The sequence below is a fragment of the Notolepis coatsorum genome (assembly GCF_963971535.1).
Source record: "Notolepis coatsorum genome assembly, chromosome: 10".
In the NCBI taxonomy this organism is placed as follows: Eukaryota; Metazoa; Chordata; class Actinopteri; order Aulopiformes; family Paralepididae; genus Notolepis; species Notolepis coatsorum.
This window is the reverse complement of record NC_140174.1, coordinates 40542590-40666406: the sequence shown is the minus strand read 5'-3', so window position 1 is coordinate 40666406 and position 123817 is coordinate 40542590. Positions and strand designations below refer to the sequence as shown.

Here is a 123817-nt window from a genome sequence, read left to right as displayed (position 1 = left end):
ACAGGTCTATAGTCGGGGCTGGCCCAAATACTACTTTTCAGGTTTGAACAAGTAGCTTACATAGATGGGCCTCTCTGTCATCAAAACACCTGTCCGAAATTCGAGGTTCGATTCCCGCTCCTCCCAGGCAGCGTGTCAAAGTGTCCTTGAGCAAGACACTTAACCCCTAATTGCTCCCGATGAGCAGGTTGGCACCTTGCATGTGTAACGGAGGTACCGCGTGTCTATCCACAGTCACGATGGACAGTGTAGTGAAGTGGCTGTGGACGTTAAGCAGTACTGCAAGTAAACTCACTCCCCAGAGGCATCCAGACCCATTAACTCTTTCAGTGCCACTCACAAGATTTCTCGTGTTTTTTTATAGGTGGTTGCTAGCCACTCACGAGATTTCTCGGATTTTTTATTTTTAATTTTTTTTTGCGATCTGAAAAATTATTGCATCACCCGAGCCTACCCGAGTATAGCCGAGGGGCGCCGACGATCACTGTGGAAAAAAGCGCCCCCTGTCGTCTCCCAGATGACATAAGTGATTTTGGAATGGACTCAATGAAAATGAATGGGGAAAAAAATCCGGTACTCCACATTTTCCAGTTCACTGATCCAGCCGGGGTTACCAGAGTTCATTCTGGAGCCTCAGATCCCCGCGGATCATAGAGATCTACTGTGTCGCGTTGGATCCATACACGTATCGATTTTTTCAAATGGTGATCAGGAATTGGAATATACCAGTTGGATACCATCTGATGTCAGGTAAGGACTCTATGTTATCAGTGGTAGGATAATCGGAGTAAGTTTGATGAAGTTATAAGCTGTTTTGTGAAATGTCTTCTTTCGGTTTCACTGTAAAACTCCGTGAGGTAATCAACGGAGCGATTATCAGTGCGCGGCCGTAATGTGCTTGCGTGCACGTATAATATTGATCATCTAGCGTTTATTTGAAAACGATTCATAAAAAGGCCGACGAATATCAACGTTGTGGAATATTCCACTAAAATACGATTTTCATAGAGTGCTCCAGAATGAGCTGTTTTTTATATCAAAACGGGGGCTTTTCTAACTGCTCTGAAATGGAAACGACGCGATAAAAAAACAATCTGTCTTCACAGCACTGACTGGAAAATAGTCTTTGCTAATGCGATGGGCAGATTAGACACATAGCCATAATTTAAAACATAGATTAGGCGATATTAACGTTAACATTGGCGCCGATGGTGGCATTCAAGCGGTAAAACGGAAAACCAGGCGTGGCACTGAAAGAGTTAAGGGCAATTCCAGCGTTATGGATGTTACATTCAGAGAACATTGGAAACTTAACTTAACATTGACAAGGCATCGATTTGAATTGGAAGTATAATTTACACATTTTAGTTACACTTATTGAGATAAAGATGAGCCTGCAGTAAGAAATGTTTTGACCTTTTGGATTTTGAGATAGGTGACAAAATACACAGCGTTATGGATGTTACGGAAATTGACAAGCTTTTCGGACTCACTGAACACATGATGAAAACTCTGTGAATATCTTTTTCAAAGAATAACATGTTTACTATCACTTTGTAGGGAAGGGTTTGACGTACCCAAAAAGCATATTCAGGAAAACCTGGCATTTCCCCTCAAGGAATGAATCACAAAAAAGTGCCGTTATGGATGTTACATTTTTGCGTTATGAATGTTACACGTCTGAAATAGACAAAAAACACTATCAAAAATAGGGCTTTACCCACATGTGTTTAACTTCGGTGGACCATTTTGAGGGTCAAACCATTCTGGATTCGTGTTGTAGTCTGAAAAAATGCCAGGAAATGCTTCTTCTTCTTCTTATTTGAATTTCCGGCAGTGTAGACGCATCGTGGCGTATTACTGCCCTCCACAATTCTTGCTTCGCCCACACTTGAGAAAGTTTACACTCCTCTTCTTCTTCTCATCTTCAAAACACATTTCTATCGTCTCTGTCTCCTTCTTCTCTGCTCCTCTTGTCATACAATCACAATACAAACATCATCTCCTCTCTTGGAGGGCCCCCCCAAGAGGGGGAACCCTCCATCTCATCCCCCCCCCTAGAGAATTGTTGAATATATATAGAACACAAATGTTCTAGAATGTTCGATTATGACATCATACTGTGACATCACAAATGTTCTAGAATGTTTGATTATGACATCATAATGTGACATCACAAATGTTCTAGAATGTTCTATTATGACATCATACTGTGACATCATAAATGTTCTAGAATAGGGGCGGTCAGGTGGCGTAGCGGAGATTGCGTTCGTCACCAACCCCGGAGACGCTAGGATTCAGCTCCGGGGTTGTCACCAGCTTGGTTGGCCGTTCACACTAATACAATTGGCAGTATTAGAGGGTGGGAGAAGCTGGCGGGGTGGGTCCGGGTCGTTGTAAACAGCGACTCCTACAGTTCGGTCGGGGCGCCTGCTAAGCGCGTGTTACGACCCTGGCTCAAAGGCACGCAACCTATGTGCAAAACCAACACCAAAACCCGTGTTTAACCCAAGAAGACTACTTTAACAAGGAAATACTAATACAAACTAAAGAACCAAGAATAGAAGAACGTGATAACTCTCTGTTAACCCACACTCCTCTAACCACAGACCCTGCATGTGTGACTCAAGGGCTGGTTTTAAACTGCCAGCAGGTAACCAATCAGCAGCAATTAGCTAATTAGCAGCCCTCACCTGCATGCCCAGTGACACAGGAGTGATCAGGCTCCTGGTACATAACACCTCCCCCACCAAACTGGTTGCCCAAGAGGCAACCACAACACATAAACCCATAAACAAAACTAAAAAAACGTGACCCATTAGTTGCCAGGGCCACTACCACAACAGCGATAATGGGCCGGCCCCGGTCGAACACGACCACCAACCGTGTTGTATGCTCTTCAGCGTGGAACATTTGCCAATGCTGTGTAAAACAAAAAACAACCCTGTCCCGACTCTCGGGCAAGCTAGACCTCACAAAAGGTTCCGCCACTGCGGTACATGGCTGCAGTGGGGCAGGCGCCTCCTCCGCTGAGGCGTAAGACTTAGGACCCCGTTGACCAACCAAGAAGACCGTATCATATATGAGCTCCCTTTCAACAGGCCCCTCCACCAATACCGACCTGTCAAAAATAGACTGCAAACCAAAATCTATTTGAGAACTAATCTCACTGCGCTCAGGACAGAACACAGAAAAACAAAAACCATAGATCTCTGATACCACCACCACGCCCATATCCATCCCACCTGGCACTGGCAGTTCAGGATACCGCAAACCGTGAACATCCAGAGTAGCATGTACCGCCTCAGGTACAGCCCCACCGTCCCTGGAACATGGCAATACGTCAGTCACAAAAGCGTCTGCAACACCATCCAAAATGGCGTCACACAAAATAACATTGTCCTGATCAAAATGGCTGCCACTCAACAGACCAGGTCGCGAAGGCGGCTCCTGCTCCACAGGACACAGGTAACTAGGTTGACCATCACACCTAGTGCATGGCAGAGAATCAGTGTGGACACGTGGATCAATGTCAGAATCATCAACTGACATACTGGGACCATCCCTGCCCACAAGTGAAACATTAGGGACAATAGAGCTACTGTGGGAAGGCTGGCAGCCTAAAGGCCCTCCCATAGTCGAGCAGACTGTACACAGAGCAGACTCCGCGGAGGTCCGCGCGGCTCTTTGAGCTTTGATCTCAGCGGACAGCAGACCCACAGGTGCGAAGCTACTATTTTCTGACGCGCGGACATCCGCGCCGCTGACTTGGTGTCACACAAAACGCTGCTCGGTGTTTTGGTTGACATCGAACTGCATTTAATGTGACGCCGATCTGCATTTTACTCTGACCACTCGCTCCGTGCCAAGAGAGATGTTTGAATGGCTTTTCTAAATGAAGTGTGTAAAATTGCCAGTTTTATTTCGAAATATTGGAAACGGAGATAACATAGAATGTTATCTCCGTTTCCAATATTTTGAAATAAAACTGGTGCTTTTATTTCATGCAAAGCGTGTTTGTCATTTCAGCACCAGCGCTGTCCACCTCAAGCCTATACGGTACATTGCATCTCGCTGCCTATATACCTGTTATTCAAGTGCGTAAAACTGCCCATTTTATTATCGAAATATTGGAAACGGAGATAACACTCTTTATTTTGACATCGGATGACGACGACATGACAGAAGTTGAACAGCGTGGGGACAATTGTGTAAACTGGCGCGTGACATGTAGGAAATTGGTCCGCGGAGGTCCGCTCGACTATGAAGGCTCAAAGAGTCCAGTGGACCTCCGCGGAGTCTGCTCTGTGTACAGTCTGCTCGACTATGGGAGGGCCTTAAGTCAGGCCTAGTAGCCCCTTCAACTAGAACGGTGTCACATGAACCAACAGCACCTCTCATAGCATCCTTCCCACACTCATCCTCCAATTCGTTCGTGGCCTCAGCCACCGTACAGGCTGGGAAGACCTTGAGACACTGCGCTGCCAGATCATCTCCTACCACATGCCTCTCCGGCACGCATGTCAACCCTGGTTTCACCACCGGGCCTAACACAAAGGCACAATCAAGAGAATAATTATGCAGAGGTACATCCACAGTGTGCTTTCCAAAATTCTCAACAGGTACACTTTTCAATTCAACAAAGAATGTGTCACCAAGTGTAATGTCCCAGGTCGAAGTATCAACAACATCATTTTTGTCCTTTGACATGGCCCGTGTCACAGCACACACAGGGAACACTCCTGGATGTTTCTGTGCCAGCTCAGTAGGGACCTCAGAAACCACAGGAATGGGAGTTACAACTGGAGTAGCCAACACTTTGTCACCAGCCAAATCATTCCCTAGAATGAAGGACATAATAATAATAATGCAGGACCTGCTCAGAGTCCCCCTCTTATGGGAATGTGAGAACATACCCCCACAACAACATTGCCTGATACTAAGGGAGAATTGAGCGTGACCTCATGCAAAGGTGCATCCACAAATCCACCCCCAAAGCCCCGAACAACGACACCGGAATGCAAAGAAGAGTTTTCTGAAAACGGCAAAACCCCCTCCAGAATGAGGGACTGAAAAGCACCGGTATCTCTCCAAATTGTTATAGCCTGTTTGGACTCTAGTGCATTAGTCAGGGAAACAAATCCATCCATCATAAATCTTGAGGAACACTCGAGCTCTTTGTCCACACGTTTGATACTTCCCCCATCACCATCTAACGTTGGTAAAGGTGTTCTGCATATGGTTTCTACCAGAGCCACCGTTCTGACATTTTTCTGCTCAAGCACCGGGCACCCAGCAACGATATGACCAGGTTCTTTACAGTAGAAACAGATAATCCCTTCTGGGAATGCACCAGCAGAACCACCCCGCCTAGGAGGTGAAGTTAACTGACCAGCAGACACAGGTTTTGGGAAACGGCCCCCCTGAACAGGACGCCTATCCCTGGACTCAACACGGTAGTCCTCCAAAAAAACGGACTTGTGTGTCAACACAAACTCATCAGCGAAGACAGCGGCGTCGCCTATCTTCGATACCCTACGCTCGTTTAGATGAGTGGAAACGGTATCAGGAACACATCTTTTAAATTCCTCTAGGAGAATCAACTGTCTAAGCTGCTCTCTTGACTCTGCTTTCTGAGAAGTGCACCACCTGTCAAACAGGTTCTCCTTCTCTCTTCCAAATTCAACATAAGACTGTCCTTCCGACCTGCGATAGGCTCTAAAACGCTGACGATAGGCCTCGGGACCAACTCATAAGCCCTCAATATGGAAGCTTTAACAAGCTCATAGTCAGCGCTTTGTTCAAGGAACAGAGCAGTATAGGCTTCTTGAGCCCTACCAACAAGAACACATTGCAGCAGCAGTGTCCAGGCTATATCAGGCCACTTCAATGTGGTTGCCACCCGTTCAAAAAGGGGAAATATCTTTCCACCTCTTTCTCAAAAAAAGGAGGCACCATCCTAATATTCCTGCCTACATCAAAACCGGAACGCGACTCTGACTGCAGAGCCCCCGCCTGTAAGGCAGCATGCTTAAATTCAAGCTCCTTCTGCGCACGCTCGTGCTCCAGCAACATGTGTTTCTCCTTAAGCTCACGCTCCTCTCTCCTCTCCTCACGCTCCTCTCTCCTCTCCTTAAGCTCACGCTCCTCTCTCCTCTCCTCATGCTCTTGTAGCAGCTGTCTTTCCTTAAACTCCAACTCCCTAAGCCTCCACTCACCCTCCGCACCAGATAGCAGCAGAGACGCGTCAGACAAAGTAGGCTCCTCCACCCTCGCCACAAGCACCTGCTCCCTAACGAGCAAAACCCTCAAAGCACCCAAGGTAGTTGGTTTCAAACGTTTCTCACTGGGAGTAAGCTCTACCTTGTAGTGCACAGCAAGCTCCAAAAGCTGTTCTTTGGAAAACCTCTCCAACATGTCATGTGAAGGGTGATCAACAAAATCCCTAATGGAAGCCATCTTTTCTGCACCAGCGCCACAACCCGTTCACTTTAGAGTCACCAAAAAGCTGCCAAAAGCACCCTAGTACACACACAATCTACCTAAAGAACCACCAAAGAGCCACTAAAGAACCACTGAAGACACACTACAGAACCACTGAAGAACCACTGAAGAACCATAAAGAATGCTAATGCCACTACTAATAATCATAAAGGGACGCGGTGGAAATGTGAGCTCTACTGAGCGCACCTTTCTAATTTGCAAAAATAAATAAAAAAAACAACCACCCTGAAATAAATAGATGTGCCATACGCGCAGGAGATCAGGTGCTAACAGGTAGGCTATCCAAACACTCAAAACAAACAAAATAAATACAACAAACAAATTCAAACAGGTGCCCCTTCTAACCTGATATGACTACTTACGCTTCTACATCTAAACTGCAGTCAAAATGGCCCACCACATGTCTACCCTAAAGAAAACACTAAATCAGAACCTGTGTTTTCTGGCCCCCTATCCTACCTACCCTTAAACTAATGCCCTGTAGACCTAACCCTCTTCAACCACACCTGCTACCAGCCAGAGATCATATTTGACCATCCACCCGTCAAGTACATGGTATGGTACAAGACAAGCAGATGGTACTAATCACTTCTCTGACTGCCCCAGGAGTATGTGGTGCACAGGAAGCTAACCAACAACCAGAAAATAATGTCCCTATCTACATGTGGTGTGCACTAAACTATATATTTTAACAGCAGTAGGTAGTCACATCAAGTTACAAACAAATACGGGCATACTCACCTGTTTGATGAACGGCTCCAGCCCCCACGTTACACAATATGTAACGAACACCACCCCACCATAGCACCATGACACACCATGCAAAACCCCCACAAAAAAAAACACCAAACAATTTCTAGGGGTAAATATCCCGGACGAGCGTCCAACTGTTACGACCCTGGCTCAAAGGCACGCAACCTATGTGCAAAACCGACACCAAAACCCGTGTTTAACCCAAGAAGACTACTTTAACAAGGAAATACTAATACAAACTAAAGAACCAAGAATAAAAGAACGTGATAACTCTCTGTTAACCCACACTCCTCTAACCACAGACCCTGCATGTGTGACTCAAGGGCTGGTTTTAAACTGCCAGCAGGTAACCAATCAGCAGCAATTAGCTAATTAGCAGCCCTCACCTGCATGCCCAGTGACACAGGAGTGATCAGGCTCCTGGTACATAACAGCGCGGATAGGATCTAAGTGGGATAGTGTGATCCTTCCACACGCTACGCCCTCTCAGTGAGATTCCGCGCTGCCAGGTGAAAAGAAGCGGTTGATTGGCTAGACGTGTGTCGGAGGAAGCACGTGATAGCCTCCACTCTCCCAGACCGACTGTGGGGGGTAAGTGCGCAGCGACCAGGAAGGGGATTGGGAATTGGCATAACGACTAACATTGGGATGGGAGAAAATCAGAGGAAAAAGGAGGGGGTAAACCTGGAGGAGGGGGAAACCTGGATGCCTGTAGAAAACAACAAGTGATATAATTTAAGGGTAACCATTCTCTATAAAAGGTTGTGTTGGCTAAAACGTGCAAAGCAAATTAAAACCTACCCAAAGACCGGTGTGGTGGTCTCCGGTAGCTATACTGAGTTGCCTTGTGTGCCGATTCCCTTCGTGGCTCAGAGGGTGGAAGATCGGGTTCAGATGATGGGCTAGCTTCCTCCTCTTCCATCATCATCGGCTCCTCTGTCACGTCAGGAGTCGCAGAGTGGGTTTGAAGATGTTGTAAAAAAAAGAAAAAAAAGGAGCATTCAGTGTTTACAGTGTTTGTGGTTCTCAACTATTATTAATTACACTCCAACACCTAGACCACAGGCAGGGCACAGACTGTGGACCTAGCTCAGTGGTTCTCAACCTTTTCAAATATTGGAAATAATTGTATATCTTCAACCCCTACACTAAAGTTACAGAACTAAGGAATGTTCATAATATGCAATCTACTTGATCTGATCATAACCTTGCTTTCAATTAATCAAACTCACTCTGGCCTGTGCTCTTACACAGTGGTAAAAAAAACATTTGTAGCCTGCTCCAAACGCCATGAGAAACACTTTGATCATTACAGACTTTCCATACAAGATAGTCTACAGTACAAAATATTTACGTCATAAACAACAGTTCTGCGAACTTGGAACATCTCTTCAACACTGCATTGTACACACACACACACACACACACACACACAGACACACACACAGACACACACACACACAACGACACACAGACACACACACAACCACACACAACCACACACACAGACAGACACACACACACACACAACCACACACACACATACACAACGACACAACCACACACCACACACACAACCACACACACAGACACACACACACACAACGACACACACAGACACAACCACACACAACGACACACACACACACAGACACAACCACACACACACACCACGACACACACACACAACGACACACACAGACACACACACAGACACAACCACACACACACACAACCACACACACACACACACGTTAGCATCAAAAAGCTAGTTCGGTTAGATCCACTTACCCGAGACAAACCAAGTTTGTGAACTGCAGCAGCGGAGCGTGCACTCACAGAGGGCTGGCCAGGTGACTATAGATGGCACAGCACTAGCCCCTTTCGTGACTTTCGGTTTGCAAGCCTGGGGCTTTTGTGACCGCAGTCACTTATTTACCTGCCGCGACCACCCACGAAAATAACAACCAAGCGTGATCGGGGGGCTCGGAGTGTGTCAAAAATATATCAGATATGAATTTCAAAGATACCCAGCATACAATATGGGTTTAACACAGCTTCACGATGGGGTCTGGAAGCTCGGAGTTGCTCATAAACATTTTAAATCATTTTTATAAAACGAGTGTACTCACAGAGCGAACCTTGGCAAAATGGCTGGTGCGTCCGGCAATCACTGCGCTCCCTATCGGTCCCTGTTGGTCATTACAACAATACACAGGAGACGCACTCAGCAGATTCTACCCTGTAATGGCCTATAGGTAATGACCAATAGGGATTGTTTTATAAAAATGATTTAAAATGTTTATGAGCAACTCCGAGCTTCCAGACCCCATCGTGAAGCTGTGTTAAACCCATATTGTACGCTGGGTATCTTTGAAATTCATATCTGATATATTTTTGACACACTCCGAGCCCCCCGATCACGCTTGGTTGTTATTTTCGTGGGTGGTCGCGGCAGGTAAATAAGTGACTGCGGTCACAAAAGCCCCAGGCTTGCAGACCGAAAGTCACGAAAGGGGCTAGCACAGCACCTTCTACCAGTCTCACCCGGTCCAGAGTTCGAAATCCCATTCTATGGGAGAGGATATCTGCTTGGATGTAATCCGCCTCTCTGAAATGAGCTCCACATATGACCGTGTGTCAATCACAGTCTTTCACCGACGACGCCGTAAAATCAGCCCTCTTTAATAATAATAATGCAGGACCTCTTTAGGGGGGGGTCTTTATTCGGCATGCAGCGAACTGGACATGCAATTGGAGCGGCACACACACCGGTGTTTACCTGTACGAATCTCACCCATGATCTAAAGGCTGGCGTGCCTTTCTTCGGAAAGGTGTGCATTTTATGGCCAGAAAGGTTGGAATTGGTACACCCACCACACACACAAACATTCACCATGTTTGTAGCAAGTCAGGCTAGAGAAGAGAACATCTACACAAGCTCACAACGTGTTAGTCAACAAGTGCAACCGGATGTAACAAGTAACAAGAAGGCTCCTTGATTCCTGCCACTACCTGCCTGTGACCAGTGGTGCGTTATTGAAATCATCTGGGGTTGCACGCATAGATATATATAGAACACTAGATAGCTTACCCGCGCTGCCGGCCAATGGAGAGCGACGTCACTGAACCGCCGCCATCTTGCCCAGGTCAGCCTTGAGTGAGAGTGAGTGAGCTGCACAGACAAAAATACTCATAACTCGCTGAAATATTGACGGATTTACAAACGGTTTGGTTTATTACAAGCATTATTAACGTGGCTATGATTCAAGCGGTTTGTAAAAAAAAGTATGCAGTATTATAACTACATCTTTGATGTTTATAGCAAACCAACCCGTTTGTAAATCTGTCAATATTTCAGCGAGTTATGAGTATTTTTGTCTGTGCAGCTCACTCACTCTCACTCAAGGCTGACCTGGGCAAGATGGCGGCGGTTCAGTGACGCTGGTGACTCCGCCTTAAGCTATCTAGTGTTCTATATATATCTATGGTTGCACGCACCTAATGGCGCCACGTGCACGCGCGCTTCCGCGAATGCGCATTTAATGTCCCCTCGCTTGAGCACAGACTAAAGACAGTGCCTAATTGCCTCTACGAATGGAATGTAACACATGTCATTCACAACAAGTTAGGTGACGAATGTATCTGAGAACGTATTTAACACACCTGACGACCGGCGCTATTGATATGCAAATAGCGATTACTTATCTGAAGAACACATGCCTGCCTGTGACCATAGATATCTATATGTGTTCTATATATCTATGCCTGTGACTCCCAGAGCTCAGAGCCCCCTGCTGCCCGCGTCTATACTTTCCGTAGCCGCATTTCTGCAGACCCGCGCCTTGCTCTGAATTGTAGGAAAATGTCAAACATAGTAAGCATGCATGAAAAACTGTCATGGTTAATGGTAGAACAAAGACTAAATGTAAATATCATAATGTTTTTTAGAAATATATATAAGAACAAAAAACCTGCTTGTCTATATGATGAGACACAATTCACAATCAACAGACACAGTTACTCCACCAGGCATGTGTCAATGGAAAGATGTACTGTAAAGATGCCAAGAACAAATGCAATGAAAAGGACTGTGATGTATAGAGCCATGAGTCTGACTGCATGGAATTCCTTACCACCTGCACTAACTAGGGTTGAAGACAAACAGACATTTAAAAAACACCTTAAAAATCATATAAGAAAGAGTGGTACTGTCAGTTAAGTAAACATAGTGGGTGATTGAGAAGATGGGTATGTGTGATTGTTGAACTTAGATTTTTAATATATTTGTATATTGTATTGAGATGTATTGTTATGCTTTAAGTGAACATATATGCCTTGAAACATGATTGAGTAGATGGGTATGTGTGATTGGTGAACTTAGATATTTTATTATATAATATTTGTAGGTGTTATTGAGGTGTATTGTATTGTTTTATTGTATTGTATTGTATTAATTGTATTGTATTGATTTTATTGTATTGTATTGATTTGTGTGGACCCCAGTAATAGTAGCCTATGCCTGTGGCAATGGCTAATGGGGATCCGAATAAACTAAACTAAACCCCTCTCTGATTGGTTGAGCCCATTTCTGCAGACCCCTCTCTGATTGGTTGAGCGAAGCCCCTCTCTGATTGGTAAAATGAAGCTCGGGGGTAGACGCCGGCTCGTGTGGAGACCATCGTTATAGTTTCCCAACAGGAGTACTGTAAAGTCCGTAGCAAGCAATCAGCAATCCGAAGTGACATTGACCACCAGACTCTTTCTCTTAAGGCATTAACTGGGTTAATTAATATAAATGTTATATTGTAACTGTCTAGTTACACATTGGTTCCGAAACATGTATGTTCCAGGCTGCAATTAAAACTTTGAATCTGAGAGTGCTGGCTTCCTGCTTTCTTCTAACTGTCTAGTTAGGCATTAACTGTGTTAATCTAAATGTTACATTGTAACTGTCTAGTGAAGGCATTAACTGGGTTAATCTAAATGTTAGGTATTGTCACACCAGGATCAGTTGGTATGATGACACACATGTTATTATATGTTTGATTGAAATGTTGTGTCTTACTAATAATAACTAATTCCTTGGTCAATAGAAGTCTCTGTGATACTTTCTGAATATGATGTTCCCAAAATGTTTGGGAACATCAAATGGGCAGGGTTATAATAGAAGAAAGACAGTGTAAACAATATAATTAACTCTGAATATAATAATGTGGAAAAAGAAACAGGATATACAACAAGGTGCATGAGATGAACGCGAAATAACATAACGTTATGTTATATAACTTTACAATGTGCATAAAGTTATGAATAAAACGCGAAATAACATATAACGTTATGTTATATAACATTACAATGTACCGTTTTTTTTTTTTTTGTCTTTTTCCCCCTCCATTTTCCTCCCATCCCAATGTTAGTTGTATGCCAATTCCCAATCCCTTCCTGGTCGCTGCGCACTTACCCCCCACAGTCAGATCATCTGGGAAAGTGGAGGCTATCACGTGCTTCCTCCGACACACGTCCAGCCAATCAACCGCTTCTTTTCACCTGGCAGCGCGGATCCTCCTTGAGAGGGCGTAGCGTGTGGAAGGATCACACTATCCCACTCAGGTCCTATCCGCGCTTAGCAGGCGCCCCGACCGAACTGTAGGAGTCGCTGTTTACAACGACCCGGACCCACCCCGCCAGCTTCTCTCACCCTCTAATACAGCCAATTGTATTAGTGTGAACGGCCAGCCAAGCTGGTGACAACCCCGGAGCTGTGAGCTGGATCCAGCTCACAGCTTCGGGGTTGGTGACGAACGCAATCTCCGCTACGCCACCTAACCGCCACAATGTACAGTTTCTGATAGCTGGCTGTGTTGTCGCGCGAAATAACGTTATACGCGAATCTGGTAGTAAATTTCTTTTTATCTTCTTGATATGATAACATTACGCTCGCCTTTTGCCGCGTGACGAGCTAAACCAATCAGAGAGGGGCTTCGCTCAACCAATCAGAGAGGGGTCTTGCAGAAATGGGCTCAACCAATCAGAGAGGGGTCTGCAGAAATGCGGCTACGGAAAGTATAGACGCCTGGTGCCCTGTGTGGTGTTATGTTAATGTGGTGCGCTATACGCAAGGTACAGGCCGCCTGTAGCTGTTCCGCAACCGTTGCTATTTCCGGGGTAGGCCTGATTGGCCCCGACAGGCACGTGACCCACCGCGGCCACGCCCCGCGGCAGCCTCGAGGCTGCTGTGGTTCACAGGCGCTTTCCGCCTTCAACGCCGCCCGCAGCATTAGGAAGGAGTTTGCGGCGCCTTTCACATCGCAGTCATCAGTCATAATAATCACGCCGCAGTCGGCAGTCATGCAATCATTTATCATTTAACATTTGAAAGGCATACATTGTTGTATGAAATAAAATAGTATAGAGACAATATGTACAGCGTCGCGCCGCAGTCGGCAGTCATGCAATCATTTATCATTTAACATTTGAAAGGCATACATTGTTGTATGAAATAAAATAGTATAGAGACATATGTACAGCGTCGCGCCGCAGTCGGCAGTCATGCAATCATTTATCATTTAACATTTGAAAGGCATACATTGTTGTATGAAATAAAATAGCGGGGAGAATATGCTCACGCGAGCGGCATCGCTGAGCTCTGGTGACGGTCTTATTGGGGCTTATGCCGAGAACAGCAGTAACACAACATTGCAACTGTTGTGTTACTGCTTTCTGACCGAATTAGTCATTAATTTGTAGCTATAAAGACATATTCATAATCCAACATATGTGTAAAGAAACAACATATTCCGATTGGAAGGACTCCCAGCTCTTCAGAATGTACCGGGAGAAATGTTTACTGTACCCCGCAGACATAATAAGCATATAAGCAGTGCTTACTAACGTTATTAGTTACGTTATTTCTGACCGAATTAGTCATTCATTTGTCTAGCACAGTCTCTAACAGTGTAACAGTAAGAAGCATTTTGGATAAAAGTATTCTGTACTTCTGTATGACAACAATGTATGCCTTTCAAATGTTAAATGATTAAATGATACACAGCGAAATCTACGCTCTCGCCTCTCATCCTGCTTTCGCCAACGGCAGCGATGTGAAAGGCGAAGCGAACTCCAGCAGTAGCTCGCTTGCTGCTGGGGCTGCCGCGGGGCGTGGCCGCGGCGGGTCACGTGCCTGTCGGGGCCAATCAGGCCTACCCCGGAAATAGCAACAGTTGCGGAACAGCTACAGGCGTACAGGCCACCGTACTGGGGGTCAGGGGGAGTTCGAGAGGAACCTAGATTGGACACCCGTGTAATGTAGCGAGGCTAAGCTAATAAAGATACTAACAACCAAAGCAGAGGACTCACGTATTTGTTACCGTGTAAAGTAACACGACATGGTGTCAGAAGTCCTGCTAGAGTTGTGTATGAGTTCGGTCGGACGTTAAAGTGCCATTTGAGACTCGTTGATGACGAAGAAAAGCAGAAGGAGAAAAAAAAAGATGCAGGCTGATAACGCTGTAGCCCCGGTAGCGGCAGCGGTTTCAAGTGCTACGTTTAGCATCCAGCCTCCCGAGTCCTTCGACTTCTCAAAGCCGCAAGAGTGGGCCAAGTGGATACGCAGGTTCGAAAGATTTCGTCTGGCAAGTAACCTAAATGCTAGCTCTGAAGATAATCAAGTCAACACGCTAATATATTGTATGGGCGATGAGGCGGACGATATTTTACGTGGATTGAATCTGGCTGTTGATCTACGACGTACGTACCAAGGAGTGCGGGATGGATTGCAAGGTTTCTTCGTGGTCAAGAAGAACGTGATATATGAACGAGCCAAATTTAACATGCGCAAACAGGGAGAATGTGAAACAGTCGACTCCTTTGTGACGGCATTGTATGCGCTGGCGGAGCATTGTACATACGGAGTGTTACATAATGAACTTATACGTGACAGGCTTGTCGTCGGTCTGATGGATAAGCGGCTGTCAGAACGCATGCAGCTGGACCCAGACTTGACCCTGGAGAGGGCATTGACCATGGCGAGGCAGAGTGAGGAGGTGAAACGACAGCAATCCTCTCTGCGAGGGGATGCCAGGACAGAGGCAAGTGACATTAAATCGGTGGACAGGGTGTTTAAGAGCAGTAGCAAGAATTGTGCTAAGAACAGCCCCCAACAGGCTAACAGCTACCCAGCCAAACCACTCAGTACCCAGTACTCGAGGGGGAGAAGTGTCCAGTGTCATAAATGTGGCAGTTCTCAGCTCCACCCACAGCGCGATTGCCCTGCTAACGAGGTGAAATGCCATTCATGTGGGAAGATGGGGCATTATAAACGTGTGTAAATCTTCCAAAAATGTACATGAGGTTGAAGAAGACTATTCCTGCTCCTGTGATGGGGAGGAGGAGCACATGTTCTTGGGCAGCATCACAACTGATGGGGAGCCATGGATGGTCGACATAGACATCAATGGCAGACGTGTGCCATTCAAAATAGACACTGGCGCTGATGTTACTGTGATGCCTCACACTGTATTCAGAGAGATATACAGACACAAGGATCCACCTACCCTACAGAAAGCAACAAAACCACTGATGGGACCTGGGAGGAGTCCACTAGATGTTGTGGGCGTCGCCAAGCTGTTGCTGAGGAGAGGAGAGAGAGAGGTGTTGGAGGACGTGTACGTCGCTCGACACCTACACTCAGCGTTGCTGGGGAGACCTGCTATCAGCAAGATGGAGCTTGTGGCACGTCTAGACAGTATCACGATGGAGACGCTCAAGACGACCTACCCGAAGATATGCAGTGGTCTCGGTGAGATGAAACAGCCGTATGCAATCAGGCTGAAACCGGGGGCTCAAACATTCTCACTGAAGACGCCCAGAAGGATTCCATTGCCACTGATGGACAAAGTCAAGCAAGAACTGTCCCGCATGGAAAGCCTCGGAGCCGGATCGAGGAGCCAACCGACTGGTGCGCTGGCATGGTAGTAGTCCCTAAGAAGAAGACAGAGGAGGTACGCATATGTGTCGATCTCACAAACCTCAATGAGTCAGTGTGCCGGGAGAAATACACCCTGCCAACAGTCGAGGAAACACTGGGAATGCTGGCCGGAGCCAGGATATTCAGCAAGTTAGACGCAAACATGGGATTTTGGCAAATACCCCTGACTGAGGAGTCGTCAAAGTATACAACCTTCATCACGCCGTTTGGTCGTCACTTTAATCGCCTACCTTTCGGCATCGCCTCCGCCCCAGAACACTTCCAAAACAGAATGGTGACTGAGGTCACAGAGGGGCTGGAGGGTGTCGTCTGCCACATGGATGATGTGCTGGTGTGGGGCCGATCACAAGAGGAGCATGACGCTCGTCTGCATGTTGTGCTGGGGAGGATCGAGAAAGCAGGAATCACCCTGAACACAGACAAGTGCGACCTGTCAAAAGAAGAGGTGACCTTTCTAGGCCATGTGATCTCCAGCAGTGGCATTAACCCTGACCCGAGTAAGACGGATGCCGTGAGGAGGATGGAGGAGCCGACAAATGTCAGTGAGCTGAGAAGCTTTCTCGGCATGGTAAACCAGCTGGGGAAGTTTATCCCGCGGCTGGCGGTGAGAGACAAGCCCCTGCGAGACCTTCTGTCAAAGAAGAACTGCTGGTTGTGGGGCATCGAGCAGGCCAGAGCCTTTCAAGATTTAAAAGATGCACTAATATCTCCACCAGTGTTGGCCATGTACGATAACCACAGGGAGTGCAAGGTCTCAGCGGATGCGTCGTCGTACGGCTTGGGGAGTGTGCTTCTCCAAGAATGGGATGGAGTGTGGAGACCAGTAGCCTATGTGTCGCGGTCTCTCACACAGACTGAGCAGAGATACGCACAGGTTGAGAAGGAGGCCCTGGGCTGGACCTGGGCTAGCGAGAGGTTTAGAAATGTTCTCATCGGCAGACACTTCCAGCTGGAGACGGACCACAAGCCTCTCCTGAGTCTCCTGGGGTCTCAGGCGTTGGATGATCTCCCTCCACGGATTCTGCGCTTCCGGATGCGCCTGATGCGCTATTCCTATTCCATTGCACATGTGCCAGGGAAGAGCCTGTGGACTGCTGATACGCTCTCACATGCTCCTGTGAAGAGGAGAGAGTCACCAGAGGAGAAGGAGTTATTTGAGAATACAAATATCTATGTGGACATGGTAATGGAGAACCTGCCAGCAAGCACTGCCTACCTGGACGAGCTGAGAGAGCAGTTGGAGGGGGACAGTGTGTGCGCACAGGTGAAGCAGCGGTGTGCAGAGGGATGGCCATCACACAACAGTGAACCGGCTCTCAGGCTGTACTGGGCAGAACAGGCGTCACTCACAGTAGAGGATGGACTGTTGCTGAGGGGAAGCAGGCTTGTAATCCCTTCAACAATGAGAAACGACGTGCTTGCCAGGCTGCATGAAAGCCACCAGGGGGTGGTAAAGTGCAGGGAGCGCGCACGGCAGTCTGTATGGTGGCCCGGGCTCAGCCAGCAGCTGAATGAGCTGGTCCTCAACTGCCGAACATGCAGCAAAGAGAGAGAGAACCAAAGGGAGCCCCTGATGCCATCTCAATACCCGGGGCGACCGTGGCAGAAGTTGGGAGCAGACCTGTTCATGCTGGAGAGCAAGACTTACCTGCTGGTCGTGGATTATGCATCAAGGTACGTGGAGATCGCTCTGCTGACTCCCACAAAATCAACAGACGTCATCCACCACCTGAAGTCAATTTTCGCACGCCACGGTATCCCGGAGGAACTGGTGACGGATAATGGGCCGCAATTCTCCGGAATGGCCTTTGCGACATCATATGGGTTTCGCCATGTCACAAGCAGCCCGAGATATCCCCAGAGTAATGGGGAGGCAGAACGTGCTGTCAAGACGATAAAAGGCCTCCTGAAAAAGGCAGCCGACCCATACCGTGCTCTGCTGGCATACAGAGCCACCCCGTTGCATAACGGATACAGTCCAGCCCAGCTTCTTATGGGGAGGAGACTCCGCACAACGGTGCCAACGCTTCCTGCTCTACTGGTCCCTACTCTTCCTGACAGTAAGTCGGTGGTTCTGAAGGAAGAGGAGAAGAGAATGAGAGATGCACAAAGCTACAACCGGCGTCATCGTACGCGAAGTCTCGACAGGCTCACTCCAGGAAAGGAGGTGTTGGTCACAGATCAAAGTGCAACTGGAGTTGTGGTCAGCAGTCACCCCAATCCACGTTCGTACATCATAGATGGACCCCATGGGCGATTTCAACAGCGCGCGTCTTAAAAAGGTGTTGCCGAATTTCTATCAGCATGTGACCTGTCCCACCAGAGACGAGAACATATTAGACCATGTATACTCGCAATTTAAGAATGGGTACAAGTCACAGGCTCTTAGCCCATTCGGTAAGTCCGATCACGCCGCCATCTTTCTTTTGCCAAAGTATAAACAAAGTCTCAAGCGAACGCCGGTGGTCTCGCGAGAGGTTAAGCGTTGGACCGTGACGTCAGAGGAGTCACTCCAAGCTGCACTTGAATGCACAGACTGGAGTGTATTCCGTGATAACACAGCCAATATTAACGAATACACTGAAACGGTGCTTGACTATGTCTGTACTCTGGTAGAAGAAACAATCCCCTCCACCACAATTAAAATCTACCCAAATCAAAAGCTCTGGGTAGACAAATCCGTCCGTGAGGCTCTGAAAGTGCGCACATCAGCATACAACACCGGGCTGGTGACAGGCAACATGGAAGAACACAAGATGGCAAGATACAACGTCAGGAGAGCAGTAATAGAGGCAAAACGGCGTTACAGGGATAAAGTTGAACTTCAGTTTGAACAGGCTGACTCTAGAGGCATGTGGCAGGGCCTCAGAACAATGACAGATTACAAAGGCACCTCCCTCAAACTGAACAGTGACATCTCCTTAGCAAATGATCTCAATTCCTTCTATGCGAGGTTTGAGGCTGTGAATAAAAACACCAGCCTACAAACCACGGCAATGGGGGGGGGGGGGGGGGGGGTCTGCTGATGGAGACTCAGTGTTCAGGGTAACAGAGCATGAGGTGAGACGGATCTTTAAAAAAGTGAATATCAGGAAGGCAGCAGGACCAGACGGCATCCCCGGCCGCGTCCTAAAAGTCTGTGCCGACCAACTGGCCCCGGTATTCACTGACATCTTCAACCTGTCCTTGGAACAGGCTGTCATCCCCACCTGTCTGAAGAAGTCCACCATCATCCCTGTACCCAAAAAATCTACTCCCGCTTGCCTCAACGACTACCGCCCTGTAGCCCTCACCTCCATAGCCATGAAGTGCTTTGAGAAGCTAGTGAAGGGCTACATCTGTTCCTCCCTCCCCATCAACCTGGACCCTCTGCAATTTGCATATCGCCCCAACAGGTCCACGGAGGACGCCATAGCCCATGTGCTGCACACAGCAGCATCACACCTGGACAAGAGGCAGGGGAACTATGTGAGAATGCTGTTCATCGACTACAGCTCAGCATTCAATACCATAGTCCCCTCCAAACTCATAGCCAAGCTCAGGGACCTGGGCTTGAACTATGACCTCTGCCAGTGGGTCTTGGACTTCCTGACGGGCAGACCCCAGGTGGTAAGAGCAGGCAACTGCACCTCCTCATCCATCACGCTCAACATAGGGGCCCCCCAGGGCTGTGTTCTGAGCCCCCTCCTCTACTCCCTGTACACACATGACTGTGTAGCACAGCGGAACAACAACACCATCATCAAATTTGCTGATGACACAGTAGTGGTGGGCCTGATCTCTGCCAACGACGAAAGGGCCTACCTGGAAGAGGTAGAGAATCTGTCACAGTGGTGTCAGGAGAACTGCCTCTCCCTGAACGTCAGCAAAACAAAAGAGATGATTGTGGACTTCAGGAGGTCGGGGGTCAAGGACTACAGCCCCCTCAGCATCGACGGGGCACCGGTTGAGAGAGTGAACAGTTTCAAGTACTTCGGAGCCCACATATCCGAGGATTTGACATGGACCACACACATTGACAGTGTTGTGAAGAAGGCACGACAACGCCTCTACTTCCTCAGGCGCCTAAGGAAGTTCCAAGTCAGTCAGAAGATCCTTAGGAACTTCTACTCATGTACAATAGAGAGCATCCTGACTGGCAACATCACCTCCTGGTTTGGGAATAGCACTGCACAAGACCGTAGCAGACTACAAAGAGTGACACGTTCAGCCGAACGCACAATTGGAGGGGGGCTTCCCACCCTCCAGAACATTTACAACAAGCAGTGCAGGGGGAAGGCTAAGAGAATTATTAAGGACTCGAGCCACCCGAACAACTGCCTCTTTGAACTGCTGCGGTCAGGCAAGCGATACCGGAGTCTTAAGGCGAGCACAGAAAGACTCAGAAGAAGCTTCTATCCCCAGGCCATCAGGCTGCTAAACGAACAATAAACACTATGCAACAACCATCAAATGCACACAGCACACACACCCACACGCACACACTCACTTAAACAAACAACACAATACAGCACCCACTCTCCACACTTTAGATCACACAAACACACTTTATATTTATTGATAAAGGATTTGCACTACAACTCGTACACCTACTGTAAATTGTACCTAAATTGCACCTCATCCCATTTCTGCCTTGCACTATATAGTATTGTATATTAGTACACTGCACAGTATTGTATATTATATGGTAACTCAGTTACGTCTATTCTGCATCGAACATTGTACATATGTCTATACTGAACACTGTGGCCTCATTTTTTTTACTTCTAATTTACATGCTATACTATGTTATTTTATTTCATACTTATCTTGTCTTGCACAGTCTCTGGAGCGTAACAGTAAGAAGCATTTTGTATAAAAGTATTCTGTACTTCTGTACAGGCCCGGACTGGCCATCGGGAGCACCGGGAGTTTTCCCGGTGGCCTGGCCTGCACAGAATTTTTTTTTTTTTTTTTGCCAGGTCATTGTTTCTAGTTGTGGCGGCGGCGCGATAGTTAGATAACCTAGGTGGGTGGGGAACAACCAGGATTTCACTGCCTGCGACAGAGTTGGAGAACTATCTGACTCTCTCTCTCCCTCACGCGGATCACACACACACAATGGAGCCGTGCTGCCGCTTGTGATTGGTGGAGGCGGGACCAGGCGATACAACTGATTGACAGCGGAGGCGGCGAATGGAATGGCAGACGGCACTCAGATGCAGAATAACAGCCAGGCAGTGAGCCAGGTAGTGAGAGACTCGGGAGAGATACAGTAGAGCGAAAGTCAATTAACGTTGATGTCAAGATGGACAGTGGAAGAAAGAGAAAGGGATAAAACAAAGAAAAAGAAAGGCCCTTACAGGAGAGAGTGGTTAACTGTATTATAATAGTAAATAGAAAAATATGTTGTGCTCTTGCTTTTTTCTTTTTGAAGGTGGAGAGAGTAGCATTGCTAGTGCCACAACAATTTTATTTGAGGTCCATAACAGTACATTGTACTAAGCAATTGTTGGCTCATTAGTTTGTGATTCACATGCACTAAAATTCACCAGAATGCAGGAAATTAAGTCTTTGTAACAAAAAATGTCCTGGTGGGGGACCCCCAGACCCCCCGCTTAAAAAGTGGCCTGATTGGGGCTATATTTCGCGCTATATCTCCCGGTATGAATTATTTCCCCAGTCCGGCCCTGCTTCTGTATGACAACTATTAAAGAAACTTGAAACTTGGAACATTAAGGCGAAACCGTCGCCATCTCGTCCCCATGGAGCCCTCACCGGAGCAGAGTGCAGGAGAACCTACGGAGCAGGAGGTCCTAGAACCACCAGCTACTCCCAGAACCAGGTCTGGGAGATGTGTGGTGAAACCAACTAGGTTGGACTTGTAAGAGACAGTAGCGAGAGAGTAAAGAAAAGTGACATTCCTGCGATAGAATGAAAGAGGTTTATGGTTAAGCTAAGACATGTGTTTTCATGTTTATATATATATTCGTTTAGATATAATGTTCGAAAGAAAGCAATTGCTATGTTTAATTAGCCTATGGTTTATATGGCGTTAAAGAAATTGTTTAGATCAGTTCAGATCGGAACAGACCTTTTAGATATAGAGGCAGAATAATCCTCTAAGGTCTGGGGAATCAATGGCAGTCTACCCATTGATTCTAGAAAGGGAGATGTGGTGTTATGTTAATGTGGTGCGCTATACGCGAGGTACAGGCCACCGTACTGGGGGTCAGGGGGAGTTCGAGAGGAACCTAGATTGGACACCCGTGTAATGTAGCGAGGCTAAGCTAATAAAGATACTAACAACCAAAGCAGAGGACTCACGTATTTGTTACCGTGTGTAAAGTAACACGACACCCTGCACCTGATGTGACGACATCATTTCGATTACACGTGCACGTTATCAAGTCAAGTCAAGTCAAGAGTTTTATTTGTCACGGCATACAAGTATACAATGAAATTAACCATTGATTAAAATATCCACATGCGTGGTGATTGTGTTGGGCAGACAACATGTTTGATAAAAACGCTAAAACTGGGTCAATTTCAATACTTTTTTTTCCCTTCTTCATGAAAGTCACCGTTGGCCTAGTCCACATTGTTTATTGAACAAAAATACAACCTGCAAGTTGGCCTTTAAAGGTGTTATTCACATGTATGTGTAAATATGCATGTACTGTCAGTTGAGTGACATATTATTACAAAAATGTATTTCAAATTGACATAGGCCTACTGTTGCATTTAGATTTTTTTTTACCTGGAACACAAATTAACCTTATACCAGAGCCATGTATTACCAAATGGTACTGCCTTGTATGTGCATAACTGATTGTGGTGTTCTAAACTCTAAAGAAGCACATCATATTGTTGTTACTCCATTACAGATTTCCATACTCATTACAGTCGATCCTGCAGCTTCAATTAGACTACAGCAGCCACTGTGTATGGGGATTACAGTTACTTCTCTACCCAGCTTCTTCTCTACATGTACAGTAAATTACCAAGTATGGTCTTGTCAATATTCCAATGTACAGTTTTGCTTGTACAGTTGTACAGTGTCCCCCACCCACCCCTCCTACCCAACCCCCCCCCCCCCCCACTCCTACCCAACCTCCCCCCCCACCCAACCACCTCCAATGTACAGTGTGTGTGTGTGTGTGTGTGTGTGTGTGTGTGTGTGTCCCCCACCTACCCAACCTCCTCCAATGTACATACGTCAAATGTATATACTCTTTTTTCTGGACTCTTTTCGTATCACAAACAGTACTGGATTTGCAAATCTGGTATGTCATAATAAATGTATAGATGTAGCAGTACTGTCTATCTGTATGTCATGTATGTCATATATGTTACGATGAATTGAAAATGGGGGACCCTGATGTAAACAAGACGAAAGTATTTCTCTGGTCTGCATCCCCTTAACAATTGTATGTATTGAACTGTACTGTACTGTACCCAATCTGCAATCTGTTAATAAAGTTTTCAATCAATCAATCAATCAATCAACCAATCAATCAATCAATCAATCAATGTACAATAGCTCAGATTGGTACAGTGGTGGTTAGTTTATTGTTGCTATAGGAACAAGAGGACATGTGCATTTTCACGTGAGCAACCTATACATCCTTGGCACAGTGAGGACACCTTCAGCGACGCACGCGCCATTGTACTTTTACAGTTACTCATCAAATAATCTACATTTACTTTCTTCTTCATTATACTTTCTAAAGATCAAGACTAGAGGATTATTCCTGTAAAGTAACAGCTGCGCTTAATCGCGAGCGCGACTATGCAAATCAACAACACACGTGTACGCGGGACCACGCCGGTCATCACCACTGCGCACTTGCGCTCGAACCGCGCGTAGCTGAACCTACAACCACGGGCCGGGACACAAACGTTTTTACTTCTAGGAAAAATATTTCCCAAAAAAACGAGCGCTCCAAGAAAAATATGCTTACAATCAGTGCCGAACTGCTGGTTGATTGCAGGTCATTCAGAGTTGCACGTTTCTATTGATGACTTGTTGCCAAAAGCCAGGATTTGCTTTCTCTTCGGAACTTTTCCAGTCATTGCCATGATGACAGACACATGTGTCACGTCGGAGGGAAATCATTCTACAGAACACGATATGTTCTCTGAAACTGCCGACTGTCCCGAGGAAGCGTTTGGCTTCGGTGATGATCTGGAGTTAAATCCGTTTGATGGATTGCCTTTTTCCTCTCGCTACTACAAATTGCTGAAAGAAAGAAAGGCTCTAGCAGTATGGAAGGCCAGGTGTGAGTTTATGGATACCCTGGTGAATAATCAACTTGTTATTGTGTCTGGCACAGCGAAGACTGGGAAAAGTACACAGGTGAGTAGTGTGGGTGTTCAGTAATTGGGTTGACAAAAATACATAGCCCTATACAAATAAAATAATCAGAAACCCCCCCTGTAGCTTTAGGGTGCAAAGAGATGCCATTAACTAGGGTGTTTATTTATTTAAAGAGAGAGCACATAGGGGGAGAGAGGGGCACATAGGGAGAGAGAGAGGCACATAGGGAGAGAGAGGGACACATAGGGGGAGAGAGGCACATAGGGAGAGAGAGAGGCACATAGGGAGAGAGAGGGACACATAGGGGGAGAGAGAGAGGCACATAGGGAGAGAGAGAGGCACATAGGGGGAGAGAGAGAGGCACATAGGGAGAGAGAGGCACATAGGGAGAGAGAGAGGCACATAGGGAGAGAGAGAGGCACATAGGGAGAGAGAGAGAGACACATAGGGAGAGAGAGAGAGGCACATAGGGAGAGAGAGGCACATAGGGAGAGAGAGAGAGGCACATAGGGAGAGAGAGGCACATAGGGAGAGAGAGAGGCACATAGGGGGAGAGAGAGAGAGAGGCACATAGGGAGAGAGAGGCACATAGGGGGAGAGAGAGAGGCACATAGGGAGAGAGAGGCACATAGGGAGAGAGAGGCACATAGGGGGAGAGAGAGAGGCACATAGGGAGAGAGAGGCACATAGGGAGAGAGAGAGAGAGGCACATAGGGAGAGAGAGAGGCACATAGGGGGAGAGAGAGAGGCACATAGGGAGAGAGAGAGGCACATAGGGAGAGAGAGAGAGAGGCACATAGGGAGAGAGAGAGGCACATAGGGGGAGAGAGAGAGGCACATAGGGAGAGAGAGAGGCACATAGGGAGAGAGAGAGGCACATAGGGGGAGAGAGAGAGGCACATAGGGGGAGAGAGAGAGGTAGGGAGAGAGAGAGGCACATAGGGAGAGAGAGAGGCACATCGGGGGAGAGAGGCACATAGGGAGAGAGAGAGGCACATAGGGAGAGAGAGAGGCACATAGGGAGAGAGAGAGGCACATAGGGGGAGAGAGAGACGCACATAGGGAGAGAGAGGCACATAGGGGGAGAGAGAGAGGCACATAGGGGGAGAGAGAGAGAGAGGCACATAGGGGGAGAGAGAGAGGCACATAGGGGAGAGAGAGGCACATAGGGGGAGAGAGAGAGGCACATAGGGAGAGAGAGAGGCACATAGGGAGAGAGAGAGAGAGGCACATAGGGGGAGAGAGAGACGCACATAGGGAGAGAGAGGCACATAGGGGGAGAGAGAGAGGCACATAGGGAGAGAGAGAGACGCACATAGGGAGAGAGAGGCACATAGGGGGAGAGAGAGAGGCACATAGGGGGAGAGAGAGACGCACATAGGGAGAGAGAGGCACATAGGGGGAGAGAGAGAGGCACATAGGGGGAGAGAGAGAGGCACATAGGGGGAGAGAGAGACGCACATAGGGAGAGAGAGGCACATAGGGGGAGAGAGAGAGGCACATAGGGAGAGAGAGAGGCACATAGGGAGAGAGAGAGAGGCACATAGGGGGAGAGAGAGAGGCACATAGGGGGAGAGAGAGAGGCACATAGGGGGAGAGAGAGAGGCACATAGGGAGAGAGAGAGAGAGACACATAGGGAGAGAGAGAGGCACATAGGGAGAGAGAGAGGCACATCGGGGGAGAGAGAGAGAGACACATAGGGAGAGAGAGAGGCACATAGGGGGAGAGAGAGAGGCACATAGGGAGAGAGAGAGGCACATAGGGAGAGAGAGAGGCACATCGGGGGAGAGAGAGAGAGACACATAGGGAGAGAGAGAGGCACATAGGGAGAGAGAGAGAGGCACATAGGGGGAGAGAGAGAGACACATAGGGAGAGAGAGAGGCACATAGGGAGAGAGAGAGGCACATAGGAAGAGAGAGAGAGACACATAGGGAGGGAGAGAGGCACATATGGAGAGAGAGAGAGAGAGAGGCACATAGGGAGATAGAGAGGCACATAGGGAGAGAGAGAGAGAGAGGCACATAGGGAGAGAGAGAGGCACATAGGGAGAGAGAGGGACACATAGGGGGAGAGAGAGAGGCACATAGGGAGAGAGAGAGACACATAGGGGGAGAGAGAGGCACATAGGGGGAGAGAGAGGCACATAGGGGGAGAGAGAGACGCACATAGGGAGAGAGAGAGAGACGCACATAGGAAGAGAGAGAGGCACATAGGGAGAGAGAGGCACATAGGGAGAGAGAGAGAGAGAGGCACATAGGGAGAGAGAGAGGCACATAGGGAGAGAGAGAGGCACATATAGGGAGAGAGAGGCACATAGGGGGAGAGAGAGGCACATATAGGGAGAGAGAGGCACATAGGGGGAGAGAGAGACGCACATAGGGAGAGAGAGAGAGAGACGCACATAGGAAGAGAGAGAGGCACATAGGGAGAGAGAGGCACATAGGGAGAGAGAGAGAGGCACATAGGGAGAGAGAGGCACATAGGGAGAGAGAGAGAGGCACATAGGGAGAGAGAGGCACATAGGGAGAGAGAGGCACATAGGGAGAGAGAGAGAGGCACATAGGGAGAGAGAGGCACATAGGGAGAGAGAGAGAGGCACATAGGGAGAGAGAGAGAGACACATAGGGAGAGAGAGAGGCACATAGGGAGAGAGAGAGGCACATAGGGGGAGAGAGAGAGAGAGAGAGAGAGGCACATAGGGAGAGAGAGAGGCACATAGGGGGAGAGAGAGAGGCACATAGGGAGAGAGAGGCACATAGGGGGAGAGAGAGAGGCACATAGGGAGAGAGAGGCACATAGGGAGAGAGAGAGAGAGAGAGAGAGAGGCACATAGGGGGAGAGAGAGACGCACATAGGGAGAGAGAGAGGCACATAGGGAGAGAGAGAGAGAGAGAGAGAGAGGCACATAGGGGGAGAGAGAGACGCACATAGGAAGAGAGATAGGCACATAGGGAGAGAGAGGCACATAGGGAGAGAGAGAGAGGCACATAGGGGGAGAGAGAGAGAGAGAGGCACATAGGGGGAGAGAGGCACATAGGGGGAGAGAGAGGCACATAGGGGGAGAGAGAGAGAGAGAGAGGCACATAGGGAGAGAGAGGCACATAGGGAGAGAGAGATACACATACATGTAGAGGGAGAGAGAGAGGCACTTAGAGAGGGAGGCACATAGGGGGAGAGAGAGAGGCACATAGGGGAGAGAGGCACATAGGGGGAGAGAGAGAGGCACATAGGGGAGAGAGAGAGGCACATAGGGGGAGAGAGAGAGGCACATAGGGGGAGAGAGAGACGCACATAGGGGAGAGAGAGGCACATAGGGGAGAGAGAGAGGCACATAGGGGGAGAGAGAGAGGCACATAGGGGGAGAGAGAGAGGCACATAGGGGGAGAGAGAGGCACATGGAGAGAGAGAGGCACATAGGGAGAGAGAGAGGCACATAGGGGGAGAGAGAGAGGCACATAGGGGGAGAGAGAGAGGCACATAGGGGGAGAGAGAGGCACATACATGTAGAGGGAGAGAGAGAGGCACATAGGGGGAGAGAGAGGCACATGGAGAGAGAGGCACATACATGTAGGGAGAGAGAGGCACTTAGAGAGGGAGGCACATAGGGGGAGAGAGAGAGGCACATAGGGAGAGAGAGAGATGCACATACATGTAGAGGGAGAGAGAGAGGCACATAGGGGGAGAGAGAGATAACCCTGATATTTCAGCAGTTTTTTCAGACCCTGGGACGCCAGCCTTTTGACTAGTGTGGCTCCCAGCAAAAATCAACCATTTCTGTTTTGTTGACATTTCAGAACTGGAGCCAGATACCAGAGATAACCACATTTGGATGATGTGCTGCAGTTTGTCCACATTCCCAGCCTAGCTATCTATTCATTCATCCCATAAATCTGAACCAAGACAGCCTTCCTTGACTTCACTTAAATGTGAAGCACATGCTTTATTAGACGTGTCTATCTTCTCTCCAGATTCTCTCTTGCTGGACAAAGTTATACCCCCTTTTCTTTTTTACATTGACTGAAACAGAAATTTGGTATCACTTTTCCATAAAGCACTATGGATCAATTAACTTAATTTCGACTTTTAATTATTATTATTATTATTATTATTATTATTATTATTATTATTATTATTATTATTATTATTTATTATTATTATTATTATTATTATTATTATTATTATTATTATTATTATTATTATTATTATTATTATTATTATTATTATTATTATTATTATTATTTGTATCTATGACCGAATACCTCATTGTGTATCATTTCAGTCTCGTATGCTTCATTTAGTAAATATCCCCCTGCCACGGCCCAGACCGAGTATGAACTGTGAGTCTGTGTGAACAAGCCGCCCAGCTCAGCAGATGCTGTTGTTGTGTCAGTGTGAGTATATCTCTGGTTCACCAGGCCTTCCTGCCTGCCTGACAGCCCGGGCCACACAAAGGCTCCAGAATGGGTGTTGGGAGAGGACCTCCTGCCGTTAAGCCCCGATCCGCTGCAGTGGCCTCATGCTGCCAAAGCAATTTAGTATTATAAGTGATAATGCCATAGGATATCCCCCTGCCACTCTTACGCTGCTTGTTTTACAGGCCCTAGAGGCAATCCATGAGTCCATCCTCACAGTATGGGTCCCCATGTCATCGCTGCTGTCAACGACGTTATTGTTTTTTTTTAACAATCCAATGCTATATTCATGACTTCATTAAATAGGATTAATATTCGTAATCTCATTTGAGTCTGGAGTCATTCTGGAGTCTGTCTCGGCCGTTGTGTTTCAGATCCCACAGTGGGCTGCCGAGTTCTGCCTGTCGGCACAGTACCAGCACGGCATGGTGGTGTGCACTCAGATCCACAGGCGGCAGGCCGTGGACCTGGCCCTCTGCGTGGCCGACGAGATGGATGTGAACATAGGCCACGAGGTGGGCTACACCATCCCGCTGGAGACGTGCTGCTCCGCGGATACTGTGCTGAGGTTTGTAGAGACTGTTTCAACAACACACCAGTTGGTCAAAGTGGGGTTCCCGCCTGGAGGCCCCTAGGGTCACATTATTTTCCCATCCCAATTTTAGTCGTTATGTCAATTCCCCCCTCCCCTTCCTGGTCGTTGCGCGCATTTTGCCCCCCACTTGCCGGTCTAGGGAGCGCTGAAGTCTATCACATGCTTCCTCCGATACATGTGGAGACAGCCAGCCGCCTCTTTTCACCTGCCAGCGAGGACTCTCACTGGGAGAGTGTAACGCGTGGGAGGATCACACTACCTCCCCCAGTTCCCTCCCTCGCTGTGCAGGCGCCCTGACCGACCTGTAGGAGTCGCTGTTTACAACGACCAGGATACATCCCACCGACTTACCACCCGCTGACACTGCCAATTGTGTCAGTATGGACGACCGACCAAGCCGGAGGTACCGCTGACAGCCGGATTCGATACCAGTGTCTCTGCGGTGGTAGACAGACGCTTAGTCCGCTGCGCTACCCGGCCGCTTAGACATACATTTCTGTACAAAAATGTACTGTATTAAGTATGACTGCCCAGTGCCCACATAAATAATATCACTCAGTCCTCCTAATCTACCCCACAATTAACAGTAACTAGTACTGAACTGAGTAGGTCTTAAAGTTTGGTGGCAAATGTTAGCCAGCCAAAGAGGATACTAGACACTTTGCATTGTGGGATACTTCAAACATTCCCGACAGTGGTTCGGGAGGTAGAGCAGTCGTCTGGTAATCCGGAGGTTCCCGGTTCAAATCCCGCTCCTCCCGGGCAGCGCGTCGAAGTGTCCTTGAGCAAGACACTTAACCCCTAATTGCCTCCGCCATCAGTGTGTGAATGTGTGAGTGAAAGGGTCAAATGTGAGGAACAAATTATAAAGTGCTTTGGATAAAAGCGCTACATAAATGCACCATTTACCATTTATTTACCATTTATATGTCTAACAATCTTCTCCAGGGTAACGGGATCCCCTCGGCAAGATCCTATCAAATCGGGGTTCATAGTCTAGCTACTGTATATATATTGGAGGGTCGTTGACATGAAGGTGTTTGGGAACCCCTATACTAGAACAGCAAGCCTTCTTCACACATGCCTGTAAAACCGCTGAGTGACTGAGATCAGAGTGAAACATCAACCACAACCACACACGGTACAAAACCCACTGTTATCAACTCATCTACACCCACCCACAGCCTCTGTCACTCTTATCTCTCCTTGCCTTTACTTACAATACACTCTCATATTGTACATTTGTTGATGCAACCCATCTACCGACTTTGGTGTGTGTGTGTGTGTGTGTGTGTGTGTGTGTGTGTGTGTGTGTGTGTGTGTGTGTGTGTGTGTGTGTGTGTGTGTGTGTGTGTGTGTGTGTGTGTGTGTGTGTGTGTGTGTGTGTGTGTGTGTGTGTGTGTGTGTGTGTGTGTGTGTGTGTGTGTGTGTGTGTGTGTGTGTGTGTGTGTGTGTGTGTGTGTGCGCCTATAAAATAGAATTGTGATAATGTTGTGGGTCATTGTTTCCAAATGCTTCTTTTGGGTCACTGTGGGGTAAACAAGGAAAGGTGTGTCAGAGACACGATGTCTGAGGGATCACAATAGAGGGAGATATTATCTTAACTTATCAAAGAAAGGGCAATAATAGCTGGAGCTTCAGATCGGATATCAACGCTGCAGTGTACCAGCTATGTATGTCAGGGTCCTCATAAGCTCTGTGCTTTTGGCAGCGCTCTGACAGGGTTCACCCTGTGATGCCAGAGCGAGTCCCAAGGCTTTCATTGTGATATAAACTTGCAAAGTCACATCTCACATTGTTGTCGGCTTCATTGCGGTTATCCCCGGTGGCCGTGGGTGGGGTTGGAGTAGGGATGGGTGCTGCTGGCCTGGTGCACCATGTTTACTACATTTTGTGAGTTCATGAAGCGAGCACAACTGAATGGAAGTAGATACGGATCAGCTAGCTTAGCTGTTGGCCGAAGACACCTCTCCCGGGGGGTTTTAAGCTAGGCTAGTTGATCCGTATCTGCTTCCATTCGTTTGTGCTAAGCTAGGCTAGCTTGCAGCCGGATAGCTTTCTACTGAATGCACAATCACAGAGTGATTGATTGAAAACTTTATTAACAGATTGCAGAATGGGTACAATACAGTACGGGTCAATACACAATTGTTAAGGGGATGCAGACCAGAGAAAGACTTTCGTCTTGTTTACATCAGGGTCCCCCATTTTCAATTCATAATGACATTTATGACATACGCAACATACAGATATATATCATGACATTTCTGACATGCATGACATACAGGTATACAGTACTGGTACATTTGTGACATACAAGATATGCAAATATACAGTAGCCTACTGTTAAACAGTGATCCTAACAGAAACTATATACATACGAGGGGGAGGAAACTGTACATTCGGAGGGGGGGTTTGGACAATTATGGGGGCTAGTTTAGAATTGCAGCCTCCCGTAGGTGCTCTTTGAGAGCGGTTTTGAAGGTGGGTAGTGATTCAATTCTTTTTACGGCTGTGGGTAGGGCGTTCCACATTGATGTGGCATGAATTGCGAAACGTGTTTAGAGTGACCCTTGTTTGTGCCGAATCTGGGTTGAACATGATTTGTGGAACTCCCTCTGGTGTTGTGGTCGTGATATTCACTGACCTTTTGGGAAGTATTTCGACATGTACATGGGTATCTTAGTGGTGTAGTGTATCTTGTAGACCAGGCCCATTGCAAGTTGCAAAATGGGCAGGGGTGAGGTGGGTTTTAGGAGTAAGGTCAAGCAGTAGTCTGACCTGTTTGTTTTGTGATGTTTGTAATCTTGTTTTTAGCGCCTTTGAGGTGCTTTGGTACCATGAGGTGCAAGCATAGTCGTAGTGCCCTTGAATGAGTGCTCCTGCTAGAGTCTTCAGGGTATTCTTGTTTACCAGAGAGGAGATCCGGTACAAGAATCTACAAGAGAAGACTATAAGTGCATTTCCCATGATGTTGGTGTGTTCCTTTTTAAAACAATTACCTGGGTTGAAAATGTACCTGAATGAGCTGCCTACTAGTGGTACATATTATACTGTATTTTAACCATTGTCTGTCTCTAGTAGGCTACCAGTACTACACAATGGAATGACTGCATACATTGTTCAGTATGGGTGGCCCCAGTGGGAATCAAACCCCTAACCTTAGGGGGCTTTCTCACTCAACATCGGGGTCGAAATCAGCTCCGTGCCGTCCTCATTCCGAGTTCCGTGCCGAACTCCCCCCCCCCCCCCCCCCCCCCCCTCTCCCCCCTCTAGTTTGTGTACACACTTCAGTCTGGGTGCGCTCTGGGTTTTGTTTACGGTTTGCGTTTTGAGCTTGTAAGCTTGCCGTAGTCGATGATGTCACGCTCGAAATGTAAACACAGAACACGGAGACTGGAGAATGGATTTTGATATAAAGAAACAAATAACTAATAAATATGAAGTTATATTTGAACCTCTGTTGTCAAGCCTTGTCAATATAACCCATCCCCCTTTTCTCACGAATGGAACTCTGTTGTAGAGTCCGCTTTTGATCGTTTTGCAGGGTTAACAATAACGCTAAGCTAACGGCTAACGCTAACGTTACTACATGCAACATACTAGTAACATTGCTCGCATCGATTATATTGAATGTCATTGATCTACTGGTCGACCGAAAATGTAATGTAAACGGGAATGTCTTAACACGACTGCGGACTCTGGATGTTGATATAAAATGAACAAATTGCCAATAAATATGAAGTTATATTTGAACCTCTGTTGTCAAGCCTTGTCAATAATAACCCACCCCATTTTATCACGAATGGATGGTGTTGTAGAGTCCGCTTTTGAGCGTTTTAACGATCTACTGGTCGACCACGGCCGACTGGTTGGGCACCACTGGTCTAATAGAAATAAATGCATTCGAACAAGAAAGTATAGTATACAGCAATGGCTAACGGCTAAACGCTAGTTAGCTAGCCTGTTCAGAAGCTAACATTATCCCATCGCTTGTGGCAATTATATTGCATGTCATTGATCTACTGGTCGACCACGGCCGACTGGTTGGGCACCACTGGTCTATAGAAATAAATGCATTGAACAATGTATAGACATAGCAATGGCAAACAAAACTGCCAGGCCTAACCGCCCCCACTCAGCGCGCACCTGAGACCACCTATTTCAGCGGTCCAGGTTCAGCGCCCCCGGGGACGAATCAGCGGGGGGCGGGGACGGGGGACAGCGTTCTCACTCAGACAGACACACCCTTTTCTGATGCGAGCCGGCTCTGATTCGACACAGAGCAGTGAGTGGGAAAGCCCCCTTAGTGTCATGCTCAGAGTGCCAAGCACTCTACATATTGAGCTACATGAGGACCATAATCAATATTCATTCCATCAATTAAATTCTTTATTTAATCTCGAAGGATCATTGAGAGCAAGCTCACATTTACAATGACGTTGAGAAATACGAAACATAATAAATACAAAAAATGTTTACAATATAGAAACAGAAAGTCAATCAATTAAAATGATTAAAAACAAAAACAACTGACTGTGGTGAAGTGGTTTGCTATTAACGATTTAAACAGACCAATAGATACAAATTAATTGGGTTTGAAAGTGCTTTGCAAAACATTCCATGTTTCTGGGGCACAGAAGCTAAAAACAGATTTTCCTAATTCAGTGCAAACTCCAGGAACCTTAAGTGTAAGCCATTCACCAGAGCGAGTATGATAAGGTCCAGAGCTCCAATCCAGCAATGAGGTGATGTAGGATCACCAATAACGGCCTTATACAGAAACCGATGCCAATGCAAGTCACGTGGCTCTGCCAGAGAGGACCACCTAACCTTGGCATATAGGATACAATGACGGGTACCAAACTGTCACCACTGATAAATCTATAAATCAATTAGTAATACATCTCTAATTGGCAAGTCACTTCACACACATTGCAGCCCACATTTTGTGGATGTCACTGGTTGCCGTTACGTTGTATTTCATGAATAAATGTATACTTTATAGCTTCTGTTGAAAAGTATTGGACCAGCTCTACCGTCATCCGTAACACAATGGACTCAATTCCAATCACCAGTTATCACCCATATGGCCTACACCCTGCTTAGGTAATGTTTAATGTAAAACCTGACTGGGGAGCAGCTGTTGGCATTGAGAACGCCTAATATGTCAGTGTTTTTAATCATAAAACACTTTAGAAAACATGCTTCTGTTTGCTGGAAGCTACAGTAACATGGTAAAACAAATGTAATCACTTATGTTAAGGGCCTCTAACGGTCTCTACTTACTTTGCTCCCATTCCCCATTTTAGTCATTATGCCAATTCCCTCCTGGTCGTTGCACTGCCCTACTATCAGTCTGGGTAGGGTGTAGACGGCCACATGTCTCCTCCAAGACATATGGAGTAGCCAGCCGCTTAATTTCCCCTCACAGCGAGGAGTTTCACTGGGAGAGTGTAACGTGCACGGACGCTCACGCTGTCTCCCCCAGCTCCCCTCCCTGCTGAACAGGCACCTGACTGACCAGTAGGAGGACTATTTCAACAGGCGACCAGGACTCGTACACAACCGGCTTCCCACCTGTGTACACTGCCAATTGTGTTTGTAGGGACCACTGCTGGGAATTGAACCTGGGTCTCTGTGGTGGTAGGCGGGTGCGTAGACGTCTACACTACCCAGATGCCCGGTCTGTACTGACCTAATTGGAGATTATTAGGGCTGTCCTTGACTAGGGCTGTCCTCGACTAAAGATCATTGGAATATTTTATTTAATCAACAAAACTCTAAAATGGTGTTTCCCCGTGGCTTTTAACTCTAGTGCCAGACATGTGTCAGTGCGGGGTTATCAACTAAACAAAGTCTTTGTCGACCAAACCGACCACTTTTAATGGACCAAGAGGGACCTAGGTTGTTTATTTACCCATCGGTCTCGTCGTTCAGGTACTGCACTGATGACATGCTGCTCAGGGAGATGATGTCGGACCCCCTCCTGGAGCACTACGGTGCCATCATCATCGACCAGGCCCACGAGAGGACGGTCAGCACGGACATCCTGCTCGGCCTCCTCAAGGACATCCTGCTGCAGAGGCCCGAGCTCAAGGCGGTCGTCCTCACCGTCCCTCCCATGGCGGACAAGCTGCTCGCCCACTACGGCAGCGGCGTCCCCGTCATCCGCCTGGAGGCCCGGTCTCCGGCGGAGGTGGTCTACAGCAACAGCAGCCACAAGGACTACTTCTACTCCGCCTTGAGGCTGGTGCTGGAGATCCATCGGACCAAAGAGGCGGGAGACGTCTCCGTGTTCCTGGCCTCGGCTCAGGTGAGATGTCGTGAGGTTTTGACGAGGGGATTCCACCGGCGTTGGCTTGGTCGTGATTTAGTTTATTTTTATGGATCCCCATTAGTCTACACACCCATGGGTGAAAGTCTATTCTTCCTGGGGTCCTAACTTACAACATTACAGTACATTACATTAAAGTAATAAAAAAAACAATAAAAACATAAACACTTTAGCCTAAGTACAGTCGCAATATCTTTAAAATCTCAAAGAAAACACACAAAGGCTCCAGCCACAAATACAATACTAACTAACTAACCTAACAATACTAACTAAATAAATCAGTAACTCAACTGTATTTCATTATTCATAACAGCATTTTTCAACTTTTTTTTAAAAGTACATTTGTTTCTGATCATCATTATCTTCACAGGTATACAATTCCAGTTTGCAGCAGCTCTATACATTACGGTTCTCTTAAGTGCATTTGTTCTTGGTAGAGTCAAATGAAGACCCACGGCGTGTCTGGTGACATAGCCATGTGGCCCATGTCTAGTATTGGTGGGTTGTAGTTCTGACCACAAAGACTTAGGTTTACCAAGGTTTTGACGAGGGGATTCCACCGGCGTTGGCTTGGTCGTGATTTTTGAATGCTTAGCCCATGGGACGATGTGTAAAAGCTCCTCCCTGTGCTCATTTGTCACAACAGAATGCTGCTGTTGCCGTCGCTGATGGTTTTTTTGGCCATTTTAGATTTCATCAGCCCGACTGAACACACGTTCTGTTGTGGTGAGTGCGTGTTTTGTTTGTAAAGGGCTGTTGTCTACCTTGCTTTGCATCACAATGAACCTGGACCCTGGAGGCTCGTCGGCGGGGCTGCTAATTCAGCGCTTTTATGACAAAAGCGCTAAGAATACTTGTGAATGCACTGAAGTGGAATAAACCACAGTATCGCTCGCTATGATCAAACATAAAAAAATAAATATTTTAAAAAGGTTGGCAAAAATGTGAAATTAATCCTGCAGATTTGGTTACACAAAAACAAAACCCGCCTCTGTGGCCTACATCTTGGTAATCTATGTGTGCAGGGTTGCCAGCTTCTGTGGATATGGCATGAAATTCATGCGTTCAGCCTGGTTCTCGACCAGAAAGAATATCTCTCCAAACTAAAATTATAGTCATCATCATTTAAACTGTCTGATAAATAAATTATTGACACACTTGGGTGGTTATGAACGTTGTGGAGTTTGTACATCTGTGAAGTCTTCTGTGAAGTTGCACAGTAAAGAGCTACTTAACAAATTAAATCAACACACAACCAGCATTTTAATATTTTTGCCAAAATGCAAATGCACAAAATTGAGAACACTGGCAGTGCATTCTTTTCAACAGACAGGACATTTGGTGGCCGTGTTTATGTGTGCTACAGGCCAAAAAGGCTGCTGACTTTTCAGGCACACCTGCTCAACCGTTAACCCAATAACTGGGGTAGAAAGTACTGTAAGTATTTGTACACGAGTACCGTGGAGGTACTTTTGCATTATTATTTCCATTTTTAGGGAACTTTTTACTTCCATTCGATTTAGAAGGAATGATCCTACTTTACTCCACTACATTCATGTGAACCCTGCAGTTATTGCAATACCTAGAAAAAGGTATTGTTGCTTAATGTTGTTTTCCCCCATGTTGAATTATTATCTCTGGTAAGTACTAAATTTAAAGAGATACTTCCGTATGATTGCATGTTGGAAATTGGCTAATGTGTGGTATGAATCAACTATTTGATTAGTCAGCTTATGACTATTAGGACAGCCCCACTCACTCCATGTCTACCCTCCCCCACAGGAGGTAGAGTGTGCATGCAGCATCCTCCAGAGAGAGGGAACCAGGCTAGGGGCTGAACTGGGCCAGCTGATTCCTGTGGTTCTGTGTCGAGGCCAGGGCGGGCTCCTGTCTAACCTGTGTGGGGAGGCGGGGTCCAGAAGATCCAGAAAGGTCTTCCTCTCCGCCCAGCACGGCGAGGACATGCTGTGGGCCGTAGACACTGTCAACTTTGTCATTGACACAGGTGTAGAGAAGAGATTTGTAAGTTCTAATTCCAGCAAGCAAAATGTACACATTCAATATTAGCTGTTGTTATCTTGAGAAACGTATTTTGATCCTGAACTGACATGTTACCCTGAAAGTTTCCAACTCTTGATTACTTTAAAATAGTTTCATATTAAGTTTGTTTGTTTGTTTATTCTAGGTGAACATTAAGTTGGATTTGATTTGTTTGTTCAAGGTGTACAATCCAAGGATAAGGGGTAACTCTGAGGTTCTCCGACCTATCAGTAGATGCCAGGCAGACATTCGCAAACAACTATCTGGACCAACAGGTAAGTGCAATCTACCAATAACTCATTTAACATGACATTACATCACTTGAATGTATTAGACGTTTTTTTAAGTCTTTGATAGACGGATATCCAGATATCTGGAAGGGGGGGGGGGGGGTTAGGGGGAGGAGGAGAGTTAGAATAGCTAGGATGAGGGAGCATACCGGATCATATCTGTCTGCGATGAAGAACAGGTTTGCATGTGATTACTGTGGAGCAGCAAATCTGTAGGGATTCAATTAGCAGCAGCAGAGGGGATTGAGTTCACTCTAATGGTGTCCTCCATCCCAAACTGCAGTTAATCATCAATTATCTCCGTGTGAAGTCACTCAGAGCACGTCCGTCTCTTTGCCTCACTGAACTTATTACCTTTCTTCATCTTCTTCTCCCCCCCCCCCCCCCCCCCCCTACAGGGAAATGCTTCTGTTTGTACCCAGAGGAGAAGCAGCTTCCAGCAGAGAGCTCCCCTCAGATCCTGGAGTCCAACATCGCATCCACCGTCCTCTTCCTCAAAAGGATGGAGATAGCCGGCCTGGGACACTGTGAATTCATCGACAGACCAGGTTAGTTAGTTGTATCTAACCTGTATTTCTCTTGGCAATAGTAGAGATTGAACCATAACCATACTCGGGGAACGTGAGCAGTCCCATCGAATTCCATGACATCATCATCACAGACATCTTGGTAGGCAAACAATACAATAGGTTTGATTGTAATCAAATTACAGGTGAGACAACCGTGTTTATGGCATTGCGCCATACTGGCAGTAAATGCATGACACGTCAGGAGAATACCATGAATAGTGGAGATTGGACTAAAAAATACTCTGGAAACATGCCATGAATGCAAATATTTGTATTAATGGAAAATCTGTTCCCACAACACCTCTCTTTCCCATGTCCCGCCCTCAAAACCCAGGCACTGTAAGTAAAGAGAAGTACAGTACGTACGTGTGCAGTGTTTTTTTGGCCCGGGGTAGTGCAGATGGAGCTGCATGTGTGAGCACGGCGCTTGGCTGTTTGGGCCCAGTCAGCCATGCTTTAGCCGAGCCGACAGGGCCCTGCCACTAGCCATTGTCTGAGCTCTGACCTGCCCTCGCATGGACAGGGCAGAGGGCGGGGTAGAAGAGGCCAGCTCATTAACGATTACACAATGTGTCTCATTAGGGCAAAGCTACCCTTTATTACAATGAAGAGGAAGCGTACCGGCCAAATCTACTGTAACATCCCTGGATTCTGATATAACCTGCGTTTATACTGTAGCATGTGTATTACCTCACTGTGTGTCACGCACATTACCTTTTATTTTGTATATCTCTTTAGGATCTGGCGCGCATGTTACCTAATTTCATGTCTTTATAGGGCGTTCGGGTAGCGTCTATGCCAAATACAACGCCGTTCGGTTTCCGCGTAGCCTCTCTGCCCTCTGCTGCCAGGCTGGTCCGCGACCCTCCGTGCTGCGATCGCCAGCGGGGAGAATATGCTCCCGTGAGCGGCATCGCTGAGCTCTGGTGTCCGCTGGAGCAAACCAGAGACGGTCTTATTATGGGGCTTATGCCGAGAAGCAGTAACACAACATTGCAACTGTTGTGTTACTGCTTTCTGACCGAATTAGTCATTCATTTGTAGCTATAAAGACATACCGTACTTTTCGGACTATAAGCCGCGGCTTTTTTCCCCATTTTTAGACCCTGCGGCTTATATAACGGTGCGGCTTATATGTGGACAAAACCCGAAAATCGAAATATTGCTTTTTTTACTGCATTGAAATGAACAGTTATTTATCTGTTCCCTTATTTGCTAAACTTAATACAACTTGTAAATGAGTTAATGTTATTTGTCCGACAGTATTGTGTCCCAATGGGAGTCATTCTCTGTAGAGGTGGGAACTTAAAGCTCAATATAAGAACGGCCATGCACCACCACTCACAGAATCGAGAAAGAGCAATCAATCTGTCAATCCTTTCCGTGTCCGGGCCGGGTGAGGTTTCCCGTGTTGAGTCAAATTAAGCCGCAGGCTCCACTCCTTACATATGGTAATTAAACATTAAAACGCATGCGGCTTATAGTCCAGTGCGGCTTATATATGTACACATCATTCAATTTAGCTGCTGCGGCTTATAGTCAGGTGCGGCTTATAGTGCGAAAAGTACGGTATTCATAATCCAACATATGTGTAAAGAAACAACATATTCCGATTGGAAGGACTCCCATCTCCTCCTTCCTGCTTGTGTCACACAGGGCTGAGCTGTGCCGAGGTGCCGCCCCCTCGCGCGGCTTTGCTCTCACTCGAGTGAGGAGGAGCGGAAGACCGCTGGTTCTCCAACATACAGCGGTGTGCTCTTCAGAATGTACCGGGAGAAACGTTTACTGTACCCCGCGGACATAATAAGCATATAAGCAGTGCTTACTAACGTTATTAGTTACGCTATTTCTGACCGAATTAGTCATTCATTTGTAAATATAAAGACATATTCATAATCCAACATATGTGTAAAGAAACAACATATTCCGATTGGAAGGACTCCCATCTCCTCCTTCCTGCTCGTGTCACACAGGGCTGAGCTGTGCCGAGGTGCCGCCCCCTCGCGCGGCTTTGCTCTCACTCTCGAGTGAGGAGGAGCGGAAGACCGCTGGTTCTCCAACATACAGCGGCAGCAGAGGCAGAGAGGCTTGTCGCGGCTCATGCGCATGCGCGCGCTCGGCCAATTGGAGCGCAAACCGGCTACGCGGAAACCGAACAGCGTTGTATTTGGCATAGGTTCAGGTATGCGGCTCCCTCCACCTGGAATCGGCTACAAAACCACCTGAACTTGCATGAGCTGGTCTCACTGGTTGCTTTTAAAACCCTTCTAAGCGATATGGAATCCAGCACATCTGGCTGCAGATGTTTTGACTGACTATAAATGGTTCTGTGAATTGTTTTTGTTTTAATTGCTATAAGTTTGTTTTTTAAATAGTTTTCGTCTGTAAATGTGAAATTGTAACTGCTGCTGCCTATCTTGGCCAGGACGCTCTTGTAAAAGAGATTTTTAATCTAAATGAGACTTTATCCTGGTTAAATAAAGGTTAAATAAAATAAGAAATAAATATAGAATCTGGCGTGCACGTTACCGTATTGGGTGTCTTTATTTGTTGTTCAGAATCTCTTTATTGGACACATACAATAAATACATTCAAAATCAGAATAAAAATACAGTCAAAGATATACATTCTAAAATATGTATATACATTCTAAAATTAATTTGTGTAAAAAGTGTACTGTATGTTGGCATTGATGGTGATTGGCTCTTCTTTGTGTAGATCCCGAGGGTCTCATGCAAGCCCTGGAGGAGCTGGATTACCTAGCGGCTTTAGATAACCACGGCAACCTGTCTGAGATCGGAATCATCATCTCGGAGTTCCCGCTGGATCCCCAGCTGGCCAAAGCTCTGCTCGCGTCCTGCGAGTTTGACTGTGTGAGCGAAATGTTGACCATCGCGGCTATGCTATCAGGTGTGTGTGCGTCTGCTTGCATAGTACAAGAATTATGTGTGAAATGTGACAAATCTGTAACGAATTCCATTTTGAATGACATTATAATGACCATCCTTGACCTTTCTTTTTTTTGTTTAATAATCTGCCAGACTGTTTTTGTGACCATTTCTTATAGTTTCACCACATGGTCTGAGAAATGAATTTGCATTAGACGCAGTTTAGGGGTGTAAAGTACTTGAGTAATTGTACTTCATTACACTATTAAGTACTGTTTTTGGGGAGTTGTACTTTACTCAAGTATTATTAGGTTTGTATACTTGGAATTTTACTCAATTACATTTCAGAGGGAAAAAACATACTTTTTACTCACATTTAAAATGCAGAACTACAAAGTACAAAGTACAAATCTTGCAGGTCCAACAATTTTTATTAGTATATTTGTTTCTCCGGCCGAACTAACGGTAACGTTATTAATCCTGCGGCCGCACTTTAATTAAAAACAGCCAATCAAATCTCCTTCAATGGAAAATTAACCCGCCCATACCCATGCTGATTGGTCTTTGTGCAAGACTAGAAAGCGGGGATCTTTGATTAAACACCTGCTATCAGAAGAATAGACGGTCAGAAAAAAAGTCTTAACTTTAAAAGTTGAAACTTTTTTACTTTTACTCAAGTGTGTTTTTAGCCAGATACTCTTGACTTTTACTTGAGTACGATTATGAGACGGTACCCATACTTTCACTTAACACTTTGGGTGCCAGGCTGAGCCAGCTATTACCCGCAACAGTCTGTAGCGAGGCCACCACTAGATAGATGGGGAACGGTCACCTTGTTTGTAGAGCTATAACTATATTCTATATTATAGCTATGGATACAATACCATGGTCATTTGACAGTAAGAACCTTCCGTTCAAGATGTGAAAAAGAAATATTTTTTCATCCATACATTCCCGTTTTATACCGTGGTGAATATAAGTATGGTTTTAGAGTGGACGACCTAGACTTCGCAGACGACCTTGCCCTACTATCCCACAGTCGACAACAGATGCAGGAGAAGACTAACATACTGGCAGACACCTCAACACAACTAGGCCTCAACATCCACCAAGGAAAGACCAAAATACTCAAGATCAACACAAACAACAAAGACCCAGTAAACCTGGAGGGAACAGCACTTGAGGAAGTAGAATCCTTCACCTACCTAGGTAGCATCATAGATAAGAAGGGTGGCACAGAGGCAGATGTCAGAGCAAGAATCAGCAAGGCAAGGGCCTCATACATCCAACTAAAGAACATCTGGAGCTCCAAGGTAATCAGTTAGCAGACAAAGATCAGACTATTCAAATCCAACATCAAGCCAGTACTCTTATACGGATCAGAGACGTGGAGGACAACCAAGATCACAATGACTAGAGTGCAGACATTCATCAACAGATGCCTGAGGCGGATCCTGAACATCCACTGGCCAGATACCATCAGTAACAATGATCTCTGGCAGAGAACGGGCGAACAACCAGTGGAAGAACAAATCAAGAGAAGAAAGTGGGGATGGATCGGCCACAAACCAAACACCAGCACCACCAGACAGGCCCTTAGATGGAACCCCCAAGGCAAAAGGAAGAGAGGCCGGCCCAAGAACACCTGGCGCAGGGACTTGGAGACAGACATCACACAGAGCGGACTGACATGGAAACAGCTGGAAAGCAAAGCACAGGACAGAGGACCCTGGCGAACTGTTGTCGACGGCCTATGCTCCCGCAAAAGGAGCGATAGGCGTAAGTAAGTAAGTAAGTTTAGAGTGGTCTAGGGTAATTCCTGGGAGGCTGGTAATAGCCCGCAACGTGTATTATACTAAATGCATTGGCATTTCGTCCCTACACACGCTACAATAAAAAAATCAATCATGTTGAAGTTTTTTTGATGCTTTGATCGTCACCAACGGAATACGTTGCGGACTAACGTTACACACATACGCTTGGATCGCAATGAGGACATTCTTGGATCAACGCAAGATTGATATCATATAGCCCTTACTTTGACTAGGATGTACCCCAAAAAGAATATTCCAATTATATGATCGCCATTCCAAGTATTGATGGCCATCGTGTCGCCAACATAATCCATCCCACAACACCGATCAGGAGTATTTGATTCTTCTCAATCCGAGCGGTATAACCGCTCATCTTGCCCAGAGAAAAATAGCCGAGCCGGACCCATATAATCGACGCACAGCCCAAGACACAAGGTTTCAAAGGGTGCTCGATACCGACGCCTGGTAGGATGCGGCCGGTACTGCACCTTCAGAGTCCCAGTATGCCTTTTACAGGCAACATACCCTGACATTGAATAGGGTATTAAAATCGAAAAAAAGGAAAATTCTCGTTTATGGCACTGAACGACTTAGGTCGCTTTCACACATGGGCTGTTTGGTCCGGATTATCGGACCAGAATTCGATAGTCCGGTTTTTCGGGTTTGTGTGAATGCGGTCGAACTCGGTCCGCCGGACCAAACAGGCGAACTCTGGTCCGCCTGAAAACGTAGGTCTCGGTTCGCTTCATCGGACCAAACACGAACCAAATATAGGAAGTGCTTATTTATTACCACTGCTCGCAGCATTCAATGCAAAACAAGCACACTGCATCTATCTATCTATATCTCTATCTCTATCTCTATCTCTATCTCTATCTCTATCTCTATCTCTATCTCTATCTCTATCTCTATCTCTATCTCTCTCTCTCTCTCTCTCTCTCTCTCTCTCTCTCTCTCTCTCTCTCTCTCTCTCTCTCTCTCTCTCTCTCTCTCTCTCTCTCTCTATCTAACTGTGCATCTTGGGAAGAAGGAAGAAAAAACGTGGCTTATTATATTGTTATTATTATATATATATATAACAACGTGGTGTACAAGTTGTTTAGCGAGAGGATGGTTCTAATCGGCTTCAATAGAACAACTCGCCTCCGCTGATCTGGAGTCAGACAGAGCTCGCAGTCCACACACAGACACACACACACGCGCGCGCACACACACGGGCTCGCAGCCACACACACATTTCCACTGTCCAATAGACGAGCGCCCTTTTCGACCGCGTGACATTGTTCAGATAGTTTGGTGCGCCTGACAGATTGCTATGTGAACGCAGGCGAACCAAATGAAGAATGCAACAATGTTGCAACTTCACCACCAGAACCGCACAGAGTCCACCAAAACTATATGTGAAAGCGACCTTAGGCCAGTGTTAAGTATAATTTCTGGGTACTTTTTACACCCCAGATGGCCATTAGCTTGTGTTAACAGCGTTGGTGACCCTTGTGCATTTTTAGCACCAAACTGCTTCCAGGAGCCACCTGCTGGCATGGCCCACGAGGCGGCCCAGTGTCGCAGGAAGTTCCAGCACCCTGAGGGCGACCACTTTACCCTCATAAACATCTACAGTGCCTTCAAACAAAGCCAAAGAGAGCCATGTAAGTTAGATCCACTGGAAACAAAATATACAGTACACATACATATTATACACTACAGTATCCATTATTCGATTGTCCCAGTTCATTTGCAAAAAACTGATTTAAAATGCCATTCTTAAAATGTATTATTTAAATGAAAGGAAACCATGATTTAGGATGATAAAAATAGAATATTTTTTTAAATAAATAAATAAATGAATATACAATAAAAGGATAATAAATTAAAATGCAGATAACCGTTTTTGCAAATGAACTCTTCTGTATAATATTTGAATGTGTTGTATGACGCGTTCAACCTCATGCATCCTTATAGCAGTCAGACTCAAAATTGTTATTGGTGTTGCACACTTTGGTTTGAAAAAAATAATTCTATAAAAAAGGTCATCTTGATTTATCTGCTTCAATAGAAGTAGCCTACTTTGTAGAAATCTGAAACCTATGAGGGTGACTATGGACATCTTCCAACTACGCTTGTCATGTACAGTATAGATGAGGAATTAAGAAGGCCAAGGAATTATTTCATATGGCAGTGTTCCCAGGACCAATCAGAGGTTGATCACTGCCCTATTGCATTGACCGGGAGAAAATTTTTGATTATAAGGTAATTTGGTTGATTTTATGAGGTTGATGTCATTTGTGTTTGGCCCTCTGTTTTTATAGTCTAAGACGGTCCAAATAATATATGTGATATTTTACAGTCCAATATATTAGTGAACAGGACCAACTGTGCTAAAAACCTGTGATGTCATCAGGTACTGTATAGTCTGACGCTGCTCCGTAAACAGTGAATTGGTAAAGATGGTATATAGATGACACTGACAACACCCGGGGTAATGTTTTCAGTATATTGACGACAGTGGCTCAGGAGGTAGAGCGCTCATCTGGTAATCGGGGGGGGGGGGGGGGTTCCAGAAATAAATAACGGATATAACATAGTGGAATTCTTAATTTGGGTCTGGTGTTCCGTTTTTATTTTTTTTAAGAACATGTCGACATTGTGGGATTTACGCTTACCGTTTTCTCCAGTTGGACAAGAAGATGGATATCAATATCAAATGGATATCAATTGATTGATGGATATCAATCAATCAAATATCAATTTCCTCTCTGTGCGTTCAGTGGAAAGTTATTCGGCCACAAGCTAGCCTAGGTTAGCACAGATGAATGGAAGCGGATACGGACCAGCTACAGTAGCCTAGCTGTTGGCCAAAAACACCTTTCCCAGAGTTTTAAGCTAGGTTAGTGGTCCGTATCCACTTCCATTCATAGTGCTAAGCTAGGCTACAGTAGCTTGCAGCTGGATAGATTTCTACTGAACGCACAGAGAGTAAATTGGTCTATCTTCTTGTCTGACTCTGGAGAAGATGGTAAGCGCATTTCCCATAATGTTGGTGGGTCCCTTAACGCACATGTAGATGGTAGTAAAAGTGCTCTTTCTAGGGATTTCTAAATCTCAAAGCATGCCTGAGCTTTCTCCCATAGGCAGCACATGTCTCACAGAACACCAAATGCTTGATTGTGTTATTTTCCCAGACTTTGGTGTTGAAAAGTGGTGCCATGACTATTTCCTGAACCACACTGCTCTAAAGACTGCCGACGCCATGCGGACAGAGTTGACCAACATCCTGAACAGGATCGAGCTTCCCATCTCGGAACCTTCCTTCGGAACCAGGACCAACACTCACAACATCAAGAGAGCTTTATTGGCTGGGTTCTTTATGCAGGTAGCCTATATTATGTGGATGCTGAAAAATAAAATAATTAATGAACATAATTAATGAAATTCTTTGAAAATATGAAAAAGATATAGGTTTCACTGGGATTCTGTCGCTAGGGAAAGGTTATGGCATTAGCAAACATTGCAACAGGAAATAAACGTGGGTCCTTTTTAGAATGTTGGTGTTATTTGAAACCTCACCAGCCTTACCAGGAGATGCCATATTTCTGGAAATTGTCAAAACGATGAATACAACGAAGCCCAGGAGCATCCATGGCAGTCGTTTGAGTATAGCTGTATGTGTATAGATTCACAGAATACATTTACAGATATTAAATTGGAGGAACAGAATGGTATTCACAATGTGGATATGCTCAAAAGGGGTGCAGCGCTCCGTTAAGAGATTCTCTTGTGACAACTAGAGATGGCAATCGAAAAAACACAACATTTTATGCTGAAGTTTTTATTATATTGTAGCAACGCTAGTATCGGGGTCATTGGTCAGCCGGGCTGTCACTCTGCTCTCTACCAACCCGGGGCTGGCAGGTGACACTGTTGTTCGCGCGCGCCTGCTGGTTGGTGGAGGGGAGGGGGCAAGGGCTGACCGACTGATGGTTTGAGTTCAGTCTTTTTTTTTTTTTTTTTTATCCACTTTTTCTCCCATTTTTCTGTATTTTTCTCCCATCCCAATTTCGTATCATCCAATTCAACCCTCCCCTGTCACGAACGCTGTTTCTTGCCTCCCACAAGCCGGCTGCAATGTGGACTAAGTCATACATAGCACAAGTCCCCTCCGGTACTTGAGGTAACAGCAGTCGCATCTTTTCACCTGCGCAGCTCGATCTCTGTGTCGAGGAGTAACGCGTGGGAGGCTCACGCTGCCCCCGACACTTCCTGATTCTACTGCGCAGGCGCACCAACCGACTTGTAGGAGTCGCTTGTTCACAACGTTCGATCCCCACCCTTCAGTTTTCCCTCCCCGTAATACGGCCAATGTGTATTACTGCGGACGACCAGCTAAACTGAAAACAATGTGGAGAGCTGGATTCGAACACGCGAATCCTAGCGTCTCCACACTGGTGGCGAGTGCCTTGCCCACTACACCACCTAGCCGCCCGGTTTGAGTTCAGTCTTATGAATGTACTGCAGAATATCTTAAAATGTCAGAAACAGCGTCATGTTGTATATTTAATTTGTTAACACATTCAGCGCCAGGCCTATATGACCAAATTAGGGCTAGCACGCCAGCGCTTTAATCAATGGGAGGACGGGGATATTTGCGAGTGCTTAAAATATATCTTAAATTATGGCTATGGGTCTAATACACCCGTCGCTTATCAATGACTTGCTTGCAGTCAACATGTACGAAACGGATTGTTTTTTCATCGGTACATTTCCGTTTTATACCGTTTTGAATATGAGTATAGTTTTGGTGATTTCTAGTAATTCCAGAGAAAGACGTGATAATAGCCCTTTAGTGGAATACACAAAACACGTTGTCATTTTTCGGCTGATTTATGAATCGTTTTCAAATAAACGCTAGATTATCGATAGTATATGTGTCCTTATGCATGATACAGAAGCGGGCTGAAAAATCGCTTATCCGTGCCTTGCTCAGCGCCAACGGCACGCACACACACACACACTCCGATGGCGGTGAAAGGAACATCTGATTAACCCAAGACTGGTAACATAGATTCCTTACCTCACATCTGATGTTCTGCAAAAAGATTAATCCAATTCCTGATCGCCATTCCAAATACCGATCGCGTCCATTGATCCAACGTTATAGTCCAAAACACATAATCCACGCTGCTCCCGGTCCCCCCAGTCAAAGTGGTGCATGCCCGAGAAGGAAAACCCGGACCGGAGTTTTTTTTTTTATGCACATCCCCAGCCAATCCAATCCAATGATGTGCAATACCATCTGGGAGACGATAGGCGGCGGTATTTGCCCTTTTGCGAGCTCAAACCTATTCCCAACGATAACATCAGGTTGGATGGATGAAAATGAATGGATATCGCTAATAAAAGAAATAACGATTAAAACCCGACTATACTCGTGATTGCCGCTCAAGCGATGGCGAGTTAACCCGACTATCATCGGGGTCGGCGCTGAATGTGTTAAGAGTCAGAAAGTGAGGAATATATAACATGTTTATGTTCATCGTTAGAACTGTAATAGTATTAAGTACTCATATCAGTACTTGGCAAGTACCCAAATATAAGTACTTGTACTTGGTCTGGAAAAAAGGTGGTATCATGGGGGCATCCCTGGTAAACTCCCTATCATATTCTCCTCTGTAGATTGCTCGGGATGTGGATGGATCGGGGAACTATTTCATGCTGACGCACAAGCACATGGCTCAGGTGCACCCCTTCTCCAGCTACGGGGCCAAGACACACAAGCTGGGACTGCCTGAGTGGGTTATCTTCCACGAGTACACCCTGTCGGAGAACAACTGCATCAGAACAGTCTCTGAAATTTCCCCTGAAGTGTAAGTCTGAATCCCCCTCCCCCTCTCTCTCTATTAGCCGCTTGGATTATTCTTGAGTTCACAGGCACTCAATGTCGTCTGGTATTCATTAAAATGTCAATGTTTCGCACTTGGTTTTGAGTTTTTTTTTAATCCTCTTAAAAAATGGCACAAAAGTAGATTAGGAAGCAGTGGGTTGTTTTTGTGACAACAAATAATTAAGCAGATTAGAAAACGGCACTCTACTGTATCTCGTTTAGTTGAAATGGAGACTGAAAACTACGCTTGTATGGTTTGTTTTTGTCGTTCCAGGTTCATTCAGATGGCACCGCAGTACTTCTTCTACAATCTGCCCTCTAGCGAGAGCAAAGACATACTGCAGCACATCTTGGACCGAGGTGGATCACGACGTTGTAAAGACAAGACGCAAAGAGCCCAGACGATCGCCAGTGACGCCAACAAGGACTGTGAAGTCGCTGTCCAGTCTTATGACAGATGTTCGATTCAGTGAAGCGCTCTCGTAGGCCATATTCACACGGCGGCCATATTGCTCTTAGGTCGTCCCAACCTGAGCATGACATAACAGCAAAATGGCCACTGTGTGAATGTGGTCAATTTGGGATCGTAAATTACGTTTCATGCTGCCAGGACAGCTGCCAAACAGATGTGATGTGCTTGTACAGTATTCATGATTAACCTATTTATTATCTAGTCCAAAACAGAGGAGCTTTTAGTGTAATTTCATTACATTGCTGTAATATTTTATGTACGTTTTTTTTTTTTTTATCCGCTTTTTCTCCCATTTTCTATATTTTCTCCCATCCCAATTTCGTATCATCCAATTCAACCCTCCCCTGTCACGAACGCTGTTTCTTGCCTCCCACAAGCCGGCTGCAATGTGGACTAAGTCATACATAGCACAAGTCCCCTCCGGTACTTGAGGTAACAGCAGTTGCATCTTTTCACCTGCGCAGCTCGATCTCTGTGGCGAGGAGTAACGCGTGGGAGGCTCACGCTGCCCCCGACACTTCCTGATTCTACTGCGCAGGCGCACCAACCGACCTGTAGGAGTCGCTGTCCACAACGCCCGATCCCCACCCATCAGTTTCCCACCCCCTAATACGGCCAATGTGTATTAGTATGAACGACCAGCTAAACTGAAAGCAATGTGGAGCGCTGGGCTCGAACAGGCGAGCCCAGCGTCTCCGCATTCGTGGCGAGCGCCTTACCCACTACGCCACGTAGCCGCCCATATCTTATGTAAGTTTATAGGTATTAACTTGTAGCATCGTGCAACATGAGATGTTTCACATCCACGCCGGTGCCGCATCATGTTACATTACACTTTGAAGGAAAAAGTAAATTTTGTACAGATGGAAATACTGTACATAGATTCAGAAATTATGTATATTTGCCATGAACCTTTTGTGTATGTGTCTAATTTCACTTTTGTATGTGTATCACTGCTCTTATTTGAGCCTCAGACTGGAAGGTTCTGAGTGGGCAGACTCCTCTGCAACACTGTTTTGTGGGAGATGATGGTATCATGCCGGCTCTTCAGTTTGTTCATCCTACGAGTGGTGGAGGCTAGAGTCAATGCTGGATTTTCTACATAATACAGTATATGCGGTAGTGCTTCTAGGGTGATCATCAGACTGAGGGATGTCATGTGTGATGGGTCTACATGATCCAATGTATATACTAAATAAACTGGTAAAATTATAAAAATATGTAGTGTATTTCATCACCAGTGGTGAAAGTACACAAAACGAGTGAAAGTACACTCATAAAGAGTAATATTTGTGGTATAAGTCCTCCATTGATAATTACACATATTCAATGGGAAACTTTTACTTGGGACACCCAAGTTCTCCAAGATATTGTGAATGTGGACTGTGTACAAAAGAATAGGTGGGTCCAACAGTACCAGGCAAGCCTCGTCTTGACTGCACTGACCTCTAAGTTGAGCCATGGGGTTAGTGGTCCAGTTTGAAATTGGATGTTTTATATTACCTCTAATTTTACAAGCTAAACCCTTTCAAACAAGTAACTAGTACATAGTGTTTTATAAATGTGGAGTATCATTTGTACCTAAAAACTGGACTTAAAATTGTGATTTACATGAGTAAAAATACTTAACCCCAGTAAATCACCAAGTCTGTACTGAAACCTCCACACAAGACCCCCTCTCCAACACCTCAGTAGAAACACTCATTCACGCCTTCATCACTTCCTGCCTCGACTACTGTCACGGAATCCTTCTTGGTGCTTCCAAGAAGGTTCTGGATCGCTTACAGTACGTCCAAAACTCTGCTGCGAGGGTCCTCCTCACGCGCACCCCACCCTGCAAAAACTCCACTGGCTTCCCATCAACTACCGAATCCCCTACAAGATCCTCACCTACAAATCCCTGCACGGGTTGGCCCCTTCCTACCTGACCAACCTACTCCACCCCTACACTCCAGCACGAGGCCTCCTCACCATCCCCCACTGGGAGACCGAGCTTTCGCTGTAGCTGCCCCCAGGCTGTGGAACTCCCTCTCCCCCTCCATCCGAGGCTCTGACACCATCAACCTCTTCAAAACCCACCTGTTCACACTTCACGCAACACGGCCCTGCTCCCAAGTAGCCCACCCCCTGACTTTTCTTTTAAGCCAGATCGTTTTTTGTTTTAACTTTCTTGTTACCGCTTCATCCAATTGGACAGCACCTTGCTTCCTTTTTTTTATCTTGTTTTTTCCTGTTGTTACTATACACATTCATAATTTTTTTCACCATTTCTTTTATATAGCTTCTCTCCCCTTGTACAGTGTCCTTGAGTCTGAGAAAGGCACTTCTCTCTTCAAATCAAATATATTATTATTAAGACTAAAGTTTGGATTGTGGAATAAATATCATTGGTTATATTGAAATGGAACCACTCGTGTTTTACCCCGTCTCTGTGGGTTCTTGTATTGGGTCCGTTCAGAGGCAGGGTTGGCTGCTGGTTAGCATTGATTTGGTTAAGTGTCCCTTTAAGTGAACAAACCGGATATATGTTGCACATAATCTCACTCGTCCAAAACTATGCTCTTCCCCATGTTGCATGTATGTATCCCCTCCCTACTTCCCATTTCCCCTACATTAGCCCAGTCCAGAGACTTTTATCAAGAGGTTCTGGCCCAGTTAAACGCAACTCACAAGACACAAAATTACTTTGAAAATTGTTGCCATTTTAATAATTTGTATTATATACAAAATCCTTTATGCAGAAAACATAACCAATGACATGGGGTGTTAATATTTTAGACGTGAATTAATGTTGAAATGAAACATTGGAACTGTGAAAAAAAAAAATTCAAGAGGGGATTTCCTTAAAAAGTTTGAGTCTGGCAATTTAAAACCTGTTGTCAGCCGATGCATCTTAAACCATTCGGCTTGGGGATCAATACCAAACAAGGCATGTACATAGGGATTTACCCGACTCATGTATATACAGTACTACTGTAAAATATAGTTTCAAAACAATTCCAAAAGTAATTTCCAATGTGTATTTTGAATAGTTTCCAAGAGTCCAGTGGTCATAAGATTTAATCCTTGAGATACAAGAACCATATACATCAGTTTTGAGTTATTTTTTTTGACAGCCCGTGTTGTGAGAGTACGTCAACAAGGAACAATTCAGCTGCTGAGTAAATAAAACAAGTTGTTTGTCATTCTCCTGTTGAGGGTTTGACAACATTTCACTTGGCCCTGTGGTGCTTCAACCGTTTATCTGGGATTTGCTAACAAATATCAAGACCCTTTTCTAGGCCAACATGGAGCTACGTAAAGCCAGGCTGTTTTTGCAGTTGTAGAGTCAACCCAAATCGCAAGGGGTGTGATTGTGACTGATCACCTAAAAAGCACTCTAGCTCTATAGCCAAAGCAACAAGTCATGATTGGAGGATCAAGAGAAGAGGGTGGGGCTTGCGATAGGTCAATTAGGTTTGAAAACACTGTTTATCTGGGTCGCACAGTGTACTTTTGAGAGTCAGGGGAGGTGAAGAAGATTCTACAGTGTATTTGCATAACTGAATAAACAAAACCTCCCGTGGTGAGAAAATTGGGTCCCTGGAACACTGGAGCTAAGAAAAGCTATACCTCAAAAGTTAAAAACAAGACTTATATGGTTCTTCTTCCAAAGGATTCAGTTTATTAGGATATTATATAGTGAGATATTCCTTGAGCTTGTCCATGATGATGGGCATCCTGTCCGCCGGCACCAGCATCACCGTACGGAACGGCTTCATCGGCACGTCGTCGAAGGACCACCTGCCACTCAAACACGAATCTGTCTCATCCTGGACAGAGTAGTTGAACTTCATGATGGCTTGCTGTAAACAAGAGAACAGATCCAAGCTTGAACACTCCAATGTAAAAATGCATGTAGGGCACTGGAAATAACATAAATGTCACAGGACTCGTGCCGCAACAGGCGAGGAGAAGAGGGTTGCCAGCTCCGTCACCAAAAGTACATTCTCGGGAGCCATTTGGAGGACCAACATTCACTTAGCAGTGTTGTAGTTAGGGATGCCCCGATCGATTATCGGCCGATAATCAGTATAAATATGCGATCGGGGAATTCCGATAATTAGTCATATTCGCCGATCGCGGAAACTGATCAAGTGGATATCTCACTCGCTTGTCTCAGACGCACAGGACCTGCAAACTGCTCCTCCTCCCTAGCCCCGCCCGTACCCGTGTAGAGTTTGTAAACACGGAGGCGGACCTCCTCTGCTGAGTCTAGATAGTGCATTCGACCTGAGCTAACGTTAGCTACCTAGCTATCGTTACTGTTTAAACAAAATTACCCAGTCAACTATTCACTTTTAGTAGGCATTGTCTAACGGTATTTAGCCGGCTAGCTACTGATAGCTCCGGATATCAACAAATGCCCCAGGAAGTCTAGTAGCCCATGTTGATATCTCCGTTAGCTTGCGTTAGCTGACGTTAGTTCACGGTTCAAAACGAAATGTCCGATTGAACTAAATAGTTGTCTTAACGTCATCTAGCCGGCTAGCAGTAGCTACAGATAGCTCCTGATATCAATGTCTTATAACATTGATTGAATGCGTATTCGAGCTGAGGGCATGTTGAATGTGAAATGACCAAAGCATAACGTTACCAAGGCAATAGGGTCCCGCTGCAGCGCCGGAGAATCCTTTTTGGAGCTAGGGCTACTAGAGTACACACAGACAGTGGAGCTGTTTGCAGATAGCGAGCATTTTGACTTGTTGCGTGGTGGCGATGTCTCGCAGATAATACAAGTACAAGTCTAATTATATAATATATATATTTTATTAAAAAAAAAAAAAATTATATAAAATAATTTTTAATTTCTTTTTAACACTTTGGTTGCCTTGGGTTAAATTAATGATATACCATAGATTGCCAGCGCTATTTGTCTATGGAGAAAGTCCCCTTCTTTGCAGGGCTATAACTTTTTTAATTCTATTGCTACATTGCCATTATTAGGGCCCATTCAAAGTCCTATATGTATTGTTCATTGTGTAGCAACGTTAAACTTTTTCATTCACATATTCATAGTAAAGTATGGTCTAATGTATAAGTATGTTTTCATCTCTTTCTGCAACTTTCTCCAGAACGTGATATATAGCCCCAAATGCATTATATTGATGATGAAATACAGTTTGATGGCAATCAGCGCGATATAAAAAATTCCAACTAGACGTACTTCTAGAAGTTACTACACGTCATCTGATGTTGACCGGATGGGCGAGGGGGCGTTTATAATTCCGTGGGCAGCGTTATACCAATCATCTAATGTGGGTCAAATGTTGATAAAAGCAGTTAGTATCGAAGATGGTAACGTTACACGCTGAAACTCACCCCAGTCTCCGCGCGCCGTTGGGCGATCATCGTCGAGTAGAAATTTTATCATTATGGGATATATTATTACCCGGTCCAGCTTGTATAATGGTATATACGTCCAAATCATGTTGTTTATCGAGTTATTGGCAATCGATCGCTATGTAGAGTGACGAGCTAGAATGCCGGAACCAATACCGAGTGCCCGGAAGTAATAGGGCCGACCAGCAAAACCTCTACTGCGCTTCCTGTTAAGCGGTTGCGCCGATCGGCCACCAGATGGCGCTCCTGAACCGCCAGAGAGCTCAGTGGGTCCTGCTGGTGGACCTCAGGCCAGCGGAGGGGGAATATGAATCCGATTCCAGATTTTTGAAATATTGATATAAGGACGCTGTACAGCGTCCCCCGGCAACTTTAGCATGGCCAGCAATGACGCTGTAAAGCGTTTTTAGGCAGTCAAAGTGTTAATCAAAAACAATCGGTATCGGATCGGTATCGGCCGATATGGCTCACGACGATCGGTGATCGGTATCGGTGGCAAAAAACGTGATCGGGGCATCCCTAGTTGTAGTACTCGAGTCAGAGTCCTGGACTGATTTTCAGGACTTGTGACTCGACTTGGACTTGAGCACTGATGCCTCTGACTCGAGCATTACAGTTATTTATTTATTTTGTAATAGGCCCTAATCATTTGGCATAAGATATTGATGGCTAGTGCATTTGTTTGGCTATTGTGTCACAAAGTAAATAAACTCCCTTTGAAATGGTGACTGCTGTGTCATTTATGTTTAATGTAGACCTTTTTTTATTCGTATGTGAGCTCTTTGACTGCCAGAGTGGAGTGGACTCAACCTTGATGACTTGGAGTTGGACTAGGGTAATGGGGACTCGACCTCTTCTTTGGTGACTCGGACTCTGAGGACTCGGGACTTGACCTAGAGATTTAGTGACTCGACTACAACACTGTCACTTAGTACCACCTCCCTGGAGGCGCTTTTCTGCTACGGTGTCGTTTATATCTCCACTCAAATTAGATTGGCATATGGTAGCCGGAGCCGCCAGTTGATTCTCTGCATTCCATATTCCGATCTACGTTGTATAGCGACCCTCTGGCAAGTCACTGCATCTCCTATTCCACAGGAACACTCTAATATTGCTTTGCCAGATCCCAAATGATAATCACAGATTTTGCTCGATTAAAAATGTTCCAATAAGAAGAACACAGGACCCCCGCCTCAACAACTGAGCTTCCAATAAATGACGAACATATGCTCCCAATATATCAAACACATCGCGAGTCGTTGCGGGTCCCTACGTTCCCGAGAAGGGATGTGCATATTAACTACTCTATTCTCTCTAGATTGTATTTCCCACCCGTGTACCTCATAGAAGAACTCCTCTTCAGCGTTGATGAATATCAGCTCCTCCTTGGGAACTCCTCCTCTGGCCGGGATGCTCTTCACCTCCTTGCATGTCTTGCCGATGATCAGACAGTAGTGACACCTACCACTGGGCTTGTTGGTCCTCTGAGCCTCTGCCATTTCCTCCCTGGAAAACAAGAGTCATGGCCATTATCACAGCGCATTACTTCTATAGGGTACATTGACATGGGGGCATTCTGGAAAAGGTGTACGTTAATAATCATCCAATTGTTGCAACATTTGAAATCGCAGTTGGTTTCGTCCCGTTATTTCACTTCCAAATACTGAGGATGTTTGATAAATCAACCGTACAAATTACGGCCGTCAGTAGGGATGCAAAGAGATTTCGGTAACTGAAAATATTCGGACGAAAATAGCAATTAATAACACTGTGCCTATTGATCAGTTCCATTTTGGTACTACTCATAATAGCAAATACAACACACAATGAACTTGTTAATTGTAATCTGCTTCAATGTGGTCATATGTAAATGTTATCATTAATATTTTAAATGTCATTCAAATGTGCCTCATGTCAGCCTATCCATATTCAAATGCTATTCTTGTGGACAATTGACAGCCCCAATAGAAATTACCATGATAACTAACATAGTTATAAATAAATAAAGTGTTGCAAGGACACAGATAGTAGTCTAGGAATAAAAACCAACATTAATGAACTGGTTATAGGTAGAATCACTATTGTGTTATATCAGTCCGCGATAGTGGCAAAATGGACCTTTATTTATATGAAAATATTTGAGATTACTAATTATTATTAATTAATAATAATTAATTAATAATAATCTTCAAAGAAGCTTAAAACTTTTTTAACTTTCCATTTCAGCACACACTTAAAATCAGCATAAGAGTGGAAACAAACCAGCTCAACTAAAGTGACACAAGCCACACTAATCAGCCTAATTAGAGGGGTTCATGCTCTGTGCCATTCCCAGAATGCATTGGTGCAGACAGTAAAACACAGTAGGGTAGGCCGGTGTGATTTTTTTTCCTAGCCGCAGTTTGCGGAGACGCTCTCTGATTGGCCACTGACGTTTCTGGTCATGTGACATGTGCGCCCAATCGCGTGACGCCTGTGTCTTTGCCCATTTCCGCCTTGAACAGCATGCAAACTACCTAACGCTTAGTCTATCACTGGTTAAGCTTAGGCGACTCTTTCGAAGTTGGTTAGAGTTTGGAATCAGGGCTGGTGTTCTATCGCCCTGCTCTAAGACAAACTCTAACCTTAACCAACTTCGAAAGAGTGCCTAAGCTTAACCGGTGAAAGAAACAGGCGTCACACGATTGGCTGCACATGTCACACGACCAGAAAAGTCAGTGGCCAATCAGAGAGCGTCTCCGCAAACTGCGGCTACGAAAAAAAATCACGCGGTAGGCCGTCCTAAAAAGATGGCCGTCCTTTGAGAGGTCGCCTTGGTGACAGTGTGGCCTGCTGGTGGCAGTGTTCCCCTGCATGCGTTCAGTAGCGGTGGCCTCATGGCCTGCCTAATGCTCAAGATGTGACCCCACAGCTAAAGACATTGTGTGAAATAATCCATCTCTCTCATTCACACTACACAGCATTTACAGACATACATAAACTTCATCGCTCATCTCCTAATATGGGTTTTCAGTAGGTGGCATCAGGTGGTTTTTTGGTCAATTAATCATTTAGATGAATAGACTAATCTATAAAATAATCAACAGATTAAATCAATAACAAAATAATCATTAGTTGCAGCCCTAATTGAAAGCATTTATTAATGATAAAAAGCCAATTGTCCCCCCAGAAACAAATACAGCTCCATAACTAAACTGCCACTGGAACCAGGCCTGCATGCAATAGAGATCTGACCAACAAAGCCAAAACAAAAAGTATTATGTGTGCGTGTACTGAGGGCGGCTACGTGGCGTAGTGGGCAAGGCGCTCGCCACGAAATGCTGGAGACGCTGGGCTCGTCAGTTCGAGCCCAGCGCTCCACATTTGCTTTCAGTTTAGCTGGTCGTCCGTACTAATACACATTGGCCGTATTAGGGGGTGGGAAACTGATGGGTGGGGATCGGGCGTTGTGGACAGCGACTCCTACAGGTCGGTTGGTGCGCCTGCGCAGTAGAATCAGGAAAGTGTCGGGGGCAGCGTGAGCCTCCCACGCGTTACTCCTCGCCACTGAGAGATCGAGCTGCGCAGGTGAAAAGATGCAACTGCTGTTACCTCAAGTACCGGAGGGGACTTGTGCTATGTATGACTTAGTCCACATTGCAGCCGGCTTGTGGGAGGCAAGAAACAGCGTCCGTGACAGGGGAGGGTTGAATTGGATGATACGAAATTGGGATGGGAGAAAATATAGAAAAAATGGGAGAAAAAGTGGATAAAAAAAAATGTGTGCGTGTACTGGAGGATAATCATTAAACTAATTATTAATTAAACTATACGTCCATTTTTCCAGCAGCTGCCCATTTCACACATTTTGTAGGACAAAAAGTGAATTCACTTGGCAAAAATAGTGTGAGAGCAAACTGTTCTTTTTCTTCAGACAGTTAGTAAAATATAGATCCAGCCAAAATAGACCGGTTAGAGCAGGGGTTCCGCGGCCCAATGCACATCGTCTGGCTTTTTTTTTTTTTGCCAGGCGACTGATTTTTTTAAGCCAAATATCACTTCAATCCTATTAAGTTAGTTCAAGTTAGTTATTCATTTATATGTGCTATTTATGAGAGGGCTAACTTGTTGCAAAATAATGATAATAATAATAGCCTCATTAAAATACTATTGTTGCTTCGGTTGTTTTCAGCGTTTTATGTGCATAATCTGTTATTTAGTTTGAAATGTTCGTTGAAATAAGTAGATTTTTCGTTTTTGTTTATTTATTAAGTTAATATAAAACCATATACCGGTAGTCACATTTTAGAATACAATAGAATAGAATTTTAGAATACAACTAGAAACACTGTCCTGGCCTGCTTCTAAGTTCAGTGGCCTGACAAAAAAATATATATATATATTATTTTTTTTAAATCATCTCGCGGCCCACCCGTGGCTGCTCGCGGCCCACCTTTGGGTCGCGACCCCGACTTTGGGAACCACTGGGTTAGAGGACTCACAGGAGCTGTCTGCAGGGGCAGAGTTAGGGTTAGAGGACTCACAGGAGCTGTCTGTGCAGGGGCAGAGTTAGGGTTAGAGGACTCACAGGAGCTGTCTGTGCAGGGGCAGAGTTAGGGTTAGAGGACTCACAGGAGCTGTCTGTGCAGGGGCAGAGTTAGGGTTAGAGGACTCACAGGAGCTGTCTGTGCAGGGGCAGAGTTAGGGTTAGAGGACTCACAGGAGCTGTCTGTGCAGGGGCAGAGTTAGGGTTAGAGGACTCACAGGAGCTGTCTGTGCAGGGGCAGAGTTAGGGTTAGAGGACTCACAGGAGCTGTCTGCAGGGGCAGAGTTAGGGTTAGAGGACTCACAGGAGCTGTCTGTGCAGGGGCAGGGCGATCTGCGGGGGCACGTTGATGAAGCGCTCGCTCAGGAGCAGCCCCACAGACTTGCTGGTGTCACTGAGAATCAGCTCCAGCTGTTCGGTTACACTGTGGGGACAGTTCTTCTCACACTGGTCCAGGATCATCTCCTTTACCTCCTCCATGCACTGGACCCCCTGCAGCCAGCATTGAGTCAGTCACATACACAATACGCAGACAAGATCATGAAACCAAGAGTTTGGTGGCATACATTTATATCAACACTAACAGTCACAGGTGGTTAACTTAGAGGTGGGTGATATGGAAGAAATGTATATCACAATGGATTCAAAAGAGGTCCATCGCATTGAACTACAACATAGCCATTTTAAGTATCAAACTAGTTTTCTTGACTCGCTCACATATTTCAGATCTCATTTTGTGAAGGATTTGAGCCTATGTGCCATTATCATTAATTTAGACAACAGCATTGTGGTAGTACCATAATATAAATCACACAATATGTTCCAATTGAACAACGTTAACATTGAACTGCGCTGCGTGTCAGTGGAGGTATGAGTGTGCTGCTGCTGTTGAGGTACAGATATACCTTTCTCTCTGTGATGTTCAGCATACTAATAAAACCGAACACTTCGTCTAGGTCCTCCTCGTTGTCACTGTCCTCGGGCACATCCGCTTGCTAGAACAGAATTACATGGAAATTACATGACGAGAGAATACAACACCCACAGTATTGAAAATAATAACTGAAGTAAACTGGGGTGAAATGCACGAACAGCACAGTTGTACTTGAACTTACCCGAATGACGCTACCGAGGTGATTCTGTTGAATGATGATGTCCGACATCTCGGATGTATTTACATGGGCCTTCAAGAAGAGCTGTGTATTGAGACAAATGAATGAATGAAAACTTTATTTAACAGATTGCAGAATGGGTACAATACAGTACGACGACTCAATACACACAATTGTTAAGGGGATGCAGACCAGAGAAAGACGTTTGTCTTGTTTACATCAGGGTCCCCCATTTTCAATTCATAGTGACATTTATGACATACACAACATGATCCGAGTCCTCGGTGAGACCAATAACGTTATTATGACGCGACATTCAATCACTGACTGACGTGGGGGGGGGGGGGACAGCATCAAAAGTGTTCCATACCTGTTGCAACAGCTTCTTGATGCCATTGAAGTCAGTGGGTTGAATGGTATGAGCCTCGAAGTCGACGATGATCTCCTAATAGAAAAACAAAAGCAGTCATAAAGTATTAACGCACAAGGCGTGAAGCTAACTGTACAGCTGGCGAGCTAGTAACGCGGCTTCGTAGTTACTACTAGTTAGCTGACAGCTTAGCTAGCAAGGCCATGCATGCAATGCAATGACACAAATATCGGCGTATTTACTTCATTGATCTCCACGTCCGACCCGTCGCTACCCTCCTCTCCGGACTCGTCGTCGTCCTCCAGGCCCTCGTCCGAGCTGTTTTCACTTTCTTCGGGGTTTTCACCCGAACCTACTGCTCGTCTTTTAGCCGATGAAGCCATGCTGCTGCAAAACATCCACCACGCCGTATGCAAGCAGGGGAGGAGGCGGGGCGGGGTTAGAGTTGAAATACACGCGAGCTGAGCTGTGAGAGACTGGATTGCCGTAGTCGCCATTACGGCTCAAAATTCAAATGATTGTACAGTGTGCAGGCGAACCCCCTAGGAGCCACAATGTCGGCTTGTTTCTCAACGTCGGACTGGAATAAACCGTGTCGATCGAAGGGAATGTATTTATTTATGTTGTACAAATAATAACCTAATAGTCATAAACGGGATATTTGGGTGATAGTTAGGTTATAATATAAATAGTTTCGCAATAATTTCAGAATCTATTTGCTATAATAATGTGATTCTAAGCACTAGTTAGCGAAAGTGCTAAGGAAAATACCCCCCTTTCTTTCACTGCAGTAGTTGTAGCGGCCCCATGCTAATCAGCTGCAGTAGTTCCGAGGTACACTATGTCACGTACAACATGTTGTATTTATTTGATATCTATCGTTTATTTGAGTGCTGAACATAGATGGTAAGCGAAACAAATACCTCATCATTGTACGTGATTTGTTCAGAGGGCACATTTACATTGCGAGAGAACAACAGAGACTGGGAAATGACCACCTCCTGTGTCTAGGCTTCTGCGAATGTAAACAAACACTACAGACAGAAGTGATCATTTCCAACCCTGATGATTTTCAGTCATTAAATGTCCCAGATTATTACAGAGTAAGTGCGCCATAAGTATTGCATTTGAGTAAACTATTTGACTCTACCGTTTGGACGCGGGAAATGTGTTAATCAGGACTCAAAACCAGCAACGTTATCAGCAGAATTCATATGACAGCTGTTGGGTGTAGTTGAGCTTTCTATTCCTCACACACCCACAATTATCTTAGTTGGAGTCTCCAGCGTATGATTATATAAATTCCTGGCTTCATATTTGACAACAACACCAACCTTCCATTCCTGCAGTGTTTTGAATCTATCAAGATGCATGTTCTCCTTTTGAAAGACCATAGAGAGGGAGACTCTGGACCTGATCCTTACATCAAGGTAGAGAGAGGCCTTATTTTCTATCAAATTGTATTAAATAATCAAGTATATCTGCAATTTAATTCAACCCGTAACACATTTGTCTTACATGGATTTATCATATTGATTTCACAGGAGTTGGCATCACATGGCCACAAAGCAACCTTAATTCCTGTACTGTCATTCAAGTTTGTGGCACTGAACACCTTGTCGGATAAGGTAAATGTAACTTCTGCAGTATTTGTTTTTGGGACTTGTGTCCTTAGATGTTTGATCAGGTACAATGAATTTCAGCTATCATCTTTTATTTTTATTTCAGCTTTTCCAACCAGACAAACATGGAGGACTCATATTTACCAGTCCAAGGGCAGTGCAGGCTGTGAAGATGTGCCTTGAAGCAGAGGGAAAGAGAGAAGGTGAGTACATTCAGATAAAGCACATTATTGTTTGGAAATTACAATGGAGATTCTGTGAATTACACTGCTACCTGTACAGCATCACTGTCAGCAGTGTTCTTCTTACTGTAACATATTTCTGGCTAAACATTTATACATTCTGTTTAGCTTTATGGATGATGATTGGCTGAAAGTTTGAACAAATATTATGTCAGGCAGAAATGAATAATCTTCATTTTTTTTGTGTAACATTTTCAGAGTGGAACTGTTCCATAAAAGATAAATGGAATGCCAGATCCATCTATGTGGTTGGGAAGGCAACTGCAGCATTAGGTACGTTATTTAAGAAGTTTGAAAAAGATTTGTACAAGGAACGTTATTTCAAGTAGGTTTGAAAGTGGTTGTTTATACTTTATGTTAGTCAAAGTTGGTATGTCATAAATGTATAGATAGTAGCAGTACTGTCTATCTGTATGTTGTGTGTGTCATATGATGAATTGAAAATGGGGGACCCTGATGTAAACAAGACGAAAGTCTTTCTCTGGTCTGCATCCCCTTAACAATTGTATGTATTGAGCTGTACTGTACTGTACCCATTCTGCAATCTGTTAATAAACTTTTCAATCAATCAAAAGCGTGGTGATTGATTGATTGACAATTTTATTAACAGATTGCAGAATGGGTACAATACAGTACGGCTCAATACACACAATTGTTAAGGGGATGCAGACCAGAGAAAGACGTTTGTCTTGTTTACATCAGGGTCCCCCATTTTCAATTCTTAATGAATTGTAAGTAAGGGTGCAATTAGCAACGTGCAATCCATTCTTTGTGGATCCCGCCCTTGGTTGTGTTAAAGGCTAAGTTCAGAATTTTTTACTCCATCTGTTTCCTACTTATCAATGGTGTTGATTTGTAGAATCCTTTCTCAGCACAATCCATGCTGTTCTTCGTACTGGATACTCACATCTCCGCCTAACTTAATTAGCCACAAAACGAATGCAAAGTCAATGGGGCCACGCTCCAGTCTCTGCGTCACCCCTGAAACCTACTTTGGGTACACCATGGTGTAGTTTCAGCGTTCAACAACATTATTGGTAAGTAGGAAAGGTGGTCTAAAATTCTGAACTTACCCATTAAATGGGCACTTCAACTAAAACAATGCTGATTATTTAGTACATAATCGCACCAGTGATGTCATCAGGGACATTGAATCCTATTAATTACAGCTCCATGAAATTATGTAGATGGGGGGAGGGGGGGGATAGCAATATGTTGTCTTATAGGGACTGCTACCTTATCATTTCATTGAGCTGTAATTGAAGACAACACAAGGTTTCAATGTCCCTGATGACATCACCGGTAGTCATATGCTAATTGTGGTAGAGTGTGCCAGGCACCTGGAGTTCACAGAAATGTGTTTAGTGTTGTTACTGCCCTCAGTCAATGGGAGATTGGTGCAATATGAGTGACCGTTTGCTGTGATACAGGAACAACATATTTGGCCTTTAGATAATGAGCCAGGTGCAGCTGTGCTTCACCCTCTTTCTTCTGAGTGGTGACAACAGGACCCCTTTCTTGCAACTTTGTTATTCATTCATTAATTCATTTGTAGAATAAAACAATTGTAAAAAAAACAATACAAACTGATAATAATAATAATAGTAATACTACCACACACACACACACACACACACACACACACACACACACACACACACACACACACACACACACACACACACACACTCTTGTATATCCTTGTGTTAATTCTTATTTACGATTCGACCTCACTTCGATTCGATTACGATTCTTCAGGCAACGATTCAATGCATCATGAAATCTCTTCATTTGACCACGATTCGATTCGATACATTTTTTATTAATTTTCTATCAGTTAATTCCCCAAATCTTTTTGAATACACAAATGTGGCTGGGGGAACTGATTCACTCAGCATGAATGGACTATAGGTAAATAAAAACAATACACAAAAAAATCTATATATATTGTTTTAATTTCGATTATAATCGATTCTAACATATTCAAATCGATGCATCGAATCGAACACATTAGAATCAATGCATTTTGATTAATCGATGCATCGTTACACCGCTATGTATTGGTCATCCTAATCCTTATATATGTCTTGTTCATCCTAATCCTTATGTATGTCTTGTTGTTTATCCTAATCCGTATTTTCATTTTATTTTACTCCACCACTTTATTGTATTATCTGTCTGTTAATGTCTGTCCGCTAATGTCACACCTATAACGTCCAAAGCAAATTCCTTGTATGTGAAAAGTATACTTGGCAATAAAGACCTTGCTGATTCGGGTATATGTCTTTTTCATCCTAATCCTTATATATGTCTTGGTGTTCATCCTAATCCTTATTATGTCTTGTTGTTCATGCTAATCCTTATTATGTCTTGTTGTTCATGCTAATCCTTAGTTATTAAATCTTTGTCTTCATCCTAATCATTATGTCTTGTTGTTCATCCTAATCCTTAGTTATTATGTCTTTGTCTTAATCCTAATCCTTATATGTCTTGTTGTTCATTCTAATCCTTATATATGTGTTGGTCATCCTAATCCTATGTCTTGTTGTTCATTCTAATCTTTACATATGTCTTGGTAATCCTAATCCTTATATACTATATGTCTTGTTGTTCATCCTAATCCTTATATATGTCTTGTTGTTCATTAGGGGTCTGAAAAATCGATATAGCAATATATCACAATATTTTGCATGTTGAATATTATTATATCGATTCACTGACTCCAAGTATCGATACTTAATTAATTGATTGATTGAATTTATTGGACAATCTAAAATCACATACAATACTGATACACAACATGTACAGCCATCACATATAATTTAAAACCGTCGAGGATTGAAACACAATAAAACCTTACGGTTTATTTCCATTGTGGTCCTCAAAGGGGGGAAGACGAGATGACAAGTATGCACAAATAAGACATGCAAATACAATTTTAAAGCATTATAAATATGTAAATATGAATAAAAAAATGCAATAAAACAAACAAACACAAAGTCTACAACACACCTGCATACGGTATATCTTTATCCTGAGTGACTAAGCCATTTCTTCAAAGCCTGTTTAAAATTTCTATCTGAGTCAATACTTTTTTTTTTTTTTGTATCCACTTTTTCTCCCATTTTCTATATTTTCTCCCATCCCAATTTCGTATCATCCAATTCAACCCTCCTGTTTCTTGCCTCCCACAAGCCGGCTGCAATGTGGACTAAGTCATACATGGCACAAGTCCCCTCCGGTACTTGAGGTAACAGCAGTCGCATCTTTTCACCTGCGCAGCTCGATCTCTCAGTGGCGAGGAGTAACGCGTGGGAGGCTCACGCTGCCCCCGACACTTCCTGATTCTACTGCGCAGGCGCACCAACCGACCTGTAAGAGTCGCTGTCCACAACGCCCGATCCCCACCCATCAGTTTCCCACCCCCTAATACGGCCAATGTGTATTAGTACGGACGACCAGCTAAACTGAAAGCAAATGTGGAGCGCTGGGCTCGAACTGACGAGCCCAGCATCTCCAGCATTTCGTGGCGAGTGCCTTGCCCACTACGCCACGTAGCCGCCCCCGCTGAGTCAATACTTTTTATAGACACTGGCGGTTTATTCCACTCACAAGCTGCTGAGTACTGAAAGGTATTTTACCCCATTGAGCTCTTGAATTTGCACAGTTTAATGTCGGTTAAACTGCCGCTGGTTGCATATGTGTGGGTGTCCCTAAAGCACATAAAATTATTTGACAAGTATGAGGGGACCCTATTGAACATTATTTTATGGGTAAGGCCCAACTTAATTTGAATCACCCGTTTTTCCACTGGGAGCCAGTTTAGTTGATTAAGTATAGCTACATCCAGGTGAGTGCGTGTAGGAAGCTTCAGCAGTCTGAAATGTATTTTTTATTCCCTGGTGTGTACTACTGTACCAGAAGGGGGTAGCATAGTCAAAATTACTCTGGATCAGGGCACCTGATAACATCCTTAGTGTTGTACTATCCAACATCTCAGACTTACGAGCCAGGAATTTGGTCTTCTGGCTTATTTTAGCGAGGGCTTTCAAGGCCATAGCCTCCCCTGTGAGGTGTTTGTCTAAGGTGCATCCTAAATAAACTACAGAATCCTTACCAGCAATAACTGATTCTCCTACCTGGATCTTCAACCCTGGGGACTTTCGCAGCTTTACTTTGGATCCAAAAAGTATGGCCTCAGTTTTCCCAAGGTGGAGAGACGGCTTATTGTCGGCCAGCCATGTTCCCACACTCTGAAGCTCCTTACTCCTTACTTACTTAATTACATTTAAAGGTCACTGGGGTGTCATGAATAGCGCTATATAAATCCAATCCATTATTATTATTATTATTATTAAACATTTTTGCTTGACAATCCCATTTCGCTGCAATAAAACTGCTTGGAGTGAGGTGAACAGGCTGAAAACGTTATCTTATCAAATAAAACGGATGTACTGTATACAGTATATTCTTATTGCAGATGTTGACCATGTTTTCCATTGGGCATTACTATGCACTCAGAGTGAAGCACTCAAGTTCGACACTGCAAGACTAACAATACCACTTACCCTTAGCCGCCAGAGGTGTACCCCTCCCACTGACTTGCTGTACACAATTTGTTGCTTTGGATAAAAGCATCAACTAAATGTAAATGTAAATAATCTGCAGTTGAAAAAAAGGTAATAAATCGCAATGTTGCAATATTATAGTATTGTGACTTTAGTATCGTAATAATATCCTATCGTGGAGCCTCTGATGATTCCCACCCCTATTGTTCATCCTACTGTAATCCTTAATATACAGTATATGTCTTGTTCATCCTAATCCTTATATATTTGTTCATCCTAATCCTTATATGTCTTGTTCACCCTAATCCTAATACTGTATAATCCTTGCCATATACTGTCTTCTTGTACAGTGCAGAATCTAGGACTGAAACCTCTGGGTGAAGACACTGGGACAGCAGACGTTCTGTCTCGTCTTATCCTTGAACGTATGACTTTACTTCACTTTCTCAAATGTGATTTTGACAAAAGGAAAAAGACTATTACTGGCCTAATAAATAATATGACCTGACGAGTAATTTCTCATTTCAGGAGAGGACACAAATATTTTACCACTTTTCTTCCCGTGTGGCTCAATTAAAAGGGACGTCTTGCCCACGGCTTTGAGGCAAAACGGTAAGCATTTAATGGCGGGTGATCTACCGTAGCCATTTTCCTCTGTTTTGCCTAATTATTATAATTCAAGGTGACAAAAGTCCCAACGGTGTGGTCCTAATTATAGGATAGTAATTGTTATACCTATTTCATTGGAGGGATTAATTTCCATTGTTTCCAGGCGTTCCCCTGGAGACCCTGACTGTCTATCAAACAGCTCCACATCCAGACCTGGAAAAGAATCTCAAGAACTATTTCTCAGAGCAGGTAATGGAACTGTTCGGTAATACCCCATTACCATTGTGTTGTGGAGAGACTTGTGTATTCTACTATATTGATGTTTAGAAGACGTTATTGATTTTGGATTTTTTTTTGTTCTTATAGGGCGTTCCAGCCAGCATAGCTTTTTTCAGTCCATCCGGAGTGAAGTTTTGCCTGGAAGTGGTACAGAGGCTGTCAGGTGAACAGCTGAGTCAGATCAAGGTATGTCTTCCTCACTGACGTTAAAAAATAAGAGGGAAAAAAGAGAGATTTAAAAGCGTTTGAATGCAAAGATGAAGATTTATTAAATGCTTAAATGCAAACTACTGTTCCCAGTTTGCAGCTATAGGACCGACCACAGCGGAGGCTATGACAGCAGAAGGCCTGTGCGTCAGTAGTTCTGCAGAAAAGCCAACAGCTGAACACCTGGCTGCTGGAATAGCCAGAGCTCTACAGTGATTCATCATCATTATCATCATCAACACTTGAATATTCTACTGTTATCACATATGTCTGTGGTATTTTGTATATAACGTCATTTGTTTTGAGATTTTTTTATATTCCTGGTCTGTTGTATTTATTGCACTGCAGATGTAGCATGCGCACTGAAGTAATATAATGCCTTTTGCTTTGTGTATTTGTTGGCACAGAATGTATGAAGTCATGAACTTCTTTTAGTTTATGGATCAAAGTTTGTTATATTTATTTGTTATTCTACTTCTTACAGTGTATTCAGCTTGTTTGTGAACTCTTGACTACGTTTTGTATGTTTTTGAAAATAAATCGCAATCACTGAATGGATACTGCAGGCTTTTTGTATGTGTTTGTAAGCCAGTCAAAGAAAGAGGTAAAGATGCAATTGGCCCATTTCAAACAGGTGCTGGGCAGGGTGTCACACGGCTGTCCTAACTGACTGTGATTGTCCAGATGAAAGTGAAGGCCCTCAACTATCCATATAAACCCTACAGGTTTATGTCATCAGAGCCAGCAGAGCATTGAAAACACATACTTATACCAGTAGAATGTATTGTCAATTTCAGCAACTCTAGACAATGAAGACCGTAAGAGAAGTTTACCTTTCACACTAGGGTTAGAGGAGTGGGCTATGTCCAAAGCATCACACCAATTGAGAGGTGTGGAGACGCTCGACCCTACAGTATAAAGCAGCAACGCAGTATTCCACCTGCATTTAGTCTTGGAGTTAACAGACGCCACGATGCTGACTTTTATCCAGCTGACATCTTTCTTATTTTTGACGAGCATTGGCTCAGCTGATGCAGAAAAACTTTTCCACAGGCGGGATCATTCTGACGTGCAGATTCCCCGCTCTCACCAGGCGGAGCTCATAAGCGACCAGTATACTGCAGAGGTAACGTGTGTTACTTCACTGTTCGTTTCAGTTGTTTACCTCGACAGAAGAAGTTATACTAATAGTCATGGGACTTTGTTGATTCAACTTTTCTGTGTTGATTTAATCGGCAAATTAGTAAAAACGTGTTTCCCCACGTACATTCACGCATGGCCTCTTTAAATTTGCACCAGAGATATGTTCTTATACTTAAAAAAAAAAAAAAAAACTACAAATGGTTTTGTATGGTGGTCTATTAATCGACAAAGAAGAGGGAGCCCTAACATCCTCATAGTTATAATAGTGGTCTGACAATGTCTGTTCTTTTTACTGTAGCCTATTTTATTGACACTGAATGTCATTCATCCCTGGTGCTTTTCAGTTATTCCTCTCTAGATATGGTTTCATCACACCCGTGAACTGGGAGGAGGTTCCGTTTGAAGAACTGGACACAACCTTCAACGATGGCTTCATAGGAGAAGACATCCACGCCATCGTTCAGGAGGGGGCCTCGGCCTCACGCTCAAGCAGTGATGAAGACTATAGTCGAGGCCATCCCACTGAAAGCCAAGAGTTTATCTCGGCACTCGAAGAGTTTCAGAAAGTATCTGGCTTGCCTGTCACGGGTGTGTTTGACGACGCCACCAAGGTGGCCATGAACAAGCCGAGATGTGGCGTCCCCGACAAGGAGACAGAGCTGAGTGCCCATGTAGCACATGACCCAGAAGAACTTGAGACAGTCACCTCGTCAGACAGCAGTACCACAGAGGATAAAGACACTCCCAACGGTGCTTTTAATGAGAGTGTCGGTAACAACACAGATAATAATATCACTGGCACTGCCACCAACATATCTGATGGCAACATTTTCCATTTGAACCACACCGATGGCATGCTGACTGACACCTTTAATGGCAGCAGCAGCAACAACACAGACGACTTGTACACGTTTGATTACAGTTTGGATAACGCCACCGTTTCTGCAAACGGCTCGGATGGTAACAGCACAGGAAGTCACACAGGAAACGGTGCCGCGGGCCTGCGTCCGAGCAACACAGTGCAACGCGAAAAACGTCACGTCGCCACACTCGTGTCCAAGAGGAGGCAGAAGAGGGATCTGATTGAATGGGGTTACATGGCCTTTTCTAAGACACTGCTGAAGTGGAGGCTGATAGGAGAGGGCTACAGCAGTCAGCTGTCCATCGACGACCAGAGGTACATCATCAGACTGGCCTTCAGGATGTGGAGTGAGGTGTCGCCGCTGGAGTTTGTGGAGGACACTAGGTCCCCTCTGGAGGATGTCGACATCAGACTTGGCTTTGGCACAGGTGGATATTATAACATTTATAAATAATGTTATGACATATATACATTATAACATACTGGCATCACTCACTCACTCAGCCAGTCATGCTTTTGACCTTTTGTTGAGATTCACAAATCACCTGCTTGTGATTATCACTACATCTTTCTTGCTTGTGATTATCACTACATCTTTCTTGCTTGTGATTATCACTACACAGGTCGACACCTTGGATGCAACCAGAAGTTTGACGGCACTGGCCGTGAGTTTGCTCACGCGTGGTTTCTGGGAGACATACACTTTGATGATGATGAACATTTCACAGCTCCCAACACCGGCAGTGGGATCAGCCTCCTCAAAGTGAGTGAGACGTGTAGCACAATTTAAAAAGGACTGATCAATCTAACACACACAATAATGAACTGCAATGTTACATGAAAACATTTCTCAAATGTCTTATTACAGCGATTTCATTCTCATTGATGGGTGATTATTACTGTCTACTAGGTGGCAGTTCATGAAATCGGACATGTCCTGGGCTTGCCACACATCTACAGGACCGGCTCTATCATGCAGCCCAGCTATCTGCCCCAGGAGTCGGGCTTCGAGATGGACTGGACGGACAGGAAAGCCATACAACACCTCTATGGTAAGAAAGCTATGGAGATGTACAGTATGAATAAAGCACCATCTAGTGGCCATGGAGGCAACATACACTCATACAGAAATGCACACTGGGCCTTCATTTATCAAGCAAAAAATACACAAAGAATTTGCATAGAGAATGTAAGGGTGGAGGAAGAAAGACGGGTGTAACTTCCTGCAGTAACCAGGTGATTTATTTTACAGTTGTGATGGATGCAGAATATGTACAGTGAAGGTAAAAAAAAAATTTAATAAAAAGAAGACTTAACTGAAACTACACAAAGCCAGGCTATGCCCACAGCTTGGGCCCTGCATGCTGTCAGTTGCTGGTCACATTAATAATGACATCACTCTTGGGTGGAACTCCTACCCCAAGTCTTGATTGATTGATTGATTGATTGATTGAAAACTTTATTAACAGATTGCAGAATGGGTACAGTACAGCTCAATACATACAATTGTTAAGGGGATGCAGACCAGAGAAAGACTTTCGTCTTGTTTACATCAGGGTCCCCCATTTTCAATTCATCATATATATGACATACACGACATACAGATAGACAGTACTGCTACATCTATACATTTATGACATACCAGATTTGCAAATACAGTACTGTTTGTGATACAAAAAGAGTCCAGAAAAGAGAGTACTGTATATACATTTGACGTAGAAACTGTACATTGGAGGAGGTTGGGTGGGTGGGGGGGGACTGTACATTGGAGGTGGTTGGTTGGGGTGGGGGGGAGGGGTTGGGTAGGAGGGGTGGGTGGGGGACACTGTACAACTGTACAAGCAAAACTGTACATTGGAATATTGACAACCATACTTGGTAATTTACTGTACATTGGAGGGGGTTGGGTTAGGACATTTACAGGGGCCAGTTTCGAATTGCAGTCTCCCGTAGGTGTTCTTTGAGAGTGGTTTTGAAAGTGAGTAGTGATTCACATTCCTTTACAGCTTTGGGTAGGGCGTTCCACATTGATGTGGCATAATTGCGAAACGTGTTTAGTCCCTTGTTTGAGCCGAATCTGGGTTTAACATGATTTGTGGAGCTCCCTCTGGTGTTGTGATCGTGGTATTCACTTACCTTTGGGAAGTATTTTGACATGTACATGGGTACCTTAGTGCATAACTGATTGTTGTGTTCTAAACTCTAAAGAAGCACATCATATTGTTGTTACTCCATTACAGATTTCCATACTCATTACAGTCGATCCTGCAGCTTCAATTAGACTACAGCAGCCACTGTGTATGGGGATTACTTCTCTACCCAGCTTCTTCTCTACATGTACATGTGCATGGGTACCTTGGTCGTGTAGTGTATCTTGTAGACCAGGCCCATTGCAAGTTGCTGTACTCTGTCGTCTATTCTAAGCCATCCTAGGTTGTCAAAGTGGGCAGGGGTGAGGTGGGTTCTAGGAGTAAGGACAAGCAGTAGTCTGACCAGTTTGTTTTGAGATGTTTGCAATTTTGTTTTTAGCACCTTTGAGGTGCTTTGGTACCATGAGGTGCAAGCATAGTCGTAGTACCCTTGAATGAGTGCTCCTGCCAGAGTCTTCAGGGTATTCTTGTTTACCAGTGAGGAGATCCGGTACAAGAATCGAGTTCGTTGGTTGACTTTTTTTATTACATTGGATGCCATTTTGTCACAGGAAAGATTTGCCTCTAGGATGGAACCCAGTGCCTCAAATAGATTCGCTATCAGCTCTATCTTTAATCTTTCAAAATGTTCAGTTGCTATCGCTATCGGCTCTATCTTTAATTTTTCAAAATGTTCAGTTGCTATTGCATGCACTCATCTGTGTTTCACTACACACATGAGTGCATGCTTACCAACTGTTAGTCTGCAACACTACTATCACCGACATCTAAGAAGGGAGATCCCCCTTGAATGGCCCTTCTAATTTTTCTCTCCTCCACACTGCCTGTGGTGCATTTTTCCCTATTGTTAGGTTTTAGTGAGTTTTTCCTTACCTTCGCGTGGGGTATGTCTGGGAGTGCTTGCATTCATTCATTTATTTGCATTTATTTTAAATTTGTTGGACCTTATGGTGTTCTTGTTTTGTTCTTGACCTATTGTTATGTTTCTTCTTGACTTGTTTAAAGAAGACGTGTCCGGCCCATGGGGACATTAACGTGTGTTGTCGCCGGGCCTTACAAATAAATTTGATTTGATTTAGGTAGGTAATTTCTTCTTTCCTTGTGACAGTATTGTCACCCACTGTAACTGAGAAGCCGTCGGTCTTGCTGATTTTGTTATTTGAACCAAAGAGAATGGACTCTGTTTTGCCCATGTGTAATGATAGTTTGTTATCAGCGAGCCATATGCAGATTTTGCCTAGTTCCGAGCTGAGGGTTTTTTCAACCTGTAACTTGTTCTTGTCAGAGACCAGCAGGGCTGAGTCGTCCGCAAACAGGAACAAGTTGCAGTCACAAGCTGACGACATGTCATTTGCAAAAATTAGGAACAGTAGCGGTCCTAGTATGCTTCCTTGTAGAACACCACAGCTCACTGTGAGGGGGGGGGGATAGGGTACCATTTACCTCCACCATCTGTTCTCTCCCCTCCAGGTAGGATTGCATCCAGCTCACTGATAGACTATCAAAACCAATTGCTTTTAGCTTGTCAATCAGAATGGTGTGATTGACAGTGTCGAAGGCCTTTTGTAGGTCCAGCATGACCATGCCGCAGTATTTGCCCGCGTCCACCTCTTGTTTGATGTGGTCGTTTAAATAGAGAAGGCATGTGTCAGTGGAGTGGGATGTTCTGAAGCCAGATTGGAATTCGTAGATTCGATTTTTTTCCGCAAGGTACTTTTCGACCTGTTCGTATAAAATTTTTTCCATGACTTTCGAGATGGAGGTAAGGATAGAAACAGGGCGGTAGTTGCCTGGGTCTAATTTACTGCCCTTTTTGTGCAGGGGTGTTACTCTCGCAATTTTGAAGTCCTTGAGGACGTGTCCCTGTTTTATGGAGAGGTTTATTATGTGTGTGATGACTGGGGTGATGGCGGCTGCTGAGTCTCTGAGGAATTTGGAGGGGATGTTGTCATGGCCAGTGGCCTTGTTCGGTTGGAGGGCGCTCAGTTTTTTGAGTACCTCATCTGTTGTTACCATTTCCAGTTTGAAGTCGTCTTTGTGGACCCCTAGGTTCTTGTAGTATGCTACTATGTGTTCTACCCCATAATGCCCCGAGTGTCTTACACAGGTAGATCCTCCCACAGACAAACCTGTCGTCAATTACAATCAACTCCCTCACTTCACTTGGAGATTTGAAACAGAGAAAAGTGTGGAAGAGCATCAGAGGCCAAACACTGTGCCTAAATTCAATATGTTACATGCAACACATTACATGCACTGCATCATTCAATACATATACCGGTACTGTAGGCACTACACAATGAACAAAAAAACATTTCTATATGCCGACAGGTTGTAATATGTCATAGAAATTACATCTGTAAATGTGTACGTGCACATGTGTGCAGAGGGCACACATCCTAGCTCTGTGACAGAGTTTTATATATAGAGTTAAATATATATTATCAAACGCATTTTCATTAGATTATAATGATTCCTTGGAAACCGTTGGCATGCATATTTTGTGTTTTAAATTCATTGGTGCCCAGTATTTTATCCCCTTTTATAATTTCACACACGTAATATTGATTTATACATGTGTAATATTGATAAACGAGGTCCCATCTTCACATTTGGTACACAATGTCAACATTGTGTTTTTTGCCTGCCACCAGGGGGCTGCAAGGGCCGCTTCAACACTGTGTTCGACTGGATCAGGAAGGAGAGGACGGCCTATGGCGAGGTGGTCATCCGCTTCAACACCTATTTCATGAGGGACGGCTGGTACTGGCTGTACGAGAACAGGAGCAACCGCACACGCTTCGGGGATCCGGTGGCATTGCAGATCGGCTGGCATGGCATTCCCATGGACGGGGTGGACGCATACGTCCACGTGTGGTCCAGGGGAAGAGATGCGGTCTATTTCTTCAAAGGTAACTTTAGACAACAAACAAGGTATCCATTTACCGTGTTCCTTCAATAGGTTATTGATTTTCACAAGAGGGCTTTAAAAATGATTTTCTGCTAATGCCTGTCTTTGTGTTGAGGACAAGTACTCATTGAAGATGTGTCTGTTTATGCCTACTTTGTGGTTAGGTACTCAGTTCTGGCAGTATGACGCGGAGAATGACCAGGCCCTCACACGAGACCCCAAGGGACACCGCTACCCCAGGCTCATCTCAAAGGGGTTCCCAGGGGTGCCCGGCCCCATCGACACGGCACTCTTCGACAGGAGGGATTCGCACATCTACTTTTTCAAGGGCATTCATGTGAGATTTTTTATTATTATTATTTTACACCAACAGGATGTATGGGTGCCGGCCAGAAATCCGGAAAATGACTGTGGATTGCCAGCGCTATTTGTCTATGGAGAAATTCCCCTTCTTTGCAGGGCTATAACTTTTTAAATTCTATTGCTACATTGCCATTATTAGGGCCCATTCAAAGTCCTATATGTATTGTTCATTGTGTAGCAACGTTAAACTTTTTCATTCACATATTCCTAGTAAAGTATGGTCTAATGTATAAGTATGTTTTCATCTCTTTCTGCAGCTTTCTCCAGAACGTGATATATAGCCCCAAATGCATTATATTGATGATGAAATACAGTTTGATGGCAATCGGGGCGATATAAAACATTTCAATTGGACGTACTTCTAGAATGATCTACGTATGATCTGATGATGACCGGATGGGCGGGGGATCGTTTATAATTCCGTGGGCAGCGTTATATCATTCATCTAGTGTGGGTGATATGTTCATCATAACAGTTTATATGGAATACGATAAAAAAGAACGCTGAATCTTACCGTATCCTCCTCGCGCCATTGGGCGATGAGCGTGGAACAGTCATTTACCTATTATGGTATGTAGAAATATCGGGTCCATTTCCAGCTTGTATAATAGTATATATGTCCAAATCATGTTGTTTATCGAGTTATTGGCAATCGATCGCTATGTATTGTGTCGAGATCGAGTCCCGGTAGCCAAACAGAGTGCCCGGAAGTAATACGGCCGACCAGCACAACCTCCATAGCACTTCCTGTTTGGCGATTGCGCCGATCGGCCACCAGATGGCGCTCCTGAACCGCCAGAGAGCTCAGTGGGTCCTCCTGGTGGATCTCAGGCCAGCGGAGGGGAAATATGAATCCGATCGCAGATTTTTGAAATATTGATATAAGGACGCTGTAAAGCGTCCTCCGGCAACTTGAGCATGGCCGGGAATGACGCTTTTAAGCGTTTTCCGGCAGTCAAAGTGTTAAAGGTGCACTATGCAGTTCGGGGAGAGACATTTGTTGACATTCGCAGAGCCTGCAATTAGTTTATAAAACATACTGTATTCACTACATTATTCTATCTTATGTTATGATAAATCAAAATAGAGTAATTTTGAGGCACCATGGGGAGGGGGGGGCGGGGTTAACCTTTACAATACGTGTGCTCATAATAAAATAGCCTTTTTTAATTGTTGTTTTTCATCGTATTCATCTTATTCTAGCATTGCTAGAAGACCTCATTTGGGTGTAAGAGCTCACACAAACGTTTTATGGCCTCTGAGTCAGAGCCCCATTATCTGTGGAGCAGCCCCAGATTTGACACCCCAGTAACATCACAGAGCGGTGCGTGTTCACAAATACTGACTTATCTGTCCTGGGGTACAGGATGAACATTTGTGAATTCTTACAATGGGTGGCACTCCTCGTTAACACTTTGATTACCACTGGTGAACATGGTAAAACCCCGTTAAATGCCAGCACCCACTTCAATGATAGCGCTGTGAACGCATAATTTCTGTCTTAAATTATGGCTATGTGTCTAATCTGCCCATCGTTTATCAATGACTTGTTTGCAGTCAACATTGTTGAAACGGATTGTTTTTTAATCGGTTCATTTCCGCTTTATAGCATTTTGAAAAGCCCTCGTTTTTCAGGAAAATATATAGATTCCGTGATAAACGGCATTTACTGGAATATTCGGGCATACACAAAAATTTATGAATCGTTTTCAAATAAACGCTAGATTATCGATAGTATATGTGTACTTATGCACGCTATAGAAGCGGGCTGAAATATCGATTCTCTCATTTCCTGATCAGCGGCACACACACACACACACACACACACACATATGGGACACGTTGATATATCTGTGAAAAAAGCTCTGATTATCCCAAGACTGGTAAAATAGATTCCTTACCTCAGATCAGATGTTATCCATAAAGATTATTCCAATTCCTGATCGCCATTCCAAATATCGATCGCGTTTATTGATTCAGCGTTGGGTGCTGGAAATACATAATCAACGCATTTCTGAGGGCCGGCGATCACTTGGTCTCTTCAGTTGGCTTGACGGAAAAGTAAAATGACAAAACTGCCCCCCCCCCCTTCATCAGTCTAAACTAATGGAGTGCAGTTACACAGGGAGAGACGATAGGGGGCGGTATCTTCCCAATTGAGCTCAGAGAGACTCTGCAACACTAGCGTGAGGCTCGATTGATGAAATATGAATTCATCACCAATAAAAAAAAATACGACAAACGCTATATGTCGTTGGCGGCACTCAACTGGCGGCATGAACTAACGACTTATAGCGTCGTTGGCATCCAAAGTGTTAATGATGTGGCAGAGATGATAAGCCTATTAACTCATTGACTGCCACGCTGGGAATGGGATATGACTATGTGCTGTGCTGCCAAGCATTAAACCTATGGAGTCGCTCACCTTGTTTGCAGGGCTATAACTATATATATATATATATTATAGCTATGGATGCAATACTATGGCCCATTTGGCATCGAGTATCTATCGTTCAAGATGTGAAAAAGAAATAATTTTTCCATCCATACATTCCCGTTTTATACCGTGGTGAATATAAGTATGGTTTTAGAGCGGTTTAGGGTCATTCCTGGGAGGCTAGTAATAGGCCGCAACGCATATTATACTTAATCCATTGGCATTTCGTCCCTATACACGCTACAATAAAAAATTCAAATGCATATGATCGGTATATTATGTTCCATCATGAATGCATGAAAGGGGGGGGGGGGGGGGGGGGGGGGGTCATTTCTGATTAATTGATTGTCAATAACGGCATTCATTATTACAACAGCATACGCTGATCAGGGCGATGGCTATGAAAACAAGGCACAATCAAGCTGATGTTGACATTAAATTGCTCTTACCTGTGGCCGGTGAGATTCCAAAAAGAATATTCCAGTTATTTGATTGCCATCTGGTAGATCGTATGTCCATTTGGGCCACGACATAACCCACCACAGCATAATGAATCGGGGGTCCCGAAAACTATTCAATGCGATCGGGTAAAGCCCTCGGTCCAGGTTACTAGAAAAGTCCGCCCGGAGGAATTTCATCAACACACAGCCCCATACAGAGTCTCAAAGGGAGTGCAACATCGGCCGCATACCACCAGACGGCGGTATTGGACTTTTGCAATCTCAGACTCATTCCCTATGGTTACACAGGCTCCCTGGATGGATAACGATTGGAAATAGCGAATAAAAGAAATAACGATCAAATAACGAGTATACGCGTTGTTGGCGTCCAACGATTGGCGGCCAATAACGAGTATACTCGCCGTTGGCGGGGAATGAGTTAATGTGTGCATTAACATAGTGAGCAATGTTGTTTTTTTGCCAGCAGTAATTTAGTGACTTTTAGTTTAGTTACTTTCCTGTGATTCTCTGTGATAAATTCATCACAACTATTCAACATCTAATTCGTCCTGCATTAACACATTGGGCGCCAGACCCGAGATTTCTCGGGTTTTAATCGTTTTTTTCTTTTATTCGATTATCTTATTCTATGCAGTGTCATGGACCTCGGTGTTACCATAGGAAATCATTCTGAGATCCCTAGAGTGCAATACCGGCCGCATCCTGCTAGGTGGCAGTATCGCCCACCCTTTGAAACCTTATTTCACACTGTGTGTCACATCTAATTTTGTCCGGGGGGAGAATTGAGACTAAGCCAAGTAAATCGCTTCATCCGATCACTTCGAAACGCGATCAAAGCATAAAAAAAATACCCCCCCCCCCCCATACCTTTTGATTTGGAAATAGTAGCGTGTCCAGGCGAGCAACGCAAACGCTTTTAGCAAAATTTTACCAGGAATTAGCCAGGATCACTCTGAAACATGTTGAACGAGGGATAGTTACTGTCAAATGAGCCATAGTATTGTCTCCATAGCTATAATATAGTTAAGCATTACATCACGCTATGGGTGGTTGTTAGGCCCGAGGCGCAGCCGAGGGTCGTTAGACCCCCATAGGCGTGATCTAATTTCTATAACACACTCTGTCGCGTGATGTAATGCTTTTATACAATGGCCGAATTCATCCAACCTTATTGCTATACAATAAACACACAGTAATTGAAGCATAATGGAGATTTATTCACGAAACCATCCGCAGAAAAAGTAGGTAAAAAAAAATAAAAAGAAGTTTCCTCCGTGTCTAGAAGCAGCTGGGAGGTGCGGTGCTTCAAAGCATGCCATCTAACAAAACCAATTACATAATCCAACATTGTGTAAACAACTAACATATTCCAGTTAACGGTATCTTTTTTTAATTATTCGTTACGAATATATCCATACTTCCATTGTGTCCAGTGAAATCGCTTTGTGTCCTTTTGCAGAGGCAGGTTGCTACAAAGCATGCCATCTACAGCTCAATACACACAATTGTTAACACATTGAGTGCCAACGACGAGAAATCTCGTTATTTAATCGTTATTGCTTTTATTAGCCATATCCATTCATTTTTCATCAATCCAGCCTCACGTTATCATTGGGACTGTCTATGAGCTCGAAAAGGGCAAATACCGCCCCCTATCGTCTCCCAGATGGTATTGCACCCATTGGATTGGACTCAATGGAAATGCATGGGGGGGGGAAAAACTCGGATTCCACATTTTACTTCTCGAGACTACTGCATTCATTGGGGACCCTCAGAGCAGCGTGGATTATGTGTTTCGAGGTCTAATGTTGGATCAATAAACGCGATCGATATTTGGAATGGCGATCAGGAATTGGAATAATCTTTTTGCAGAACATCTGATCTGCGGTAAGGAATCTATTTTACCGGTTTTGGGGTAATCAGATGTTTTTTTTGTCCCCTATGTGTGTATATGACGTTAGCGCTGATCAGGTCATAGATAATCGATTTTTCAGCCCGCTTCTCTAGCATCCATAAGTACACATATACATATATATTACACTAAAGGGCGATTCCTGCAGAATCTTTTATTTTTTTCTAGACATTTCCAAAACTACTCTTTTCAAAACGGTATAAAACGAAAATGTACTGATGAAAAAACAATCCGTTTCATACATGTTGACTGCAAGCAAGTCATTGATAAGCGACGGGCGTATTAGACACATAGCCATAATATAGAATATAGAAATAGCTCCGCGAAAATCATGAAATATCGGAAAATCAGTCCCAAAAGGCTGGCATTCAAGCGATAAATAGTGCGTAAATAGTGCGCCCCCTGCTGGCACTCAATGTGTTAAGGGGATGCAGACCAGAGAAAGACTTTCGTCTTGTTTACATCAGGGTCCCCCATTTTCAATGCATCATCATAATATATGACATACAGATAGACAGTACTGCTACATCTATGTGATTTATGACATACCAGATTTACAAATACAGTACTGTTTTTGTAGGGTGATTATTATGGTTTATTTACATTGATGGTAACATTCCCGGTTATAGTGCAGTTTGTGAAAAAAGTATCTGTCGTTATTTTGGCTCTTAACTGGAACAGAATTCTCAGAACCTTCTGCACCTTCTGCAATGCGCGTTTGCGCAGATGAGCCTGCAAGAACATGGCTATAATTTCGCCAACCAATTACATAATCCAACATTGTGTAAGCAACTAACACATTCCACGTGACTATCGTTTTTGAATGAGTCGTTATGATGATATCAATACATCCATTCATAAAGAGAGACTTTCGTCTTACATCAGGGTCCCCCATTTTCAATGCATCATAACATGACATGCAGATAGACAGTGCTACATCTATACATAGATGATATGCTTTGTAGCAACCTAACAGTGAAGTTAGCGGTTGTTATTTGATTGATTGATTGAACATTTTATTAACAGTGAAATGACAGTGTCCTTTTGAAGGAGAGGGAGGTTCTACAACGAATGGCATCTAACAACACACTTCCCGCGATTTATATTTTGTTTCACAATGAGTCATGACCAACCAATTACATAATCCAACATTGTGGAAGCAACTAACGCATTCCACGTGACTTTATAGTTTTTTAATGAGTCGTTATGACGCTATAAATACATCCATTCATAAAGATTATTGTCCGCCATCTTGGTTTCGTTCCTAAAAACACGAACAGCGGAGTGATTCGGAAACAAAGTCATTCGGTTGTGGGCGGGTTCTGGGATCACGTGGAGTGTGTCATGAGAAATAACAACGTCTGAAAGAAGTGTTTCAGCCAATCAGAATCAAGAAATTTTGCATGCCATTGTATAAAATATAGATATAGCCCTGCAAACACCGCGACGCACAGCGAAAATCCCTAGATATTTACAGCGGTGGCACACTGAGTACAAGGATGGCTGAAACGGCTGGCGTTCAAAGTGTTAAACAGACTAACTATTCTAAAAGACAGGACCACGTTTGTGATTCATCATCTGTTGTTGAAACCGCCCCTTTTATGTGAGGGCAAGAGGTCAAACATGGATTGACTGGCCATGTTGAAAACTACCATCTTGACACAGATTTAGCATGATTGCGGTTGTTTGAGTTAGTGAAGCCAGCTACCACAAGCATACCCTGGGTATGTTGAACTAGTACAGGCCCCTAGACTTTCTAGCTTCAAACAATGTTCCAGGTATCCAATTTTCCTCTGAGGACAGTTGTTTATCCAGTTCTGAAAATATACCTTAGAATATTTTCACTTCTCTGACTCTCCCAAAACGACATACAGTAGTGCACCTTTAAATAACAAGAAACTTGTCTCAGTGGCTGCAACACATCAGAAAAATCAACCACAGGAAGTAATATATTATAATATAACATTTTAGTGAAAGTCCAAAACAAACAGTGTGACCAGGAGTCAAACTAACAATGACTGTGGTCATGGGTGAGTGCTCTCACCACTAGATTAAGCCATCCACCCACCACAATTTGTTTTAATGTTAACGGTTATGGTTAAGAATAGAAAGTTAGCGTTAAGGTTAGGGTTGCAGTTAGGGTTAGTTTAAGGTAACAGTGTGGTTAAGGTTAGCGTTACGGTTCTTCTTTGTAAATATGTCAATATATTATTCATTCCTATAACATAACATTATTATAATATTTTCCTGTGGTCGATAAGTACTTTATTTACATATTTTAAGTGAGATCGGGCTGCTCAGTGAGAGTAATCCATACCCTGACGCTCAACATTACGAACGAGCATATCCATGGAAACACTCCTGACAAATCCTCTACGTTTTGACCTGTTTTTGCTTGATTTCGAAATTTTAGATTAACTATTTGTCTGGAAACACGATTTTGAGAGTCCCTCTCTAAACTATTATCTGTCAAAGCAGGTGTACGCGTTTGACGTGAACGCCGACCGATTGGCGAGAGGCTTCCCCAAAAAGATCAGAGATGTTTTTCCTGCAGTGGGGAGCGGGGACCACCCGCACGGCAACATCGACGCCGCCTACTTCTCCTACACCCACAACGCCGTCTTCCTGATCAAGGGGACACGGTTCTGGAAGGTGGTGAGCAGCCGCGATCGCTGGCGCCGGCCCTTCCTGCCACACAACGGCCTGCTGCCGCACCAGGAGGTGGACCAGCACTGGTTTGACATCTGCAATGTTCATCCCACTGCCCTGAAAGTCGCCCGCTGAGGAGGGTACTACGCTGTACTCTTACTGTAACCTCTTTAGCCCTAGCCCTATTTTCTGAAAATCCGCCTAAAAATACATACCTAAGTAAATGGAAGATTGCTCCACTTCTACAAGGTCCATTTGCATGTTCTTGGTATCTATGGAGATCTATGGATCTCAGGGAATGTATTCCCAGTGTCAGAAATATTGTGTCTGTTACGGCTTGAGTAAATTGTAATGAACCAAAGTAGAATATCAATTATCTTTTTTCATATTTGACGGTGAATAACACAATGCAAAAATTTACCAGACATGAAAAATTCAGACATTCAGCACCTTCTTGAGATCACATGTACAAAAAAGCTAAGCAAATGAATAAAGGGAGGATGATTAAACAGAAGGTTTTGTAGATACAGTACTGAATTCTGCCATCCGGACACATGCAATTTGAAATATGATTATAGAATATCAAGCCTATAAATTACCTTATTATAGCCAAGTCGCACATCTATGGATCTATCTATTTTTCATCAGATTGCAACGCCGGTTTTTGCTAGACGTTCACAGAAAGGTAGAGAAACTAACAGCGTTCTAATTTATGCCAATAACGTTCAGGTTTATGGGAGATAATCCCGAAAAATAAGATAAATAAAAAAATGTATCCACGAGTCGGATGATTGACAGGAGCTGGCTTGAGCTGGGTAGTGTCGTTTTTAGAAATTCCTAAGCCCATTGAAAGCCCTGTGTCTCCTCTCCTCATATGACTACAAACAAAATGGCGGCGCGCATTTCCTAGCGTCAATATTCGCCTGTTTCCGACTAGATTTTCAAAACTAATTTCACTAACATTTTAACCTATTGGTAAACAAACGTATTGCTGAAAATATACACTTTGACTGCTGTTTTGACAGGGTTAGGGTCTTTAGTCTTGGCTACATTTGGAAAAGAAATGCAACATTAATTCATACAGTCTGTAGAGATGGATTTATGGCGTGATGTCATTTGCGGTCCACCGGGCTTAAAGGAAACAACAGTATGGGAAATGTGCTTACCGTCTTCTCCAGAGTCAGACAAGAAGATAGATACCAATTTCCTCTCCTTGCGTTCAGTAGGAAGCTATCCGGCTGCAAGCTAGCCTAGCTTAGCACAAAATGAATGGAAGCGGATACAGACCACTAGTCTAGCTTAAAAGAAGAAGTCTTTATTCGGCATGCAGTGACACACATGCGATGGGCGGCACACACACAGGAACACACACGCATGCAATTTTTGTTGGGTCGCGGATGCGATTGAGTCTCTGCACTTGACTAGGGCTGCAACTAATGACTAATTTGGTAGTCGACTAATCTGCCGATTATTTTTTCGATTAGTCGACTAATCGAAAACCAATGTAAACAACAACAAAAAAAAAAAAAAAAAAATTGAATTACCTATCTTTGTAAAAGCTTCTCAGCTCTGGTCCAGCTGAAGACAGAGCAGAGGAACAGATTGGACATTGAGCATGACCTCAGAGTTGCTTGTCTACCATCACCCCAGACTTTGAGACTCTTGTCAGGACCAAACAACAACATCATAACATGATGATCCCATAGCAAATTAAAATAATGACTCATGAAACATTTGAATTTGGATCTTTAAGCCACTTTAAATGAAAATGTATTTGAAGAACAATACAGCAATCACTCATAACAAGATAAATAAATTAAATAATACAAATTAAAGTGGAAGTGTACTTTAAATAACTTTTGTTTGCTGTGTGTGAGAGGAGTCCGTGTGTGTGTGTATGTGTGTGTGTCTTACTCTGATCGCTGTGTGAGTGAGAGGAGTGTGTGTACTGTGTAATTTGTGTGTGTGTCTTACTCTGATCGCTGTGTGAGTGAGAGGTGTGTACTGTGTAATTTGTGTATGTGTGTGTGTCTTACTCTGATCGCTGTGTGTGAGTGAGAGGAGTGTGAATGTGTGTGTGTCTTACTCTGATCGCTGTGTGTGAGAGAGAGGAGTGTGAATGTGTGTGTGTCTTACTCTGATCGCTGTGTGTGAGTGAGAGGAGTGTGTATGTGTGTGTGTCTTACTCTGATCGCTGTGTGTGAGTGAGAGGAGTGTGTATGTGTGTGTCTTACTCTGATCGCTGTGTGTGAGTGAGAGGAGTGCGTGTGTAATGTATTGTGTGTCTAGTCTGATCATCATCTCCTGCAGGGGAACAATGTTTTCAATGTCCAAAATTTGCTATGGGATCATCATGTTATGATGTTGTCTGGAACCCTGAGAAGCCACTCTCACAAAGATAGGTAGTGCACAAAAAAAAAAAAAAAAAAAAAAAATTATAAATAAAGTTTTTTTTTTTTTTTTTTTTTTTTTATAATGACTAATCGACGCAACAATTTCTCGTCGACGATTTTTTTTATAATCGACGTCGTCGATTATGTCGACTAATCGTTGCAGCCCTACACTTGACCCATTCCATCGTCCTTCCCCCCCAAGGGCAGCCGGGAGCAGATGGGGGGCTGCGGCGTGGTGCCACGCCCCGGGGACCAATCCAAGTGCTCCTGTCCATCTTCATCAGGGATGCGACAGCGTTGGCGATCTGTTGTGCATGTTTTTCCATTGGTTTTATCTTATCGGGGGGGCGGGAACCCTTGCGAGCACAGGGAGAACATGCAAACTCCACACAAAAAGGCCCGGGAGATACCCCACCTAGGTACCTGGCTACACGGAAACCTGGTCCCCAAGCGGGAATCGAACCCTGCACCTTCTAGCTGTGAGGCGGCAGTGTTGACCACTACACCACCATGCCGCCAAAACTAGTAGTCCGTATCAATTCATTTGTGGTCTATATAGTGTCCTTTTGACCCCAGTCTCTTTAGTGAATACTGTATCTGTAGGTTACCCTTTTTATTTTATGTCATGTAATATTTTTTTGAAGACCTAAAAAAGACAAACAAATTGCAAAAGCTTTTTGTTGGCTTTTTTTTTAATTCTTTTTTATTAATAAAATATAAACTCTCACTCTGACTGTGTTGTGCTCTCTCTCTTCCTCTCTCTCTCTTCCTCTTTCTCTCTCTGGAATGAATTGCTAGTGGATATTGGCACAGGATTAATCCTGACTGGTCCGCCGTTAATAAGTGGTGCTAATAAGTGGTGCAAAGTAGAGACCCTAACAGAAATCATTAGGTGATTTGAGCACAAGTACCAATCAACCTCAATTTATTCATGGAGCGATCACTTACCTCTGGTGCTTCGGAAAGCTACTGTAAGTTTCTAGCAGGAGCAGCAGGCCAAAAACCTGGGCCCTCATTCATCAACGTGTCTTACGCACAGATTTGTGCTTACCCTGTGCGTACGATCATTTCTAAGCAAAGAGTGGGATTCATCAATTTCAACTTGAACTTGACTTTGTGCTTATGTGTACGCACAGCTCGGACCACACTTAGCTGACGCCCAGTGGTAGAATATATTATTACAACAAGGAAATGAGCTTCTGTGCATAATAACACTGGCATGTTCTGTATGAACCGTAATTCATTATAGTTCATTGTAAAATAGCAACAGTAGTGTAATTATGGTCAAAACCCTATAAATAGCATTTGGAATAATAGATATTTCTCTCAGAATGAATGCAGCATGGTTTATATAGCGTTATCGGAATATACGGGGTGTAGGCTACTGACTGACTGCGCTCCGCGTAGCTTGATTGATTGATTGATTGAAAAGTTTATTAACAGATTGCAGAATGGGTACAGTACAGTACAGCTCAGTACATACAATTGTTAAGGGGATGCAGACCAGAGAAAGACTTTCGTCTTGTTTACATCAGGGTCCCCCATTTTCAATTAATCATAAATCATAAAGCTCAACTCGTTATTATTTTGCGCACAGACCGCAGAAACACGGGAACGTTTTGATTATATTTAAAAGGCTTTACGTTAAACGAAACAAGTGGAATTTCGAAGCTGTAAGCAGAATAAGTCATATGAACACCCACGATATAGTGTTCTTCCCCCTTTTTACTGTATAAGAAAGAATAGAAAACGCATTGCAATGACACCAGATAGTGGACAGACTATGTATATGATGGGATTCAAGTTCGCGTTTATGTTGATCATAGGCATGCTGTCAGAGTATGATATCTTAATCAAACATTCTAGAACATTTGTCATCACAGATCATGTCCTAATAGAACATAGGCTATGGCATGGTCCATCGTGATATTGTGTGGACTGTTATTACTGTACCGGTACCACCCATTGTGACAACAGCCTTGTGAGTCCCGCACACAAACATGATGGAATTCAAGTTCATGTATTGAAAGGCAGGCTACATCATACATGCAGTGAGATTCATTGTTCTTGTATATGCTCTCGTATTATTGTTTATATAGGCTACCCAATACTGACATCAAAATAGATTGTAGTATGCCTCTAGAAATCATATGCAGCAGGTAGAAAATTGACGGGAGATCCATCGCGATTTGGAATAAAATTGAGGAGAACTTTAATCCCTGGGTATTAATCAAACAACACGGGAAAAGGCAGTCATATTCCAGCGCGGTCTTTATAGTGTTTGCGCTGCCCAGGCAGCAATGGTTAATAGATATCATATCCGACATCACCGTAAGTGTACACGTCTGTCAGCCTGTCTAACGAGTTGAGTTCTAACAAAGAACATATTACATGCTGGTATGCTGATAGAGTAAACTATTATATGAATATGATATGATATAAGGTATACACTGGTCCGTCGCATACACTGGTATGCGCAAGTTACTGTTGCATAATGTAGGCTATGGCTGCTATTATGTGTAATCCATATAGGCTACCTAATAGTATATGATTTTTAGAGGCATCTATTTTGTTGTCGGTAATACCGACAACAAAATAGATGCCTCTAAAAATCATATAGCCAATCGAACACAACTAATAAAGGCATTCATATTACAGCACGGTTATAATGACACACAACCAACGCCAAACAGTGGTCAACGAACGGTCTTTATTAGTATTTTGAGCTGTCCAGGCAGAATTGCAGCAATGGTCTTAGGGAGCCGTTGATATCTGACATCACCGTTTACAAGTCCGCCTTTTATTTATCCCATAATACGCGATAGTGTCTTCTTGGTTCGACAGCAGTGAACATTGAACAATCTCCGTGAAGTTTCTCAGAGTTCCGCTCGGGTCAGTCCATTATTTCACATCCCATGGGGGGTGTTTCCTCACTTTCATGACCATATATGGATAATCATGCACGAGCATTGACGGTAGAACAAAGTGGTATTCATCAACACGGAGGAGCATAGGACCGGTGTACGCACGGTTGATGAATCCCGATTTTCCTGTGCGTACACTGATTCTACATTCTGTGCTTACGTGTGGAAATAGAACATATTCTACGCACACGTTGATGAATGAGGGCCCTGGTTTCCCACAGAAAGGGTCTCACCTTTTTAATTTCAGCTAATAGAGAATATTTCTAGCAATGATTTTTCAATAATTTCCTGTAGAGGTTGATATCAGTAGTACTGTGAGGATGTTTACTGTCGGTCAATTTTATTTGGCAGTATAGCACGTACATTTTTATAGTGCTTACGAGAAATAAAATAAATAGTGGAAGGTACAGTATATGAAGGTACACACAAGTATCAGCCCTAAATATTCTGTAATGTCCAATGGTTCTCACGTTTCTATGGCAACACACCCAAATAGAAATAGGCCCGTTGGGGCTAATTTGAGTTGAGTTGGATACAGACCCACATCTTTTGAAGAAAGTAAAAGTTTATTTTTGGACCGGTAATGGTTAGATTACATTATACAATAGTATTGTGTCAGAGTATTAAATAAAGTGGTGTCACACTTTATAGTATTAGTACTTAATCTACTCTCTGCAGTCTCCTCACACTGCACTGCCTCCCGGTTTTCAATGTCACAAAAATGCCAACAGGCATCTGCTACTGCCATCACCATCCATAATAGGTCAGTCTGAATGTTCGTTGGCATGTAGCACTGTAGCATGTAACACTATGTTAAAGAAACACGCCAACATTATGAGAAATGCGTTTACCATCCTCTCCAGAGTCGGACAAGAAGATGGATACCAATTTCCTCTCTGTGTTCAGTAGAAAGCTATCCAACTGCGAGCTAGCCTAGAGCCAGTATTGCTGATCTGTGCTTGCCTATAAACCAACATGGGTAAATGTTCATTTAGGTTTGGTGGAGCAACAAATTGGAATATGTTGCCTTTGCCGTTAAAGAGTACAAACAGCCAGCACCTTTTTAAGAAAAAGGTCAACCTGGCTCCTTGAAAATATTAAAGATTAAATAAAATTTGTAAATATTATGTACCAATGCTATTTGTTGTATGGTTTTATATGTCTGAGACCAAGGACCACAATGGAAATAAGTCCATGACTGTATTGTGCCTATCCTTGACGTTTTGCTTGAGATTGCATGTTATGTGTTTTTTAACTGAATATACATAGACATGTGAGTTTTATTATTTGTAAACACAATGTGTTTGAGCCAATCAGAAACACTCGCTGAATCACGTGACTGACGTGCCCCCTACCTGCATTGAGTTGCGGCGCTCTCCTGAGAAAAAGTCGTTTCAAGCGAAAACGGCTGGATGTCATTTTGCCAAATCATCTGCATGGCTGTAACTGTGAGTGAGTCTTTCACCTTTTACATTGTGTAGAAGATCGCTAGCATGGCTAACAAATGCAAATATATTGTTGTCTGCCCCATTGTTCTGACAAAGATCACACATTGATGTGCGCACACTGAGTCTGACATGGACGAGAAACCTGTCTATTAAAGGTCCACCTGTGGCCCCGCGTTACAGAGGGAAGAGTGCATGTGAGCCCCTTGACTGTAATCCTCATTGCCAGGTTGACTGTTTGGGCAACCAGAATCCAGAGAACAGGTTGCCTAAAGCCAAGGCTAGAGAAGCGGACTTGTGGCTGGAAGCAGTTCACCGGTTGGTTGAATCATCATCATCATCATCATTTTATTTATCCGTACATGGAATAAATGAATGAATGAATGAAAACGTTATTTAACAGATAGAATGGGTACAATACAGTACGACTCAATACACACAATTGTTAAGGGGATGCAGACCAGAGAAAGACGTTTGTCTTGTTTACATCAGGGTCCCCCATTTTCAATTCATAGTGACTGACATTTATGACATACCGGTACACAACATATATGACATGACATTTATGGCATAGGGACATACATGACATACAGGTATATTGTACTGTTACATGTGTGACATATGCAAATATACAGTACTGTGTTACCCATAGATCCATGGGTATTATCCCTGGCAGGGAAATGTGGGTGAGGGAAAGTGAATGACTAACGCCCTTGTGCCCTTGAGTACGTTTGAAAAATATATATATTTTATGTAAATAATGTATTAAAAATATTTTATAGGGATACAGAATTAACTTTTTTGTTTGTTTCTTTTACCTTTATTTAAACAACATGCATTCAAAGTTATAGTAAAAAATCCATCATCATAGAATGACCAAGCAAAAGATATACATAGAGTCATGATGTATGTAACAAAGGAAGAAATAAAATATACAAAATAATAATAATAATAATAATAATAATAATAATAATAATAATAATAATAATAATAATAATAATAATAATAATAATAATAATAATAATAAAGGGTGAAAAAATACATGACGCATACAAGAAGGTGGAATTCGTTTCTGGGCCTCAGAGAGGTTAGTACCGGCACCTGCACAGTTTTAAGGTGCAAAATGGAAAGGCTTTTTCAGTACAGCCTGGAGGTGGTGCAAAACATAGATTCTGTGATATAGGCCTATAGCATTTCTTTCTATTACTACCTTTACCTTATCTGAAAGGTTGAGTACGTCATACGGCATCAATCAGAAGAGAAGTCTATTGAAATTGAGATCGAAGCGGGAGAGATTGAACAAGGGGTTGGGGTCTTACTTCTTAATGCTGTTCCATTTTGCCCTAATCATTTGAGCACGGTGCAAAGAAACAGACATTGATTCGGTAATCAATACGTTACTTGAGCACTCTCCTATTAATTCAGCTCATTTTAGGAGATTAAGGTCCTGGTGGGCCTCAGATAACTGGCATTGCACTCCAGCCCCTCCACCGGCTGTATTAATAAATTGAAGTAGAAATCAATTACAAGCAAAGTAACAAAATGTCACGGTAAGTGGGGCCAGAGAAAAGGATTTTTTGAAGTGTGTGTGGGGTGGGGGGGTGGGGGGGGGGGGGGGGGGTGAGTGGGCTCTTGCATTCACCGAACAAGCCTCAGGTTCTGTCTGTCGAGGCATTAACCAGAATACAAATACATCCCCTTGTTAATCTTTCCGCGTTGAACATACGAGTCAATATTCCGCGATGCGTTGTAATTTTGCATGGTATGTTGAGGATTTGAGTGAAGCCAACTAAGGAGTAGGCATTATTTCTTCACGGGCCAATGAGAGCTCGCTCCAAAAAAGAATTGGTGCTCCCGGTTTGAGGGAGGATTAGCAGAATAATAAATTGCACATTATTCCTTACTCACCCATAAAGAAGTGTTCAAAGTTATTACTTTGCCCCCATTTCACCCTGTACAACGTTCATTGCGGCGCACGGCCCTGTGATAGACTGAGATGAGGGCTGGTACGGGGGGGGGGGTGCGGGCGCTGATACACTACAGGGACTGTACATTGGAGGTGGGGGGGGGGAGTGGTGGGTGGGGGACACTGTACACCTGTACAAGCAAAACTGTACATTGGAATATTGACAGAACCATACTTGGTCATTTACTGTACATTGGAGGGGGTTGGGTTGCGTGAATACTTTCCCCAAGGCGGTTGTCCTTCCGCGTTCGGTTTACGCGGCCTGATTGGCCACTGACGCTTCTCTCAGCGCCCAATCGCGTTAGCCCTACTATCGCCTAACTACTCGCTCAATACACTCGCTCAATATACTAAAACTAACTATCACTCAACTCACTATCACTCAACTCGCTACCGCCGTGCACAATATACGATCTAGTTTGACTTGACAATGTGTGTATGTTTTTTAAATAAATGCCCAGTCACGTGCTTTGTCGCCACCTGTCAGTCTGTTCTGTTATTAGCCTACACCAAGGTCCTTGATGGAAATAAGTTGATATAGACTTTATTCTGTCAACCTTGAGAATGTGCTATTGATGTAGACTAATCAAAGTATTTTTAAATGCTTTATGTCTAATAAACTAGACTAAATATAGCCTATAGAACAGATTTTTACAGCCTAACGTTAACAGATCCTGCGCCAAAATCGTCATACAACGTGTTTCAAGGTCATGCTAATTCTGCCATTCCACGGCGTACGACGTTATTGAGATCATATTTAATTTTTTCGCCCATTGGTATTCAGAATGCCCTCACGGAGCCTGGTCTGATGCAGTGGGAGCCTGCACAACTCTGCAACGCTTCAATACTGCCGCCTGGTGGATGATCGGCGAGTTACAACCGGAAATGGATCTCTTGTGATCTCGGTGCACCGGGCAAATGCGTCCGGCACTCACATATTTTTGCAGGACTCTAGACACACATTGATTTGGGCGTTTATTATGATTATACAAACCGGAAATGGATCTAGGAGATCATGTCAAATAAGTGGGATCTTTTTCCTCCAGTCTCACCGGCGAACGGTAAGAGGACGCTGACGTGTTTATTATTATTCATGCAAACTGCTCTGATCAATATATCACCCATACTACACGCTGACGTCATTTTCAGCGTGAGTGTTTATTATTATTCATGCAAACTGCTCTGATCAATATATCACCCATACTACATAAAGCATTTAACGACAATCACGGAATTATAAACGACCCCCCCCCCCCCCCGTTCATCCATGCATGATCAGTCATAACGTTTAGGATCATGTACAGTTGACATTTTTAATATAACTTGTATCGGCAACAAACGGCAGTTGATAATCTATATATGCGTTTATGCCTATAACTCACGTTCTAGGAATTACTGCAGAAAACGATAAAAACATATTTATATTCTAGACGGTATTTTCGTATGAATCTATGAATGAAAAAGTATAATGTTCCTACATCCTGAACGATAGATAATCGATGTTGAATGGGCCATAGTAATGTCAATTTAGCAATACAATTTAAAAAGTTATAGCCCTGCAAAGAAGGTGAACATCTCCATAGGCTTAGACTGGTGGCAGTGATCATACATTGATGGATAGAAGCGTGGCAGTTAATGTGTTAATATAGAGAGATGAAAACAATACGTTATTTATATATTGATGTGATGTCGATTGATATGAATAGCGCATTACGTTAATATAGAGAGATGAAAACAATACGAGGAAATGGGCTACGTTAATATAGAGATGTAGCAGGGTGGATTATCCCTGCTTGGTGGGAACGGTTGCTGGCAGTCACAAGGTAGCTGGACACAGTAGAGCTCCGTCTGACTGTACCCTCGTCTTTGGGCCTGGAGCGTCAACCTGGGGCCCGGTAGTGGGAGTGAATGGGGCCCGGGATTTACCAACCTGGTTTGGTACTCTGGTCTTCCTCGCCTCTCCGGGGCGGTCAGCAGTACTCCCCAACTCGCTCTCACTTCCCTGATTACCTCCGTTAACCCTCCCACACCTAGTGACTGATATGCATAAATAGATTTGTTCCTCCCGCAAGCAGTACCCTCCCTTGATGACCACTAGAAACCTTATAATGAAAAGGGAAGAGTTGGGTAGGAAGGGGTTAATTATATATATATACGTTACCCACACCAAAAGAGTTAATACTGGGCACAGGAATGGACACGCACACAGAACCCCATTTAAGTCTTTATATTAATTGTACTGTTCAGTTACAATGATTTAATAGGAGTGGTCGAATGGACTGAAGTCCCACTATAGCTCCGTGTGTAACTCAATACCTTGTAGACACGTATATTATACACCCACCTCTGGGTTAGTATCAGGGATAATATACTTCAATGTGTTTGACTCATCACCCACGTCTGGGTCAGTACCATGTATAATACCTCTATCAGGCTTTAATTATAGGGCACCAGGTCTGTAACCTCCCCACAGGGAAAGAGTTAATTAAATGGGAATTATTATTAAAGAACCAACACGTTATCACACTCAAAGGAAATAAAAAATGTGGGCCCACTGTACCAGAACAAAAGTCCTATGCTAATGCCGGCATGTAATGTTTATGGGGTACCCCTATGAACTGTAGTTAGCAACCATTAGCTTCGCCCGTAGGCCGCACCACACTGTGTACTGTGTAATAGATCCGGAGCATCGACGCTCGATTGTACTCAACCAAAATGGCGGCCTCGCCGTGCCACCACCGTCCAGGTAGCAAGATGGCGTCGAACGCTCTCGTCGCGGGCGCTAGCAAGCGGGGCTGAAGCAGAGGGGCAGTAGCTGGCTGAGAGCGTGTGCTGGGTGATGGCGACCTCTGCTGGACGGAAGAACTCCCGTGCTGGGCTGTCGACCGCCAGAGCAGACGTCGAAACGCCGGCGAAGGCTGGTTGTTGACAGCCGGCGTTGGGTTGACGCGCAGCCATACACTTGCCCTACCTTAAACTGAAGCTACTCTCTGGGTCCCAAACAGCCCACCTGCTACACGGTTATACTGTTGCGCAACGTGGTTGGCTACACCACCGGTCTTCTTCAGCGCCTCGCGCTCGGTGTACACTGGAGTCAATATAGCCGTTAGCAGCATGCTACTTATACCGCACACACTGCTACTATAACACGCTACCTATGGACGTTGGTCCTTGGGTCCAGTTTCTCTTACTCACGCACTATCACGGCTCACGGGTACTTCTAGAATAACCCGTCACTAGCAAGTATGTCTCGTCACCCGTCGCTCGCTCCGGCGGGGCTCTCTGGTGGTTCTTTAACGGGGCTATTCCAAAGCACCTCCCGTTGTAGCTGCGACCGTTCACGGCTACATCCCACGCCGAAGAGGTCTTCCGGTTCCCCTCACCTCCAGGTAATTTTCTCTTCCTCGTTCCTTGCTTCTCTCCACTCTCCGCCTGCCACCCCCTGCTGGCACCGCCACCTAGCCCCACAGGAAGAGAACTGGGTGGATCGAATATGAATCCGCTTCTGTTTATAATCCATATTCCAGCCGGTGAAAGGAGGAGAAACTCGCGTCATTAGTAGTCCGGGCGAGATATCAAAAGTAACACTGTTTATCACACTTTATACACACACAGGGGAAGTAACAGTTAGTCAGCACTTCTGAATACTTAGCAGAATATTCAGGATGCTACAGAGAGATGAAAACAATACAGAAAGACTCAGAAGAAGCTTCTATCCCCAGGCCATCAGGCTGCTCAACGAACAATAAACACTATGCAACAACCATCAAATGCACACAGCACACACACCCACACGCACACAGTCACTTTAAACAAACAACACACGGCAGCACCCACTCTCCACACTTTAGATCACCTAAACACACTTTATATTTATTGGTAAAGGATTTGCACTACAACTCGTACACCTTACTGTAAATTGTACCTAAATTGTACCTCATCCCATTTCTGCTTTGCACTATATAGTATTGTATATTAGTACATTGCATAGTATATTGTATATTGTATGGTAACTCAGTTACTTCTATTCTGCATCGAACATTGTACATATGTCTATACTGAACACTGTGACCTCTATTTTTACTTCTATTTTACATGCTATAATATTTTATTTCATACTTATCTTGTCTAGCACAGTCTCTGGAGCGTAACAGTAAGAAGCATTTTGTATAAAAGTATTCTGTACTTCTGTATGACAACTATTAAAGAAACTTGAAACTTGAATACGAGGAAATGGGCGAGGACTATTGATGTGAGAGATGAAAACAATACGTTATTCATATATTGATGTGATGTCGATTGATATGAATAGCGTGTTACGTTAATATAGAGAGATGAAAACAATACAAGGAAATGGGCTACGTTAACCGATTCTCCGCCAAAATCGCTGTTCAGCGTTATTGCCCGCCATGCATTGTCTGCCAATATCGCTGTACAGCGTGTTTCAAGTTCATATTTCATATTTTCATCATGGAATTCATATTTCACCCACAGAGCCTTGTCATATGCTGCGGGAGCCATCACAACTCTGCAACGCTTCAATACTGCCACCTGGTGGCTGATCGGCGAGTTGCAACCGGAAGTCGATCTCTTGGGTTCCCGGTGCGTCTCACTATTCCGTCCGGGCACTCGTTTATCATCCCTGGACTCAAGACACACACCGTGGATATCGATCCGTTGCCATAACTCAATAATCCACATGATTTGGGCATATAATAGTATTATACAAACCGGAACTGGATCGCATCGATCCACATCACATAACTGGGATATGTTTGCTCCACTCTCATCGCCCATCGCTACGAGGAAGCTGCCGTGAGTTTCAGCGTTTTTCTTTATCATTTTCGATACAAACTGCTCTGATCTATATATCACCCATACTACATAAATCATTTAACGTCGGTCACGGAATTATAAACGACCCCCCCCCCTCCGTTCACCCGCGGATGATCAGTCATAACGCTTAGGACCATGTACAGTTGAAATTTTTTATATAACGTTGATCGGTATCAAACGGCATTTGATAATCTAATATATGCATTTATGTCTATATCTCACGTTCTAGGAAATACTGCAGAAAACGATAAAAACATATTTATACTCTAGACGGTATTTTCGTATGAATGTGTGAATGAAAAAGTAAAACGTTCCTACATCCTGAACGATAGCTAATCGATGTTGAATGGGCCATAGTAATGTCAATTTAGCAATACAATTTAAAAAGTTATAGCCCTGCAAAGAAGGTGAACATCTCCATAGACTTATAGTACTGGCAGAGAATGGTTTAGGATGATCAAAGTGGTGGCAGAGAATGGGTTAATATAGAGAGATGAAAACAATACGAGGAAATGGGCGAGGACTATTGATGTGAGAGATGAAAACAATACGTTATTTATATATTGATGTGATGTCGATTGATATGAATAGCGCGTTACGTTAATATAGAGAGATGAAAACAATACGAGGAAATGGGCTACGTTAATATAGAGAGATTAAAACAATACGAGGAAATGGGCAAGGACTTGGGCTGTGGAACTGAAAGCTAGGCGCAACACGATAATATAGAGAGATGAAAACAATACGAGGACATGGGCGAGGACTTGGGCTGTGGAACTGAAAGCTATATAGAGAGATGAAAACAATACGAGGAAATGGGCGAGGACTTGGGCGCGTGATTACCAAAGGTAGCCGCATTTCTGGCAGACGTTTCTGGTCATGTGACATGTGCGCCCAATAGCGTGACGAGCTGTGTCTTTGCCCATTTCCACGTCAAACAGCCTGCAAACTACCTGGCGTTCTATTGCCATGCTCTAAGACAAACTCTAACCTTAACCAACTTCGAAGAGTGCCTAAGCTTAACCAGTGTATAAACTGGCGTCGGCCAATCAGAGAGCGTCTGCCAGAAATGCGGCTACCTTTGGTAATCACGCAACTTGGGCTGTGGAACTGAAAGCTAGGCGCAACACGATTGGGCGCTGAGAGAAGCGTCAGTGGCCAATCAGGCCGCGCAAACCGAACGCGGATGGACAACCGCCTTGGGGAAAGTATTCACCCGGTTGCGTGTATCGCTTCCGCAATGGAATTCGGTTTCCGGGTTCCTCTGATTGGCCGCGACCCCCACGTGACCCGCCCCCCTATCCACCGCTCTGCCGCTGCCGTGTGCGGCAGAGCGAGCGGCCGCCGACTCGCTCGCTTCCCCAATTTATACGCATGGAAGTATTGACTGAATGAATGAATTAATGAATGAATGAATGAATGAAAACTTTATTTAACAGATTGCAGAATGGGTACAATACAGTACGGCTCAATACACACAATTGTTAAGGGGATGCAGACCTGAGAAAGACGTTTGTCTTGTTTACATCAGAGTCCCCCATTTTCAATTCATATAGAACGACTATGCCGTAACAAATCATTAAAAAATATATACCGTTAACTGGAATATGTTGTGCCTTTACACATATGTTGGATTATGTAATTGGTTTGTCATGACAAACAAATAAAAAAATCGCACTGTGTGTTGATGTTGTAGCCATCTCCTCCGCGGCAGGAATACTAAGCTCCAGGAGAGAGGGGAGAGGCTGAAAACCCGCAGTTCTTGCCCACCTGATGGGAGCCGAATCCCTGCATCCGATTTGTCTGATGAATACCCCCAAACATGGAGGTCCCGAATGCATGGAAGTATTGATTGCGCCGTAACAAATCATTAAAAAAAGATACCGTTAACTGGAATATGTTGTGCCTTTACACATATGTTGGATTATGTAATTGGTTTGTCATGACAAACAAATAAAATATTGCGTCGTTCTATATGAATTGAAAATGGGGGACCCTGATGTAAACAAGACAAACGTCTTTCTCAGGTCTCAAGTTCAAGTTTCTTTAATAGTTGTCATACAGAAGTACAGAATACTTTTGTACAAAATGCTTCTTACTGTTGCGCTCCAGAGACTGTGCAAGACAAGATAAGTATGAAATAAAAACATAGTAAAATTAGAAGTAAAAAAAAGAGGTCACAGTGTTCAGTTTAGACATATGTACAATGTTCGATGCAGAATAGACGTAGTTACCATACAATATACAATACTGTGCAGTGTACTAATATACAATACTATATAGTGCAAGGCAGAAATGGAGAAATGGGACGAGGTGCAATTTAGGTACAATTCACAGTAGGTGTACGAGTTGTAGTGCAAATCCTTTATCAATAAATATAAAGTGTAAGTGTGTTTGTGTGATCTAAAGTGTGGAGAGTGGGTGCTGCAGTGTGTTGTTTGTTTGAGTGAGTGTGTGCGTGTGGGTGTGCGTGCTGTGTGCATTTGATGGTTGTTGCCTAGTGATTATTGTTCGTTTAGCGATTATTGTTCGTTTAGCAGCCTGATGGCCTGGGGATAGAAGCTTCTTCTGAGTCTTTCTGTGCTCGCCTTAAGACTCCGGTATCGCTTGCCTGACCGCAGCAGTTCAAAGAGGCAGTTGTTCGGGTGGCTCGAGTCCTTAATAATTCTCTTAGCCTTCCCCTTGCACCGCTTGTTGTAAATGTTCTGGAGGGTGGGAAGCCCCCCTCCAATTGTGCGTTCGGCTGAACGTGTCACTCTTTGTAGTCTGCTACGGTCTTGTGCAGTGCTATTCCCAAACCAGGAGGTGATGTTGCCGGTCAGGATGCTCTCTATTGTACATGAGTAGAAGTTCCTAAGGATCTTCTGACTGACTTGGAACTTCCTTAGGCGCCTGAGGAAGTAGAGGCGTTGTCGTGCCTTCTTCACAACTGTTACGACCCTGGCTCAAGGCCCGCAACCTATGTGCAAAACCGACACCAAAACCTGTGTATTAACTCAAGTGCTACTATATTAAGGAATTACTAGTGTAAGCTAAAAGGATAAGGACTGGAAGAACGTGACAATCTATCTGGTAACCCACACTCTTCTAAACACAGACCCTGCATGTGTGTGTGCCTGGCTGGTTTTAAACCTCCCAGCAGGTAACCAATCAGCACTAATTAACTAAGTGGCAGCCCTCACCTACATGCCCCGTGACACAGAGTGATCAGGCCTCTAGTACATAACACCTCCCCCACCAAACTGGTTGCCCAAGAGGCAACCACTACACAACAACTCATAGACAAAACAAAAAAACAACTGTGACCCCTTAGTTGTCAGGGCCACTACCACAACAGTGATAACGGGTACCACAAACACCGGTACTATGATCGTGAGAGGGCGTCTGCTAGCACGTTGTCCCTCCCACGAATGTGACGAATATCCAAGTTATACGCCTGGAGGAACAAACTCCATCGCATCAAACGATGGTTCGAGTTCACCATGCTGCGAAGAAAAACCAAAGGGTTATGGTCTGTATACACAACAAGGGGTAAACTGGAGGATCCAACGTAAACATCAAAATGGTTCAAGGCAAGAACCAAAGCGAGCGCCTCCTTCTCTATAGTAGAGTAGTGCAGTTGATGCCTGTCAAACTTTTTAGAAAAGTAGCACACTGGGTGCTCCACCTCTAATGCATCCTCTTGCAGGAGGACGGCTCCAGCACCGAGGTCACTAGCATCCACTGCCAACTTGAATGGCAGTTGAAAATCGGGAGCTGACAGAACGGGAGCGCTAATCAGAATACCCTTGATGCTCTCAAAAGACTGTTGACAAGTCTCAGTCCACACGAAAGGTACCTTAGGACTGAGCAGATTGGTCAAAGGGGCAACAACAGAAGCAAAGTTCCTACAGAAACTCCTATAGTACCCTGCCATACCTAGGAAGCGCTTTAACTCCCGCCTGGTGATGGGAGCAGGGAAGCCCACTATAGCCTCCACCTTAGCTGTAATGGGGCACACATGCCCACGTCCAACCACCTTACCCAGGTAGGTAACCGTGGCCTGTCCAAATTCACATTTCGCAAGGTTAACTGTCAAGTTAGCATCACCCAACCGCTTGAACACTTCCGCCAGATGCTCCACATGTTGTGACCAAGAGGAACTGTGGATAACCAGGTCATCCAGATATGCCTCACAGAACGCTACTCCGGCCAGGACCTTGTTCACTAGCCGCTGAAACGTCGCTGGGGCATTTCGCATGCCAAAGGCCATCACTGTATACTGGCAGAAACTCTCTGGTGTGACAAAAGCGGATATCTCACGTGCCCGCGGAGTAAGCGGAACCTGCCAGTATCCCTTCAGCAAATCCAATTTACTTACAAAGGCTGCTGAACCCACCCGATCGATACAGTCGTCCATCCGAGGAAGAGGGTACGAGTCCGGCTTGGTTACTGCATTAACTTTACGGAAGTCAGTACAGAACCGATGAGTGCAGTCTGGCTTATCAACAAGCAGGCAGGGGGAGCTCCACGCACTAGAGCTGGGCTCCGCAATGCCATGTCTCACCATATAGTCTACTTCCTTACTCAAGATCCGTCGTTTTTCCGGATTCACCCTGTAGGCATGTTGCTTAATTGGCCCTGCACTACCAACATCAATGTCGTGCTCGAGTACATTAGTACGACTAGGGACATCAGAAAACAAACGTGTATGCTGTCTAAGTAGGCGCACCACATCCGCACGCTCAGGAAGTGGCAAGTACGACAGGTGTGAGTCCAAGTCACCTAGTATCTGGGTGTTTGGCAACCTGCCCTGAGAAATCTCCTTCGACACAGAACAGTCGGCCACAATAGGAGATGCAGAAACTGTCAGAATAGCCACAGGCTTGACCCCTGACTGGTCCATCTGAGCCCTATCATTGTACGCCTTCAACATATTGACGTGACATAATCTACTCTTGCGCCTGCGGTCGGGAGTTTTAATCAAGTAGTCGACCTCACCAACTTTGCGCTCAATGGAGTATGGCCCACTGTATTTAGCCTGTAATGCAGACCCAAGAATAGGCGAGAGAACCAACACCTTGTCTCCCGGTGAGAACACCCTATGTCGGGCCCGCCTATCATACCACACCTTCATTTTTCCTTGGGCTACCTTTAGGTTCTCTTTCGCTAGTTCACATGCTCTACTAAGCTTAAGCCTGAAGTCACACACATAGTCCAACAAATTAGTAGAGGAAGGAGTCTGGTCAGCCAACCACTTTTCCTTCAGCAGTTTCAAAGGACCCCTCACTGTGTGGCCGAACACCAGCTCAGCCGGGCTGAATCCAAGAGACTCCTGGGTTACCTCCCTAGCAGCAAACAGAAGCAAAGGAATTCCATCATCCCAGTCTTTGTCGAACTCCGTACAATATGCCCGCAGCATTGTTTTGATAGTCTGGTGAAATCTCTCCAGCGCCCCCTGGGACTCTGGATGATAGGCAGAGGAAGGGCAATGCTGGATAGACAACTGCTGGAGGACCTGAGCAAAGAGACGGGACATGAAGTTAGACCCTTGATCTGATTGAATGACCTTTGGTAGACCAAACGTCGAAAAAAACCTAACCAGAGCTTTGGATATAGCTGGGGCTGTGATCTTGCGTAAAGGAATGGCTTCAGGAAAACGGGTCGCTGCACACATAATAGTCAAAAGGTACTGGTTCCCTGTCTTAGTTCGAGGGAGGGGACCAACACAGTCAATGAGGATCCGCTCAAAAGGTTCCCCAACGGCAGGGATAGGCTGCAGAGGAGCCTGAGGGATCTTCTGGTTTGGTTTACCAACCACCTGACACACATGGCACGAGCGACAATATTGTGCCACATCTGACTTCAAACCAGGCCAACAAAAATGTCTCAGCACACGGTCATAAGTCTTCCTGACCCCCATGTGACCAGCAAGATCATGATCATGTGCTAGATGCAGTATATCAGGACGATACACGGCTGGAACAACAATCTGAAACACACTGCCCCAGTCATCCAGACTGGACAGGTTAGGTGGTGTCCACTTTCTCATGAGCACGTCATTGCTAACAAAGTATCCTTGAGACGTATCTACCATTGCATCCTCTAAAACCGCCTCTTCAAAGAGGGACGACAAGGAGACATCGGACAACGGTATCACCTTACCAAAACCCTCATCAGGGCCACTTTTCAACTCAACAAAGAACGTGTCACTAAGTGTCATATCACCATCTAAGTTAACAACCTCATGGGTGTCACATTTGACCTTTGACATTGCGCGTGTTACCGCACACACAGGAAACACTCCTGGATGCTTCTGTGCGAGCTCATCAGGAACCTCAGAAACTACAGGGACGGGAACTACAACTGGAGTAGCCAGCACTTTGCCACCGGCCAAATCGTTCCCTAGAATGAAGGACACCCCCTTTATGGGAATGTGAGAACACACTCCTACGACAACATTGCCTGATACTAAGGGAGAGTTTAGCGAGACCTCATGCAAAGGAGTATTCACAAAGCCTCCTCCAAAGCCCTGAACAATGGCACCGGAATGCAATGAAGAATCTTCCGAAAATGGCAAAATCCCATCCAGAATGAGAGACTGGAAAGCTCCTGTATCTCTCCATATTGTAATAGCCTGCCTTGATCCTAATGCACCAACCAGTGAAACAAATCCATCCATCATAAATGTTGAGGAGCCCTCTAGCTCCCTGTCTGCACCTTTGATACTTCGCACCCCACCCTCTAATGTCGGCATAGGTGTCCTGTCCATGATTTCTACCAGAGCCACCGTTTTTACATTTTTCTGCTTAAGCACAGGGCATCCAGCAACGATATGACCAGGCTCCTTACAGTAAAAACAGATAACCCCCTCTGGGAATGCACTAGCAGAGCCACCTTGCCTAGGAGTCGAAGTAAACCGACCAGCAGACACGGGTGCCGGGAACCGGCTCCCCTGAGAAGGACGCCTACTACCCCTGGACTCCACACGGCCCTCCTCTACAAAGACAGATTTGTGTGTTAACACAAACTCATCAGCCAAGACAGCAGCGTCGGCTATCTTCGATACCTTATGCTCATTTAGATGTGTGGACACGTTATCAGGAACACACCTTTTAAATTCCTCTAGGAGAACCAACTGTCTGAGCTGCTCCCTTGACTCTGCTTTCTGCGAGGTGCACCACCGGTCAAACAGGTTCTCCTTCTCTTTTCCAAATTCAACATAAGACTGCCCCTCCTGCCTACGATAACCTCTAAAACGCTGACGATAGGCCTCAGGGACCAACTCATAAGCCCTCAATATGGAAGCTTTAACAAGTTCATAATCAGCGCTTTGTTCAAGGGACAGAGCAGTGTAGGCTTCTTGTGCCCTACCAACCAAAACACATTGCAGCAGCAGTGTCCAGGCGGTATCAGGCCACTTCAATGTGGTTGCCACCCGTTCAAAAAGGGGGAAATATCTTTCCACGTCTTTCTCAAAAAACGGAGGCACCATCCTAATATTCCTGCCTACATCAAAACCGGAACGTGACTCTGGATGCAGAACACCCGCCTGTAAGGCAGCATGCTTATACTCAAGCTCCTTCTGCGCACGCTCGTGCTCCAGCAACATTTGTCTCTCCTTAAGCTCCCGCTCCTCTTTCCTCTCTTTAAGCTCACGCTCCTCTCTCCTCTCTCTCTCCTTAAGCTCACGCTCATGCTCACGCTCCTCTCTCCTCTCCTTAAGCTCACGCTCCTCTCTCCTCTCCTCACGCTCTTGGTGTAGCTGCCTCTCCTTAAACTCCAACTCTCTAACCCTCCATTCACCCTCTGCACCAGGTAAAAGCGGAGACGCGTCAGACGAAGGAGGCTGCTCCACCCTCTCCTCAAGCACCTGCCCTCTAATGAGCAACACCCTTAAAGCACTCAAGGCAGATGGCTTCAACCGTTTCTCACTGGGAGAAAGCTCCACCTTGTAGTGTACAGCAAGCTCCAGAAGCTGTTCTTTGGAAAACCTCTCCAACAAGTCATGCGAAGGGAGATCAACAAAATCCCTAACGGAAGCCATCTTTCCTACACCAGCGCCACCACCCGTTCACCATAGAGTCACCAAAGAAACACCAAAGAACCACCGAAGAACGACTAAAGAACCACGACGAACCACTGAAGAACCATACTGAATGCCAAAGCCACTAATAACAACCATAAAGGGACGCTGTGGCAATGTGTGCTACGGAGCGCACATTTCAAGGACGTAAAAAAAAAACAAAAAAAAACCACACCCACCCTAAATAGACGTGACATACACTCAGGGTGTTAGGTGCTACCAGGTATGCTCAACAAACAAACAAACAAAACAAAATAAATCCAACAAACAATTCCAAACAGGTGCGCCTTCTAACCTGATGTGACCACATATGCTTCTACGTCTAAACTGCAGGAAAAAAAAACCCGGCCTACCACATGTCTACCCTAAGAAACACTAATTCAAGCCCTACCACACTACCTGTGTTTCCTGGCCGCCCTAACCTACCTACCCTTAAACTAATGCCCTGTAGACCTAACTTTCTTCAACCACACCTGCTACCAGTCAAAGATCATATACAATCATTTCATTGACCGCCCCAGGAGTACGTGGTGCACCGGACGCTAACCCACAACCAGAAAATAATGTCCCTATCTACATGTGGTGCCTACTAAACTATATATTTTAACAGCATAAGTAGTCACATCAAATTACAAACAAATACGGCATACTCACCTGTTTGATGAAATGGCTCAGCCCCCACGTTACACCAAATGTAACGAACACCACCCAAACCATAATATGATGACACCCCGTGCAACACAAAAAAAAAAAAACACCAAACAAAGTTCTAGGGGTAAAAGATCCCGGATGAGCGCCCAATTGTTACGACCCTGGCTCAAGGCCCGCAACCTATGTGCAAAACCGACACCAAAACCTGTGTATTAACTCAAGTGCTACTATATTAAGGAATTACTAGTGTAAGCTAAAAGGATAAGGACTGGAAGAACGTGACAATCTATCTGGTAACCCACACTCTTCTAAACACAGACCCTGCATGTGTGTGTGCCTGGCTGGTTTTAAACCTCCCAGCAGGTAACCAATCAGCACTAATTAACTAAGTGGCAGCCCTCACCTACATGCCCCGTGACACAGAGTGATCAGGCCTCTAGTACATAACAACAACACTGTCAATGTGTGTGGTCCATGTCAAGTCCTCGGATATGTGGGCTCCGAGGTACTTGAAATCTGCATCCCCTTAACAATTGTGTGTATTGAGCCGTACTGTATTGTACCCATTCTGCAATCTGTTAAATAAAGTTTTCATTCATTCATTCATTCAGTTAATACTTCCATGCGTAATTGGGGAAGCGAGCGAGTCGGCGGCCGCTCGCTCTGCCGCATGCGGCAGAGCGGTGGATAGGGGGGCGGGTCACGTGGGGGTCGCGGCCAATCAGAGGAACCCGGAAACCGAATTCCGTTGCGGAAGCGATACACGCCACCCGGTTGGCGTAGGACATTTACGGGGGCCAGTTTTGAATTGCAGTCTCTGAGAGTGGTTTTTGAAAGTGGGTAGTTATTCACCTTCCTTTACAGCTTTTGGTAGGGCGTTCCACATTGATGTGGCATAATTGCGATTATACAACGGCATGCAAATTTCTCGATTCTGATTGGCTGAAACAGTCAACTTACACGTGGGTATTTTTCATAACCCAACGCTCTTGGTCCCAGAACCCGCCCACAACCGCCTTACTATCAATGCGCCGTTCGTGGTTTTAGGGATGAAAGCAAGATGGCGGACAAGCCGGACAGGAAACATTACGAAAGGATAATGGTGATAGGGTCATAAAGACTAAATGAAAAACTATTCTGTCACGGCGAATGTCTTAGTTGCTTAAACAATGTTCGATGATGTAATTGATGGGTCATGAGTTATTGTGGAACAAAATAAAAATCGCGTGAATTGATTGATTGATTGATTAATTGCAAATTTTATTTTTATTTTTATTTTTACCTACTTTCTATAGAAGCAGCCTTGTTTCCAATTGGTTAAGTTTGGGCCCTCTTTCGAAGTTGGTTAAGGTTAGAGTTTGTCTTTAGAGCAGTGCGATAGACCACCAGCCCTGATTCCAAACTCTAACCTTAACCAACTTCGAAAGAGGGCCTAAACTTAACCAGTTGGAAACAAGGCGGTCAGTAATAAAATTAGCAATCAATCAATCAATTCAATAACCCACGCTCACTTAAAACAGCGCACCTCCTAGCTGCTTCTATAGAAAGTAGGTTTAAAAAAATAAAAAAAAACTCATAGGGCGAAGATTTTTTTTTTAAATTTTTTTTACCTACTTTCTATAGAAGCATCTAAGAATGAAGTTCTATAGAAAGTAGGTTAAAAACTAAAGAAAAGTTGGATGTGTTAGTTTGCTGGATGTCTAGTTGAAAGACAGTTGGATGTCTTAGTTTGTTGGATGTCTTAGTTGAGAGACAGTTGGATGTCTTAGTTTGTTGGATGTCTAGGTGAAAGACAGTTGGATGTCTTAGTTTGTTGGATGCCTAGTTGAAAGACAGTTGGATGTCTTAGTTTGTTGGATGTCTTAGTTGAGAGACAGTTGGATGTGTTAGTTTGTTGGATGTCCTACTGAGAACAGTTGGATGCACTTCCGAGCTGCTTCCACATGGAGGCAACTTCTCTTTTTTTTGGGAACTACTTTTTCTGGCGGATGGTTTTTTCAATAAATCTTCATTGAATGTGTTTATTGTATAGCAATAAGGTTGGATGAATGTGCCAGTTGTATAAAAGCCATTACACCACGCGCAGTCGGCTGCGCCTCGGGCCTAACGACCACCCCTAGGCATGGTCTAATTGTCACAACCCACTCCTGCGCGTGATGTAATGCTTAAAACGTGTTTAGTCCCTTGTTTGAGCCGAATCTGGGTTTAACATGATTTGTGGAGCTGCCATACTGCTACTACTTTGATTTATTGAAAACTTTATTAACAGATTGCAGAATGGGTACAATACAGTACAGCTCAATACAAGCAACTGCAAAGAGGATGAAGACCAGAAAAAGACTTTCGTCTTGTTTACATAAGGGTCCTCTATTTTCAATTCATCAATAATTGTACTACTGCTGCTGCTACTACTACTACTACTACTACTACTACTACTACTACTACTACTACTACTACTACTACTACTACTACTACTACAACACAGCTCATTTATCTGTGCCTGTTGTTGCACAAACACACTCGGAACTGCTGGGGCTCCGATACCAACGCGCCCCCCTTGGATGGGGGGGGGGGGCTTGGATAAATTAGATCAGTCACGCTGACGGAGCACGAGCCACGGAGGAGCCCTGGGAGAGTCACAAATACCTACACACACACACACACACACACACACACACACACACACACCTACACACACACACACACACACACGGGAGGCACTTCAGAGAGAACTGAGAACAAGACAAAACTGCAGCACATTAATATGATAAAAATCCCCCAAAAGCCTGCCAAGAGTGCACATAAGTAACTGCTGTTGTTTCTGTGTGTGGAATAGAGTAACATTCAGGAATCGTGTCATCTCATATTTGTGTGTTTGTGCTGGTTTTGTGTGTTTGCATGGGAATGTGTGTGTGTGTGTGCATGTGAGAGACAGAGAGAGGTAATACAATATATGCATGCAGTGTGAGTGCGTGCGTACACGGCACACATACCAGTATGTGTGTACAGTATGTGTGTGTGTGTGTGCGTACACAGCATGCATACCAGTATGTGTGTGTGTGTGTATGGCAGTGCCAAGGGGTTTGGTTCAACAAACTGCTGCATGTAGATAGATGGTGAGTTGCATTTAAATGCGCTGTAGAGATTCTTGTCTGCCACCTCAAGTCTTTCAAGCAAAACCCTGTTGGTCCACCTCCAATCTCTCTGCTGCTGAATTAACTATAATATATATATATACAGTACATCAATGCTTTGTATAATACTGCTTTAATTGTGTGTGTATAAAATGAACATTCCCATGGTGAGCAATGTTAAGCTTTCCCCTGAGATCAGGAATGATGACAGTGTTATGTATGTAGCAGCCTTGTATGAGGGAGGAATTTTGAATAGTCTCCGTCTACAGTATGTCTTGTTATTGAAAGGTGGTCTCCACACTACACTGTTTGCACGGATAAAATATGCAACACCTATTCATCACAATCCACAGTACAATACACATGTTCGCTAGGGATGGGTACCGAATTCGGTACTTTTGAGGTACCGAACCGAAACACGTCGGTACTACCGAGTATCGAATCAAGTGAGAAACCGAAAAAAAAATAAAAAAAAAATAGATTTTTTTTTTTTATTAATTTTATTTTTTTACTTTTTTCTTTTTTTTTTACTTTTTTCTTTTCATGTCAACGTTCACACGCACAATATATGCTTACCTAGGATTTGACTTGATTCAACAACAAAGCAGTCGGAGCAATGACAAGCCGAAAACTGTCGAAATTGTAGTTATTTGAAGTTTGGATTTTTTTTTACGACTGAGGTAGGTAAATTAAATTTCAACAGTTTTGCTCCGACTGCTTTGTTGTTGAATCAAGTCAAATCCTAGGTAAGCATATATTGTGCGTGTGAACGTTGACATGAAAAGAAAAAAGTAAAAAAAAAAAAAAAATTATTATTATTTTTTTTTTAAAGTACCGAAAAAAGGTACCGGTATCGGTTCAAATGTGAAAGGTACCCATCCCTAATGTTCGCATTGCACCTGCACAAAGGGGACCCGTGCAAAATTGACATTCCACTGTCTGCCCTTGTGGAGTAAAGAGCAGGTGAAGTGGTTTTCTTCAGCGCGGGCAGAGAAAGACTCTGGGAATATATACTGTAGGGAGAAAACAATCGCATTACTTTGACCGTATTGATCAGTTGCCATGGAGAAGACTCATGAGGATGGAATGCTTTTCCTGCGTCCTATTCCCCATATTCCTCTCCTCCAGTCGTGCCAACTAGCACCTTAATATCCCCTGTGTTCCATCCCTGCTCGCTCACTGTCAGACCCTGATGGAGCTCGAAGGAATAGAGAGAGCTTCTCACAGTGTATCCTGGGTAATCTCTAGCGATAAGCTACACCCGTATAAATAAGAATAATGTGTTCATTATTCTATACCTATGGCTACACCAAGATGGCCACCATAACATTTGGAAATTAGCTTTCATTTCATGCGCGGTCTGTGCTGAGACTCAGAACGTTGGGATGTTCATCACAACCGCCGCTGGGATATTCGGTCAATGAATGCCTTGGGAATGGGATTGTCTCTTTTTGACCTAGCTGCAAGGCCGTAACTCATCATAATTTTCACCTGAATCTTGTTTATTAACCTATCCCCGCGGCCACCTAGAGATACAAAATAAATGTACAAACGTCCTTCCGGGCTATGGGATCTATCTAGACACTGCCATTCGATTTCTGTGTCAGACCCTCTCCAGGATATGGTGCCCTTCATACCTCCTTGACTGAAACTCCATTCCCTGCCCTTGTCTTGTCATCCTAGGGGTCTAATGCAGTTAGACATTGGCTGGTGACAAGTCACATGGGCCGTTTAAAAGGTGAATGAATTTCGGCTTGTGCTTCATCCTATTTGACCGTGAGTTATGGTGCCTTATCATTGAATTGGTAAGAATGTATCCTGCCCCAGGCACGTTGCAAAAAATATATAAAAAAATATATCATCTTTTTTTTCTTTTTTCTTTTTTATGACAGTATTTATATATTTGTATATTATATACTGTAACTGTATAATTGTAACACTGTATATTATAAGTTTATCCTGCTCAAAGCACTTCACCATTTTAATATTGTGTGTATTGAGCCGTACTGTATTGTAGCCATTCTCCAATCTGTTAAATAAAGTTTTCATTCATTCATTACACTACTGTACATACACAATCATACGTGTAAAACCGACAAGATTGCAGCAGAGTAGATTTTCGAGTGATGACAGACTGTCACAGACTGATTGAATGACAGGTGAAACAACTAATTGTATTCACCTCCCGTCTCCCGCCATTCCCACATGCCACGAACCACTGAGCTACTGTGATTTTAGCTAGTAGTCAGACTTTGCTACAGTAGCACAGAATGTCTCACTCGCAGAAAAGAACTGGGGAAATCATTCAGGCCAGGAAATATAGTGCAAAATATAGCCCCAGTCAGGCCACTTTTTAAGCAGGGGGTCTGGGGGTCCCCCACCAGGAATTTTTTTGTTACAAAGACTTCATTTCCTGCATTCTGGTGCAGGCATTTTTTTTATTTGTACCCTTTAAATGCCAGTGTTTGTGATGGCATCACAAATTATTGTTAAAAAAACAGGCTAGCATATGTATGATTAGCAACAACACAGATTTTTATGGATTTTCAGTTTTTTTGTAATTGATAAATACAATATTTTATTCAACTTCAGCCCTGATCATAACACCACATATTAATTTTATAATTCTAACCCTTTAAATGCCAGTGTGTGTGATGGCATATTGCAATATATCAAATGCAAAGTAGATTTTTCTGGGGGGGGATTATTACAGGCTAGCATGTGTCAATGATTAGCAGTTTTTTGTAAGGGTCCCGCCTCCACCAATCACATGCCCTTTGTGTGTGTGTGAGAGCAAGAGAGAGAGAGAGAGAGAGATAGTTCTCCAACTTGTGTGAGTTGCAGTGATCTCCTGGTTGTTCCCCACCTAGGTTATTTAACTATTGCGCTGGTGCAACTAGAAACACTGGCCTGGCCGCGTCTATACTTTCCGCAACGGAGCTCGGTTTCCGGGTTCCTCTGATTGGCCGCGACCCCCACGTGACCCGCGCTAGCACGCCCCCTTATCCACGCCTGCCGCCCTCGCTCTCAGAGCGGCAGAGGTCGCTGCCTTCCTCAATTTATACGCATGGAAGTATTGACTACGCCGTAACGAATCATTAAAAAAATATACCGTTAACTGGAATATGTTGTGCCTTTACACATATGGCACAATATGGTTTGTCATGACAAACCAATAAAATATCGCCTCGCCGGCTTGCTCCAGCGACCAGAGCTCAGGCAGCATATTCTCGCCGCTGGCTGAGCTCTGGTGTCCGCTGGAGCAAGCCAGAGACAGCCGGCGATGCGATATTTTATTTGTTTGTCATGACAAACCAATTACATAATCCAACATATGTGTAAAGGCACAACATATTCCAGTTAACGGTATCTTTTTTTAATGATTCGTTACGGCGTAGTCAATACTTCCATGCGTATAAATTGAGGAAGGCAGGGACCTCTGCCACTCTGGTGCGCGCTGCAACACAACACACAGCAGAGCGGCAGCGGTGGATAAGGGGGCGTGCTAGCGCGGGTCACGTGGGGGTTGCGGCCAATCAGAGGAACCCGGAATCCGAGCTCTGTTGCGGAAAGTATAGATGCGGCCTGGCCTGTTCAGTGGCCTGACTGCAAAAAAAGAAGATTTGGACATTTTTTTATTTAAATCTTTTTTATCATCTGGCGACCCCCCCGCGGCGGCTCAAAGGCTGCACCCCCTACCGATTTAAAGTTCCAATGTGCCTGTCCTGCCCCGACATTAAAGCATTAGGGTACAGGATGAAACAGCTTGCCTACAAAGATACTATTATGGTGTTGTAGGCTACCGCTCGCCGCAACAACGTCCCAGCTTGCTGTAGTGCATATCTGGGCCGCAGATAATATCATACAATTTCCCTATGCATTTACTTTGTCTGGTAATAAACACAACATGGGAAAAAATATTTGTACCCCTTATATATATATAATATTTAGTGCTGTCAATAGATTAAAACATTTTTACTAATTAATCTCACAATTTCTGTAATTAATCTAGATTAATCTAGATTAAAAATAGCATTTTTCTACTTAACACCGAAGATTGTAACAGATATTTACTTGAGTAAAATCATGGAATTAATGTAAAATCAACACAAAGAAAGTATATTTAGATTCAAATACTATTTTAATAGCTTTCTTTGAATACAGTTTCTCTCAAATGAAAATACAAATGTTCAACAAAACCCTCAACATTGACTCAGCTAGACCTCTTTCTTATATCCGCGGCGCTAAGATTGAAGATTTTTCACTCCATAGATTAATCTAGATTAATTTATTTTAATGCTTTAAATTATTTAAATTAATCTCCAAAGTTAAAGCATTCATTTTGACAGCCCTAATAATATTACAACAATCAAGTAGCTGGGCTTGGTGTGTGAGTGCATGTTGCGAGTTTGAGCAAATTATGAACAAAGTGGTAAGTGCACAGGGAAACTGCATGACATTAACTGTGGCCCAGATATGCGCTAACAAGCTGAGACTGCTGTTGCGGCTAGGCTACCACATAATAAGACCCGGGCACTGATTAAAGTTGCACTGTGTAGTTTGGGGTGGGGGGAGGGGGGATATAATAGGAAAAGTCGGGGGGGGAAAAGTAAGATATATCTTTACTACTGATTAAAGTGTCACAAGAGAAATACTGAATGCCTGGAACACTGTTTAAAACTAGAAAGGATTTGTTTGGCTGTATAGTGTTCCTCCACTTTCACTACCTCTGCCAGACAAAGAAGCATCTTCTAAGAACAATGTTGGCTCACTTTGTTTCAAACTTCTTTTATTTCTTTTATTTGTGTTCAAGATTAGAAACAAATGTCAAGCATAACTAATAATTGTCTAGGTAATTTTTTCTGCCCAAAACAACTTGGTGCAGCTTTAACCTGAAGGCATGTCATTGTAAACAGGTAAATCATAAGCTTATCTTTGTGTAAATAACGCTGTAATCACTTAACGGCCAACAGAAGCATCATCACCTGTGGGCCATATAACCGTTCCTGTAGTATCACAATGGGAAAAGCAAACGAAAGTTATACGATGTCGACTCCACTGTAAGTACATACTAAGATAACATGCTCCTGTACAATGTGACAGTAAATAGGGAGCCAACCTCAACACGTGGAACTAGTCCAAATGTGCTTATTGGTGATGAATGGACCGGCAGAGTTGCAAATCTGTAGACTCTATTGCTCAACACTGTCACTGGCTTTTCCGCCCAGTCAATGAGCTCACGGAAACCCCATTTGCATGTCTCAGAGTGTAAGGGTAGTATTAGTGGTACGAGGGGCAAATTGCCAAGTAGTACTAGTAGTTATGAATTGGGTGGCGTGTGAGGTAAGCCAATAGCTATGATCATCCATCATTGCAAAGCATGCTGCTTTTCTTTATCTTTCCTATCTTCTTTTAATTATATTTTATACAATGATAGCATTATTATAATACAATTTCAAAGTTCCAAATCAAGTCAAGATTATTTGTACAGTCCAACATCACAGTTGCGTGTCAATGTCTCAACAGGCTCCACATTACAATGGAACTATACCCTTTGACCTTAACCCTCGGTGAAGATGGATTTTCCAGTTCTCCGTGTCTATGTTAATCAGTCAGGGGGGCATGCTAGAACCTGCAGAAGGGCTGTAAAGCCAACTACTAGACAATAACGCGGGGGAAATTGTAAAAGTGTGGGTGATGCCTGTGCACCACCGGCCAACATGAGAGGGTCTCTCGCAAGTCTCTTTTGACAAACGGTTCAAAAGATACAAAGAAGGGAGAGGCCTAATAATAGGGGGCGTGGTCTATATAGACCAATGAAAGAGGATATCCCTACTGAGTACAATGGCACAACCCGCAAGTCTCAACAACAAATGGTTCAAAATATACAAACGGGGGCGTGGCCTAATACTAGAGGGCGTGGTAAACATAGCCAATGTGTGTGTGTCCCCAACCCCCCCCCACCTCCAATGTACAGCCCTCACCCAACCCACCCAACCCCACCCCACCCATCCAACCTCCTCCAATGTACAGTTTCTACGCCAAATGTATATACACTCCTTTTCTGGACACTTTTGTATCACAAACAGTACTGTATTTGCAAATCTGATATGTCATAAATGTATAGATGTAGCAGTACTGTCTATCTGTATGTCATGTATGTCATATATGTTATGATGAATTGAAAATGGGGGACCCTGATGTAAACAAGACGAAAGTCTTTCTCTGGTCTGCATCCCCTTAACAATTGTATGTATTGAGCTGTACTGTACTGTACCCATCCTGCAATCTGTTAATAAACTTTTCAATCAATCAATCAATCAATGAAAGAGGATATCCTTACTGAGTCCAATGGCGCGACCCGCAAGTCTCTATGACAAACGGTTCAAAAGATACAAAAACGGGGCGTGACCTAATAATAGGGGTCGTGGTCAACAGACCAATGAAAGAGGATATCCCTACTGAGCACAATGGCACAACCCGCAAGTCTCTACGTATCTGTTTGGTTAATAAACCTTGTTATTATCCAAACCTCGGTTGACTGAGAACATTCTTCTTCAGGATATCCACAAATATCCCACAATACACAAAGGGGGAGGAGCCGAATAATGGGGGTGTGGTCAATATAGACCAATGAAAGAGGATATCCCCACTGAGTACAATGGCACAACCCGCAAGCCTCTACGACAGGGGTTCTCAAATTTTTTTATAACATGACCCCATTTTATTTAGGATTTTTTTTGGCGACCCCACACTTAACTCATTCAGCGCCAGGGATTAGCCGGGTCCCGTTGTAACTATGCCACGCTTTAAAGATAGGAGTGCGTCACCTTGTTTGTAGAGCTATATATATATTCTATATTATAACTATGGAGACAATACTATAGTAATTTGACACTGACTTTCTTCCGTCGAACATGCAAAAAAGAGATAATTTTTTCATGCATACGTTCGCGCGTTACCCCGTGGTGAATATAAGTATAGTTTAGGAGTGATCCGGGATAATTCATGAAACGCTGAGTTATAGGGCGCTACGTGTATTCTACTATAAGCGTTGGCGTTTCTTGCCTGGACACTAGGGATGGGTACCTTTCACATTTGAACCGATACGGTACCGGTACCTGTGAATCGATACCGGTACCCAATGGTACCTTTTTTCGGTACTTTAGTCTCAAGAAATAAAATGTACCTACCTCAGCTGTGAAAAAAAAAATCCAAACTTCAAATAACTACAATTTCGACAGTTTTCGGCTTGCCATTGCTCCGACTGTTTTGTTGTTGAATCAAGTCAAATCCTAGGTAAGCATATATTGTGCGTGTGAACGTTGACATGAAAAGAAAAAAGGTAAAAAAAATTTAATAAAAAATCGGTATCTCACTTGAATCGATACTCGGTAGTACCGACGTGTTTCGGTTCGGTACCTCAAAAGTACCGAATTCGGTACCCATCCTTACTGGACACGCTACTATTTCCAAATCAAATGTATATAATAGGTATTATGTTTCATCATGAATGCATGAAAGGGGGGAGGGTCGTCTTTTTATGCTTTGATTGCCAGTAACGGCATTCGTGTTGAAGCCGATCAGCTGGATCTATATGAAAACATTGTTGGATCAAGCTGAAATTGATGTCAGATAGTCCTTACCTCTGGTCGGGGGTATTCCAAATATTCCAATTGTCTGATCGCGATTTCCAGTATTGGTGTCCATCTGGTCCCGGACATAATTTGGCACAACTTATGGATTGAGTGTGCCAGATGCGTTTCGAAGTGGTCGGCTGAAGCGATTCACTCGGCTCCATCTAAATATAGTGCCCGGAGACATTTGAGTGTAACACAGGGTCTGGAACAGGGTTTACTGCACTCTCGATACTGCCACCTGGCAGGATCTGGCCGGTACTGCACCCTCTGGGTCCCAGTATGCCTTCTAACGGCAACAAAAAAACATGTAGCTGGAGTATTCATTGATCTAAAAAAAGCATTTGATGATACTATTAATCATGATATATTAATCAGGAAATATATGGGATCAGGGGGGTAGTATTGGACTGGGTGAGAAGCTATCTAAATAAAAGACAACAATTTGTGACAATGAGAGATTATAAATCTGAATGTTTGGACATTGCTTGTGGTGTCCCCCAGGGGTCAGTGTTGGGTCCAAAACTGTTCATCTTGTACATTAACGAGATATGTAAAGTATCCAATATATTTAAATGTATTTTATTTGCGGATGACACTAATCTTTTTTTTTCTGGTGAGAATATCCAGCAACTTTTAGAGGTCATCACATCTGAAATGAAGAAATTAAAAAAAAAATTGATAGAAACAAATTATCATTGAACTTGAGCAAAACTAAAATTATGTTATTTGGAAACTGTAGATTAAATACTCAAGTACAAGTTAAAATAAATGATGTGATTATTGAAAGAGTTTATGAAAATAAATTCCTAGGTGTAATAATAGACCATAAAATCTGTTGGAAACCTCACATAAAACATGTCCAATCTAAACTGTCAAGAAGCATTTCAGTCATGAGTAAAGTAAAGCACATTCTGGATAGAAAATCACTCTACATTCTCTACTGTTCACTAGTTTTACCATATTTAAATTACTGTGCTGAAGTCTGAGGAAACACTTATAATTCTACACTACAACCATTTTATATACTCAAAAAGGGCCATAAGGATATAGTTCACATTGCAGGTTATCGTGATCACACAAACATAATTATTATTTATTATTTTTAAAGTCAAAAACATTCAAGTTAAATGATCTTGCGGAATTAAAAACGGCACAATTAATGTATAAAGCAAAAGGTCATGTACTTCCAGGAAACATTCAAGAATTGTTCTTTGATAGGGAGGGGGGTTATAATCTGAGGGGAGAACTCAATTTAAAAGTTCTAAATGTACGCACTACCATGAGAAGATACTGCATCTCAATATGTGGAGTGAAACTGTGGATAGTCTAAATGTGGTGCTAAAGCAATGTCCAAACATGAGACAATTCAAACTGATGTATAAGGAAATGATGTTCACGAGGTACAGGGATGAGGAAGGGACTTGATATTCACGGGTGTTTACATTTTTATTTTATTTCTTTCATGTTTTACATATATCGTTTTTGTTTTTTTGTTTTGCATATATATATATATATTTTTTTTATGTTTTAAAATAGTACACTCATTTGAGTAGTGGAAAAGGGGTAGGATTAAATAAGTGTATACTTCTTCCTACTCCTTTTCGAACATGTAAATTGAGTTATGTTTTGCTTTTGTTTAGTTATTATTTAGTTTGAGTTATGTTTTGATTTTGTTTAGTTATTTATTTTGTTTGTATTCATTTACATGTTCGAAATAAAGATTTCAAATCAAATAAAAAAAACATACAAGTCCGTGACATTGAATAGAATATTAAAATCGGAAAAAAGGAAAAACAATCAAATAACGAGTTTACTATATATATATTATACGCTCCGATCGCAATGAAGGAATTCTTGGATCAACGCAAGATTGATACCATATAGCCCTTACCTTGACTAGGATGTACCCCAAAAAGAATATTCCAATGATCTGATCGCCATTCCAAGTATTGATGTCGATTGTGTCGCCAACATAATCCACCAAAGAATATGAATCGGGAGTGTTTGATTCTTATCAATCCATGCGTTATAACCGCTCGTCATGCCCAACAAGGAAAAGTCTGCCCGGACCTATATAATCGACGCACACCCCAATACACAGAGTTTTAAAGGATGTGCAATACCGGCCGCAACCTACCAGGCGGCGGTATTGGACTTTTGCGATCTCAGACCCATTCCCAATGATAACACCAGGCTCCCTGAATGGATAATTAATGGAAATATCAAATAAATGAAATAACGATAAAAAGACGACTTTTCTCGGGTTTGGCGCTCAAGCGTCGGCGAGTTAACCCGACTTTATTCGGGTCTGGCGTCCATTGAGTTAATTTATCGTGTAATTTCAACGTGGACATAAAGAATATCAAAATAAAAGCACACGCTGTTGAACTTGATCATGCATATTTATTAGAAAATGAAATTACAGCACTATGTTATCAATGAAATTAATTGATATTATCAACAAAAGCAACGGAATTGTTTCTGTATACACATTTATAAAACTAGGGATATTTAGCCAAAATATGTTGCCAGAACATGAAAAGAAAATGCACTCGCATGCGCTTTGGCGGAGATCCGCTTCTACTACAAAAATCCGGCCTCACAGAGGTATGTTGATGAGAAGGGGACAAGCTTTCTCAGCGCAGCATTACACAACACTGGGTACTCGCCTACTCGTTTCCAGAACTTTGCGAGGGCCTGTCCAGTGAACTTGACTTTCAGTAGCTCATCACACGAAAGACGGTTGTTTTTGTCTGCAAGGAAAATCTGCGCTTCTTCTGAGTTAAACAAGGCAATTTAATACTCTGCCTCGAGATAGCCACCTCACTTCAGTGTGGTATAGCAGTGTGCATCAGTTATGTGCAGAGCCCATTTCATTGCGACCAACCGGCACCGCTTCTGACAACAAACCTATCCATTGCGAGTCCAGGTTACACACAAAAGACCAGACCCCCGGCCCCCTACCGTGATTATACATGCGCAGGATGTAGTGAGATGTGTATTGGAATACTGTGTGCCTCCGTTGATGAAGGGGCGAGACATGGCAAATACACACAGCTGCCGGGTGGAAAACTCGATCAGAGTTTTTCTTTTTTTGCCAATGTGACCCGTATTTTGAGAACCGCTGCTCTATGACAAACGGTTCAAAAGATACAAAAAGGGGGCGCGGCCTAAGAATAGGTACTAAGTTGATTGACACCTTCCATAAACCTTTCATGTACATGCAGGTGTCAATCAACTCAGTACACCTGCAAGCCTTAATTGATTCAAATCCTAACTGACACAAATCCATCCCCAATGCATTTCAATGAGGCTGCGCTTCCTTCACTCTCACTATAATTAAAGCGAGATGAAGCTTAGTTCTTTTAATATGAGCACTTGAGAAACTTCATGAAGGGTTATGTGCGATATTGTGTAATTCCGTCGACAATTGTGGCCTGTGTGGCGTTCGGAAGACAAGGGAAGGAACGGTGAAATCACAGATTTCAGCTGGAGTGGAGAGTCCATTAGTGTGTATGTGGAGCATGACTGTCAAAGAAATGGCCATAAGTTGAGATAGAAATGTCCATTTTCCCTTTATTAGTGAGGGCACAGTCGTGGCATCATTTTGGTGTGTTGTTTTTATATCTACGTCCAAAATTGAGATCCCTGTCGCAATTTACAAAAGGTGATGATAAAACAAAAAAAAATGCAGTTTCTACACTCTAGTTATTAACATTCCGCCATTCATTCCTATGGACCAAAATTGCCAGTTTAGAGTAGATTTGTAGCCAAACGGTGTGGTGAAACTTTCCAAAAAGTAATAGCAACTCAAGTTGGACCAAGCCGGTCGTTTTGATACCTTACACTTGTATGTGGTGCGAAAGCTCTGATACCCCTTTTACACTGGCAGGGCTCCGGTTCAAGGTCCAGCTCTGTTCTGGAGACTCTGAACTTTGGTGCCCTCTGGCGAACCGGCCCGCGTTCACATCCATTTAAGCAGAACCAACATTCCACTGTGTCCGTCATCAACGGGGGCGTTACTCAGGCGGAGGTTAAAATTATGTGTGGAGAAAGGCTTAGCGAGCGCACACACACGCACTGTATACGTTTGAAATGAATCGTTCCAGCAAAGTAGGCTTCTATTATTCTAATTACTGTTTTAATGGGTATCATAGTAGTAAGTCCTACTGTAGAACATTACATTTTAGCATGACATCTGATTTATTAATGCCAATACAAAAAATTAGGGACAAGCACAATTGGCACAAGTGTAAATGATGGATTAGTCACTGGTAGTTAACGTCTGACTGTTTAGCTCAACTAGTTAGTTTGCTGGCTGTGGATCCTATGGTTCCAGGTTCAAATCTCTTGGTTACAAAGTTATTTTTTTTTAACGTTAATTAATTTATCCACTCTGGTTGGATGGTGTATTGTACTTGTGCTGTATAATGAATGACAATACATTTGAATCGAATCTCATTTTGAAATCGCTACGCTGCCTATGGACATGACAGTGGCAGACAGCTTCGGAGGTGTGGCATTGCACCATGCTGATCCACTCAACAGGTAGCGATTTCAAAATGAGATTCGATTCAACTGTATTATCATTATACAGCACAAGTACAATACACCATCCAACCAGAGTGGATAAATGAATTAACGGTAAAAAAATATATATATATTTGAACCTGGGACCATAGGATCCACAGCCAGCGAACTAACCAGTTGAGCTAAACAATCGGACATTAACTGTGAGTGACTAATCCATAATTTACACTTGTGCCAATTGCGCTTGTCCCTAATTTTTTGTATTGGCATTAATAAATCAGATGTCATGCTAATATATCATGTTCTACAGTAGGACTTACTACTATGATACCCATTAAAACAGTAATTCGAATAATAGAAGCCTACTTTGCTGGAATGATTCATTTCAAACTTGTATACGTGTGTGTGCTTTTGTGTGTGCGCTCGCACGTTGAGGCTCGCTAAGCCTTTCTCCACGCATTTCTGGAGCATTTCTTTATCCACTATGGTTGGATGGTGTATTGTACTTGTGCTGTATCATAACAATACATTTGAATCTAATCTCGTTTTGAGATCAGTCGCAAATCGCTTCCTGTTGAATGGATCGGTTGAGTGCAATGCCGACTCTACTTTCCCCGTTTATTCGTCTTCACAGCCTAGAATATGACACGCCCACTGATGATGTCACGGTTTGCGAGGAAAAACCAAATTTGTCACCTTCTGAACCAATTAATCCCGGTGTGAACGCGCTGGCCGGTGCAAGATTACGTTCGGGAACCGGCTCCAGCACGGAGCCTGGCCGGTGTGAAAGGCCTATGAGAGGAGTTAGCGGACAAAAATTGTCGGAATAAATATATAAAGAATAAATATATAGTATAGACAATTAAGCGGCGGAAATTGTGAAAGTGTGGGTGATGCCTGTGCACCGCCGGCCAACGGGAGAGGGTCTCTCGCTTTGCCAGGTCACCCACACTAATTAATTATTTGATAAACAAGACCAATGCTCATGGACATAACTAGGGATGCCCCGATCGATCGGCCACCGATCGTTATCGGCCGATAATCAGTATAAATATGCGATCGGGGAATTCCGATAATGAGTCATATTCGCCGATCGCGGAAACTGATCAAGTGGATATCTTACTCGCTTGTCTCAGACGCACAGGACCTGCAAACTGCTCCTCCTCCCTAGCCCCGCCCGCCCCCGTGTAGAGTTTGTAAACAAAGAGGTGCGGCTCCTCTGCTCGAGTCTGTAGTGCATTCGACCTGCGCTAACGTTAGCTACCTAGCTATCGTTACTGTTTAAACAAAATTACCCAGTCAACTATTCACGTTTAGTAGGCATTGTCTAACGGTATTTAGCCGGCTAGCTACCGATAGCTCCTGATATCAACAAATGATCCAGAAAATCTAGTAGTCCATGTTCATACCTCCGGTAGCTTGCGTTAGCTTGCGTTAGCTGACGTTAGTTTACTGTTCAAAACGAAATGTCCCATTGAACTAAAGTTCTGTCTTAACGTCATCTAGCCGGCTAGCAGTAGCTACAGATAGCTCTTGATATCAATGTCTTATAACATTGATTTAATGCGTATTCGAGCTGAGGGCTTGCTGAATGTGAAATGACCAAAGCATAACGTTACCAATAGGGTCCCGCTGCAGCGCCGGAGAATCCTTTTTGGAGCTGGAGGCTACTAGAGTACACACAGACAGTGGAGCTGTTTGCAGATAGCGAGCATTTTGACTTGTTGCATGGTGGCGATGTCTCGCAGATAATACAAGTACAAGTCTAATTATATAATATATATATTTTATAAAAAAAAAAAAAAATTATATAAAATAATTTTTAATTTCTTTTTAATCAAAAACGATCGGTATCGGCCGATATGGCTCACGACGATCGGTGATCGGTATCGGTGGCAAAAAACGTGATCGGGGCATCCCTAGACATAACACATGCATAGGTGATATTTGATAGGTAAAAATTTTTTTTGTTTTATCGGTAGTTGAATATCTCCGGAGTTGTGGAGCAAGGTTCCTACTTTCTACCCTTTTTGTCATAACATACAACATGCAGGTCTGTCCTATTGTAAGATACCCATTCAAACACTCGGGATGACAGGTGCTTATTTATCCCGAAGTGAGGATAATACTTAATACAATGCCGTTTCTCTGAACGGAAAGGTTTTGGGGTTCTGTCATAACATTCAACCTCCGTATTTTCTCAGTTAGTGTAGTGTGTGTATCAGCATTTTAGCCACAGTAATCGGCATGGAATTCAGACTTTCCTGAAAGGCGTATTTGAGAGTCAAAAGTTGTTTTGCTCAGTAACTCTGAGTGGCACCGTTAACAAGGATCTGGCTTGTTTACAGTGGTTCAAAAATCAAGCATTCTATCACCTCACTAACACATACCCACACACACACACACACGCACATGCACACACACATTGCTCTCTTTCTGCTCGTCTCTTCATGCCTCCAGATAAATAAGTTGGGATTAAAAGAGAGAGAAACGCAGACGGATGCCTCTGCCGTCGGCTGCCTCTCAATTTCACATTCAAATCAATGTTTCAAAAGGTTTATCATCAAATAGACTCGAGCAAAGT

At 43.9% G+C, this 123817-nt stretch overlaps 4 protein-coding genes across 5 annotated transcripts; 3 read left to right on the top strand and 1 right to left on the bottom strand.

Annotated features, from left to right (window-relative positions):
• Positions 1 to 16226: 16226 nt before the first annotated feature.
• LOC311235547 (uncharacterized protein) lies at positions 16227 to 49846 on the top strand (the record flags this gene model as incomplete). Its single annotated transcript, XM_084323016.1, has 12 exons — positions 16227 to 18375; positions 24298 to 24584; positions 29334 to 29527; positions 35495 to 35870; positions 37674 to 37913; positions 38113 to 38206; positions 38620 to 38769; positions 41509 to 41700; positions 45001 to 45141; positions 46675 to 46865; positions 49166 to 49356; positions 49648 to 49846. The coding sequence occupies 12 exons, from the start codon at positions 16227 to 16229 to the stop codon at positions 49844 to 49846; spliced, it is 4404 nt and encodes a 1467-aa protein (XP_084179142.1).
• Positions 49847 to 52532: 2686 nt separating this feature from the next.
• On the bottom strand, positions 52533 to 61645 carry bccip (BRCA2 and CDKN1A interacting protein). Its single transcript, XM_084323438.1, has 7 exons — positions 61477 to 61645; positions 61235 to 61309; positions 60868 to 60948; positions 60658 to 60747; positions 60057 to 60244; positions 56568 to 56733; positions 52533 to 53690 (listed from the first exon to the last, which is right to left on the bottom strand). The coding sequence occupies exons 1-7, from the start codon at positions 61630 to 61632 to the stop codon at positions 53520 to 53522; spliced, it is 927 nt and encodes a 308-aa protein (XP_084179564.1). The 5' UTR covers positions 61633 to 61645; the 3' UTR covers positions 52533 to 53519.
• Positions 61646 to 62032: 387 nt separating this feature from the next.
• On the top strand, positions 62033 to 69319 carry uros (uroporphyrinogen III synthase). Of its 2 annotated transcripts, none has more exons than XM_084323820.1 (10): positions 62033 to 62140; positions 62584 to 62664; positions 62779 to 62862; positions 62963 to 63059; positions 63297 to 63371; positions 68017 to 68091; positions 68195 to 68278; positions 68439 to 68524; positions 68642 to 68740; positions 68855 to 69319. In XM_084323820.1, the coding sequence occupies exons 1-10, from the start codon at positions 62138 to 62140 to the stop codon at positions 68975 to 68977; spliced, it is 807 nt and encodes a 268-aa protein (XP_084179946.1). In that variant the 5' UTR covers positions 62033 to 62137; the 3' UTR covers positions 68978 to 69319. The 2 variants fall into 2 exon arrangements, with proteins under 2 accessions (XP_084179946.1, XP_084179947.1); XM_084323821.1 differs by lacking the exon at positions 62033 to 62140 and adding an exon at positions 62285 to 62337.
• A 415-nt stretch (positions 69320 to 69734) lies between these two features.
• On the top strand, positions 69735 to 83784 carry mmp21 (matrix metallopeptidase 21; the record flags this gene model as incomplete). The annotated part of the gene is made up of 7 exons (XM_084323015.1): positions 69735 to 69887; positions 70249 to 71194; positions 71390 to 71529; positions 71677 to 71818; positions 75571 to 75828; positions 75992 to 76164; positions 83479 to 83784. 7 exons carry the CDS (start codon positions 69735 to 69737, stop codon positions 83782 to 83784), a joined length of 2118 nt encoding a protein of 705 aa, XP_084179141.1.
• Positions 83785 to 123817: the final 40033 nt, after the last annotated feature.

Bases quoted from the DNA above. Each gene is read 5' to 3' on its own strand.
- bccip (XM_084323438.1), bottom strand. From the start codon at position 61,632: ATGTTTTGCAGCAGCATGGCTTCATCGGCTAAAAGACGAGCAGTAGGT. The intron at 56,734-60,056 runs GTGAGTCCTCTA...CTTGTTTTCCAG, and splicing joins CCCCTGCACAGACAGCTCCT to GGAGGAAATGGCAGAGGCTC. The intron at 53,691-56,567 runs GTACACGGGTGG...TCTTGTTTACAG, and splicing joins AAGAGGAGTTCTTCTATGAG to CAAGCCATCATGAAGTTCAA.
- uros (XM_084323820.1), top strand. The intron at 63,060-63,296 runs GTGAGTACATTC...TAACATTTTCAG, and splicing joins AGCAGAGGGAAAGAGAGAAG to AGTGGAACTGTTCCATAAAA. The intron at 63,372-68,016 runs GTACGTTATTTA...CTTCTTGTACAG, and splicing joins GAAGGCAACTGCAGCATTAG to TGCAGAATCTAGGACTGAAA.